Source organism: Urocitellus parryii, chromosome X (genome assembly GCF_045843805.1).
Source record: "Urocitellus parryii isolate mUroPar1 chromosome X, mUroPar1.hap1, whole genome shotgun sequence".
Taxonomy (NCBI): Eukaryota; Metazoa; Chordata; class Mammalia; order Rodentia; family Sciuridae; genus Urocitellus; species Urocitellus parryii.
The window spans coordinates 90,394,188-90,510,437 of NC_135547.1; the positions used below are offsets into that span (position 1 = coordinate 90,394,188).

Consider the following 116,250-nt stretch of genomic DNA (forward strand, 5'->3'; position numbering starts at 1 on the left):
AAAGGGAGGCATGTGATCTGAGAGCCATATAAGCAGTGTCACAAAAGTGGACATAGACTTGGTCACAGACACATGGCATCAGACACACAGCCTTGTCACTGAAACAAATTGTCCAGAAATAGCTACCTAGAATCTGTCACAGGAATATAAACGGACATCCACCCCAGACAGAAAGCACAGATGCACTGTCACAGACCCACGCAGACATGCACTCGTCTCTGATACAGACACAAACTGTCAAGAGTCCTACACAGTCACCATCTGACACACCTGGAAACAAGCCCTCATCACAACACACGACTGGAAATACTGAGATACAAGTGAAGACTTGGGACTCACCACAGTCACACAGACAACACTCAAAAAGCAAACACATCAGGGCTGGGATGTAGTTCAGTGGTAAATCACTTGCTTCACATTTGCAAAACCTTAAGCTTGATCCCCAGTTCAAAAAAAAAAAAAAAAAAAAGCAAATGCATGTGGGCTCCCTTGTTGATCCAACAATACTAGGTTCTAGGGGTCCACTATAAGCCTACCAGGCTTTGATGGGGATGTGTATCTTAATAAACACAGACCAGTCAAGCATCACAGTGCCTGCCCAGGAAGTTTTATTTCTAGTACAGCTATTGGGAATATTTGTAGAGAGAAGTGAGAATGTGAATGGGAGTCATTCAGGGCACCTCAGAAGGTGACCCTTTGTCTTTAAAGACAAGATGGTACCTGCAGGCAGAAGTCAAGGAAACTGGACAGAGTGGCAAGAAATAGGCAGAGGTCAAATGGTGCTGGAACTTCCACAATGGGATAATTAATATGCACTAACATTTGTGCTCTCAGGATGTGCCAGGAACTGTGCGCAGTAGTGAATCACGTTGACCATACACATTCTCTGTTGATGCTCACAATCAGCATGAGGTAGTAGATGCTAGTAGCCCTTGTAGAGCAGATGGGACAGGTGAAATTCTAGAGAGCCCAAAGAGATACAGCTAGAAAACTGAGGTAGGTTTCCAACCAACCCTCTTAACATACTCATGCTTGACCATTGTATTCCAGACACCCCACACAGCCACTCAGCCAGCTATGCCCTCACCTGCAGGGCCAGACACAAACAGGGACCCCATTATTGAGGCACAGCAGAAAAGATACTGTTTCGAGAAAACCTGGGGGACTGGGGTCCAGTCAGCCTTTTCCACCTTGGCTTTACCTCTAGTAGGGGCAGGGACAGAGGTGTCAAGAAGATTGGAGAATAAGAACAAAAATGTATTTAGCTCATTTATCTCCCAACTTCTAAAACCCAGAGGGAAAGGCTCCTCTGGTCACTTCTACCCAAACTCATGTTGTTAATGAAGTGTCAGTTGTGCATTTCCAAAGAATTTCCTCATCAGATTATTACAAGAAAGAGCAAACATTGATGGTGAGAGATGGGGGCAGGGTAGTTGGAATTCGGACAGGAAATTCAATCCCTGGTCTTTAGCTCACAGTCCCCTGCTCCCATCCCCCCAACCCCCCAGGAAATAAGGCAAGCAGGGACTCCATCAGCAGACAAAGAAGGAGTTTTTTTTTCTTATGGTAACAAGCCCAGGAGGAGGCTTGTTTTTAAGATAGGGTCTCCCTAAATTGGCCAGACTAGCCTCAAGGAAACGTCCTGATTTAGCTTCCCCCATGGTTGGGACTAAGGGCCCATGCCTGGCCAGAAGGAAATTTAATAAGAAAATCAAATGTGAACCCTGGGCTCTCACACTGACCTTACTGGAGAGCATGGGGACCTCAGAGGTCAACTCAAGCCTTGTGCCATCGCCACTTTCCCCCAGAGGCCCCCCCACCCCCTGCCCCACACAGAACAGAGCCGCTCAGGGAAACTGACATTTGGTTTTATTGTGCCAAGGACATTACAGATGGCAAATCTTGTCAACACCTGCAGGGCACGGGTGCCCCATCTGCTGAGGCTGCTCCCACTCCCTACACTCAAATCCTGGGTGGTGGCCACAGATGCCCCCCACCCCAAGATTCCAAAGAGACTAGTGGTGGTGGTGGTGGAAGCAAAAGGAATGCAGCAAGGTCAGGGTCTCATTGTCCAAAGCCAGTCTGCCACCTGCCACCCCCCACCCCCAACCCCAGCCCTGGCTCACTCTAGATTCTCTGTTGACCTCCATGGAGCTGGAGACCAGAAGACAGTGATAACCCAAATCTTTGTACCCCCTCCATGCCCCATGGCCAGCCTGCCTGCCCCGAAACCAGAGAGATGCGTCCTCACAGAGCCAATGCTGTTGTCTATATATCATTTTTGATTGGTTGATTTTATAAGATAAAAGTACATTTTAACAAAGAAAAAATTCGACATGGAAGGCTCAGACATTCTTGGGGTACTGGGAATTTTCCCACTTCTTCCTCCCACCTCCCTGGCATCATTGTTGGGGGAAGGGTAACAAGTTTATCTGATCTCAGAAGGAAAGAAGGGTGGGCAGGCAGGAGAATTCTCTTGAGTGTGTCTCTCTTCTGGGGTTGCCTGGCTGCCAGGTCTGTTTTCTGTGTGCCTCTCGCCTACCTTCGGCACCCTTGCCCAAGTCCCCTGTGGAATGCAGGGATGATGCTGTGCAGGGGGCAACAGGGCACTTCAGCTGGCGGAGACAGGTGGTGGTGGCAGCAATGAGAAGGAGCGCAGGGATGGGCCAGCCAGAGGGAAGTAAGGAGTAGGGAAGAGGGGAGAGAGGAAAGAACAGAAGGAGGCAAGAGGAAAGAAAGCCAAAGAAGGTGGGGTGGCACCAGAGGGCAGGAGTGAGGGATTGGGAGATGGTATCCAGTCCCTGGTTCTCCATCAACTCTTGTCTGGGGGTGGGTCTCTGTGCACTTTGTTTTTCTTCATACTGTCTAGGTATTCCTGTTGGGACACTGCCAGCACCGATGCTAGGATCTCATCGTCATCCCAGTCATTCAGACCTGCTGGGCAAGAGGAAAAGGAAAAGGATGATGGGGCACCCCAGCCTGCCTTCCCTCACCCTTTATTGATTCTTGGCTCTAAGAAAGCCCATTCAGGCCCCTGTCACTCCCAGGCCTTGGCTATGATACAGAAGGCTTCCCTAAGCCTGTGAAACTCTGCTAGATCCCTTCTAAGGAAACCCTCCTGGGCCTGAAAATCTCCCCTACTGTCTGACTTTTTTTTTTTTTTTTTGTACCAGGGATTGAACTCAGGGGCACTCAACCACTGAGTTACATTCCAGCCCTTTTTATTTTGAGAAAGGGTTGCTTAGGGCCTCACCTGGTTGCTAAGGCTAGCTTTGAACTGGCAATCCTCCTGCCTCAACCTCCCAAGCCCCTGGGATTATAGGTCTGAGCCACCTTGCCCAGCTTCTGACTTCTTTTCTTGGATGAGCCAGAGGTTCCAGAAACCCTTTCTTAGGACTTGCTGCTGCTTCCATTCTCTCCCCAACTTCCAGCTGGCCCCTGTTCCCAGAGGAGGCTTACCAAAGGCAGAAGGGGACATCTGCTGAATGAGGGCCCGGCACTCCAAAGCAGGGTAGAGGGACACAAGGGGGGAGGTGGCCCGGTCAGCCCCTGCCGAGAACTGACTGCTTGTACCTGGGGCAGATGGACAGTCTGAGGTAGGGCCCAAGACCCAGACAAGGCTTCCTGAGCCTAGCATGCATCCTGTAAGCAAGTCACTGACCTGGTGCACAGGGTGAAGGAGGTTTGGCAAGAGCTAAGACAGTGCCTGGGGAAGGGGGCTTGATGCCCAGCTCAGCATGCAGCTCAGGGTGCTCTGGCGATGAGGCTGAACTCCGCTGCCGTGGGGACCGACTGGTCCATTCCTCTAGGCCACTGGAGGCCGCCGCTGTGGCCGAACTGCATGTGGCACTGGCCTTCCGGGGCTGCAGTGGAGAGGGAAAAAGCAGTGAAGACCAATACTTTCTAAGTCCATTCTGTGCCCAAGCATCAAGTACTCACTCTCTTCCCCAGATCTTGACTATGATACAGCTTCAGTGTGTGGCACCATCATTACCCCCATAGTGGACTACAGGACACAGACTAAAATCCTTAACCCCACTCTCTCACACCCTTCCAGACAACTAATAGGAAATTCTATTCACTCTCTAAACAGAACCTGAATCTAATCCCTTCTGACCACTTCCACTGCCAGCATTTTCACCAATCACCTGGACAGTAGCTTCCTCCTTGCTGGTACCCTGTTTCCCGCTCTCCAGATTCGGATTCCAGTTCTGTACTCAGCAGTCAGGGGGATCCTGTTATGTCCTAACTTAGATCTGTTCACAACCCTCCCATTGTTCTTGCCTCCCAGAATGCATAAGCCCCTATCCAACTTGGCTCCACCACCTCCAACTTTATCCTTCATTACATTCCATTCAGCTACTCTGGCCCGCCTCTGGGCTGTCTGAATCACAACAGGTGTGCTAGCCCCCTCCCTTCTCCTGATTGTGTGCTCAGCTGAGTAGCTCACCTTCTGCAAGCTCTTGCTCAAATTTCACTAGCTCTCAGCCCTTCCTGACCATAGTGTTTTAATACTGTGAACTCCCACCTATCCCCACTCAAACCTACTCATCCCCCTTATCCTAGCTCTGCATTTTTCATCAACTAATTTATGTTTATTTATTTAACTCTCAGCTAATTTATTCATTAAAATTATTTTGTTTCACTACAAAAATGTGAGCATCAGGAATTAGGCATTGTGGCTCAGTGGTAGAGTGCTTGCCTAGTGTGTGTGAGGCACTGGGTTCAATCCTCAGCACTACATAAAATAAAAAAAATAAAGGTATTATGGGGCCAGGGTTGTGGCTCAGTGGTAGAGCACTTGCTGAGCATGTGTGAGGGCACTGGGTTCAATCCCAGCACCACATACATACATACACACATAAAATAAAATAAAGGTATTTGTCCATCTACAACTAAAAAAATATTTTAAAAAATGAAGGCATGGGCTGAGATTGTGGCTCTGTGGTAACACGCGTGAGGCACTGGGTTCAATTCTCAGCACCACATACAAATAAATAAAATAAAGGTCCACCAACAACTAAAAAATAAATAAGAATACAAAATTAAAAAATAAATAATTCATAAGTAAAGGTATTATGTCCATCTACAACTAAAATTTTTTTTTTTTAAATGTAAGCCTCACACCAACAGAGATCTTGGCCTGCTGGGTTCACCAACATATCCTCACTCACTGACAATAACACCTCCGGTCACAGACCTGCAATGAATGTTTGTTGAACAAGTTATTCAGCTCTTGTCAACATCTACCATCACTCTGAACTCCTTGTGATTCCTCAGATGCCTGTCTGCCCTGCCTTTCCCCTGCCCTAACAATTCAACCTTCCTCTGAAGAGGTGACCAGATCCCCTACCTCCACTGGTGTCACAGCAAGGATCATAGGCCTCACTAATGGGGTCTTCCTTAACACACAGAATCACTGAAAGCATAGCAGGCAAGATCTAATTTTGCATTCCTCAGCACAGAGTCTGGCACACAAAGGCATTCAATAAAACTTGTCTCTCTGCAGTTATTCATTGCTCCTTCATGTTATCAGGAGCAATGGCTGCTTTCCCTCACTCCTTAAGAGCGTGTTCTGCACAAGTGTTGAGAGTTAAGGCACAATGCCAAAACTAGGGTCCAAGACAAGTTACAGACGAGCCTGGGAGTTGCTCTTCCTCCCAGATGTCAAAACTGCTTAATTTTTTTCCTGCTTATTTGGGGGCAAAGCATGTGAAGTAATGTTTTCGTAGCCAGGCCAATGACATGACCTACCTGACTGGGGCCGCGAACCTGGCGGGCCTGTTTCTCCTGATCCCTCAGCCACTGCAGGTAAGATTCCCGAGCCACCTGTTCCTCTATGGCCTCATTTGTTGCCTCCCAGTCTGTGGCCCGTTTCTTGTCTTCCAACATTTGCTGTTCAATCCATGATTCCTCTGATGTTTTTATGGCATTCTTCATCAGGGACTGCTCTGCAAACTGCAAGGGGAAAGAAGTAAGGATATGGGGTGATACGCTGAACCTGGCCAAGAACCAGAACAGGTTTAGGGAGGTAGGCCCACAGGCCCAGAAAAGAGGAAGGGAGGTACTCCCACAAAGCACTCCTCAGCAGACTACAGAGACTGGGAGAAAGCAGACTTGTTTTGAGACCTGTTATTCCAAACTCCTATGCTCAGAAGTTTTGGCCCCACAGTGAGATATCTCAATTGAGGCACTAATAAGTCTGGGGATGTAGGTGCCCTCAAGCGTAAGCCTTAACTTAAAGAAGTCCCATCCAATAAGGGCCCTTTTTCACAAAGCAAGTCCTTCCTCATATAGGTCTAGATGGGTCAAAGAGATAAAATGACCTGAAAAATGAGCTGTGTGGACACAGGGTGGAGGGAGTAGTCAAGCATGTAAGGGGCTGGGGAAGCCTTGTGGCTGTGTTAGAGAGGTGGGGACAGAACTGGCATGGGGTGGACACTATGAGTGATAGGGCAATGTATGAAGCGTGTTACATGTCAAGCTAAGAGATATGATAGCATCATAAAAATTGAAATAATAGGGGCTGGGATTGTGGCTCAGTGGTAGAGTGCTCATCTTGCATGTGTGAGGCACTGGGTTCGAGCCTCAGCACCACATACAAATAAATAAAATAAAGGTCCATCAACAACAATGCTGCTACACACCTACCAGAATGGCTAAATTCCAAAACAATATAAGATAAATTTCTAGGAAGAACGTGAAACAACAGGAATTTTCATTCATTATTGTGGAGATGCAAAACTGTGCAGCCATTTTGGAAGATAGTTTTGGCAGTTTCTTGCAAATCAAAAACATGCTCTTATAGTCTAGCAATCTCGCTCCAAGATATTTATTTACACAACTGATCTAAAAACTTATGTCCACACAAAAACCTTTGTACAGCATTTTACAGCAGCTTATTCATAATCATCAAAAGCTGGAAATAACCAAGACTGTCTTTCAATAGATGATTAAAACAAACTGTCATGCATCCATAAATGGAATAGTAAGTGATAAGAAACGACCTCACAAGTTATGAAAAAACATAGAGGAATCTTAATGCTTGCTGATAACTGAAAGAAGTTTTTAAAAATATTTTTTGTTGTAGATGGACACAATATCTTTATTTATTTGTTTTTATGTGATGCTGAGGATCAAATCCAGTGCCTCACAAATGCTAGGAAAGCGCTCCACCACTGTGCTACAACCCTAGCCCCAAAGAAGCAGTTTGAAAAGGCTACATATGGGGGCTGGGGTTGTGGCTCAGTGATATAGCACTTGCCTAGCATATATGAGGCAGTGGGTTCAATTCTCAGCACCACGTATAAATTAATCAATCAATTAATTAATTAAAGGTTCACTGACAACCAAAAAAAAAATATTAAAAAAAAAAAAGAAGCTGGTCTGGGGTTGTGGCTTAGCGGTAGAGCCTAGCACTTGCAAGGCCCTAAATCTACAACCCTAATTCTAAAAGAAAAAAAAAGGCTACAAATTTATGATTCCAGTTACATGACATTCTGAAATGGGCAATACCCGCCAATAAACAGATCAATGGTTGCAGAAAGGGGAGGAAGGGAGAAGCAAACATAAGGAGCATAGGAAATTTTAAGAGTGATGAAACTACTCTAAATGATCTTGTAATGCATGGATACATGAAGTTGTTAAGCATTTGTCAAAACCCCTCGAAATTTACAAAACAAAGGCTAAAGCTTAATGTATGCCGATTTAAAAAAAAAAAACAATCAATTAGGAGGTGGGGAAATTCCACCAAGGAATGCAGAATGTGACAAAAGAATTCACAAATGAATTACAAATGTATGCAAGGACCTGGGGAAGAGGTTGGAGGCCCAAATCACTTTGGAAATGAATGGAATCTGTAAAACCAAAGACAAAAGGAACTGTGCATATCATTGTGCTCTATTCAAGTAGCAGATTAGCGAATGGTTGACGAGTGAAACCAGGCTTTCTCACCAGTGGAGTAAGAATTTACTGATGAACAATGGTAGAAGGCTAAAATAATGCACAAGGCAAACATATAAGTGGGAGATATCAATAAAAACTCAAAGTTTAGGGCTGGAGTTGTAGCTCATTGGTAGAGTGCTTGCCTGGCACATGTGAGGCACTGGGTTCGATCCTCAGCACCACATAAAAATAAATTTTTAAAAAGTATTGTGTCCATATATGACAAAAAATTTTTAAAAACCCTCATGTTTAAGATTACTGTCCATTCATGGGGCTGGGGATGTGGCTCAAGGGTAGCGCGCTCGCCTGGCATGCGTGCGGCCTGGGTTCGATCCTCAGCACCACATACAAACGAAGATGTTGTGTCTGCCAATAACTAAAATAAATATTAAGATTACTGTCCATTCAGATGGTTACATACAGAAACACTTATAGATTATATGTGTATATACATATACAGATTAGTATACACACATATATATTTCCAGGGCTCCTTGGAAAAATGGCTGTTTCTAGGACTAGGACAGGAAATATAAAAGATGAACCTGGAACACCTCATAGCACCAAAAAGTAAGGAAGTGTTTTTTAAAAAAAACTTTGCAATAGGGGTGGGGGTGGGGTTTGTGTGTGGCTCTGTGGTAGAGCTCTTGCTTAGCTTGGAAGACCTTGGTTCCACCCCCAGCACCACACACACAAAAAAATGTGGAACAATTTGAGCAACAAGATAATTAAAATCAAGTTGTATTATAACCCTTAAGTGCATACTGATATAAACGGGTTATTGAATAAATTTATAAATGGGAATAAGAGATCTCTCAATCAAAAGAATTCCAAATAGCCCCAAGGAAGATAGAAGGTAGTCCTCATTCCTTAAATGTGACTTCCTTCCACACAATTCAGTATGAAAGTGGTGGAAAATAGCAACTTTATAGAGTAGGAACCTGACAAACACTACTTCTGCCAGGTGATCAAGGACAACATCCATAGCCATAGTCAGTATATGTCCTTGATATAATGTAACAAGAATGACACTTTACCTCTGTGAGCTTCCTCCCCAAAGACACAACCCCAGTCTAATCATAATATCATCAGAGGGGCTGGGATTGTGGCTCAATGGTAGAGCACTTGCCTAGCACGTGTGAGGCACTGGGTTAGATCCTCATCACCACATAAAAATAAATAAATAAATAAAAGGTATTATGTCCAACTACAACTAAAAAAATCCCACACCATCAGAGAAATTCCATAAGTGAAGCTTCCTACAATACACTGGACCTGTACTCCTTAAAACTGTCAAGGTCATCAAAACAAGGAAAGTGTGAGAAACTGTCACAGACAAAGGAACTGAAGGAGACATAGTGACTTCAGTTAATAATACTGTATTGGTCCACACATTGTAACAAATGTGCCACAGTCACCAGAGATGTTCATAATAGTAAAACTGTAGGGGGTGGGGTTAAATGTTAACTCTGTCCTCTTCAATTGTTCTGTAAATTTAAACTGTTCCAAACAATTAAAATACTTTTAAAAACACTTTGCAGTATTTGGGACTAAACTCAGGACCTACTCTTGCTTGCTAGGCAAGTGTTCTACCTCTGCACTACATCCTCAGGCCAAAACATTCAAATTTTGTTTTGGTGGTGCTGGGGATTGAATCCGGAGTCTTGTGCATGTAGGCAAGCATGCTACCAACTGAGCTATATATCCCCAGCCCAAAAACATTTAAATTTTTAAAGAAAGAAAAAGGAAATGAGCAGTGAAACCAGGGGAAATCATAGATGAATTTTAAATGCATAGTGTGAAGTGCAAAAGACAACCTGAAAAAGCTACATACTGGGCTGGGGTTGTAGCTCAGTGGTAGAGTGCTCGCCTAGCATGCATGAGGCACTGGGTTCGATCCTCAGCACCACATAAAAATAAAAAATAAAGATACTGTGTCCACCTAAAACTACGTATTTTTTTAAAATAGCTACATACCTACTGCATGATTCCAATTTTATGACATTAAATAAAAGGAAAAACTTACAGGGTTGATAAACCGATCAAAAACAAGGAAATTATGAGAAACTGTCATAGCCACAAGGAACTAAAGGGATATGACAACTAAATAAGTAAGGTGGTATGATGGATAGGATCCTAGAAGAGAAAAAAGGTCATCATGGGAAAACTGAAGTAATCTGAATTGTCTGGTCTTTAACAACACATCAATATGGGTCATTAATTATGACAAATGTACTATAACATGATAATGACAGTGGGGCATATGGAAACTCTCTGTAATATCCTTACAATGATTATGTAAACCTAAGACTTTTCTAAAATTGTTTATTTAAAATTAAACAAAAACAAAAAAAAATCCCCTGTTCTGGAGGGTTTGTTGGTGTTAAGGTATTTCCTAAAATGAGGCAGAAGCACTTTGTTTGTAGGAAGTGAAACCTGAATAAAAGACCTCAAAATCCTCAGTTGATGACTATTGATGAGAGAGAGGGAGAGAATATGAATGAACACCAGCATCAGCATGTGCTAAAAAAAATATAAAGCTACCTTCTGACATCTACTAGGTCCCAGGCCCAGTGGGAAGTGCTTTCTGTGTATCAGTCAGGCTTCTGCCCAGAGTGCTTATACAATCTGCCCTAGCAGCCACAGTCAGTAAGTGGTGGGCCAGGACAACATTCCAAGTTTCTGTGACCCCTGCTATCTGTAACTTCTGAGTCAAGGAGAAAAATCCATGTGGACATCAAACATGTCCTGGCTTACTGTTCCCAAACAGGATTCTACATCCTAAAATGCCAGCCATCAACAGGCATACAAGATGGGTAAGACAACTAATGGACAGGCAAATAAAGACCACAAATGAACCCTGAGAGATATCTACTGTAATTCTCTAATTTCATACAGAGGTGAGACCTCACAGGAGAATGACAGTGAAGACAGGACATTTTTTGGGCTAGGGGCAGAACCAAGACTCCATATCCACAGCCATACTGGGCACAGGGAACAACTTACCCCTGGTTTGAATGATGGCAGACCCAGCCCCACACCAATGGTGGCCTTGTTAGGATTCACTACTGAATTATAGTGGATGTTCCGATGGTAGCTGACACGAATGGGTTCATCCTCATTTTGGTGTATCCCATGGAATGTGTTGATAGGTTCTGCAGAGAAAGACAAAGAGGGAGCATCCACAGGGGGCCAGGTATGGCAGGTTCAGATGAGGCACCATTAGTCCCTCACCTACCCACTACAGAAGTACCTGTGCTGTACTGGTACACCTCCACGGGACGGTTGTACATCTCTGCCATGGCCTGCATCTCAATATGGTTGCCATGGCAGTTATTTTTCCGTTTCCGGTTGATGTAGGTGGTAAAGTCTTCTGTGACGTAGTTGGAGAAGTAGTCGGCATTCTTCATCTGCACAACAGATTGCAAGATGAAGGTCTGCATGCAGAGGAGATCCTATTGCCCTGCCTCTACCCCAAGGCCTGCCCACGGTCTCACCAGATAGTCCATGCAGTGCTTTCGTACAACTTCGTGCATGTCCTGGTCTCCATATACCTGGTCGGCTAGGGGGGACAAAAGAAAGGCTGGGATCAGATCTGCCACTGGTTAAGAATTCCAAGTCAAAGAACATCTTTGGGGGAGGGCAGGCTGGAGGATGAGGAAAACTCCCTTTCCTACCCCAAGGCCTGTAGAGTTCTTGCCCTTGGCTGGAATGGGATCATGAGGGATACAACCACAGGTCTCTCAGGCAGATGATTGTTTTAAGGCATGCCTGACTGCTGAAACAAATCAACAACAATCTAAGTCTAACCATTGGCCTGAGGCACCATCCATTCCACACTCCCACCTATAAGACCACTGAGGCTCAGGGTCAGTCTGTAACTTGCTCTAGGTCACAAAGGGTCAGTCCACAACAGTCAACTCAGGAATTCAGTTTTCCCACTCCTAGGAGTGAGCATGGCCACTATAGGTTAAAAACAAAGTATAGCTGGGCGGTTCAGCTAAGAGATAGAGTATGCTAATCATAATGCTCCAGGTTCACCACCCAGCACCTCAAAAAAAAAGGTAGTATCTGGCCTATCTATTTCAGATACTAGTGAGCTAACTGGCAAGACAAAGTCAAGTGACCTAGGTGTTCTGAGATTCTGTATGTCTCACCTGTAAAATGTAAACAAGATGGATGATGACCTGGCAGGCCTCTCATGGGGATTAAATGAGACAATAGGTATAAAGTGACTAGCAATGGGTTTGGGACAGAGAAGTGGCTCAGTGAATCAGGGACTCCTCATGGTGAGGCGTAAATGTGGGATACTGCAAAGGTGACTGGACTTAGTAAAATCCTTGCAGGAACACACAGTCTATTAAGAAGTTTAAGACACATACATGCACCTAAATTCAGACTAATTCAGGAAAAGCAGCCTGTGGCCCAAATGATCCAGGTGCCACAGGACTTGGTCCAACTAAAGGGAGAAGAAACCAGGTTCCTTCTCCCCTATTAATGATCTTCATACATGCTATTCCCTCTCTTTAGAACATTCTTCCCATCCTCTTCAGTGCCCACTTCTCAAACATCAATATGTTCTTATATTTTTTCTTCTTTTCTTGTGGGGCAGGGCCTTATGCACCTGCTAGGTAAGCCCTTTAACATGGAGCTACATACCTGCCCCCCCAAACTATGTTCTTCAGCATAGTCCCCACATACACACTCAGGGCACCTCTATCACCACATTCATAAAAAGTGTGAACAAGACTTCAGCCTAAGCACAGTCCTACTGAAGGCAGGAGGCAGCTCCCACTTAAGCCCACCCCCAGCCCTGTGCCAATAAAGAAAAGGAAATCAGGGACAGTTTGCTGAACAGATAGTTTGGGGCGGCAGGCAGGGAGTGCTTCTCCCTAGGAAATTAAAGTGGGCTTGAAGATTAGGTAAGCCTCATATTCACTGGCTGCCACAAAGAGGGAATTTCCCTTTGTTTCCCCAGAGGGGCCACTGCTGTGATGGGATCTCCCTGGGGCACAGGGTCAGGGCACAAAGGGAACACTGCGGAGCTCTTCCATGCCCAGCAGTCTACCTCTCTGAAGATCTGCCAGAAGAAATCCTTTGTTGCCCTCACAGGAGGGTTCTGAGTGATAAAGAGACAAAGGCTACTCTGAGATAGAACCCAGGCCCATGTCTCTCAAGTCCTCCTAAAAGTAAAGAGAACTGAGGAGTTGGGGGTGGGGACTATAAAGGCGGGAAGGGGTAGCCCCTTCACTGATGTAAACAAGGATGTGGCTTCTGTGGCCACACTCCCCCCCCCCCCAGCAGCACTTCCAGCAAGTCACATGTCCTGCACACAGGCTGGGGGCCCCCTGCTGCTGCCTTTCTTAGAAGCCAGGACCACAGAGACCGCTGTGGCTACCCTAGGCTGCTGGAGGAGCTATTTCTGTAGGCTGAGCTTGGGGTGTCTGGAGGCAGTGCTATCTGCAGCTGCAGTAAACAGGAACTGAGATGGGAGTGAAAGAGTTAAACAGGGGTCTAACACCAGGCTCAGGGAGACAGGCGGAGGTATTGGAGAACACATATCTCCTACAGAAGGGTCAATGTTCACTGGCAGGCCTGGGAGATCTATCTGCAATAGTTGGATGCCAGATGTGGGAAAATGGGGGAAAAGAGGGGAGATGGTGGGACAGGAAAGGGAGCTAGGGGAGAACCCCATGAGGGTCTCCCTGCTTTCCTTGCCATTGATCCCTTTGCCTGGCAGAAAGGCCCTGATACCTCCTAGGTGTGTGGTACTGGACAAGGCCTTTTAGTCTCTCTGGGCTAAAATGCCATCACTCATAAAGTAGAGACTGTAACTCTTTTTCTACCCACCAGGTGTTGTAAGATGACATGGAAAGATTTGCCAAGTACCTGAAGCACAGGAGATGGTCAACAAACAGGAGCACCATTTGTCATGATGACAATGACTTCATAATATTGCTAGCCACCCACGAGTCAGCCAGAATGCTGCCGGAAATGCTTATTAAGCCCTTCCTCATTTCTGTTGCACTTCCTCCACCAGAGGAAAGCCCCAAATGCAGAGCCCAGGCTGACCCCCCTCTTGCAAGCAAGACTGATTCTCTTCCTTTACTGAATCCAAAGTTCTACAGGCCTACCTTCTGAACACTTCATTCAAAAGTTTAGAAACCAAGCCAGGCATGGTGGCACACACTTTTAATCCCAGTGGTTCAGGAGGCTGAGGCAGGAGGATCACAAGTTCAAAGCCAGCCTCAGCAATTTAGGGAGGCCCTAAGCAACTCAGTGAGATCCTGGCTCTAAATAAAATATAAACAAAGGCTGGGGATGTAGCTCAGTGGTTAAGCACCCCTGGCTTCAATCCCCGGTACTAAAAAGAAAAAGAAAAAAAAAAACCTTTAGAAACATGCTCTAGAAAAATTAGCTCAGTGGTAGAACACTATGTGAAGCCCTGAACTCAATCTCCAGCAACCCCACCCACCCCCCCAAAAAAAAGGAAGAAAAAATTTAGTAACCAAATTCATATCAAACTAATAAGACAGGCTTCCCAAATACAGTCCTAAAGTATGGGCAAGTTACAATACTTCCACACTTATCACAGCTTTTGGGACAAACCCCTCCACACTGATTACAAGCTAATATCCTAATTTTGGAATCATTAATGTGGAAAAATGTACATCTCTGAACCAAGGAAAAGGCAACAGTGCCTGCCCAACAAAGGATAGCAGGATTTCTTCAGTGATAAAAGCAGGAAAAGCATCCATCTGTCACAGGCGAGAACATTGCAAGCACTTGACATGGATTAGCTTTTCTGACTTTCCTAGCCCCGCCTCCTTCCTATGGAAAGCCCTCCTCCTCCCAGCAGGTTGGCACAAGGGGCTGGGGGCCAGGCTGGACTTCCCTGCAGGGGATCCAAGGTGGGGGGAAGAGTGGCCCAATGGACCTGCAGGGGTAGGGGAATTCAGAGAGCTTGTTTTGATAGAAACTGAAACTCCTCCTCTTGCTGACGCTGCACTTGGCCATCTGCACCTGCTCTCCCCTCCCAGGGTCCAGCTGGAAGGGGTCCCCCACCACCCCACCTCTGTTTCCATCCAAAAAACAGGGCTCAGAAATCCTCAGCACAATACAATTGGTTCCGCCAAAGACTTTTCACAATCCCAACTCATTTGATCCTCGCCAAAAAAATCCTCCTTTACCCAGGAGGGACAATGACACAGAAACATGGCACAGCTGGGCCAAGATTACACATTTGAAAAGGGGGGGATGGATGAAGATGAGGCCAGGCTGTTAAGGGATAACTGCTGGCTTCAAGTGATACTACCATCCCCTACCAAAGCCAGCCAGCTGTCTCCTTAGCCACCTTACTTTCAAGGACCAGGCCTGATACTACCTCAATCCCCCCATGGCACAAGCAAAACTCAGCTGGAACCCAGGAAAGGCCTGGGAATGGGCAGATTACAAGTATCAGGGGCTGTATCCTTCCCTAGGGCCAGAGGTCTGCATGAATCTTATCCTACACACACACACACACACACACACACACACACACACACACACACTCTCTCTCTCTCTCTCTCTCTCTCTCTCTCTCTCTCTCTCTCTCTCTCTCTCTCTCTCTCTCTCTTCTTTCCCTTCTCTGAGCATACAGCAGTATCCAAATGCATGTGAGTAGCCAAATACAGCCAGCAGGGCCTACCAAAGGTAATCTCTGAGACTAAATACAAACACAACAACAGAAAACTATCACATGTAGCAAGTAGATGACCTTGCCACCAACCAGGGAAGACTGAAAGGTGGACACAATATGAGGCTGTGCAAACACTCAGGAACCACCACCCCCACTTCCTTCTCAGTCTTTGCCAGGGGTAAGTGGGAGAGGGAATGACTAATACCTCTAACAGATTTGCTTCAACCTCTCACTCTTGCTGCCTGGGGGAAGCCCTTCTTCCTCAGGTTCCTTAAAATGTAACCAATATTTGCCTAGACTTATGTGGAGATGCAAGACAAGAGAACCCCGATTATCTTTCTAAAGGGCTTTAAGTACATGGCCCTCCCATTTGCTTTAGAGGTGCCTGGGAACCGCCTACTCCCCAGGTTGCAGCCTGCCTGCCAGAAGAGCTCAGCAAGTTCCACTAAGGACAGAAAAGGAAGCTTGGTGTCTGCAAGGATCCTAAAAACAAACCACACAAACGTGGGTACACACAGCAGCAGTGGGAGACAGCTACCCTGTCTGTTCTCCACTGCTGTCCTGCTCCAGTGGGAACCCTGGCTGCACAGCGGCAAAAAGAAGCCAGGAAAAAGTTCCCAACAGCCTGTCAAGCAGCTGTGATATTATCTAGGCTGTACCTCTACCCCAATCAACACACTCTGGCAGGGAAAAACAGAGGAACTCAGCCACCTCAATAGCCTGGTCTCTGAGATATCTGCTCCTTTGCTCAAAGATTCCAGTGGTAAAGATGAAAATATGAAAGGATACAGGGTAGAAAAAGGTCAAAGGAAGCTGGTTACAGGAAGTGGCCCATGGGAATCTTCTGTGGCTTGATTCAAACTGAAACACTGATGTTCTAACACTGGCTATATGAACTAGATAGAACAGGGTTCTGGCTTTCTCTTGAGGACTCAACCTCCCCATTTATAATACAATCAAAAGTGATCTAAGATCCACCCCTTCTAGATCTGATGGTCCATGTTCCAAGACCAAAACAACCCAGAGGAGTGTTTTGGGGACTCACTGCCATAACACAGCCCACACAGACACATCTATGTGGTCTCTACTTTAATCGATTGGAGGCCAGCACCAGAGCCATGGCCAGAGACAGAGGTTTCTGCTGAGTCAAAGCCACATGGAGAAAGGGAGGGAGGGTGAGAGATTCAGACTCACGTTTCTAGGAGGAGGTTATCTGAGCATAGCAGGGGCAAGGTGGGCCACAGGATACATCTGAGACTCAGACTACCATTTCTACTCCACCCAAGCCTTTGATGATGCTCACGAATATGGTGGAAGGTGGAAGAGAACTGGGTGCAGTGATGATATTGGTTCACACAGGGTATACCCAGACCTCAGAGGCAAAACAGAAGGCAGAAGGCCACCTGCCTTGGGATTCCCAACAGTAGAGAGTTACATGCTCCTAGCTGGAAGAGATAAAGTCCAAAAGTCAAGGAACACAGCCAAGTCAGGCATTGTGGTATATGCCTGTAGTCCCAGCTACTCAGGGGGCTGAGGAAGGAGGATTGCTTGAGCCAAGGAGTTCCAGATCACCTGGAAAGCATAGTGAGACACCATCTCCCAAAGAACACAAGTCATGGGCTGGGGTTGTGGCTCAGTGGAAGAGCACTTGCCTAGCACGCATGAGGCCCTGAGTTTGATTCTCAGCTCCACATATAAATAAATAAAATAAAGACCTATTGACAACTAAAAAATATTTTAAAAAAAGAGAACACAAAGTCACTCAGTCAGATGACATCCAAGCTAAGAAGCTATGGTTCATTCCTAAGATCATAGAAAGAATGTGTCCTTTGGACACCTCTGGATTCCCATACCAGCTCTTCCACTAATAACTAAGCTTGCCATTTCCATTTTTTGGCCATGGTAGGGATCAAACCTAGGACACCATACATGCTAGGCAAGTGTTCTACCACTAAGCTGCACCCCCAACCCTCCCGACTCTCCATCTTCTCACCTGTCTCATGGGGTAATAATCCAGATTGTTTTTTAATCTCTACAATTTTATTTTGTATACACATTTGCTCAACATTGGTGAATTTCTAGACCAGATTCAGGGAACTGAAGGGCCTTTATAAGTATTTTATATTGTCTAGACCCAAGGTATGCTGCAAACATAGTCTGAAGTAAAATGGGAAATAACATCTTTCTGAAGATAGGCTTAGAAACTTTACCCAGTAAGTTGATGTGTTTCCTTTCTCTGGTAACAGGGCTGACTGATAGCTGGCTGCTAGGCCACCATTTACAGGTACAGCCAGGAAAACAGGGTACAGACCTCCTAAAACAAAACCAACAAGTCCACCCCGTGCCACGGTACAGGTTTCACAATTCAAATCACCTGTACTCAAAGGTAAACTTACCAAACCTTTGAAAGATGCAGTCACTGCCAAAAATGGGAGCACTGCCATTGGTAAGCCAGCAGCTATTCTGGCCTGTGTTACATGCAAGACACACCGAGAAAGACTGCTTGCTATTCTATTAGGCCACAGAGAGCAGCATTAAATCCAATATACATGGATCCATGTTCAAGTAGATTCCTTTCTGCTCCTGGTAGTTGTTCAGTAAGCATAAAGAATGAAGCTGAGGGGCTGGGGATGTGGCTCAAGCGGTAGCACGCTCGCCTTGCATGCCTGCGACCCGGGTTCGATCCTCAGCACCACATACCAACAAAGATGTTGTGTCCGCCGAGAACTAAAAAATAAATATTAAAAATTCTCTCTCTCTCTCTCTCTCTCTTTCTCTCTCTCCTCTCTCACTCTCTCTTTAAAAAAAAAAAAAAGAATGAAGCTGAATGCCTGATACACAAAAGTGGTCAAGGAAAAAACATAGTGACCTCTAAGTTTGCAACATACCCAACTCCAACCCTCAGTTATATATTCCTTCCAACTATTCAATGCATGGCAGGAAGTCAGAGCCTGCAGACCTTCACACCAGAGCCTAAGATGACTACCATCTGTCCTTGCAGAGGCTAGACTAGAAACCTGGGGGGAAAGAAGGCCTGGGGACAAAGTCCCCTTCCCAGGCACATGTATTGTGTACTCTGCACCAGGGAAACCTCTAAATGAGGCCTAGAGACCACGGCCTACCTACTTCTGGAGAGGCCCTGGGACTTCTGAGGTTTTACAGAGAAAAGCTGAGGGCAGCCGAGTCAGGGGAAATGTGTAGCCATAGTGCTGATAAGGAAAGGCCTTCAACCTGCTGTGGTCAGCTCTTCCTGTAAGCTCGGGCCCCTTACTGGAAGGCACCAGTGTGTGTGTGTGGGGGGGGGGTTGTGTTTGGGGAAAATAGCCAGATAGATACATATGCATGTACACTGTTTTGCATGTGCATGGTGGGGGTTATTGGGGAGTGAATCCAAGAGTTCTCTATACCTCCAGCCCTTTTTTACTTTTTGAGACAGGGTTTAACTTAGTTGCTAAGGCTGGCCTTGAACTTGCTATCCTCCTGCCTCAGCCTCCCAAATAGCTGAGATCATACGCATACACCACCACACCTGGGCAAACACTGATCTTGATATGGGTTACTGCACACACTAGATTCTCACTAGCTCCAAGGACTACTTCACTGATTACCCAAGACTCAGATGCTTAACCCTACCAGCCACCACCCTGCTTCTCCTACATCTATCCTGAGTTCTTTTTTTTTTTCTTTTTTGGTACTGGGGATTGAACCCAGAGGTATTTAACCACTCTGAACCATATCCCCAGACTTTGTTTTTTTACTTTGAGACAGGGTCTCACTAAGTTGCTTAGGACCTAAGTTGCTGAGGCTTTGAACTTGTGATTCTTCTTTCTTGGCCTTCTGTGTTGCTGGGATTACAGGTGTGCAACACTGCCCTTAGCCAGCCCAAGTTCTTAACACAGGGCCTGGCCTCTAACAATCCACCACCTATTCTTTATCTTTTTTTCCCCCCAAGATGCTCCCAAACCCATGGATCTTTCTCTAGGAAACATCCTAGGGAGAACTTTAGCCAGAGGGATAAAAAGACTGGGTTTTTTCCCCCAGCCCAATACAACATATTATTGCCTGGACTGCTTCTGCTTGGTTATTAGGGAGAGGTAACCAGTCCTCCCCCTACCCTTTCAAAATTTTTGACTCTGAGGCACCACTGAAAACAGTATCTGGGCTTTATCAATGCTATTGTGTTCCATGAAGGTCTACTATGTGTCAGGTACTACAGGGATTTACCAAAAGTAACATCATTAAACCATTACAACTGTGGGGTCTTTTAGCCCCATTTTCCAGCTAAGAATGAGGCTTAGGAAAGAGTTGCCTGCCAAAAGTCACACCAAGAATCAGTGGCACAGCCAAGAGTGTTGCCTGAACCAGTCCAACCCACCAGTAGATATGGATGGTCCCCAGAAACAGAGAAAATAGCTTATACAGAAGGAACTTGAGGAGCCTTTGAAAACACCACCACTTCAAAGATTGGGAAACAGAGGCTGAGGGCCAGAGAGCTCTTATGAGGGCTAGAACTAGAACCCAGGTCTTCTGATTCCTATCAGAGGGCACTCCTTGGGAGAGGAAAACGTTACAATATTCCCAGTTTCCCTTAATGGCATGGGACCTCATGACTTCTTGTTGGGTTCACATTCAGAGCTAGAAAGACCACAAAGATCCAGCGCAGGCTGGCTGGCAGATGATATTAAATCATTAATTGTGTTAGGTACAATAATGGCATTTTGATTATGTTAAGAAAGCAAGCCTGGGGGCTGGGGATGTGGCTCAAGCGGTAACGCGCTTGCCTGGCATGCATGGGGCGCTGGGTTCGATCCTTAGCACCACATAAAAAATAAAATAAAGATGTTGTATCCACCGAAAACTGAAAAATAAATATTAAAAAATTCTCTCTCTTAAAAAAAAAAAAAGAAAAAGAAAGCAAGCCTGTATTTGTCAGAGAAGCATACAGTAATATTTACAGATGAAATGATCCAATGTCAGGGTTTGTTTAAAAATACTCTTGTTTCAAGGGAGTGAGAAAGAGTGGGTGAGGATGAAACAAGGCTAGACATGTGTTGATGACTACTTTGAAGCAGGATGATGTGTACATAAGGGTTCACTATTTTACTTTTGCTTAAGTTAAAAAATAAAACTAAATATCTAGCTTGATACACACATACACATACACATACACACACACACATACACACAAGGAATGGAAACCCCAAATACACCAGAAATAGGGGGTCTGGGTGCAAACCCAGGTATTCTATATCTCAGAGTGACAGCAATGTGCTGTGGTTAAGAGCATGGGCCTCAGACCTATCTATTCCAGGATCCAAATGCTTAATCTACCACATAATATATGTGTGACCCTGAGCAAGTTACTTGGATCCCTGAGCTACTTTCCCCATCTGAAATATGGAAGCAATGATAGTTCCTATGCTCACCTAGCTTGGTAGAGTATTAAAACAATTTCTTATAGTGTCAGCAGAGCAATCTGTCCCTAACTGATGTTATTGTTCTTTATTACTATCACTCCTGTTATTATTACTCTTGCACCACCAGACTCTCTCATGACCCAGGAATAGAGGCAGGACACTAATTTGAGGCTGGGGCCTAGAGACCATAATAAAATTAGCCTACTCCACCTCAAACCTCTCTCGGTGTCTACTCCTGACAACTGGGACACAACTCAGGGGCAGCCCTAGGCCCTTTAAGGGCTGAGGCACAGACTCACCTACAGCCCGAAATAGACAGGCGCCGTCCTCCTTCATCTGCTTGATGATGAAGCCTTTCTTGTCCCGTAGGGCCTTTTCAAACCAGTGCTCCTGCTGGAGGGAAGAGGTGGGGGTCAGCAACAGGGAATTCCTGCACCACCTCCCCAGGGCCCTTCCTCAAGCTCCAGAGGGGCCCAGATGACTGGCAGAGGGACACTGGGCAAGGTAAAGTTCTTGGCCCTTCTTGGATACTCCATACACTTGGAGCAAGAAACCCTTTCTTTCAGGGAATCAGTTGCTGGACTCGCTCCCAGAGAGGTCCCAGGTGCCCTGACAGCAGAAACCCCATCTGCCTTCTGACCCTTGCTGACCTTGTAGGCAGCCAGAAGCCCAGACCCAGTAAGTGCCTGGGTGGAGAATCTGGCTCAACTTCAAGGACTTTCACCCAGGGGAGATGTTGAAGAGGGAGTGACTGTAAAGAGTCTAGATCCTGAGCCCCACATATAGCTGGGTAATTCTAAGGTGTGTAAGGCAAAATGTGTGTAATGTATGACCTCATTTGTGATTGAACACATTTAGAAAATATACATACACACATATGTTTACACACATCTATACGTATGTACGTATACAGACATATGCACACAAAACTGGGAAGGCCAGACAACAAAATATTATCTCTAAGTGGTGGTATCACAGGTGATTTTCCTTCACCTTCCTTCTTTACAAAGGTATAAAATCCCTTGTCCAAAATCCCAAAACCCAAGAAGGCTTAACCATCAAAAGTCTTAGGGGGGAAAAAAACCCAAAGTCTTTATCAAACTCATTTTGCATCATAACCTGACCAAAACTGACATACACCCAGGTATCCCACTTGGGAGTGAATATTCCAATATTTCAATGCAAAAACATTCAGGTATTTTATCATAAGATGTTATACCAAACCTTGCTGGAGTGTTACATAATACAAAGTATTATGAGGCAACTTTCCTAAATTCTGAAATTTTTTCCAAGTTTCAAAGCACATCTGGCCCCAAAGGTTCAGATTAAGTGAGCCTGTACAAATGTGTATTTCTGGATTTAAAAAAAAAAAAATGACCGTATATCACTTAAAACACATTTCCACTTCAAAACAAAACAAAGCAGAAACAGCAGACTTTTCCCAGGCCCACTGCGCCCTCTGCTGGCCTTCGGACTCACAAACAGGGTGGCAAAGGATAGGATCCCAAGCCTGCCCCTTGGGGACACTGCCCTAACCAGATCCAGGTTAATGGTGATCAGGCAGAGGATTCCACCTCTCTGCAAGGCCATTCATCCCCAGCTTATGCATGGGGTGGAACGCATTCTCCAGGAAAAACCAGGGGAGAAGAATCTCTGGCAAAGTAGTAAGCACAAGATTTGGAGGTCAAAAGCTCTAGGTTCCAACCCCAGCTGTTCCTCTTATCACCCAATTTACAAGTAGGCTGCCCAAAATCACCAAGCCTCAGTTTCATATCAATTGGGGAATATGTAGTCTTCCTCAGTTTCATATCAATTGGGGAATATGTAGTCTTCCTGACAGCTACCAAGAAGCTCAGGGGAGCTTTAGTACCTGAAGAGGCTTTGTCAATTATATACCATATACTGGTGAGATGGTCACCAATGAGAGAAGGGGAGAGAGACTGGCATAGACAGATGATGTACAACTGAGAAGCCCACAGAAAGCCCTATGTGAGTAGCTGGACAGGAGGGATGAAGACAGACAAGGGAATACCTAGCCAGCCCCACAATCAAGGCCACACCCCAAGAAGGTATGACTAGATTTCCAGATGACAAAGGCACCTGGAAGTCCTTAATGAGCTTCCATGGACAGAAAAAAGACTCCTTTTTATATACAACATTCCAGCATCCAGGTACCCCTCCTGCCCTGGAGGCTGTAGACTAGCACACTACAGCCATGTATCCCCAATCCATTCCTACCCCACAGGACAGCCATCTCTGAGATCCACAGGAGGCTACCACAGTCAGGAGTGTTCAACAGGAAAGCTACAACAATAACTAAAGCCCCAGACCTGACAGAAGCTCACAAAGTGCTAGGGGAAGAGCAGGGAAACAGTCAATGACCATACAGTGTGCACAGGGCTGCAGAAGAGATAAACAAGGGGTGTTGTGAAACAGACGAAGGGACCTGACCCTGCCATTAAGGCTGGCACTTAAGCAAAGTATTAAGACACCAAGACCTCCAGAAACACTGGTTAACCGGATGAGAAATGAAGTCACTTCTATCACAAAACACCAGGGATGCCAGAGCCCAGCAATGAGTTCAGTAAAGGCCTGAGTAGGACTAGGCAGATAAACAGGGAAGGGCCAGAAAGAAAGAATTCATATTAGTAGAGTGCCTGCCCCATGCTAGGTGCCAGATGCAAAGGATGACCTCATTTAGCTGTCTGGACCATAGCCCAAATGGTAGGAAGCATTATCCTCATTTTACAAAGGCAAAAAGGAGCTGGGGATGGGGCATCAGTTAAGTCTAGTGTAGAACCAACATAGGAAGCCAAATGAGCCACAGCAAAGACATACCTGGCAGCCCATCCTGGTAAACTCCTGGTTTGTCCCTAATAGCAAAGGAGGCCTGAGGAGAAGATGCCCTGTGCAAATAGGATATGGGTCCAAGGCAGCCAGACTGACATCTAGGCTTGGAGCTAGAGACTGGACTACCAGCCACCCACTGTCTCTTCTCTCTCTCCCTTTAAAATGAAAATGTTGTTTAGGGGGCTGGAAGATAGTCCAGCCATAGGTAAGTTTAAGCTACATAATGCCCTGGCCTTAAGTCAAGTCCAAGCCCTGAACTTTTCAAGTTCACCATTGAGCCTGTGGGGGAGTCCTTCAATAAAGGGCTGAACAAAGATCTTCTCTGACAACAGAGTATCCTAAGAGGCAAGGTAACACTCTTCAATCTACTGGTCTGAAGATCCAAGTGAAGCTGGAGCAGGATATGGAACCCAAATGACAGGTTCCAATCTAGCTCCACCAATTATTAGCCATGTGATGAACTACTCTGAACCACAGTCTTCCTATCTGTGAAATGGAGATAACAAGCTTCCAAACAACGGGGATACTGGGCAGATCAAAATATTAGAGAACTTCTGTCAGAAAGAGACCACCACAAATTCCCTTTCTCTCCCTGGTCTATTCTAGGCTGAATAGTGGCCACTCAAAGATAGCAGATACTAATCCCTGGAACCTGTAAATGTTTACCTTATAATGAAACACTATTTGCAGACATGATTAAAGACCTTGAGAAAGGGAGGTCACCTTGGATTACCAGGTTGAACCTAAATGCAATCACAGTGTCCTTTTAAGAGAAACAGGGAAATCTGATAGAAAAGGAAACCACACATACACAGAAGAGAAGGCAATAATAAGGATAGACAGAAATTGGAGTGATAAAGCCACAGTCCAAGGAATGGTGGCAGATAACAGAAACTGGAAAAAGGACCAGATTCTCCCCCTAAAGCCTCTGGAGGAAACATGGCCATACCAACACATTACTTTTGGCCTGATAAAACAGATTTTTTTACTTCTGGCCATCAGAACTGTGGGAGAATACATATCTGTTGTTTTAATACCCATTCATGATAGTTTGCCACAGAAGCCACAGAAAATTGATACAACCCCCTTGTAGCACTCCTTAGTGTTTTTCGTTCTAGAACCTTATGGCTGCAAGAAAACATAGCACAGCTCCCATTTTGCATGATCCACCTCCCAAGCACCTGCCCAGGAAAGGGGTTATAATTAAGGTGACAAGGGCCTGGAATCCCCACTCCCAGTCTGGGAAACTGCTGACCCAGCCTATGGATAAATGAATGGCCACTGAAGGGGAAAGAGGGCAGGAGAAGATGACAGCAGCAGTGGACAGATGTCTTCCCACAGCCTATGGCCAAGAGGCATTTAGTATTCTGGGCTTCACAGCTCTGTCCCAGCAACCCTTGTGCCAAGACCACCCCTCCCCCAAAACACCCAGGAACACTGGCTCAGCTCCACAAGCAAAACAGGCAACCCATCCAATGAGAAATACAGACATCCTTCTCTAAGGACTAACACAAGCCCCCAAGGGCAGAAGAAAGAGAAATGAAGCAGGCCCAATCCTATTGCTGGACTGCTGGGGAGGGATTAAAAACCCAAAGATCCTACCATGGAGAACAAGAAAGAAATGAAGTACTGATACATGCTATACCATGCATGAGATTGAATCACATTATGTTAAGTGAAAGAAGCCAGATCATAGAGGGCTACATACTGTATGATTCCAATTGTATTCAAAATAGACAAATCAAGACAAGAAGTAGATTAGTGATTTTCACAGGGTGCAAGGGGATGAGAAGACTGGGGGATAGTGGCTAAGGGGTTTCTTTCTGGAGTGATGAAAATGCTCTAAAATTGACTGTGGTAATGGTTGCACAATTCTATGGCTATACTAAAAGCCACTGAATTGTATAATTTAAATCAGTTAATTGTATTGTATGTGAATTACATCTCAATAAAGCTGTTAACCAAGCCAGGTACAGTGGCACATGCCTGTAATTTCAGCAGCTTGGGAGGCCAAGGCAGGAGGATCGTAAGTTCAAAGCTAGCCTCAGCAATGGGGAGGCACTAAGCAAAACTCAGTGAGACCCTGACTCTAAAAAAATACAAAATAGGGCTGGGGATGTGGCTCAGTGGTTGAATGCCCATGAGTGCAATCCCTGATACCAAAAAGAAAAAGGCTGTTAACCACAAAAAATACCCAAGGGCCTGTAGCACTGACCAGGGAGAAGCAAGCTGAAATGCCATAACACCCCCAAAGGTAACACATTCCCCAAAACCAAGGAGTACCACTTAAAACTTTTATGCAAGGCAGGAGAAGTGGGGAGCATGGGATTAAAAAATAGAATGCAACTTGCTTCAGAGAAAGTTCAGAGTATGATTTCCTTGCTCACCGTTGCCCATTTCATGAACAGAGAAACCAAGCCCTGACAAGAGAAATGCCCCCAAACCACACAAATTTAGTTTAGAAACAGGACTCAAATCCATGTTGCCTAGGAAGGGACCATTTTCTATTTCCCTACCTGCTAACTACCCAATTCTAAGAAAGGCCAAGGAATCAGCAGGTTCCTAGATGGATACTAGCGATGGACAAGAAAAACCCAGATATTCCTGGAGCAAACCTCCCATCCTAAGCCAAAGGAAAAACCAGCCAAGGTCCAAGGTGAGCAAAGTCAGATACTTACACATTCAAAAACCCTGGGCAGGGCTGGGATTATAGCTCAGTGGTAGAGCACTTGCTTAGCACATATAAGGCACTAGGTTTGAGCCTCAGCACCATATAAAAATAAATAAAATAAAGGTATTATGTCCATCTACAACTAAAAAATGTATTTAAAAAAAACCCTGTGCAGGGATGACCTTTGCAAAAATGGAAGCTGAGAGGGGTAGCAGTTTGACTACAGCCATAAAGCAGGTCAAGGTGGGCATGGTGGTGCATGCTTATTATCCCAGCAACTCCAGAGGCTGAGGAAGGAGGATCTCAAGTTTGAGGCCAGCCTCAGCAACTCAGCAAGGCCCTGAGAAACTTAATGAGACTCTATCTCAAAAAAAGTGGTGGGGCTGTGGATACAGCTCAGTAGTAAAATCCCCTGGGTTCAATAACCAGTATCCAAAATAAATAAACAAACAAATAAAAACAGGTCAGCAGGAGATACTGGGGTTTGAACTAAAGTCTTCCCAGCTTTAAACCCATATTCTTTCCACACACAACTCTACCTTTCCACACTATTCAACAGGCCCCAATAGGCAAACCCACTGACCTTATTCACTACAGCACAGCTGGCCACAAAATTTGCCATCCATCAAATGGGACTCTCACATGGGACAGGCCATTTGTTTTGCCCACCAAGCTTGATTGTCTGGGAGGACAGGGATGTAGCCCAGTTCCTCCTCAAAAGACAACCACTTTTCACTGGCACCTCCAGGGCAAGTGCTCTGGAACGAGTTCCCTAAAATCTCAAGGCTAAGCAACACCTCACCAGCACCTTATCTTACCAATGAGGAAACTCAGGCAGAACCTATTCTGGTTCATCCAACACAACCCAAGAGACCCAGAGGTAGAACCCAAACACCCTGACTACAGTGCCAGGCTTAACTTCTTCCACCATCTCAACAAGCATGCCCCCTTACAGAAGAGATCTGTGGTGTCCCCAAGCTCAGGATGCTTACAAACCATCCTTTTCAAGGGGTAGACCCCCAGCAAGGCAGCCATGGCTTAGAAAGGACCACCTCCCAGGAAATGGACCCCAGCGTGCCAAAATGAGTCCTAAAGGGAGTACCGTACATTCACAGAACTAGGACCAGATTTACTCTCCAGACTCCCTCTCAACATTCCCCTCTGCCCAAAGGATCCAACTAGCCCCCAGGCTACAAACACCCATGATGACAGTTTCAGACCAAAACTGAGGTAGCAGGAAGAATTTACCCTCTTCTGATCCCCAAAAGGTCTCAAGATGCGCTAGGTGAGGCAAGGAAAAGTAGAGCATCCTTTTCCTTCCTTTGTCCCAGTGGGAGGACAGAAAGCCTCTCCCCATCATCGGAAAGGAAGTATGAAGAGCTCACAGAGCTTCTCTTCCACATTGTTATGGGGACAAGTGTAAGGGGGTGTAAGAAGGTGGCTTTTTGCATTACCATGGCAGTATAGTACCCTCTTCTCTGTCCCTGGAACCAGGGAAGTATAGCTCCCTATTTCTGTGAGAAGGAAAGAGACTTTACCCCAACCAGGGAGAGAAGAAACAAAACTCCTGGTCCTGACCCCATGAGTCCAGATGATTTACCCTGCCAGAAATAATGATGGGTGGGAAGGGAGCAACAAGAGGGGGCTCAAGGCTAGGCCATGGCCCCTGTGAAGTACAGAGAAGATTTACATAAGCAAAGGGGAAAGGGATATGGGAATAGAATTTCCCAGGAGTGGGGATGCCCCATGCCCCTTCCCTGTCTCTGGGAAGAAACATACTTATAGAAAGCAGTTCAGAAGCTAGAATGTTGCCCTGACCATAGAAGTAGAAACTGAGTTCACTTGAACATGGTCAAAATCTCTCCCAATGTCAGAGGAGAGGTCTTAGACTTTATTGTTCCTGACAACCTTCCTGAAAATAAGGGGACCACCTTGGCCCTGACCTGAAGGGGCTCAGCTTAAGGGGATCTAATGACTTGAAGAGCACACAGGTTCTTCTGTCCAATAGGGGAAGTCTCCAACCACACTGAAGATGACCTCATGTCCTCTCCCCCGTGAGAAAGAATCACCTGGTGTGGTAGGAGAGCCTCATGACCAAAGGGGGAGGGTCAAGCCTCAGTACCTAAGGCAAAAAATACCTTGTCCCTGAGGGGAACAGTTCAGGCCTCTGGGAAGCTCAAGACTCCTCCTTATAATTCCAATCTAACCAACTCCCTGAGGGTAGTGGGAACCAGGCCCAAAATCCCAAAGCAGGAAAACTTGTTTCTAAAAGCCCCTATGACTGGAGGATACACATGTTTTCTGAGGTCAGTGAGTCAGTACCCTGAGGGAAGATTCAGGTCTTAGATCCTAAGATGGCAACAGTCCTTGGGGAGACACACAGGACCCTGTTTGTCTGGGACTCTATATCCTGCCTCAAAGGAAGAATGTTAGGGCACAGTTCTGGTGGGGAGTTGTGCTGTCCATAAGAAGTGCCTCAAGTTCTCTCAGGAAGTTCAGACCTTATCTATGGAGACAAAACAGTTACTGAGTTATGTATGGGTCTCCTGTCTCTAAAGGTGTCCTTGGCAGAGTGGGTAGCAGGCCCTTGAAGATAAGTTTATATCTGCAGGGTGGCCTCAGACATCACCTCTGGGAACTTACGCTGCCTATGTGGAGTGGTCTCAGGCTGCAGAAGTGGTCTCAGGCTGCAGTTCTCAAGACAGAGGACCCTGACAACCTTGTTGTCAGAAAAAAAAATGGGATGTTAAAGCCCCAAGGTGTATTTCAGTCCTTATAATTGAGGCAGAAGGGTCTCTCATCTTTGGGCAGGCCCTCAGACCCCTGAGAACACTGATACAACATTTCCTTAGGAGGAAGGTCTCATAAAGAACTCGCCAGATGTGGTACTGCACACCTGTAATCCCAGGTACTCAAGAGGCTGTGGCAGAAGGATCACAAGTTTGAAACCAGCATCAGAAACTTAGCGAGACCCTGTCTCAAAATAGAAAGTCAAATGGGCTGGGTATGTAGCTCAGTAGTAGAGGGCCCCTGGATTCAACTAAAAGCAAAAACAAAAACAACTCCTCTTGCCTGGAATCTTGGCTAAAGGATGTCAAGCCTCTGAAGAAGCCTCAGATTCTTTAAAAACCCTCATCAAGAAGCGGGAGGACCTTAAATTCCAGTATCCAAAGCTTTGAGTGTCACTCTCTTAAGGTTCAGGCCCTTGATGGAAGGAAGGAAACCAAGATCCCATCCTTTAGAAGAAGCTTAAGATCCTAGAGAGAGGTCTCAGGCCACTTACAGGAAACACAGACCCTTGTCACTCTAAAAAGAGATAAACTTTATGTACCCAATTAATCTTTGGCTACTGGTTTTGGCCTTCATCCCCAAGGAGAGAAACAATCTTGGATCCCAAGAGGAAGAAAAATCTTATCTCCTTGAGATAAGTAAGATGTGTGTAGATGTGCAAGAAGCCTGTAATTCTAGAAAAGGGAGTGTAAAGCCCCTGAAAGTAGGCTGAAAAACCCTCAGGTCCCATTGTTTAGCTTACAAAGGAGAAGGAAGAATTGTCCTTTATGTAGAACGTCACAGAATCTTGGAAGGCTCACCATTCCTTGGGGATGCCCAGACCTGTCTGAGGTTGGGACCTTGTTTGAGTTCCCTGGGAAGGAAATCTTAAACTCTATCCCAGAGGAAAAGAGTTCTCAAGCCACTGTACATAGACCTAGATCCCTTAGAGAGACCTGAGCCCTCCCTCAGAAAGTACCCCCATTCTGTCTGTGATGCTTGGGGAATCCCCACCTATCGGTCTTACAGATGAAGTCCCAGAATCTAAAATGACAACTACCGCCCCACACATTTATCTAGGGCCTCTAACTCAAATGCTTGGGGAAAAGGGAAGAGGGCCTTTCGTGCCTCTTCCACCAGAGAAGAACGTCAGACCCCGGAAGAGAGCCTAGGTCCCTTGGTCACCTCACAGTTTAGGGGTCTGATATGACATATGTGCCCACCCTCACCATCCAGTCCTTACCTGCTCGACGGTGGCAGGGTCCATGGCTTCGATGCGTGCAGCAGCTGCTTCATATTCGTCCTCACTGTTGTAGCCTGCGCCGACCTCTTCACGCTCTGGACTGCCCCCGCCAACCGCGCCAACCCCAGGAGCTTGACGCCGCCGCTTGCTGTGCCCAGGCCCGGAGCAGCAGCTGCCCACGCCCACGGCACCGCCCACCCCCACCACCACTCCCGTCGCGCCCACCCCCGTAGCTGATGCACCCAGGGCGTCACCAGGGCCACTGCCGGGACCACCTGGACCCCCGCAAGGTGGTGGTGAGGCCTGTTGTGGCCGAGGGCCCGCCACTGCGCCGGGTGGCACGGCCAGCGCCCAGCGGTGAAGAGCGCCCGGAGGCCCCGGTAGCGGGCCCTGAGGTGGTGGTGAAGCCCGGGGACGGGCCCCTACGACGCCCGAGTCACGGTCACGATCGCCGCCACCCACGCCGGTGCCGCCGCCGCCCACGCCCACACCCCCGCCGCGCCGCGGCGCCGGGGGCAGCGGCCCGGGCGGCGGCGGCTCGTTGGCGGGGTCGGCGTCGGGAGGCGGCGGCTTCTTTTTGGGGAGAATAGTCATGGCGGCACCGCCGAGTACCCCCCAGCAAACCCGGCGCGCGGCACGCCGGGAGAGAACCCGGATGAGGGGGCTCTTGTAGTGCGCGAAGCACGACGGGAACAGCGAGACCCGGATAAAGAGATCGCGGCGCCGGTTCGAGAACCGTCGGCGGTGCGCAAGTCACGCCCGGAGAACCCGGATGTGAAGTCCAAGATGAAGGCACGGCGGCAAGTTTGTCGCAGCCTTCTCTCCGAGTCCAGCGACTTTACTGCTGCTCCTTCTGGCCTTCTGCTTCAAAGGAAACAGGACCAAAACAAGCACCTCTTCGCCCCGCCCCCTCGCAGGTTCTTGAACTACCGGGTGGGGCCCCGGGGCGCTGCGCACGCGCGCCAGAGCGCAGCCCCGCCCCTTGCTCGGAACTACGTGGGCAAAATCGCCGCCGCCGCCACAACAATTGCAGACACCAACCAATCGAAGGAGCTGCGTGGGTCCTCGATGACGCCCGCGGGCCAATCAGAAGCTTGTGCTCGCCCTCCCGTGCCCTCCGTCTCAAATTTCAAAGTCGGCACCCTTTCTCCCAGCCTTTCTTCTTGTTGATCTTGTTCTGCTCTTCACTTCTCTCCGCGAGGCTCTGACGCGCAGGCGTGGGTACTGCGAAAGAACAACGTAGCCTGTCCCGCGCACAAAAGCGCCTCCCCTCCAGGCTTCCAACTTGAACGCAGTCGGCCGGACTGACTGGAAAATATCAACACTCCCAGAGCTTAGCATTCCCTTGTAACATCACTTCCTGTCCCACCCACCTGCAAGTCTCCTTCCGCAGAAGAGGCGGGCGTCACTTCACCCTGGCAACAGGATGGGCCATGCTGTGATTGGCTAAGAGACGCAGTCACTCTCGTCAGACAGACCAATCCTGGGACAGGCGTGCACCGTGGGGACAGTGGGTGTTTGTGAAACAGACGCCTTCTCTGGCACCTCCGCCCTCTCGCCCTGGTGTTGACCTCTCCGCACCTACGGCTGGTGCGCAGGCGCGGTAAAGCCCTCTTTCCCCCTTCCCGGTCCCCCCCCCCCAATTGAATTTGCTTAGGAAAATATTTATGAACCAGCTCTGTCACCGGCCAACCTCTCGCAGTGGGACTTGCAAAATCCCTTCTGTTGAGCGGCTAGAACACTTCTGGCTCATCGTAACTCTGCTCTTCCAGTCTGAGTGATATTTGGCAACTCATTTAACACCCACTACATTCTGAATTTCTACTTCTTCATAGAAATAGAAAAATGACAGTAATTCCAATTTAAGATCAGAAACTCACGCTTGTTGATGGTTTGGTGTTGTACCTGACATATAGAAAGTGCTCAGTAAGTCTGCATGGTGGTACAGTGCGAGGATCCCTGGCTTTGGGGTCAGGAAGACCTTAGTTCCAGGCACAGATTGTCCATTATGAACAGTATGACATCGTGCAAATTCATTGTCTCTTAAAATTACCCATCTGAAAAGTTGGAAATGTCTTCCCCGACTACCTTAGGAAATAGTTATGGAGTTCAAATGAGTTTATAAACTAAGAAAGGCATTGTGAGAGGTGAGGGCTCCCTGCCATTCTTAAGAGCAAAGCCACACACCTGATTTAAACTAAAACCTTCCTAAACCTTTTCTGAGTACCACCTAACCTTCTTCCTTCAGGTGTTGACTTTAACAGAAGTTCTCCCCACAAAGGTGGCAGTAATAACTAGGTCCTAGTGGTGTTTTCTGCTCGTGAGACAATGGGAAGAGGGGACTTACATTTACTGGGACTGTTGTGTTTAGGGCCTTGTCCCAAATGCCTATGCACATTACATTGAATCTTCTCATGGTCATTTCACTCCAGACCCCAATATCCCACTCTCTACTACCATCTAAAACTGAATTCATGCCAGGTGTGGTGGCACATGCCTGAAATCCCAGAGACTCAGGAGGATGAGGTGAAGGATCACAAGTTTCAAGATTTACCAAGACCCTTAGCAATGGAGACTCTTTCTCAAAGAATTTTTTAAAATGGGCTGGAGATGAAGTTCTGTGGTAAAGTGGCCCTGGTTCTGGTTGAATCCCCAGTACCACAAATAATAATACTAATAAAATTAAAAATAAAACTGAACTCATAGCCAGGCATGGTGACACATGCTTATAATCCTGACTACTCAAGAGGCTGAGGCAGGAGGAATCCCAAGTTTGAGGCCAGGCTGAGCAACTTAGCAAGATCCATCAAAAAAAAAAAAAAAAAAAAAAAAAGAAAGAAAGAAAGAAAGAAAAGAAACTGAAATCAGGCATGGTAGTGCATGCCTGTAATCACAGCAGCTTTGGAGGCTGAGTCAGGAGGATCACATGTTCAAAGTCAACCTAAGCAACTTAGTGAGGCTGTAAACAAACTAATGAGACCCTGTCTCAAAAAAAAGGGCTTAGGATGTGGCTCAGTGGTTAAGTGCCCTTGGGTTCAATCCCTGGTACCAAAAAGGGGGGGGGGGCAGAAAAAAGAAACTGAACTCATATTTATTTGCAGCCAATTGCCAGTTACTATGTGCCTGGCACTGTACATTAACAGCTTTGATGGTCCATTTGACAGAAAACATCACCCTTAGCCAGCCACTGCCTAAGCCCAAGAGGTAGGAGTCAACCGTGACCACTCCCTCTTCTCCAACACTCACAAGCCTATTAATCCCAAATCCTGCCCATTTTACCTTCCAATTTCTTATGCTCCAATTCTGCTCCCATCACTCTTATCCAAGCCACCCTTCCCTATCACCACAAAAGCCTCCTCACTGTTCTTTCTCAATCAGAGAATTCTCTGTAATTCACCATCCACAGACACAATGATCTTTCTAAAACACAAACCTCATCAGGACTTTCCTATTTCTACACTTTCAGGAGTCCCCATCATCCTCTCAAATCTGTCTCCTGGCTTTGAAGGCCCATAGTGATCTATCTGGCTTTTCTTCTCCCTCCTTCTTCCCCTCTCCAGCCAGACAACTATTTTCAGTTCCCTGAAGGCTCCAAGCTTGTGCTCTAACCTCCAGGTCATTGCACATGCTGTTCCTCAGCCTACATGTCCAGCCTTTCGTCTTTTGCCTGGCTAACTCCAACTTCTTCCTTGTTTGCTGGCCAGATTATTTTCCCCTGCTGTCTACATGCTTCTATAATACATTCATCTTAGTTCTATCACACTGTTTTAATTGCTTAATTGTCTCTCTTAGATGTTCAACTCTATACATCAGAGACAATGTCTGTTTTGTCTATCTTTGTACCCTAGGGCTGGCACATGATGAGAAGTTAATCAATATTTGGTGAATAAATAAATTGTTATCTCTATTTCACAGATTAGCAACCTAGCACAAGAGAAAGTGATTCTCTCATCCAGGGATTGGAACACATTGACCTGAATATAAGGTCTGTCTTCTTGGTGCTCTGTGGAGCTCAGTCACACTACTCTAGTGGAGCCAGTAACCCAGAAGAGTGAGTGCAGGAGGGCTGGAGTTGTGGCTTAGTGATAGAGCACTTTCCTAGCATGTGTGAGGCACTGGGTTCGACTCTCAGCACCACATATATATAAATAAAATAAAGGTCCATCAGTATATTAAAAAAAAAGAGTGCAGGAAATGCCCACAAGGAAGGGAAATTTGCCAAGCTGAGAGATGCTTTTATTAGGGTTAAATTTGATGTTGTTTGCTGCCAGGATGTTAAGTCCACTTTGTGCTGACATGAATTGTGTTTTCCCCATCTGTGAATGAGGGAGCTAGAGCAGACGATGGCCAAGGACAATGTCTTAGGACTCCCTGGCCTGTTCCCACTGGCTGTAGATTTACTCTTCAAACCACCCTCTCTCATTTCTTCTAGATCCTCATCTTCCAGACTTTATCACCAGCCATTCACCTCCCACACCTTTACCCACACCAGCCCTTCCACTTTTGCAAGGAAGTAAGATCAGAGTGGTTTCATCCCCCCATTCCAACCCAGCCCCCAAACCCACAGAGTTGGGAAGTGTTCAGTCTTCGTTTCTCCTCTCAGGTTTTATTGACTGATGGAAACTACATCTTTGTCAGCCACCAGCTCCACAGGGACAGTACTGGGGACAGGGAACCTGAGATGATGCCAGATTTCAGCCTGAGAGTAGAGTTCTGGAAGGTGACCCAAGAGGGAAAAGAGAGAAGAATATATGAAAAGGAGTTACGAGGGAGGAGGAGGTGGTTAGGAATTTCCTCCTGCCTCCTACACCTCCCAGAGTTCAGAACAACCCAGGTCTCAGCCCCTGATGCTTCTGGACTCCTCCCCAAGAACATGGAATTGGTCCATGATCACCAAATGCAGCCCAGCTCTTGCTAGCTGCCGGGTTCTTATCTCAGCCAGTCCAGACTTTAGCCCAACCCAGGAAGGAAGCAAACCAGAGAAGAGAGGAGTACTAGTTAGAGGTGGCCCATCTGATCAGGGCAGATGTAAATGCTGCAGCAAACTGGTAAGAGGCTTTGCATATCATCATGGCAGCAGCTGCTATTGCTAGAATTTGCTGAGGATCCAACAGAGGACAGGATGGCAGGGACCCATTTCCAGCAGCCAGGGAAGTTGCAGTGGTGTTTGTGCTATCTGTATGTTGGGAGAGGCAGCCTGACCCCTCAACCGGGGGCCAGGGGGTGACAGGTCACTGCTGAGGCCACAGCTCACAAAGCCCATGGTTACATTCCAAGCTTCAGAATTGGGGAACTGTTGGGTCTGGTAGAGAGAAAGGACCTCTCCTAGAGGTCAGATCAGGAGTGAGGGTTTCCTTCTCTGAACCCCCAAACCTCTACAGACCAGTCAGAGAGAAGATGAAATCTCAAAATCTTTGTCAAGCCAGAGCTCAGATATTAGACAGGAACTTTACCTACCTCCAAAGACCCATGGGGAGGAGCATGCAGGAGACCAGCTAGAGGAGGGGGGCCGGTCCCAGTGTGTGTTGGAGCAAGGAGGCTGGAGGCCTGTGGAAGGCCTGTGGAAGCCCAGTGCTCCCACCAAGAAGACTGGGAGAGGGCAAGTCTCCCATTCCCAAGTGGGCCATTCCATAAAACCTAATTGCATAGTTCTCAGAAGGGGGCAGAAGGGGTCCCCAGGCCTGTCCCTCTCTGCCTCCCCAAAATATGGCTTTGGAAAGGACTCCCCCAAGAAAAAATAGGGCCCTCTGAATGAGCAGGCCCATACTTCACAGGGAAGAAATCTTGACAGTCTCAGGGAGGAGGCAGGGGGTATCCACGCTGGAGTTCCTGAGGTTACTGCTGGCCCTGCCGCCACCACCACCACCAGGGGAGGAAGGTTGGCTCTCATCTGGTGTATTGGCAGGAGGGGTGGGGATACTGATAATGGCGGCCACAAAGTCCCGGCTGTCACAGTTCAGGTCAAGGCTGTCATGGGGCTTGGCATTGAGGCTTGAGCGGCTGTGGACAGGGATGAGGAAGATGGAAGGCTCTTAAAAAGTCATCTTGATTAATTGCCATATCTATTGTGGCATTTATTGAACACTGACTGTCTCTGAGCTAAGTGTTCCCCTGCATCCTTAATTATGGTGGTAGAGAGGAAGGGCTCTGGAGTCAGTCCTGGATTCAAGTCTTGAGCCCCTTTACCATACTGAAACTCCCATCTATAGCATGGAAATAACAATATTCCCTACTTTGAGGGGTTGTGGAGATTCAATGAGAATTGAGAATAAATGATACAAAGTATTCAGAGTAGTGCATGGATCATGATGAGTGCACACACACAAGCCCGAGCACGCGTGTGTGTGTGCGCGCGCGCACACACACACACACACACACACACACTTTTTTTGATGTGTGGTGCTGGGAATTAAACCTAGGGCCTTGTGCATGCTAAGCACACTCTACCATTGAGTTACACCCCCAGCCCACATAAGTATTTTTTCTTATTCTTATGCCTAACAGTGCCAAAGTCCTTGCAGGAGTCTACGCTAGAATCTATATAACCATGTCTTCATTCCTTTCTGACTTGCCAACCTCCTATTCTACAGTAGCTTCCTTGCAGCATTCACATGGGCTGTTCATTTACCTAGAAAGCTCTTCCTGTAGATATCTGCATGGCTCATTCCCTCATTTCCTTCAGGCCTTGGCACAGATGTCATCTTAGAAAAGCCTTCCTTGACCACATTATTGAAACTGCATCAGCCAGGTGTAGTGAAGCAAGCCTCTAATCCCAGTGGCTCTGGGACAAGAGGATTGCTGGTTCAAAGCTAGCCTCAGCAATTGAGTGAGGCAATAAGGAACCTAGTGAGACCCTGTCTCAAAATAAAAAGTGAAAAACAAAAGGCTTGGGATGTGGCTCAGTGGTTAAGTGCCCTGAGTTCAATCCCTGATATCACCTAAAGAAACCAAGGGAAAAAAATATGCATCAGACAGTGGGTGGGGGGGGGAGGCTGTGGTAGAGCACTTGTCTGACAAGTGTGAGACCCTGGGTTCAATCCCGATTACTGTAGTAATAATACTAACAACAACAACAACAATAATAATACATTTAAAAAAAACAAACTTCATTACTGCTGCTCTGCACTCTCTAGATGGCATCCATGATTTATTTTTTCCTTGCTGTTTACATATTTGACACACTATGTGATCTGTATATTTATAAATATCTCACAATAGAATGTAAGTTCCCAAAGGGCAAAATTTTTTCACAGTGCTTGGGATGTAACACAAGGACTTTTGCACTTTAAGTATATATTCTACCTCTGAGCCACACCCTGAGCTCAAGACAAAGATTTATTTTTACTTTTTTTTTTCAGTGCTGGAGATTGAACCCAGAGATTTGAGCATGTTAAGCAAGTACTCTACCACTGAGCTATATACCCAGTCCCTTTTTTCTTTTTCTTTGGTGCTGGGGACTGATTCCACTGAGCTACATCCTTAGTCCTTTTTTTTTTAATAGTACCAGGGATTGACCCCAGGGGCACTTAACTACTGAGCAACATCTCTAGCCCCCTTTTTAAAAAAAATATTTAAAGACAGAGTCTCACTAACTTCCTTAGGGCCTCCCTAAATTGCTGAGGCTGGCTTTGAACTCCCCATCCTCTTTCCTCAGCCTCTCAAGTGGCTGGGAGGACAGGCATGTGCCACTGCCATGTCTGGCTGCTCAATAAATATTTGAAAGATGTAATGAAGAATGAGGAGTTCCAGAAAAATTAAGCCCAAGATCCCCATATGGAAGAGTTTGAGTTTGAGCCTGATTTGGTAGGCCTTGAGTAATGAAATCTCAAACCCACTGGCCCAAACTCTACACTCACCAGCTGTGGCCAGGGGATGGATGCTTACCTCTGAGGGGCAGGGCTCCTCCGCAGCCCTGCCAGCGTATCCAGCTCCTGCATGCTGCCACGACTAACTGAGGCGGTGGAGTTGGCAAGGCGGATGGCACGGCGCTTGGCCCTGCGTGGGCAACAAGATGATAGCAGACTGCCAGGCCCCACTGGTTGGGAGGACACAGAGGTGCTACAGCTGGTGCGGCCACCCAATGAGACTGCTCCCAGGGCCTCACTAAATGTCAGTTCATCTGTGAACTCATGGCACTGTAGGCAGAAAGGAGGGAGAGTCACAGGACACCCCATGGGAGCTATTCCCAATCCCAGGCTATTGCTCCGGCTGTTCTCTCCTTTATGGAAATCATTCTCTTCCCTTCCCTTGCTCAGCCTTTCCCAGGAAGTTCCATGTGATTTCTACAATTAGTAGAAACCTCCCATCCCAGGAAGGGGACTGACTTGGTGGCAGAGGGACCCCCTCCTTCCTACATACCACCTCTCATTAGGCCTCACCGTTGTCTTCTCTAGACAGTGTAGCAAATGGTGATGTTGCTGCTCAAAAGCAGAACGGTTCCTGATACACAGCGCCTGTCCCTCCCCACTGCCGCTGTCCTGGGGTGGGCAGAGCAGAGAGAGAAGGTCAGCACCTCCCTCTGCACATCACTTCTTACCCATAAATCCAATCTGGGCCCCTACCCACCTCAAGTCCCCCATTCTGCTTGTACTGCAGGAAGGCGTTGGTGGTTCCACTCTTTGCCAACCGGATCCTTGCCAAGCGCACCTTCTACAAAAAGAAAAGGAAACAAAGGGCCAGGTGGGTGAGTCCAAGTGTAGCCCAGATTGAGGTGTGAAGAATAAGAGATGATCAGATGCAAGATGCAGTTACCTGCTGCGCTCGGCGCTTGTCAGCACGTTGGTTCTGGTGGTAGATGCGGCTAAAGTTGGACACAATTACTGGCACAGGCAGGGCAATGACCAAGACACCACTGAGTGAGCAGATGGACCCAAAAATCTTGCCAGCAATGGTGCTGGGCACCATATCTCCATAGCTGGGGGAAGGGGGAGGTAGGCCAAAGTCAAGAAATGTGCTCACCCACCTCTCTGTCCCAACTCCATCCCATTCAACCCTGACTCACTGTGACCCTGTTCAGGCGCTCAGACTCATTAAGTGTCAGTTTCTTGCTCTGCAAAATGTGGATAATAACCTCTCTGGCCAATAGGGGGTGTCAAATAAGACATGGGGCTGGCCCTTAGCCTCTACCATCTGCTGCCCCCATCAGAGCTGTGCACTGGACAGCCAAGTTAGCTGGAAATCTAATAATACCAAGCAGAGGGGAGACCAGGGGAGTCACAGGCAATAAATGTAGCTCCCTGGGGACAGAGTTCCACTACCACAGGCCACCTAAGGAGCTCTGCACCATTGAGGGAATATTCTGTTGGTTTTGCCTGCCTCTCTGTTCTCTAGGTAGGACCCCTTCTGATTCCCTCCAGGGGAAGCCTTGAAACTGAACTCCTACAAAAAAGTAGAAAGGAACCTTCAAACTGCCCCTGCCTTCCTCCATGCCACACTCCCTCCCCAGGAGGTGCAGCAGACTCCACCTTACTGACTTGTTTTACAGAGGGGGGAAAATGAAGCTCAGGGAATTTCCATAGTTGCCCAGGATCACACACAGCACACTTTTGTTCTAACCACAGGACCAACTAGATCTCTTCTATAGAAACGCAGCCTCTGCATCTCAAGTTTCTAGGCCTTTGCTTAGGCTGTGCCCTAGGAAGGCTTTTCCTTATTTCTGTGTTTTGACTCATTTTAAGTATTCAGGATTGTGCTCCAAAGTCTCTCCAACTTGGCCATTTCTGTCTCTTGTGATGTGTCATCTCAGACTGTGTCTCACTATGAGACATGGGCAGCCATCCACCTTCACAGGGTTGTTGTGAGGACTGAATAGGATAAAAGGCACCAAAATACCCAGTGCCAAATCACTGTCAGGGCTCAATATTTTTTGTTGATCCAATCCCAAACCTCCAACCTGAATTAATTTCTACTCCTTAGAAACCCCAAATCAATTTTTCTGTACCTCTATTAAGACACTGAGCAAGGCCAATTCATTCAGTCATTCATTCAACCAATGCAGGACACCAACAATATATCTAATCACACTGATGGAAACTTAAAGAAGGATCACAGGGGTTGGAGTTGTGGCTCAATGTTAGAGTGCTTTCCTAGCATGGGGGAGGCACTGGTTTCAATTCTCAGCGCTACATATAAATAAATAAAAATAAAGACTCACCCACAATGTGTGTGTACACACACACACACACACACACAATTATATATATAATTTTTTTAAAGAAGGATCACAGCATCTGCCCCAAACAATGCCTTTAAAAACCTCATGAGGGTCGGACGCGGTGACCCAGTGGCTCAGGAGGCTGAGACAGGAGGATCACGAGTTCAAAGCCACCCTCAGCAAAAGTGAGGCACTAGGCAACTTGGTGAGACCGTGTTTCTAAATAAAATATAAAATAGGGCTGGGGATGTGGCTCAGTGGTTGAGTGCCCCTGAGTTCAATCCCTGGTATCCCTCCACCCCCCCAAAAAAAGAACCTCATGAGGAAAAAAAAAAGTCTCATGAGGGCCAGGTGTGGTGGTGCATCCTGTAATTCCAGCCCTCCGGAAGATGAGGCAGGAGGATGGCTAGTTCTAGGCCAGCCTCAGCAGGCCCTAAGCAACTAAGCAACTTAGCAAGACCCTGTCTCAAAATAAAAAATATAAATGGCTGGGGATATAGCTCAGTGGTTAAGCACCACCTGTGTTCAATCCCTATACTGAGAAAAAAACAAAAGCAAAATCTAAAATAACCTAATGAGGTCTGGGAGTGGTGGTGCATTTCTGTAATTCTAGCAACTCTGGAGGCTGAGGGAGGAGGATTGCAAGTTTGAGGACAGCCTTTGCAATTTAGCAAGGCCCTAAGCAACTTAGGAAGACCCAGGCTCAAAAAAAATTTTTTAAAAGAAGGACTGGGGATGTAGTAGTTCAGCAGTTTACCCTTGGGTTTAATTCCTAGTACCAACAACTTAGAGATTCTGTCTCAAAAGAAAATATTTTTAAAAGGGTTGGAGTGGCTAGGCATGGTGGCACACGCTGGTAATCCCAGTGGCTCAGGAAGATGAGGCAGGAGGATCAATCGCAAGTTCAAAGCCAGCCTCAGCAAATTAGTGAGGACGTAAGCAACTTAGCAAGACCATGTCTCAAAATAAAATATAAAAAGGGCTGGGGATGTGGATCAGTGGTTAAGTGCCCCTGTTTCTAAATAAAATATAAAATAGGGCTGGGGATGTAGTTGGGTGTAGTTGAGTGGTAGAGTGCTTGCCTAGCATATGTGAGGCCCTGGGTTCCATCCCCAACACCCCTACAAAAAAAGAAAAAATGGTTGATAGGAAGCCAATACCTATTTATCCTGCACCAGAAACATTCAAATAACTTTTGCAACCATGATGCCATTGAATTCTCTCTAGGTGATAAAGGGAATCATTGTTTCCCACTTTATAGAGGGAGAAACTGAGGCTCTGAGAAAAGGTCAACAGAAAGACAGCTAAGACAATCATTTTCCCCAAGTCTCCTGACCTGGAAAATCAAGGATGGTCAAAGCTTGGATTTGAAGACTAAATCCAACTCCCCCAGTTTTACAGATGGGCAAACTAAAGCTCAAAAAGAGAGAGTGGTAGAGCATGTGCTTAGCATGTGTAAGGGCCCTGGGTTGGATCTCTAATACCACAAAGAAAATAAAAAGAGATCATTCATCTAACCTTTCTGATTTTATAGAAAATGTGAGTGTAATTGTGCAGCTCCCAACACAGGATCTGCACTCACCCAAGTGTGGTCATGGTGACAATGGTATACCAGAAGGCCGCAGGGATGCTGGTAAAGTTGGTCTTGCTGGTGCCCTTCTCAGCATAGAACATGACAGTGGCAAAGATGATGATGGCCATGGTGAGGGAAAAGAGGAGAAAGCCCAGCTCAGAGGCACAGCTCTTGAGTGTGTAGCCCAGAATCCGCAAACCCTGGGAGTGCCTGGAGAACTTGAAAATGCGGAAAACACGGAACACACGCAGGGTGACAAATGCACCCGAGACATCATCGTTCTTGGGCACAAAAAGCCCAATGTAATAGGGCAGAATGGCCACCACATCGATGAGGCTCATGACACTCCGCAGGAAGCGGCAACGGCTAGGGGCAGCAAAAAGCCTCAGGAGGTATTCTCCCGTGAATATGAGTACACAGGCCGTGTCCATGCAGAAAAAGGCTGTCGGAAAGCGGTCACCACAGGGCTGCTCCCTTGGTGGCCGCCGTGCAGGGCCGCGGCACGGGATGGTCTCCACCACATTGGCGATGACCGACACTGCGATGAAAAAGCCAGTCACATAGTAGAAAACCAGCGCTGCAGTGCTAGTGTGTGGGTTCTCGAAGGCCCTCCAGAGCCGTTGCCGCAGGGAGCTGCCTGCTGGCAGGGCAGGCCCATCCCCAGCCTGCTCAGCCTCCTCGTCTTCAGCCAGGCGCTCAGCATTCTCCTTTTTGCGGTCCCGGTACTCTTCAAGGCAGCAGTCGCCCACAAGCTCGGGGACCAGGCCATAGAAGGCCAGCTCTTCGTCGAAGGCCTGGATGCATTCCTGGCGTGGGCAGTGTAGCCGGCCAGTTCGGTAGAAGTTCAGCACGTGCCGGAACATATCCGGGTCGCGATCAAAGAAATACTCGCCAGAGTCCGCGTCATAGAAGAACTCCTTCTCAGAACTGCCCAGCAACGTGTCTGGGTAGCGATCCAGTGTGTTCTTCCAGGTCTCGAAGCGCCGGCCGCTGACGTTCACCACCAGAACCTCATCCCCTCGAGATGCCTTCACCCCTGGCGCTGGGGGCAGGGGCTGCTGGGCAAGGGGCAGCCAGCCCACAGCGGCCGCCCGTGCAAAGGGCAACCACGTGGCCACGCCTGCCGCCATCCTGCGGCTCCCCAGGCCCACGGAGACTTGGGGGGTGGCGTTTAGGAGAATGTGGCTGTCTCCAGGATGGTGGGGGCTTGGAGAGGCCCTGGGCCACCAGGGCAAGGAAACTGGGGGTGTCTAGAGAGGCCAAGAGGAACGAGGAGGAGGAACTAGAGAGATGGGCAGGAGCTTAGGGGGCATTTAGAGGGTCTAGGAGGGGCCCTTGTGGTGTCCTGAGGGACTAATAAGGGCTTAAGGAGATCAGAGAGGACAAGAAGGATCCCCAGGATCTTTAGAGAGACTGAGATGATTCTAGTGGGGTCAGCATGTGCCTGAGAGATGTTTGGGGGTGTCTAGAGGGACCGAGAAACAAGTGGGAAGCTCTCAACACTCTCAAGAGTTCTCAGGGAAGGAAAAATAGGTCTGGAACCCATTAGCCAGTTTGGAGAGGAAATTGGGGCATCCAGAGGGGTACAAATGGGATCAGAGGTGCTTGAAAGAGGCTGAGTGTACCTGGGGGCTGGTTCTAGAGGGGATGAGAAAGGTGAGGAGGGTCGTCCATACCCTCAAGACTTCTAGGGTAAAGATAAGGGGGTTGAAGCACCCTCATGGGATCTGAAAAGGGGCTGGTGCTTCTCAAGGGTGGCTGTAGAGCCAGGAGGTTGTAAAGAGGCTGAAAAGTGTCTTGGGAGTGCCTAGAGCTGCCAAGAATAGCCTGGGGGTGTTGTCTACATATTACAGGAGTTCTAGGGAAAGCAGAAGAAGTGAGGGCCCCCTAGTGGGGCTGGAAATGGAATGGGGTAGCTAAAGAGGTAGTTATGGGACTGGATTATTTTGTAAGAGGACGGTAGATATCTGGGTGAGGGGGATATCTAAAGGGGCAGAGGAAGCCTGGTCCACACTCTGAAGAGTTCTGGGAGAAGAGAAGAGGGGCCTGGGGAACCCTAAGGTGCTGGGACTCAACCGGACTGAAGTTGGGCACAAGGATTTCCCCAAAAATGGGTTGGAGAGAACAGAGGGGTGTTGAAAGGGAGTTGGGTGTGTCTCCGGGGAGGTGGGGGCTGCTGAACCTTGCAGGAGACAGGCAGGAGAGGCTGGAGAAGGCTGGGTCCCAACGATGGGGGCAGGTCTGGGGAAACCACACCCCGAGGGGCAGGCGGTGTGTGCTAGACAGCAGCAGCAGCAGCAGCAGCAGCAGCAGCAGCAGCAGCAGCAGCGGCGGCAGGAGAAGGAGGAGGAGGAGGAGGAGGAAGAAAGGCAGCCACAGCCAGGCCTAGAAGGGAAGGCAGCACAGGCAGGGGAGGGGGTTGGGTCCCTGGAAGGAGGCTGTGGAAGGACAAGGTCCAGTGGGATCCCTGGGGACTGTCCCAAGATGGGTTAGGGTGTGGGGGCTGGACCAGGGAAGGACAAGGACAGTGCTTGGCGGCCCCCTCCCACTCCCCATAGAGCGTCCTCACCTGTGTCCCGGCTGCAGCAGCAGCAACAGCGGTGGGGCTGGGGGTACCAAACACCGGAGCTGCTGGCCCCCTCTGCAGAGCTGCCCCGAGTTCTCCTCCTCCTCCTCCTCCTTCGGCTCTCTCCCCGCCCCTCTGAGCTTGCCGGGAGATGGAAAGGCAGGGAGGGGCCTCGTGGCTCTCAGAGCCCCCTCCCCTAGGGCAGCCTGCGAGGGACCCTGGGGAGACTCCGCCTCCTACAAAGCTGGTTGGGCCTCAGTCGCGTCATCTGGAAAATGGGGGTGGCAGGGAGCTTTGCCAGTTCTCCCCACCTCCTTCCTGGACTCCCCCCTCTTCCTGCCCAGTTCCTACCCCCTCTACCCCCAGGGGCCCCCACCCCCACCCGCCTGAATCAGCAGCACTTAGCAGAACCGATCGATCGATGGGGAGGCGTCTGTTAATGGCCCCAGAGCGGAGTGCCATGGGGAATGATGCAGCGCTGTGTCCCCTCCCTGCCCCCCAGGCTGTGGAAGGGCAGGAGAAACTGGGGTGCGAGGGTTATTGATGGGGGCTGTCTCTCTCCAGATGGACAGGTCTTTAAAGCCACCCCCTAGGAGTGTGCCACAGCCCCAGTTTTAAACTTCTATCATGGGACTGGAGCATGCATCTTCCACTGTCTTGCGATATGAAATGTGGGGTACAGGGAGTGCAGACAGGGACAATTCAGGCCCCACCCCCCAGTCCAGGCAGGTTTCACGCCAAGGGGGCAGGAGCCCTTATCTGTGCACACCCAGTGACTGCAAATCACATCACATCCTCTAGAGGGCTCTGCTCCTGGTTGGCAGGAGCACAGAGTATGAAGAGTCTATGGCAGGCATAGGTGGGTTCAAACTCAAAACTTTGCCACATTTGCTATGTCCTTGAGAAATGCCTTGCATTGTTTCTTTGGCTGTCAGAATGGAGTTATCCCTACTTGACAATGTCATTTGGAGCATTAATTGAAATGATGTGAAAGGGGATGACCCAGGGCCTGGCACAGATGATTTCTAATCTTAGATAACTAAAGTTGTGTGATGAGGGCACAGTAACACAGGAAGTATAGCCTTTCAATCCATTTACCAACCCATTGGATTCCTCCATTTGCTCACTTATTACACTCTTGATTTGTCCACCCTCCCATCTACATAAGCAATCACTCTACCCACCCCTCCACCTATTTAGCCATTAATCCATCAACCCACTTGCTCATCCATCTGTATGTTCACCCTATCCAACTATTCACCAACCTATCCATATGTATCAGTATCCATTCATCTGTCCAATCACTCATCACTTATGCACCCACTCTTTACCCTCCCTATTCATTAGCTTATCCATCGATACAGTCCTTTATTCATCCAAGAGTTTATTCCCAACCTGTTCATAAATCCAACCATCCAGCTACATACTCAATTCATCCACTCAACCATTTGTCCATCTATACATCATCTGTCCATTTATATATCCACTTATCCATTCTCTAGTTATCCATTTACTGATCCATCTATTCATCCGCCAATCCACCCATCCATTTCCCAACTTAGCCAAAATTGATCCATGCAAACTTCCACTTATTTATCATCAGTCCATCCAACCACTTATCCATCCTCCCATCTGTCCACTGATCTATACCACAACCCCACGCACATCTACCCACATACATATATCTGCAGATATTTATGCTCCACTTAGTTTTAGAGGTTGGTCAGGTGACAAGTGAGTTGAGGTTGGAGGAAATAATAAAGTTGAAGTCATAGAACTCCCTCCCCAATGCAACAGAGTGACCTTCTGACCCCCAGAACATCCCCCTTGATTGAAAAAAAAAAAAATGAGACCAGACAGTCAGTGGGTGGGCCCGTCTGGCCAGATGGTATTTTGGCTGCACAGCCTTTATACACACACACACACGCGCACACACACATACACGTTGCTAGAACGCTGAACACAGACCGCACCCCCACCCAACACCCCCAATCCCAAGTGCAGAGTAGTCAGGCTTTCAGACATAAATTAAAAAATAAAATAAAATAAAAAAGTGTTGGTCTCTGGGAGGGAGAGCTCATGCAGAGATGGAGGCAGATCTCCCTGGGAGCCTGGGCCAAGGAGAAATCCCTACCCCTTCCCTGGGGATTCCCACTCCCGGGGGGGGGGGGGGGGCCCTCTGCCCTGACCAGGTCATTTACACCAGCCATCAGGCCTCTAGCCCCTTTAATGTCCAGTCTCCCAAAATACTAGATTTTGGTGTCAGCCCCCATTTCCCTCCATAGCCCAAGGGAGTAGCATCCTGGGAGGTGACAAGGGGAGGGAGTGGATGCAGCCTGCAGGTCTTTAGCTGGATTCTCCAGGCTCTAGGTCTGGGTCAGGTGACCCCACGCACTCCTTGCTGAGTCGTACAATTTCCTGGGACAGAACTTCCATGTCCTAAGAAACAAAAAAGCCATAATGGGCCAGAGAAGTAGGTAGGGGAGGCTCCTTCATTTCCAATGGTGTCTGGCTTGGTTTGGGAAGGTTCTTGGAGTTCACAGAGCCTTCAACAGAAGGCTGGGCATGGAGAAGATGGGAGCTAAGGAGATGTAGTGGGTCACCTGCTGTGGCCCAGTGCTGCCAGAGGATATAATTGTCACCCTCACCACCTTGTCTTCTACTAAATGTGAACTTGCTTCTCCAAGGTAGGAGCTGGGTCTGACTCCTTTATGAATCCCCCAGAGATGGGGGAAATATTTGGGTGAAAGAGATGGGCCAATGGACATGTAGGTAAACACATCAGGGATCTATGGCAGGCAAACAGGTGCACAAATGCATTGTGAAGAGGCCATAGGGAGGACAACAGGTAGGGAGGCAAGTCATCTGGTAGGTTGGCAAGGTAAGACAATGGGTGAGTGAGGAAAGAGAAGGATAGGTCAGGAAATGGTTGGAAGACCTGGGAAAGATGATTAGATAGGTAAAAGAGTAGGTATATGGACAGATGAATAAATGGTTGGGTGGGTGTATAAATAGATGGATGGATGGGTAGGTGGAAGAAAAGAGAGACGAGTCAATAATAAGTTGACCCAAAGATGAAAGATGGGAGCATGAAAGGGTGGTGTATATAAGAGTAGGAGAATGGCTGGGAGGACAAAGTCTGGGTAAGTGACTACAGGGACTGGCAGAAGACCTGGGGCTCTGTGGCTAGGGAGACATGTGGTTAGATAGATGGGGAGGCTAGTAGGCTACACTCGCCTTGTGCAAGTGCATATTCTTGGTGAGCTGCTCCTCCAGCATGTTCTGCAGCTTCTTGTTCATCTCCCGAAGGTTCTCGTCTCCTGGCTTCACTAGGTCTCTCAGGACGCTGCCCAGCCCGCTGCGGTCTGTGTGGCCTGCTGCCACAGACACATCTGCAAGGGCCCAAGCTGAGCACTACCCCCTCGGCAGAGCCGGAGGAGAGATGGGCAGAGCCAGAGGAGAAAAGAGGGGAACAGAGCAGAGGAGAGGGGAGGGAGAGAAGCCATGTTATGTAGGGGGGTGGAGATTTTGACATGTGAAACCAAGCTTTGTCACTTAATAGCGATGTGACCCTGAAAATGGGGGTAAATATCTAAATCATGGAGTTGGAAAGATGCATGACTGCATGAAAATTATAGAGCACACAGTAAACCCTCAGCACATGCCAATAGGTATTGTTCTGCTAAGGAAAAATCAGGGGGAGAAGAAGGTTTGAAAGAAGGAGCAAAAGAAATAAAGACAGAAAGGAAGAGCAAAGGGAGAGAAGGTAGGAGACAGGTGGGAGAGGAAGAGAGGGTGAGGAAGGAGGGAGAAGAGATCAGAACCTCAAAAAGAATAAAAATACAGAGAATTAAAACTTGTGGAAGCAGAACAATATAGCCAGTAAGAGAAGGTGAAGGAGAGGGGTCAGAAGAAAAAAGATACAAGGAGAAAACAGAAGGGAGAGAGAGGAGGAAGCCAAGACATGGTGAAAAGAAAGGAGACAGAAGACCAGAGAAGCACATTAGAGGAATGGGGAGTAAAGGAATGACAGGCACACAGAAAAGGGGAGGAAGAAAGATAAAAAGACAGTTTCCTTGCTATCCTCTCCATGGGTTGTAATTTTGTTAATAGATGCACTGAGTTCCAAGAAGAGAAAAGCCATAGCATACATGGAAAATGAGTAAAGTAGTACTTGGAGAGCCAAGTAAAGGCTGGATGGCAAGGGGTGAGGACAGGGGAGGGGGCACTGACCGATTCGGCTGTCCATGACGTAGGTCTCAATGATGGCACTTTTCCGGCAGAGGTCCTCTGCCATGGAAGCACTGCTCACCTCCAGGTGCTTCACCTGCAAAATAGCCCATCCCACATCAGACCCCTCAACTGCACATGATCACCCATGAGGAGAGGAGGAGGGCCTGACCAGACCCCCTCCTCACTGCCTGGCCAAGAGCACTTCAAATGGGGATAAGCAGAGAGACAGATAGTACCTTCTCCTCTAGCATCCATTTCTCCTGCTGTGTTTCTGCCAGCCGTTGAAAGAGCTCAGCCACTTCCTCATCTGACAGCTCAGCTGGCCGAGGGGGCTGGGCCTGAGGGCTACTGGATAAGGACTGCAAGGAAGAGGAGATAGTGACCAGCCCCAGATTCATCATTGCCCACCCCAGACACAAGTCAGGAGCTGGAGTTGGATGGGAAAGTGTGGGCCCTGTGGCTGGAGCTGTTGGTCAGTCTTGGCACCCTCAGAAACTCTGTGTTCCCCTTGGTCTAAAGGCAGATAGAGAATAACTACCACATCAGAGCATTACTGAGAAAATTAAGGGAGATACATTAGCAAATGAGATCTTTTAGCCAACAGGAAATGGAGGTGAGAGCTGATAAAGCACCACTAGTAAACAAGTAAAAAAATTCAAAAGGTAGGACACTTCTTATAAGTCAACTGGCCTGGTTTGTTCCCAAGATAATGTCACAAAAAAGGGACCAAAAGAAAGCTGGGCATGATGGTGATGCCTGTAATCTCAGAGACTTGGGAGACTGAGGAGAATCACAAGTTCAAGGCCAACCTGAGCAATTAACAAGGCCCTAAGCAATGTAGCAAGACCCCTTCTCAAAAATAAGAAGGGCTAGGGATGTGGCTCAGTGCTCACGTCAGTGGCTTTGGTTGAATCCCCAGTACCAGACTAGATTAAAGGGGGAGAAAATAACGAGATGATGTAACATGTGCTCTGAAATGGAATTCTGATTTTCAGTTTTCAGAAAAACAGCAACAAAGAACATTTTGGGGCCAACTAGAAAAATATGATTAAGGTAAACTAGAGTATTAGATAAGATGAAAATTTTTAAAATTGGGAAGGTAGAAACCAGGTGAACCAAAACATGTTCTTAGTGCCATTTAGGATTTTAAAATGAGGGATCTGGAAGGGTATGAACTAAGATTTTATTTAGATCAAGGTTTCACTATGTTGTTCAGGCTTGCCTTGAATTACGGGATTCAAATGATCTTTCCTTGCCCTTCTGAATAGCTGGAACTGCAGATGGGCAACACTGTGCCCAACTTGAACTGAGAATTTATAATAATGACCTTTGTGTGGTAAAATCTTTACTCACTTGTTTTTGTTTTGTTTTGTTTCTTTGTTTTTTGGTACTAGGGATTGAATTCAGGGACACTTTACCATTGAATTACATCCCCAGTCCTTTTTTATTTTTAGACAGCGCCACACTAAGTTGCTGAGGCTAGCTTTGAACTTTTGATCCTCCTGCCTCAGCCTCCTGAGTACGTGGGATTACTGGAATGCACCACCATACCGACTTTTTTTTTTATTCTATAATGTACACATACTATTTATGGAATGATAAAAAAATTTCCAAATAAAACTGGCTAGCAAGGAAACTGACATAACAGATAGCAATAATAATGAATAATAAGTGTGATTTGGAAGAAGGGACCTCCTACATGGGTAGATACACTTACTACACACCACATACTTTATGGCTCCCAGAAAGGTGGAATTAGCTGACAAATGCTGAAACATGATGGTCAAAGAGAGAAAACGATTGGCCTGTCCCCCATGTAACAATCCAAGTTGATAAGATTGGGAAGAACTTGTCAAAAAAAATGCATGTGCCAGGAGATTGGGTTGTAGTTCCAGTGGTAGAGCATGTGCTGACATGCCCAACGCCCTGGGTTCAAATCCTAGCACCAAGAAGGAAAACAAAAATGCTTGTGCTAGACTCAGAGTAGATGGCTGCAGCTGAGGGAAAAAATAGGGGGATGCCCCAATTCCAGATTTGGGGCAGGAAAAACTGGGATTGCACACTCTTCCTTGTCCCTTACCCTGGCTGGAACAGCTGAGCTCTCCTTTTCCCGCAAGATCTCCCGGTAGCTGAAGGAGGAGATGCTACTGCTGTCTCCTGTCTGGGTCCGGCTTGGTGAGTTCATCTCAGAAAGAACCAGCTCCTCAAGGCCTGGAAAGTGGAGGGAAGAGAAACTGAGCCCATCCCCCTGGGTCCCAGGGCACCAACTGGCAGGAAGAGGCAGAAAATAGATTTGACAGAGATGGAAGGAGGCAAAGAGACACACTAGGGCATGGGAAAGTCAGAAGCAGACAGGACAGGGAAAGACAGTGAAAAAAAAAAAAAAACAGCTGTCTTAGTTGGCAAATACACACAATAAAAGAGAGCCAAGGTGAAAGAGGCCAGGAGAAATAGGGGATACCTGGGCCTCTAGTAGCATTAGCACTCAGAGTTGGGCATGAAGAAAGGAAAACAGAACCCTGGAGAGGGCATAGGGCACACTCACACACAGAGAAAACCCCAGAGGGACAGGAAGCTAGAGCAGATGATGGAGACGATCAGAGACCCTGGCAAAAGACATGAAGCAGAGAAAAATGATGGAGAAGCCAGGCTTGGTGGCATGCATCTATAATCCCAGTGACTCAGAAGGGTAAGGCAGAAGGATCACAAGTTTGAAACCAGCATCACCAATTCAGCAAGACCCTCAACAATTTAGTGAGAAACTGTATCAATATAAAAAATAAAAAGGGCTGGCAATGTAGCTCAGTGGTAAAAGCACCTCTGTGTCCAACCCCCAGACTGTTAAGAAAAAGAAAATGATGGAGACAGACTCATGGCCATGCACTAGATCTCAGTTCCATTTAATGGACAAGATGGAGGTATGGTATACCATTCTAATCTGTTCTGTGTGGCTTAATTTGTAACAAAACAGAAACAGAAACAAAATTCCTGTTATAAAGAGGTGACTTCAGGAAACTGAGTACCTCACAGAGAAATTGATTTGAAATGAGATAACATTCATTTTGCTATGTACTTAAAACATGGGCATTGAATTTGTGCCACTGCTCTTGTGGCTGTTTCTCAGTGTCAGGAAGGGTATGTTAATAGCACACCCCAAGGGCTCTCTAGCATGGGTGGGGTGCTGAGTGAGGTTCCACATGTACCCTGAGTGGGAGAACGAGAGAGCGAGTTTTCTCTGAGGCTATGGTCTGAGAGATGCAACAGAATCATCACTGCATCTTACTTATTTCAATGTATTTATAGGCCACCCCCATCCAAAAAAGGCGAATACAAACCTAATTTTTATGTCTGTCTTTGCCTTAAGTGGCAGAAATAACATGAATTGGATTTGGTTGTATAATAAAACAGTACAATGTTGCCGCTTGCATGGATGTCTGTCTCCCTAGCTCCACTGGGAGTTCCTAGAGGGGAGCAAATCAGGGGGCTTTGTTTCAGGAACCCTGGACTTGACTGTGGGAATTTATAGAAGGAGAGAATGGATACAACAGATTTAGAAACACCGAGTGAGGTATAGGAGTGTGTACGTGGGGGTAGTGGGAATGCAGACAGAGAGAGGAGATAGAGAAAGAATGAGATAAATGGACAGAAAGAATAAAAAGTGGGGAACAGAAAAGGAGAGATGTAGAGAAAGAAGGCAGGGAGATAAAGGCAAACTAAGAGGAAAGGGAACAAATGGAACACAGAAACATGGAGAGACAACAGAGAAAACAAAAAGGGAGAGAGAGAGAAAGAAAGAAACAGAAGAAAACACGTAAGAGTTCAAGAGGGACAGAAGAAGCCAGAGAGAGGATCAATGGAGGTGCAAGAAAGCCCCGGGACCCATATGCCCAGGCCCTGGCTACCCTGCACCGTAGCCTTCTCTTCCTGTCCTGGTGCCTCACCAGAGCGGCTCTTGCTATTGGTGAGGATGTCCTGCAGCCGCTCCTGCAGCTTGTCGGCCCGTTTTCGCTCCAGGTGCAACTGCCGCTTGAGGTCTTTCAGCTGTGCAGGGACAGGGGGAAGATGAGGGTTGAGGGCCAGGGGGCCCATAGGGAAAGGAAGGGCATACATGCCAGGAAAGGGCTGTACAAGGGCACCTCCCCATTTTACCGCAGCACTGCCCTTCTTCTCCAAGATCCGCTGCCCATCCACTGTATCCTTCACCTCCTGTCAGGTAAAGGCAGCATGGCTGACAGATGCCAGAACAGCTGCCTGCAGCACACCCCCTCTTTACCCAAGGGTGTGTCTGGGGCCATAGAGGGACCATTGACCTGCTTCAGGTTGCTAATAGTCTTCAAGTGGCCATCTCGCTCCTCCTGGGCCTGCTGAAGCTGATCGCGTAGACCCTGTAGCTCCTCCTCCTTGCCCTGTAAAGCAGAGAGTAGCTCAGGCTGCAGATTGGGAAGCCTCTGTACTCCCTTGAGGGCCCTTCAGTACCCGGAAAGAGGAACATCATCAAAGGAGAAGCACCTTCAACTCAGCAGTATGCTGCTCCTGGCACTGCTTTAGGGCTTCCTCTTGCTCCTGCTGCTGCTGCTGTAAAGATTCCTACAAGACAAGTCCTGGGTCTGGCCACAGCCCCCCAGAAGACATTATGCCCAGTTTAAGGGTATACTGCAGTGGGGCCCTTCAGGCATGCAGAAAAGAACTTCTTGCAGGAAAACACCACATGCTCTTAGGCAGAAGTGTTACATTTAAGCCTGTGCCATTCATATAACTCTAGATTTGCATTTACATTTTCTTTTATTTAACAACACATAACATAACACTTACTACATGCCAGGAATATTCAAAGGGTTTTACATATATTAACTCATCTTCCCTAATCCTCCCATAATCCCTAGACAGTAGGCATTATATTTATTTATTTATTTATTTATGCTGGGAGTTGAACGAAGTCCTCATGCACCCTAAGCAAATACTCTACCACTGAACTACACCCCCAGACCCTATTATTATCCCTTTTCTACCAAATATGAGAACAGGTCACAGAGAGGTCAGATGACTTGCCCAAGGACACACAGCTAGCAAATGGCCCAGCCAGAATTCAAACCCAGGCAAACTGGCTCTGGTCTGTGCTCTTCACTGCTCCTTGACATTTCCTCTTATGTATTGTCCTGAGTTTTCCAGAAAATGGCAATAAAAGCTCCTGTTCAAATCAAATCAGTATATCACAACAATTTCCTGATAGAAGTAAAATTCCAGGAACAGCAGGTGCCTTTTCAAATCTGCACAAAGATGGGGTGGCACTGCACACCTAACATTTTGCCCTGTCTGTTGGCCATTCCTTGGTCTACTCTAGAAGGCTGCTATTGAGCCAGCAGGACTGTGGCTATAGACACAAGTCCAGGACGTCTCAGAAAGTTCTAGGTCCTGACCACTTCTGCACCCTGGTTTGGCCTGGGTGCCCGATAAGCAGCCTCTATGTCTCACTGGGCACCACCAACTCACCTCAGCTTCCTTCAAGCGCCGTTCAAACCAGCCCTTGGCTCCATCCATGGAGTGTACCTGAGCCTGAAGTTCTTCCACTGTCTGCTGGAGATTCTCCAACTCCCGTGTTCGGGCCTGGAAGGGGCATCCAGGGCAAGGTAGGCTGAGGACCAGGCACCTCACACATGCCATTCATTGGCTTATCAACAACACTGTGGCCCCCAAGGTTTGGAGGAGGAAGGGCATTGAATTTACCCACCCACCTTCTCCTCCCGGATCTGCCCACGGAGCTCCTCCTCCTGCCGCTTTTTGTCTTCATGCAACTCTCGGAGCTCACGCTCGTAGCGGGCACGCACCCCCAGCACCTCCTTTTCATGCCTTAGTCGGACTGCTCCCAGCTCTTCCTTGTGCTGAGACTTCTCCTGCAGCGTCTCCATGGCTAGTTCATCCAGCATTGCCTTGCGCTTCTCAGCACTCTGGGGGGGTCAGAAGGATGGCAATCAACCTCCTTCCCTAATACTGGAAAAGGGCCACCACCCTGTCCCCATGGCCAAGGAATTAGCCAGACACCCCTATCTCAGTCCAATCAATTTGGCTGAGTCACTCTCCCATCCTCAGAAAATGGGTCATTTTCTTCCCCCCCTCATTCCCATGGATTTGAACATATTACATCCCCCAATTTCCTTGGACTGAGCCAGTCCCTCCACCTCTCTCCATGGTGCCCTACCTTCCTAGCCTCCTGGAGTTCCTGGATCAACTGCTCCTTCTCCTGCCCTATTTCTTGAAGTTGTTCCAGAAGGCGACTATTGGCCCGTAATGACTCCTAATGCAGGAACAAAGGGGATGAGTTTGATGAAGAGCTAGTAGGTGCTGGTTACCTGGGATGCTTCTAGTAGACCATCTCCCTTTCCATTGGTCAAGTGAGTGTTATAATCTCAACCTCTACACAGCTAGTTGCTTCCCAATATTCATTCTCCCATACATTCCTAGCAACAGAGTTTGTGGTTGGGTACATGATGGTCTAGCAAGCATTACCCCTCTTCCTTCAAAGTTAGGTGTATCCATGTGATTTTTTTCTTATTTTATTTTATGAGACAGGGTATTGCCATGTTGCCCAAGCTGACCTCAAACTCCTGGGCTCAAGGGATCCTCCTGCCTCAGCCTCCCAAGTAGCTGGACTACAGGCTGGTGCCACTACTCTCAACTCACGTGATTACTTTTTATGTATGAAATTGGTTGATGTAACTTAGGTTATGCTTTTTTTTTTTTTGGTACTGGGGATTGAGATCAGGGCCTGGCACATACTAGACAAACACTAAGTTACATTCCCCAGCCCTTTTTATCTTATTTTAAGACAGGATCTCACTAAGTTTCCCTGCTGACTTCAAGCTTGGGATCCTCCTGCCTCAGCCTCTCAAGTAGCTGCTATTAGAGGTATGCGCCACCATGCCTGGCAGGTAGTGCTCTTAAAGGAAAGGGGAATACTATTCCCTGCCCTATTTCCTTCTTCCTTCAAGATGGAATGCCAAAATGATGGTGGAGGAGCTTGAGCAACCACCCTGAATGCCAAGATAGAAGTCTTGTGTTGAAGGTGGGAGAAGAGCAATAGAAAAAGAATGAGGGTCACTGATGATTGCAGAGCCATCACTCATCCTTAAACAACCTACTTGGAGTTTTACATGAAAGAGATTTAAACTTCTCTCTTATTTAATTTACTATTATTCCAGTTTCTATCCAAAAATGTAAAATCTAAACCTTTTTGAGTACCAACATGAGACCAGAGTAGAAAATTCCACATCTGACCTCTTGTGATAGGTCACAGTCAAACACAGGTGTGGGGCTGAGGTTGTGACTCAGTGATAGAGCACTCGCCTAGCACTGGGTTCGATCCTCAGCACCACATAAAAATAAATAAATAAATAAATAAATAAACAAACAAATAAATAAAGGTATTGTGTCCATCTACAATTTAAAAAAATTTTTAAAAGTTTATTAAAAAATAGAAAAACACAGGTACAAGCCAGGCACAGTAGTACACACCTATAATCCAAGTTACTCAGAAGGCTGAGGCAGGAGGATTACAATTTCACGGACAGACTAGATAACATAGCAAGATCTGTTTCCCCCAAGGGAAAAATACAGGTGTACTAAAAATATGATATAAAACTACTTCCAGGCTATATGTATAAGGTATATACAAAACAAATGAATTTTGTGGTTAGACTTGGGTCCTATTCCCAATACATCTTGGTAAGTATATGCAAATATTCTAAAATCCCCAAAATCAGAAATCTGAAACATTTCTAATCCCAAACAGGTTGGATAAAGGACACATAACCTATACTATGGAATCAGAATGTATATCCTAATGAACTGAAGAGGCCCAGCTTCGGAGAAGCAAAATGATTTGTGCCAGGACATATGGATACTAATAAAGTCAGGGAAACAGCCTGGAATCTAGGTCCTCCTGACTATATAGTCTCCCTACTGCACCTCTTGGGGATTCCACTGAACCAGTACTAGGGAACTGTAAGACAGACCAGAGCCAGAAGTATCACCTGGAGCTGGGAGTTGAGGTCATCCTTCTGTCCCATGAGATCCTCATACTCAGTTTGCCGCTGCTGTAACTCAGCTGCTAGCCCAGTGGTCTCTTCCCGGAGCATATTCAGTTCTTGTGTCTTTGCTGTTTGGATCTGCAGAAAGTGTGGTGATGGGATATGGAGTGAAGGGGCCCCAGGGACCCAGGCATGAGGCATGGGCCTCTCAGTTCCAGAAAGGCATGAAGAAAATTAGAATGAGAGAAAATTTCAAAAGAAAAACAGTGAGGATAATGTATAAATATGGTATATTCATGCAATGGAGTACTTCACAGTGATAAAAGAACAAACCCAAGCTATATTTGGATAAACCTCATGTATACAAAGGTGCCAGAAAGTAGCCAAAGACAAAGTAACATTGATTCCATTTATATAAAGTAAAAGCAAATGAAGTGAATCTATGTTGCTAAAGTCAGAATGATGGTTATTTCTGAGGGAGTATTGACTGGAAAGGGTAAAGGGGACCTTCTAGGGTACTGAAAATACACTATTTTTTGATCTGGGAGGTGGCTATGTGGAGACAGAAAAATAGGAAGATTGAGAGATAGAAAGATAGAATTCACTGAGTTATACACTTAAGATTATTATATTTCATTCACTTTACTGGAGAGAAACTAGAATGTCAGAGAAGCAAGGATGGATGACTAGAGAGAAGAGGGCTGGAGCCAACAGAAAACAAAAACAGAAACAGGTACCAGAAAACAGCATGGTATCCAAACACCCTGCCTGGGTATGGACCAGAAAGAAGAGAAATGGGAGAATGAGGAGGGATCAGCAAGGGCTCTCATGTGTCCTGTACCTGCTCCAGGGCAGCCAGGCTAGTCCTCAAGGCATTGTTCTCAGCCAATAGCCCTTCCACTTGTTCCTGCGCATCTGCACTCTGGATGGACACCTGGCCCCACCCCCACGACAGGTGAGAGCGGGTCCAGAACAGGAAGGCAGGACCTACCCGCAGCCAAGAAAGAAAGGAAACAGACAGACACACGGACCACAGACCAGGACTAGGAGAAGAAAGACCCCCAGGGACCTGCCTACCTGTGTAGCACCCACTCACTCAGGCTGCCAACTCCCTCAACCTCAGATCCCCAAACCCACCCAGTACAACGTACCTGATCTTGTAGGGCCCTCAAAGCTGCTGCATGCTCCAGGCGTTCTCCCTGCCGCTGATCTCTTAACTCTGCCAAGCTCTGTGGGTACCAGGAGGTCAGGGGAGCCCATTCCAGACCTCAGCCACCCCTGAGGTACATATAACCATACAGACTCCCTTTTGAGTAACCAACAGTGTGTCCCCAGCACTTGTGAGTTTGGGACTACCCATCAAGGATGTCAGGTTCACCAGACTCCAGGTCACAACCTGAAGTGGCCTTAGACACTCTTGTACCCTCTATCCCATCCTTCAAGCATGTCAGATACACCTAAGCTCCTGGTCTTAGCTCTTGGAGGACTCAAACTCCCCTAGCTCCCATCCATAAGATGTCTTACACTAACTCAGATTCCAGCTTGGGAGCCCCAGATTCTCAAGATGCATACAAACCCCAGGAATCACAGATGTGGTCAATATCTAGGGACAATAGCTTTACTCAGACTCCAGGCCCTGACTACCAGGGGTTTCAGAAACACTAAAACCCCCATGTCTCAAGTTTCCAAGGGTTTTGGATCCACACAAACTCCTAGTTCCAGACTCTAGAGGTCTCAAGTTCATACAATCTCCTAGTTTCCAGCTCCTAGAGAAGTCTCAGACTTACTCCCACCACCTATTACTCTGGTCCCCACTCTCTGAGGATCTTCAGAGACAGATCACTACCAGGTCCTGGGGCATCTCAGCCTTACTTAGACTCCTGTTACAGCTTCCATATTCCCAGTTTCTAGGGGGCCTTAGTACCATGAACCACCATATTCCCTTCTCCAATGGACTTATGACTTACCCCTTCTAGAGGAAAACCTAGAGGCTTTAAAGTCAGCCAGCCCCCAACCATCAAGAGCCACAGAACCACCTAGACTTTTATACCAGCCCCTGAAGGTCTCAGACTGACCAGCTTTTTGTTCACTTTCCCCAGGGGTCTCAGGACCACCTAGCCCATGCAATTCCACTTCCTAAACATCTTAGACCCAAACTAACCTCCAGACCCTGAGAGTCTCAAATGCACTACACCTCTAGTACCAACTGTCCCATGCCCTAGGCCTCTGGAGATCCCAAATTTACTGACACCCCTACTCTTAAAGGTCTCAACATCACCCAGTCTCCAGGAAGTTCAGACTCATACCTATTACTGGTCCTAAACCCCAGTGGTAGTTTCAGACTGATATGAACTTGTAATACACAATCCCCCAAGTCCTCAGTCCCAGGGCCTCTGATCCATACAGACCCTTATCCCAAATCTTAGAACTCTTGGGGCTCCTGAGGTCCTATTTTTCTACCTCCTGGGGAAGGCCTAGGCCCATCCAATCTCTGAATTTCCAACATAGGAAATACTACAGACTGCCCAGCCAGTCTCCATGAGCCACAGACCTCCCCAAACAAGAGTCCCCACCCCAGGGATCTCAGGACTGAGCTTCTCACTTGATTGGCAGCCTCAAGTTCCTGCTGCAGTTTCTGGGTACGAGCCAACTGAGCCTTTAGATCAGCTTCCTTCCGCTGTTGTAACTCCTCAATCTTGTTCCTGGGGGTGACAGGGATAGGGCACACTGGATGTGGCTCAAGATTCAAACTCCTAGTTTTGCCCCTGTGATCTTCAGGTAATTCTGCATGGAACAGTCTCTGTCTACCAGTGCTCCCAATCCTGACAGTTACCTGCTGTCATTAAATAGTGTTTCCTTCTCTGTCTGTAGACGGCAAAAGCTGGACACAGAAAGACAGACATAGATGGGTCAGTTTTATAAGTCAGTGTCCCTTTAGGCTCTTAAAAACCATTTAAAAAGGAAGTGTACCTTTCTTGTTTCTTTTTTAGTTTCTCAGAGAGCTGGATGGGAGGGACAAAGGGGAGTAGACAAGTGATGAAAATGATAATTATATTAACAAAGACAAAAATTAACTTAATATTTTCACATAATTTCACTGCACCCTTTCTGAAAGACATGATTTACTTATGTTATCCTATGGAATCCTCAAAATAGCCCTGAGAAGTGACTACGACCAGTCTTACAAACTGGGAAACTAAGTCTCAGAAAGCATAAGTAATTTAGTTGCCTGGCTGGTCAGCAGCAAAAGCATTATTTTCATTTAGATCCCTTGGGCTCCAAAGGCCAGCACTTATGTCCTCTAAATAGTGGCCAATAGCCACATCCTAGAATGGCTAGTCTGGGAGGCCTAGAAATCAGGATCCTAACTGGTTATCTTAATGCTGGACCGCTAGGTTCTAAAATAAGAATAAGGAATCTGTAAGTGCTTGGATAAATGAATGAATGGGCAAAGTTGGGAGGAGACAAAAGGGATGGGGCCTGACATGCACAAAATAGAGTGGGGCCACATTAGCCCATTCCATATTGAAAGTAACTCTGAAAGATAAGTGTGAGTCTCTCCACTTCCCCCATGATGAAACTGAGGCTCTGAGGGAGGCACAATGCTCTTTTATGCTATGCCAGGAATAAGCTGGGCAGCCCCACCTTAGCGAGTTCTTCCTGCAGCCTGGATGTTTCAGCCTGCTTTGAGCTCTGCAAGGAAAGATGAGGGATGGGCTTGTTGTTAGTAAGGACAGGGGAAGGCCTCTGCTTCACCTTATCCTCCTGCCTCCCTCACCCCTTCCCTTCTGCCCACGAGATGGTGATGTCACAGACATCTCCGTGGGACCACAGACAGAGCCAGGGCATCTGCCTGCCTCCAGACATCCCAGCCACAACAGACCCAGGTTTACCTCCAAGCCTTGCAGCTGCTCCCAGAGCAATCTCTTTTCCTCTTTCTCCATTTCCCATTTCAGCTCCACCTCTGCCAATGGCATGGGGGCCATGATAGTGGGAGTGAGGCCCCCTGGGGGGTCTCCTTGGCCTTCACTGACAGTTGAGGACTTCACAGTCTCTTTCCCATAGCGCTCCTGCAGGGCTAGTGGGTTGAATAAGAATATATGATGGAGTGCTATGTATGTTTATGATGGATGAGGTAGTCTCTGAAGTTCCTTGCCATGCTTCAAATAGAGGGAAAACTGGCCTTCAATCCTTCAGGTCACAGAAACCCTGCTCCAAATGCCCACAAGCACCATTCATGCCTTTACAAATCCTACCAACCTCTGAGATCCTGTCTGCCACGCTCCATTCCCCTACTTATAGCTAAATCCTTACTATAAACTCAGAATACCCATCCACATTCTAGCAATCTCCCTCCTGATCATGGAACTAGCATCCACCACCAAACAAGCCCCAGCTGTTCACCAAGAGTCCATGCATTAGGACCTTCCCACAATATACCAAACTGTCTTTCAGCTTTTATCCCAAACTCCACCTATGATCTGAGCTCCTTCATTCACTTTCTTCACTTAGTAAATAGATCCCTTTCAACATTCATGCTGCTGCTCTCTAACATTTGCTAGGGACCAGGCCCTGAACCAAATGCAGATTGATACCAACTCTTTCTACTTCCATCTTTCAGGTAGCAGCCATCACTGTGTATACTGTGCAGATAAGGACCCTTTGGCTCAGAGAGGTAAACTGGCCTGTCCAAAGCCACTCAGCAGTTCTTAGCAAGGCCAAGCCTGGCCCTAAAGCCCTTTTCCTTCCCCTGAGAGGCAGACATTCTTCTATGTTTCACTCAAGTTTTGAGATCCCTACATACCCAGGAGAGCCTCTACATACCTGCCACATTCTTCTGCAAGGCTGTGTTCTCTGCCTGCAATCTTAGCAGCTCCCCATCCACATGGGGTCCAGCTTGGATAGTGCCTGTTCCAGTAGCCCCTTCCTTTAGTTGCTGGTTCTCCCGTTCCAACTGCTCCATCTGGCTGCAGAGCTGAGCAGGGGAAGAGTAAGGAAGCACAGAAGCAGCAAATCAGAATACTATTCACCGAAACATATATAGCACTTGACCACGCAGTTAATAATTCATTTAATTCCCATAAAGAACCTATGACATAGGTGCTCTCACACTTTACAGATAAGGACACTGAAGCACAGAGATGTTAAACAACTTCATATTCACACATCTGTTTAGCAGAATCAAAAAGGTTGAGAATGATGAGAACAATTTCCCCTTTGCCTATTCCCAACATCTCAGATAAACTCTAAGACCTCACACTCCTCTGGAAATTGTCAGCACCATGGATAGTCCCAATGCCATGACTTCTATAAACAGCTCTGTGTCCTGGGTCTTACACCCAGGGATAGTTCCTTCTCAGCTCAAGCACCACAGAAAACTTTAAGAGTATTTCCAGGGCCAGCACTGCTTATAGTTCCTGCCTTGCTAGCTCCTGGCCTTGGAGAGTAAACAATAAAAATAAAACTAAGCCAGCCCCCTGTTCACTTCCTGACTGAAATACACTTCTCATAGAAGTTCCAAGATGATACCTTGTCCCCATTTTCAGGGGATAACATTGAGGCCCAGGAAAATTTTTATTTTTATTGACGGGGATATTTTCTATCCCAAACACTATTTCTTTCACCTAGTTCTTCAGATGATTGGCTTCTGTGCATCCTTTAGTGTTCTGCTCAGATGTCACCTTTAACATAGTATCCCATGGGCTAGAGATGTAGCTCAGTGAGACCACTTGCATAGCCTTAGGGCCCTGAGCTCCATCCATAGAACCAAAAAGAAAAAAAATTGGTATCCCCCAACATCGAAATTCTACTCTATCAAAGCACTGCATTCACTTCTTTCTTATCTGGTTTTAATCACAATTAAATTTTATTTTTTAACAGTCACAAGCACAGATTCTGAAACAAGACTGCTTGGATATGAATTTATACTCTGCCATTTACTAACCAGGTGATCTTGGGACAAATTACTTTATCTCCCTGGGGCTCAGTTTTCCACATCTGTTAAATAAGGATCCTAAAAATATCTCATAGGCTACTGCTAGGATTAAAATGAATAAATAATGTAGAGCACTTCAAATAGGAACTGGTACATAGGAAATGCCATATAAATGTCAGTTATTACTACCTACTAATTTTATTTGCTTATTATGTTATGTCTTTCTCCTAATCCCATCCCCAGAATGTAAGTTACGCAAGAGTGGAGAACATTCTGTGCTGCTCACAATTGTATTTCCAGAACACACAGAACATAGCAAGCATTCAATAACTATTTGTTGAAGAAACAATTGAGCTGAAATATCTTGGCAAACAAGGGGTGGATACAGGCTTCGATCCCAATGCCTCCCTGTGAGCACTTCCAGTGCCTGGGAGGAGTAGGAAGGTGACTATGAAGGAAGTCTCCACACCTGGTCCAGTACCCAGCCCTGGGTAGTACAGGGAAACATGAGCTAGATTTATGGAAAAATGCCTGACCTACCTCACCCCATCAGAACCAAGATACCATGGAGGCAAAAAGCATAGACAAGTAAGGCTGTGAGACCAGTGGTTATGTGAGCACCAGGGGCATGGAACTAGGGGGTGGGGAGCACCAGAAGTTAATGTTTAAAGTAGTGATGAGGCAGACCTGCAGGTCAAAACAACCTATGTGGAATGGACCAATTAAAAAAGAACTCGAGGGCTGGGGTTGTGGCTCAGTGGTAGAGTGCTTACCTAGCACAAATGAGTCACTGGGTTTGATCCTCACCACCACATAAAAATAAATAAATAAAAAAACTTGAAGCCAGGTGCAGTGGTGCAGGTCTATAATCCCAGCAGCTTGGGAGGCTGAGGCAAGAGTATTGTGAGTTCAAAGCCAACCTCAGCAAAAGTGAGGCACTAAGCAATTCAGTGAGATCCCGTCTCTAAATAAAATACAAAAGAGGGCTGGGGATGTGGCTCAGTGGTCAAGTGCCCCCGAGTTCAATCCCTGGTACCCCCCCTCCAAAAAAAAAAACTTGTAGTGAGAAAACCAGAGAGAAGGCTGTGAAAATGTAGCAAATAAAGCTGGGCATGGTGGCACATGCCTGTAATCCCAGCAGTTAGGGAGGATGACATAGGAAGACCATAAGTTCAAAGCCAGCCTCAGCAACAGTGAGGCGCTAAGCAAATCGGTAAGACCCTATCTCTAAATAAAATACAAAATAGGGCCGGGGATGTGGCTCAGGGGTTGAGTGCCCTTGAGTTCAATTCCCAGTACCCGCCCCCAAATATATATATCTCAAATGAGAGGTAGTAAGGGCTGAGGCAGGTGAGGGCCATAGGATGGATATAAAACATTTTTTTCAGTAATGGTGATTGAACCCAGGGCCTCATGCATGCTAAGCAGGTGCTTTATTACTGAGCCATATCCCCAGTCATCTACTTGATGGCTTTTGTGTGTGACACTAAGGATCAAACCCAGGATAGATAAGTGTTCTGTCACTAAGCTATATCCCCAACCCCAGAATTTCAAAACTTAAAAAGTCAAGAAAGAGCTGGTGATGTAGCTCAGTTGTATAGAGTATGTGTCTAGTACGCATGAGTCCCTAGGTTCAATCTCTAGGATTTCCCAAAAAATCAAGAAATATTTTAGAGGACTAGGGATGTGACTCAGTGGCAGAGCACCTGCTTCGCATATGCAAAGCCCTGAGTTCAATCCCCAACACTGCCAAAATAAAATATATTTTAGAGTAAGACTGAATCAATAGAAGGATAATATCATTAGCTAACATTTCCATGGCTGACATTATATCCAAGGCTCTGTTGTAAGTGACTTACATACATTTATCCATTTAATCCTCACAAAGCCCTGCAAGACAAATACTGTTATCAGTATCATTTCCATTTTTTTTCGTTCCAGGGATTGAACTCAGGGGCACTTGATCACTGAGCCACATCCCCAGCTGTATTTTGTATTTTATTTAGAGACAGGGTCTCACTGAGTTGCTTAGTGCCTCACTTTTACTGAGACTGGTTTTGAACTTGCGATCCTCCTGCCTCAGCTTCTCTAGCTGCTGGGATTACAGGCATGGGCCACCATGACCACCATCATTTCCATCATTTAAACATTTGGGAATGAGAATTGACTTTACCATGGTCACAGTTAGCCAAGATTTTAATCTAGGCCTAGCTGGGAGTGGTGGCTCACACTTACAATATCACTAACTAGGGAAGCTGAGGCAGGAAGTTCACAAGTTTGAGGTTAGCCTCAGCAACTCATCAAGACCGTGACTCAAAATTTTTAAAAAATAATAAAATTTAAAAAGTGCTAGGGATGTAGCCTAGTGGTAAAGTATCCCTAGGTTCAATCTTCAGTGATGAGGGGAAAAAAAGTTTTTAATCTGGGTCTTCCGGTACCAGACTACATGTTTGGAACAACTGCTCACTGAACTGCCTCTCCTGGCACTATACTTGCTTAAAGGTTGATTTTTGCTTTGTTTTTTAAGGTATTAAGAAGTATTTTATCAGATGGAGCCTTATAAATACCATTTTTGCTACCAAGGGACTTTTTTCCTGAAAATATGCTAAAAATTTACAAAGAATTAGCCATGGAAACAGAAGATACATAAGAGAACAAAAAGACAAAGTCTCCAACTGCCCAGTAGTTTCAAAAGCAGCCAGGACACTAAAATCAGTGAGGATATAGAATTAACTGATCCAGGATGAATTATCTGGAAGAAGTGGAACCCCCGGCTTATGTCAGACAAAGGGAAGGAAGACAAAAGGGAAGCACTTCAAATACCTTTCCAACCCATATTAAGCATAATAATTTTAGCTAAAAATTCCCCAACACCCTGATGCTCCATACGTCAGCCCCAATTTTATGGAGACTTGAAGTTCAAAGAAAAGGAGTGCCTGGGCCAGGAACCAGCTGACCTCAGGGCTTGAAGCCATCTGATTGCACCACAGTGAAAGGCACCATCTGTCAAATCATTGCCCCCCCAACAGTATTTCAGGACTTGTTTCAGCACCATGGACAGTGATCCAAGGTCAGACCCTGTCCAACCACCAGTTGTTGTCAGGTCTCAGCCTGGGTAGCCCCTGCACATACTTATGCACACAAGCACGCACACAGCATTCCTGTTCCCTCATTTATCCCAGGCACCAGCACCTTGCTGAACTCGGCCATAAGTGTGCTGTTCTGCAAACGGAAGTCCTCCTCCTGGCTGTGCAGCTTTGCCTGCAGCATCTCATTTTCACTCAGCAGTCCCTCGACTTCCTGCAGTGGCAGACATAGGCCAGGACTCCAATAGAGGCAGAAAAGATGAGGAGGTATGGCAAAGAAAGAGACAGAAGAAGATGATGTGGGGGAAGAGCATAAGGTACAGAGAAAGGGGTGATACAGGAGAGAAACATACAGGGAGGGATAAAATGAGAGAGAGAAAAAGATGGATAGAGAGTCATGGGGAAGTAGAAAGAAAGGAAAACAGGGAGGGAGAGACAGACAAAGAAGGGGGAGTATAGGAAAAGAAAAGGAAAGGTAATAACAGGAAAGGAAAGAAGGATCAGAGAGAAAGAAAAAGAAAAGACAGGAACAGGGAGAAATCACCAGGGAAAGAACAGATCAGAGAGAGAAATGAGAAAGTCAGGGTAAGAAATGAGTCAGGATGAGATAAAGGAACAAAGGGGAAAAAAAGAAAAAAAAATGGAATGGGCAAGAGAAACAAGGAGTCAGAGAGAAATAAACAAAAAAAAAACATAAAAGACACACAATGACAGAGATAAGAACAGGATGGAGAAAGACAAAGAGAGGGTTGAGGAGAGAAACAAGAGTCAGAGAGAAGGAAACAGGAAGATAGAGCCAGGAATAGACAGAATTAGAATAAAGAGAGAAATGGAGAAAGAAAGAAAAACACAGAGAGGCAGAATATAAGACAAATACAGGAAAACAAAGACAGACACAGAAATACATGACAGTGAGGAAATGGTAGATGCAAGGGCACACACAGAGAAAGGCAGGCCAGTATGAGGAGATCCCAGCACACAGAGATATATTCCCACTTAGACAGAGTCTCTCAGACACATTCACCCACCATGAGCCCCCTTACCTGAGCTTTCTTGCTCTTGCTCAGTGCCTAAAGTGAAGGGTGGAAAGACAGCTAAAGTGAACAGCGATGAATATATCCTACCCTCAGTAAGGTATGGAGACTACTGTGACTAGTGTTAATGGAGGACAATGATGACATGGGTCATAGGGTGAGATTGTCTTCAACCTCAGAACTTTCTTGACAATTTGGAGCCCATAGGAATAACAGAATGAATGAGTGAGTAAATAAGAGACTGAACAAACGAGAATACTGCTTTGGTGCTACAGCACATAAGAATCTTCCTTTTCTCTATGTTCTTGAGGTTGAGGTGTGACTTAGTATTTAACCCTTTACAGGCTGGATCTCCAAGCTCAGAAATTGTGGCTTTATTGCTACATCATCCAAACATGTCTATATGGATCCCTCTTATAGAACATGGAAAGTGCTTCTCAGCAGCCGAGGGCATGGTCAGGTTTGAAGAATTAGTACCCTAACAAAGAGAAGCCCAGCCTCCTGACAGTGAGATTTTCTGCAATCTGTATTAGTGTTCATCCAACAAATATTTATCCAGCATGTACTACAAATAACATTGTAATAAGGGGGACAGAGCAGTGAAGGAAACAAAGGAGAATCTTGAATGTCTTGAGGAGCTTTAATAGGTTATATTCTATCTCATCTTTATGGGATCTAAGAGGTGGGTTGGGTCTTATATTACCAACAGGATCAGTATAGGGATGGAAAATAGGGGGACAAAGTGGGAATGTGGGTAGAAGTTGGGATGCAGATTGAAGGCAGATTGACTTAGACTATTCAATCAAAAGTTAGTGACTAAGAATGAATAAGTAACTGAACAAAGAATGAAATAAGAATAAATTAAGTTAATCAATAAATTAAGCAGGATTAGATAAAACTAGCCAAATAAAGAGATTTCCATGAGAATTATTTAAATGACTACATGAAAACAGCATTTAATATTAGGTCTAGTTCACTGTAGGTGCTCATTGGCTACATGAATGAGTCAGACAAATAAAGGGTAGCAGAGAGTGGGTGGCTGGAGAAAGGTACCTTTTGAGCTTTACTGAACTCCTTATCCAGATAGGCAACCTTCTGTCGAAGACTGGCAAGTTCTGGTGTGAGGAAAGCAGGGAATTGCAACCTCAGGCAGTGGCAAGGAGCTGAAGGCTCCTCCTGCCAGGCCTCTGAGGTAAAAATCTCAGCCTCTGGCTCCCAAATTCACCCCCACCTAATGAGACCCTCTTGGCTCACCAACGCCATTCTTGCGTAGTTCATCTGAAAGCTGGTAGTTGTTTGTCCGGAGTTCTAGGAGCTGAGCCTTTGGGGAAAAAAGAAGGGAAAAAACTTAGGAAAAGTGCTCTCACCCCCACCACAAGGGAACCGAGCTCCTAGACCCTATGGATTAGACTGGTACCCTCCAAGTGCTTCCTCAGCCACTCCTTATTACTTAAACATACTGCATCCTAAAATGAGCTGCCAGGCTCTGAGCCCTTGTCCCACCTCCTCCAGGTCCACTTATAACCCCAACCAATCTCACCCCTCCAATCCACTCTGCGCTCCAGCCATCAGTGAGCGCTGGCCCACACACATGCGATAAAATTTCTCTTTCTCATCTTGGCTGACTCCTTCACACACTCAACACTATCTTACCAAACCTGGAGGCCCCTGAGGGCAAGGAACAAGGGCTTGCCTTCCCACCTCTTTCCCAAGGGAAGAGGGTCTGGTATTTTCCTCCCCAACCTTCATTGAGTCAAGAGCATTCCCAGGATCCTGTAACTACAAAGGTTCTCAAAACATCTCCAGGCCCCCTTCAAAAATTAAGGAAAGGGCTGGGCATGCCAATGATCCATGCCTGTACTCCCAGTGACTCAGGAGGCTGAGGCAGGAGGATCACAAGTTCAGAGCCAGTCTCAGCAAGTTAGGGAGGCACTAAGCAACTTAGCAAGACCCTGTCTAAAAAATAAAAACAAAAAGGGATGGGGATGTAGCTCAGTGTTTAGGCTATCTGGATTCAATCCTCAGGACCAAAAAAAAAATAAAATAAAATAAAATAAGGGAAAGGGCCAGGTGCAGTGGCACAAGCCTGTAATCCCAGTGACTCAGGAGATCACAAGTTTGAGGCCATTCTCAGCAACTTAGTGAAACCAGCAGCAATTTAGTGAGAACGCTGTTTCAAAATAAAAATTAATAAGGAATGGGAATGCAGCTCACTGGGTTTAATCCTTATTACTGAAAAGGAGAGAAAAAGAAATAAGAGAAATAAAAGAATTAAGAAAAAGTGAAATTTGGGCCATTCTAAACAGCACAGTAGGGCTGTAGGGCTCTGAAGCTGGTTGGTCCCAGACTCATTCACTATCCTCTACCCCACCAGGACCTTTTTCTTCCCTCAAAACACACTAACATCTACCTCTCTTCCCCTGCTCAAAGTCAGAGGGTTTGGTCTCTATAAAAATTTTCCTGCCCCTGTCTTCACCAGGACTCAGTGATCCCTCTCCACATCCTGGTCCAACTGGAACACTTCTTTTCAGTCCCTTAGATTTCCTCCTCAACAGAGTGAAATGGTTTTCTCTCACTCACTGCACAGTGGGATCAACCTTCCTCACCCAAGGATTCCCACCTCCCAACAAGATCTCCCCAGTGGGGGTAGAATGGGATGACTCTACACACTTCAAGGTCTCTCAAATACAAAGCCTTGGGTGGGACAGTTGGATTACTCAGATCCCTTGCAATGGTTAGGGAAGTCTTTCCAATTAATGGTTCAAAGATCTCACCCTTTCATCCCCAAGAGTCCCAGTGAGGAACAACTGTTTTCCCTCATTCAAGGACCAAAAGAATTATTTGTCCTCTCTCAGAGTTCCTGTCCTTCACCCACAGGACACTTCTCAGGATTTTCTCCTTTCAGAGACTCTCAGCAAGGAACTCTCTATAGAGAAGAGCCCACTCCTGAAGCAATGCTATGGCCTTTCATCCATTCTCAAGAGTTCCCACCCTAAAAGAATCAAGTAATCATAGTACCAATTCAGGATACCTCCAAAAAGTGCAGTGATCCTTTCTCCATGTAGTCCAAGATACCACTTTTTTACCTTCTCTGGTCCCCACACACACACCGGTAGGGACTGATGGTATTACCCATTCAGGGCCTTCTTTACCCCGGCCTAAGGGATCACCCCTAGTAATCCAATGGTACCGCCCCTTTGAGGATCCCCTACCACCAAAGGCACAGTATCTCCACTTCCCAGGAACACACCTGGGGGTCTTTCCCCAATCCCCTGGCATAGTAGTATCTCCCACAAACTTCCCACCTCCCACAGGGTAATGGTATTGCCCTCTCAAGGGCTCCCCCCACCGTGACGCAAACGGCCCAACGCCAGCTTCCTTCCTCTCCAGACAAAATGGTTTCGCCCTCAGGATCTCCTTCTTTCAAAGCCCAAAATTATCATCACCCACCAATGATATCCCCCCCCCCACAGACACAAAGATCTCATCCCCCCAGTTCTGAGTAAGGTATTGCCTAGTAAAGGGCACTCTCCCCTGCCCACAAGCCTAACAGAATCTAATCTTCAGAGCCCAAATATCTCAGAATCAAAGAGTATCGCCGATCACAGCCTCAGTTTCCCTTCTCCAGATCAATCCCTTAGACTCAATGTCGATTCCAGCCAACTCATTCTCAGAGCCGGTGGCACGACCGCTCTATACCCCTCCCCCTCGTCGCCTAGCCCGGTGGTCTTTCCCACAGCGAGCGGCACCTGCATCCGCTGAAACTCCTCCTCAGACAGAGCTTGCGCCATGTTCCTCCCCCCCACCCCCCCTTCAGCTTTATGCGCAGACGCAGCTCGTGCCTCCTGTCAGTATTAAGTTCGGACCGAACCAATGGCCAGGAATAGAGGGGGATGAACCTAATTCAGAAGTTCAGATTTTGGGAAACGTTAGAAAAGAAAACAAAACTGACAAGTCAGATGGATTTTAGTATAATGTTTTACTAGATTTCAAATCATCCTATCTGCCTTTTAAACTTCTGTGGGTTACCAGTTGTTGTGAGACATTATGGCATCCCTGTCTCATGAGTGAACTCTTCGCTAGGGAAGTGTTTGCCGACAGAAAATGACCCTTCTGTGCTACTCCTTTAATAAGAATGGTTGACTTAATAACCGTAGAAATGAAAGCGGAAGCTTTCCTCTGTTCTGGTTCCCGCCCTCTTTCCAATGACCCCTGAGGGGAATCCCGCCTCTGGTGAACCCCGTTTTCCCTAAGATTTGACAATGATTTTATTAACATGATGCTGTACATCATTTTAGGTAAAGGACCCTAGCTACCAAAAAATTAAAAATACCTGAGAGGAAAGAATGGCAGTGAACTAGGTGGGGGGGGAGGGGCGCTCTATTAAAACAACAAAAACAAAAGCAAGGGCTGAGAGTGTATTCCAAAGGTAGAATCCTGCGTTCTGGCACCTGGAGGGTGGAGGAGGGGACCTGAATGATGAAACATTCGAATTAATACTAAAATGCCAGAGCTCTTTTTTTTCTTTGATTCAATGAACTTTATTGAGATACATTGTTTATCTCACCCATTTGCCAGGCATGGTGGTGCACTCCAGTAAACCCAGTGGCCCTGAAAGCTGAGTCTGGAGGAGCGCAAGTTCAAAGTCAGCCTCAGCAATTTAGGGAGGGTCCTAAGCAATTCAACAAGATCCTGTCTCCCTATTCTGTCTCAAAATAAAAAATAAAAAGGGCTTGGGATGTGACTCAGTGGGGGAAAAAAAGGGAATCTTTATTAATGAGCTACGACCCCAACCCTTTTTATTTTGAGGTAGGATGGCACTAAATTGCTGAAGCTCGACCTTGCCTCAGTACCCCAGTCGCTGGAATTACAAAAGGAACCTTATTTTTAATGTGGTGCTGAGAGTCAAACCCAGTGCTTCACAGGTGCTATGCAAGCGCTCTAAAATGAGCCACAACCACAGACCCACCTTAGTGTAGTTTTGATTTGTGTTCCTCTTAGAATAAGTGAGACTGGGCATCTTTTAGTATGTTTAAGGACTAATTTAATATATGTGTATATGGGTGTTTTGGGGGGGATTTAACCCAAAGCCTTCTTCATGCTAAACAAGTGCCCTACCACTAAGCTACATCCCTAGCTCTTAACATGTTTGTGTGTGTGTGTGTGTGTGTGTGTGTGTGTGTGTGTGTGTGATTGAACCCAGAGGCACTTAACCACTGAGACTATCCTCAGACCTTTTTATTTTTATTTATTTGTTTGTTTGAGACAGAATCAAGCTGAGTTGCTTAGGACCTCGCTAAATTGTTGAGGCTCACTTTGAACTAGCAATCCTCCTGCTTCAGCCTCCCTAGTCACTGGGATTACAGGCATGAGCCAGCATGCCTGCTGTCAAGTGCATTTTAATTTTTTAAAAAAATTGTTTTGAATGGTACCCCCATTTTATTATTTTGCAAATATGCAGGCAATAACAACTGTTTCTGAGTGTAGGCACCATCAAGTGCATTTTTAAATTAAAAAAAGAATAGTTCCGTTGCCCATTTATTGATCAGGATGGCAATTATCAAGAATACAAGTAACAATAAATGTTGACAAGGGTGTGGGGAAAAGGGTACACTTATACATTGTTGATGGGACTGCAAATTGGTGCAACCACTCTGGAAAGCAGTATGGAGATTCCTCAGAAAACTTGCAATAGAACCACCATTTGACCCAGTTATCCCGCTCCTCGGCATATACCCAAAGGACTTAAAAATAGCATAGTATAGTGACATGGCCACCTCAATGTTTATAGCAGCTCAATTCACAATAGGTAAGTTATGGAACCAACCTAGATTCCCATCAACAGATGAATGGATAAAAAAATTGTGGTATATATACACAATGGAATATTACTCAACCATAAAGAACAATGACTATGACATTCGCCAATAAATGGATGAATCTGGATACTATCATGTTAAGTGAAATAAGCCAATGACAAAAAATCAAAGTTTGAATGTTTTCTCTGATATGTGGATGCTAACCCACAATAAGGTTATGGTGGGGGAATAGAAGTTCATTGGGTTGGACAAAATGGAAGGAAGGGAAGGCAAAAAAGATAGGAATAGGAAAGACAGTGGAATGAACCTTATATAACCTTCCTACATATATATGTGAATGCACAACAGTGAATATCACCATCATGTACGTCCACAAGACTGGGATCCTAATTAGAATAAGATGTATTCTATGCTTTGTGTGTGTGTGTGTGTATCCGAGGCTGCAGTTGTAGCTCAGTGGTAGGGCACTTGCCTAGCATGTGAGCCAATGGATTCAATCCTCAGCGCCACATAAAAATAAATAAATAAAATAAAGGTATAAAAATACAATAAAAGATAGAACTTACTATCAGGAATAACTAAAAAGAACCAATAAAAAATATAGTATTGGGGGCTGGGGTTGTGGCTCATAGGTAGAGTGCTCACCTAGAGCCTGTGAGGCCCTGGGTTCGATCCTCAGCAGCACATAAAAATAAATAAATAAAATAAAGGTATTGTTTCCAACTACAACTAAAAATAAATATTTTAAAAATATATAATATTGAGGGCTGGGGATGTGGCTCAAGTGGTGGCACGCTTGCCTGGCATGTGTGCGACCCGGGTTCGATCCTCAGCACTACATACAAAGATGTTGTGTCCGCCGAAAACTAAAAATAAATAAATAAATAAATAAAATCCTCTCTCTCTCTCTATCTCTTAAAAAAAAAAATATATATATATATATATATATATATATATATATATATATATATATATATAAATTAGTTTTCCTCACATAAGTTTTTTTTTCACATTTCTTTTTGGGTTCCTTCCTAAGTATACTATTTTGTTTGTTGCTATTACATTTTTTTCTTTGTGGATATGGGGATCCAATCAGGAATCTCACACATGCTAGGCAAGCACTCTACAACTGAGCTTCATCCCATCCACTCCTTGCCTTCGTAAATGAGGTTTTTTCACTATCATCATATCCTCAAACTGATTAGTGTTTGTATGTATAAAGGCCATTTGTTTCTCTAGGTTATTTTCATATCCTTCCACTTTATGGAGTACTTTCATTGTTAGAGTTATTTTATCATTGATTCTCTTGAGTTTGTCAAATACAAAACCCTATAATCTGAAAAGAGAGCTATGTTTATTTCTTTTTTCCAATCAATCAGACTGCTTCTAACTGACTTCTTTTATCTAATTACTATTTTCTGTTACCAGAAACGAGGGACCCATGGAGAGAAGGCTGATTCCAGGACTAGTGCAGGAAAAGTACAAGATTAGTCTGGAGCCTCTCATTTTACCATCCAATGATCTAATTTGAATTAAAAGAAAAGAATCCACTAATCCAAACTGATCTAAATAAGTAAATGGAGTGGAAGTGAAAACTTCCTTACAAAACAATTTTAACTAATTAATGCAGAAGAAATGATGGAATCAGAAAATCTCCATTTGGCAACCACTGATGTAGTAATTGCCTCAGGCAAGTGTCATTAAGGGTAAAAATTAATGGGTATGAGTATGATGAGGAACACTATATTTACATAGATTTAAAGAATTGCCCTGCCTAGCTTGGTGGCCCACTCTTTTTTTTTTTTTTTTTTTAAAGAGAGAGTGAGAGAGGAGGGAGGGAGAGAGAGAGAGAGAGAGAGAGAGAGAGAGAGAGAGAGAGAGAGAGAGAATTTTTTTTAACATTTATTTTTTAGTTCTCGGCGGACACAACATCTTTGTTGGTATGTGGTGCTGAGGATCGAACCTGGGCCGCACGCATGCCAGGCGAGCGCGCTACCGCTTGAGCCACATCCCCAGCCCTCTTTTTTTTTTTTTTAAGATAGACTTTATTCAAAGAGAGAGAGAGAGAGAGAGAGAGAGAGAGAGAGAGAGAGAGAGAGAGAGAGAATTTTTCAATATTTATTTTTTAGTTCTCAGTGGACACAACATCTTTATTTTATTTTTATGTAGTGCTGAGGATCGAACCCAGCACCCCGTGCATGCCAGACAGCTACAGCTTAAGCCACATCCCCAGCCCTGGTGGCCCACTCTTGTAATCTCAACAACTCAAAAGGCTGAGATAGGAGGATTGCAAGTTTGAGGCTAGCCTCAGCAATTTAGGGAGACCCTGTCTCAAAATTTAAAAGAAGGTCTGGGGTTGTGGCTCACTGGTTAAGTGTCCTTGTATTCAATCGCCAGTACCAATCAATCAATAACAAAAAGAGCTTGGGAGGTTGCTTAATGGTTAAGCACCCCTGGGTTCAATCCTTCATACAAAAAAAAAAGTAATATCCTGAAAATTACTTCTTTTTCTCCTCTGATACTGAGGATTAAACCCAGGGGTGCTTTACAACTGGGCTATATCCCCAGACCTTTTTTATTTTCTATTTTGAGATAGGTTCTCTCTAAATTGCTTAGGGCCTCACTAAATTGCTGAGGCTGGCCTCAAACCTGCAATCTTCCTGCCTCAGCCTTCCAAATAAATTACTTCTTAATTATACTGGGGCCTATTATGCTTTTAATCTGTGTTTCTGATTATTTCAGATTGTTGAATCTTGTTGCACAATTATATGCTGTGAATTGCTCATAGCATATACACATATGTCAAAAGAACTGACTTTGGTAGAAATTCTTCATATATGTTGGATATTAATCCCATCCTTGATTAAATAAAACAACTTTTCAAAGTAAAAAAAAAAAATTATACTGGGGAAAAAAACCTATGTGGGGTCAGACTGGTATTATGGGCCTCCTGATGTAATGTATTGAGAAAGACACAACATAATTTCTGGGGTATTTCTGCCACAAATGTATAACTTGAATAGACTCATGAGAAAATATCAGGCAAATCCCAATTAAAGGATTTTTCAAAACATCAAAGACATGAAAAATTGAATAAGTGATCCAGATTAAAGGAGACCAAAGGAGCATGACAACTAAAATGCAACAATTTGGGGCTGGGGATGTGGCTCAAGCGGTAGCGTGCTCGCCTGGCATGCGTGCGGCCCAGGTTCGATCCTCAGCACCACATACCAACAAAGATGTTGTGTCCACCAAGAACTAAAAAATAAATATTAAAAATTCTCTCTCTCTCTCTCTCTCCTCTCTCACTCTCTCTTTTAAAAAAATTTAAAAAAATAAATAAAATAAAATAAAATGCAACAATTTTGGATTGAAGCCTGTACCATAAGTTTGTTTAGATTTTACTATAAAGGGTCACACACAGTGGCACATGCCTGTAATCCCAGTGGTTCAGGAGGATTTCAAATTCAAAGTCAGACACAGTGAGTTAGTGAGGCCCTAAGCAACTTAGTGGGAACCTGTCTCTAGGATAAAATATGAAAAAAAGGTCTGGGAAGGGGCTGCAGTTGTAGCTCAGCGGTAGAGCGTTTGCCTAGCATGTGTGAGTCACTGGGTTCGGTTTTTAGCACCACATTTAAAAATAAATAAAATAAAGGTATAAAAATATAATAACATCATTAAAAAAAGGTCTTGGGATGTGACTCAGTTGTTAAGTGCCCTGGATTCAATTTCTGGTACCAAAAAAAAAAAAAAATACTACAAAGGAAACCTGTAATTCCAGCAACTTGGGAGACAGAGGCAGGAAGATGGCAAGTTCGAGGCCAGTCTCAGAAATTTAGTGAGATCCTGTCACAATATTTTTTAAAGTAGGGCTGAAGATGTAGCTCAGCTGGAGTGTGCCCTTGGGTTGAATTCCCTACCCCACCCCACAATTTTCTATAAAGGACATCAGTAGGGTCTTGTGCATATGAGACAAGCATTCTACCAACTGAGCTATATCCCCAGTCCCATATCATTTTTAAATTTCCTGATGTTGACACTGATATTGTGGTTTTATAAGACAATGTTTCTCTCTTATATGTCCTCATAAAGAAAAAAAAAATTAGACTAATGCCTTTAAATGACCTAACTGTAGGGTTGGCTCTTGACAGTTATCTGGTAACTTGGTAGTAAACAGTTCACTACACTGATAAAACATTTTTTCCTAATGAGGGTGGCTGGGTCTGGGGTAAAGAGCAATGCTGGAATGCTTGCCTAGAAAGCACCAGGCCCTTACTTAGTTTCACCTATAGCACCACACACACACCAAAAAAAAAAAGTGGTTCATGATGATGAAACTGTTTGGAGAAACAATGTGGTTTATGCTAAACACCTGCATTCCTTCAGAGTCTGGAATTTTGGTATGTGCTGGATAGAGGCACCCACTGACTAGCCTCCACTAAAAACCTTGGCACTTGGTTTCTATGAGTTTAGCTGGTAGACAATACCTCACACTGGATGTCATACGCATTGTTGGAGGAATTGAGTTTTATGTGGCTTCACTGAGAGAGGACTCTGAAGCTTTGCCTGGTTTCCTCTAGACTTTGGGCTGTGTCCCTTTCTTCTTTGCTCGTGGAGTTATAGAACATAAAAAAGCCTGTACCTGGATTTCTCAGATACTGCCTGTTTTTTGTTTGTTTGTTTGTTTGTTTGTTGTGTGTGTGTGTGTGTGTGTGTGTGTGTGTGATCTGAGCCACCAAACTGGAGGATTGTCCTGGTGACTTGCAACATAATTACACAGAGATAAGGAGACAAAGCAAGAGGAAGGAAAGGTGGTAAAATGTTAACACTGGAGCAACTGGATGAAGAATATAATAATATTATTGTTTTGCAATATTTTTACAAGTCTGAAATCATTTCAAAATAAAGTTGTTCATAATGTTCCCCATTATCCTTTTTTAAAAAAAAATTTTGTGGTACATATAGATAATGAAAGTTACCATTTTAATCATTTTAAGCGTACAACCAGGAACATTAAGTACATTCACAACATTGTGTAACCATCACCACTATCTATTTCCAGAACTTTTTCATCATCCCAAACAGAAACTCTGTACCCATTAAGCAATAGCTCCTCATTCTCCCCCACCACCCAGCCACTGGTAACCTCTATTCTACTTTCTTTCTCTAGGTATTTGCTAATTCTAGATACTGGTATATGTGAAATTAAATTATATTTGTCTTCTGTCTAACTTATTTAGCTTAACATAATATTTTCAAGATTCATCATGACACTGGAGTTGTGGCTCAGCTTGCCTAGCATGTGCAAGGTGCTGGGTTCAATCCTCAGCATCACATAAAAAATAAATTAAATAAAGGTATTGTGTCCCACTACAACTAAAAAAAAAAAAAAAAAAAAAAAAAAGATTCATCATGAGTTGGCCCTCTATCTCCAAGAGACAAGCTGGGTAATCATAAGGCTCACCCTGTTTCTTTTTATCATCTCTCAGGGATCACTTTCCTTCATTGTCTGAGGTCTAGTATCTTGAGATTTGTTGTTTCATATACTTGCCTGAATTTCTATTTGTTTCAGGCAGGAAGGCAAATCTGGTCCCCATTATTCCATCTTGGTTGGAAATAGAAAGCTCTTTACTGCTTCATATTATCAACTATTGATCACAGGATATTAAAACCTGTGATCATGATTGTGGATTTGACTATTTCCCTACTTTTTTTTTTTTTTTTTGGTGGTGCTGGGGATTGAACCCAGGAATTTGTGCATTCGAGACGAACACTCTACCAACTGAGCTATATCCATCCCCAGCCTTATTTCTCTATTTTTGTTGGGATTTGTGTCATGACTTTTTGTTTGTTCATTGTTTTGCTTTAAGTACTGGGGATTGAACAGGGGTACTTTGCCATTGAGTTATGTCTCCTTGTCCTTTTTATTTTTTATTTTGAAGCAGGGTCTTACCCAGGCTGACTTCTAACTTGTATCCTCTTGCCTCAGTCTCTGGAGTCACTAGGATCACAGGCATGTGCCACCACACTGGGCTGTCATGTAATTTGAAATCCTATTATTAGATTCTTAAATTTATATGTAATATTATGTCTTCCTGATGAATTCACTCTTTTATCATTATGAAATGTCCCTCTCTTTCTACCCCTCTCCAGGGAAAGACTTCTAGTCTTTTTTCTTTTCTTTCTTTTTTTTTTCTTTTTCTGATACCAGAGATTGAACCCAGAGGTGCTTAACCACTGAACTACATCCCCAGCCCATTTTATATTTTATTTAGAGACAGGGTCTTGCTGAGTTGCTTAGGGCCTTACTAAGTCGCTGAGGCTGGATTTGAACTTGCTATCTTCCTGCCCCAGCCTCAGAGCTAATGGGATTATAGCTGTGTTACACCATGCCCAGCTATTTTAGTTTTCTTAAACTTAGTGTTTGCATCATATATTTTTTCTTTTTCTAAAAACAAAATTATTTTTTACTTTTAGGTGACACACTAAAATACCTTTTTTTTAATTTTTATGCAGTGCTGAAGATCAAACCCAGTGCCTCACTCAACCTCTGAGCCATAACTCCAGCCCAGCATCATACATATTTTCTGTGCTCTAATTGGGCAGGGTGTCTGGGGATAGAATCCAAGGATTTGTACTTGCTAAGCATGTGCTCTACTGCTGAACCACACCCCCAGCCATTATGTTTTAACTTTTTTTTAGTTTTTTATGAGATCTTTATTTAATTAATTAACTAATTTATATGCAGTGCTGAGAATAGAACTCAGTGCCTCACATGAACTAGGAAAGCACTCCATCACTGAGCTACAACCCAGCCCCAATTATGTTTCAGCTTTTAACTGTTATTGCTTTGGTGTGTTTCTTTTGTAGACAGCATAGAATAGGACTCAGTGCCATCTCAAGCCATACTGGACAGGAGGTAGAAAGAAAACACACACACACACACACACACACACACACACACACACACTCATATATAATGAATTTTTTTTTTTTTTTTGCCAGTGTTGGGGATTGAAATTAGGGCCTTGTGCAAGCTCTCTCTCTTTTTTTTTTTTTTTTAGTTGTATATGGACTCAGTGCCTTTATTTGTTATTATGTGGTGCTAGGATCAAACCCAGTACCTCACAATTGCAAGGCAAGTGCTCTACCACTGAGCTACAACTCCAGCCCATTGTGCATGCTCTTTTATGTAATATTTAATAGTTAAATTTTTTCAACGTGGACATAATGGTGCACACCTGTAATCCCAGTGACTCAGGATTCTGAGGCGGGAGATTCACAAGTTGGAGACCAGCCTTAGCAATTTAGTGAGAGCCTGTCTCAAAATAAAAAATAAAAATGACTAGGAATGTAACTCAGGGGCAAAGTGCCCCTGGGTTCAATCCTCTGAACCAAAAGAAAAAAATTCTAGAACCTTAAAGTCATTGAAAAATGTTGACAAATTCAGAATTATGTATATTGCTGTTCTTACTTTAATGGAGCAGATTCACCCATAATATTTTCAAAATATATTTCTTTGCTTATTTCATTTTCAGTTGAGACAATTGCCATCTTTGACAGCTCTCTTGACCAAGTAACAATCTGAAGTAATTTTTTTTAAAGAGAGAGTGAGAGAGGAGAGAGAGAGAGAGAGAGAGAGAGAGAGAGAGAGAGAGAGAGAGAGAGAGAGAATTTTTAATATTTATTTTTAGTTCTCGGCGGACACAACATCTTTGTTGGTATGTGGTGCTGAGGATTGAACCTGGGCCGCACGCATGCCAGGCGAGCTCACTACCGCTTGAGCCGCATCCCCAGCCCAATCTGAAGTAATTTTAAACTTCAGTTTACAGAAACTTATTTTGTAGGACAATATTATGATTAGTAGTATTAAAACATTCTGGGGGGGGTGGCTGGAGTTATGACTCAGAAGTAGAGTGCTTATCTAGCCCATGTAGGGCACTGGATTTGATCCTCAGCACCACATAAAAATAAATAAATAAAATAAAGGTATTATGTCCATCCAGAACTAAAAAAAAAAGATTAAAAAATAATTCTTGGGGCTAGGAGCATAGCTCAGTCATAGTGCACTTAACATTGCAGGAGGCCCTGGTCTTGAGCAGGCCCTTAGCTGGGAAGCACTAATAAATAAATAAAATGTTCTCAAAACCACTTTCAGCAGGGTGCAGTGGCGCACACCTGTAATCCCAGTGGCTGGGGAGGCTGAGACAGGAGGATCGCAAGTTCAAAGCCAGCCTCAGCAATGGCGAGGCACTAAGCAACTCAGTGAGACACTGTCTCTAAATAAAATACAAAATAGGGCTGGGGATGTGGCTCAGTGGTTGAGTGCCACTGAGTTCAATCCCTGGTACCCAACAAATAAATACATAAATAAAAATAAAAGTAAAAAGCTGGGAATGTGTCTCAGTGGTTAAGTGCTCCTGGGTTCAATTCCCAGTACCCTCCCCCCTACCCCTGCAAATTATGATCCTCCTGCCTCATCTTACTGAATTGCTGGGATTGCAGGTGTATGCCATGGTGGTACTAGAGATTGAACAGGCCCTTACACATACTAGGTAAGTGCTCTACTACTAAGCTACATCTCCAGCCCTTTTTATTTATTTATTTTAATTTTGAGACAGGATCTCACTAAATTGCCCAGGTTGGTCTTAAATTTGCAGTCCTCCTGCCTCTGCTCCTGAGTAGCTGGTGTATATGTTTTTAATGCAGTAGAGCTGCCATAAGAATATTCTATATAATTCACCAAAATACATATATCCTTTGAATGGTACTAAAAAAGATTATCATATTTAAATTCACAGGTGTAGTATTTTGCATCTTATATTAAGATGATGAGCCTTGTGTGCAGTAACGCTAACCTTATAATAACAGAGACTTGAGGGCTAAGGCAGGAGGATTTGAAGTTCAAGACCAGCCTCAGCAAATAAGTGAGACCCTGTCTCATAATTAAAAAAAATAAAAATAAATAAGGCTGGGTTTGTAGTTCAGGTAAAGTACTCCTGGATTCAAGCACTAAAACAACACACATAAAAAATGATGATGAGCTGAGTAAGGCAAAAATTTAGTATAATCATTTTGTTGGGAAATAATGGCTTGTATATTCCTACCATATATGCTCTATTATTATATCCCCAGCCATACTAGTTTTTAAGTCAATGTCATATTTTTTCCTTTTATTAACAGATTTATAAACAAACTATATCCAGGGTTTTCTTTAGTTCAATGAAGACAATAAATCTGGGACTGGGGTTGTGGCTCAGTGGTAGAGCACTTGCCTAGCACATGTGAAGCACTGGGTTTGATCCTCAGCACTGCATTAAAAATAAATAAAGGTATTGTGTTCATCTACAACTTAATTACCAGTTTTAAAAAAAGACAATAAATCTTCTGTTGAATCCTTATTTGTTGTTGTTGTTGGCATTGGGGATTGAACATGGGGCACTTTACCACTGAGCTACATTCCCAGCCCTTTTTAATCTTTTATTTGGAGATGGGGTGCAAGTTACTTTGGGCCTCCCTAAATTGCAAGGCTGACTTCTAACTTGCAATCCTACTGCCTCAGCCTTCCAGGACACTGGGGTTATATGTGTGCTAGCATTATTCCTAATGTGGATATATCTTATGATCTGATACATAATAAATGATGGGATACATATACTGTATAATCAAAAAGTATAGAAACAGCTGGTAAAGTCACACATTTTGTAATCCCAGCAACTGGGGAGGCTAAGGCAGGAGGATTGCAAATTAGGATCAGCCTGGGCAAATTAATGAGACCCTGTCTCAAAATAGAATGAAAAAAAGCTGGGAATGTAGCTCACTGGTAGAGTGTCCCTGGGTTCAATCCCCAGGAATTGCATGAAATGAAAAAATAAATAAATAAAAAGAAGGGAAATAGATTTTGTGTCTTTTACCACAAAAGGTATTTTAGCTTTTGCATGATTTCCCAGTAGAATTTTAAATTTATTAAAAATAAGATAAAGATTAAGATAAAGATCACTTTGAATGATTAAATATATTATTATATTGATTTACAACTACATTTATAGGCTGGGAATGTGGTTCAGTGGTAGAGCACTTTCCTAGCATGTGAAAGGCCCTGGGTTCAATTCCCAGAACCTTAAAGAAAAGTTCAACTATGTTTAGAAACATTCCCAAAATGGGACTTCCAATAGTTTCTTGTGATCCTTTAAAAGATAAATTGATTTTTGCAAAAAACATAACATGTAAAATCACCCAGAGACTATTTCACCATATTTGTCTAATTTTATTGCCTTCTAGAGAACATCATCTATTATACAATTAGTCTGAATATTTTATAAAACATTTTCATTTATAAAGCATCATGATGAAAATGGAACATTCAAGTCTTGGTTAAGGTGATGCCTGCCAGGTTTCTCTACTGCAAAGTTACTTTTATTTTTTCACTTTGCATAGTCTTTTCAGGAGAAGCAATTCCCTAAGACCAGCTCACATTCAAAAGGAAGAGAGGATTTAAGCCCCATATCTTAAAGGGATAAGAATCAAATATTTTAAAAATATATTTTTAGTTGTTGATAGACCTTTATTTTATGTATTTATTTATACGCAGTGCTGAGAATTGAACCCAGTGCCTCACACATGCTAAGAAGTGCTCTACCACTGAGCTACAACTCCAGTCTAAGAATCAAATATTTAATATATATTTTGGAGGTGAGACTTTAAGGCTGTGTAACTATCATGTTTCACCTTAAAGTTTTGCCCACTAGTTTTAGCATTTAGTGAATTCCCCCCAGCTACTTGGAATTGAACCAAGGGCCTCAGGCATATTAGAGAAGTGCTCAACTACTGAGCTACATACCCAGACCCTTTTATTTATTTATTTACTTATTTTGTGGTAGGATCTAAGTTGCTGAGGCTGATCCTCCTGGCTCAGCCTCCCAAGTACCTGGGATTACAGGTATGTGCTAATGTGCTTGCTCTGCAGCAATTGTTATGGTGGGATTCTTTTTTTTTTTTTTTTTGATATCTTGGGATTGAACCCAGGGGTGCTTAATAACTGAACCGCAGTCCTTTCTATTTTTTATTTTGAGACATGGTCTTGCTAAGTTGCTTAGTGCCTCACTATGTTGCTGAGCGTGGCTTGAATTTGAGATTTTCCTGCCTCAGATTTCCAAATTGCTGGGATTATAGGCATGCACCACTGAACTGGCTTAATATAATGGTATTCTAAAAGGAAGTTTTCTACTTTTCTAATTCCTTCTACATGTAGTTTCTGGAATTCTTTTTTTGGGAGGGGGTAGTGCTGTGGCTAGAGCTCAGGGCTGTGTGAACTCATAGTTAGGTGTATGTACAAATATGTAACAACATATCCCACCATTAAGTACACCTATAATGTACTAAGAAAAAAATTTCAAATGGGCTGGGGTGTAGCTCAGTGGTAGAGTGCCCTTGGGTTCAATCTCCAGTACTGGAAAAAAAAAAGAAAGAAAACAAAAGGAAATAAACCAAGATCTGGGCATGAGATACTTGTTATTTCTGGAATAGCTTTTTCTTTTTTTTTTTTCCTTCTTAGTGGACAAACTGAGAACCTTTCAGGAGATATCAAGAACATATGACAACTAAAATGCAACACAGTATCTGTAGTAGGGAGCTTCTAAGATGTCCCTCAGTGGTCCCTCCTACTGATATTCATGGTCTAGTGTAATCCCCTCCCCTTGAGTAACTTGATTCAAACCAGCAGATTGCTTTAACATGGAGGGGATGTCGCTTCCATGATTAGATTATATGAGATTGGAACTTCTGTTTTAATTTCTGACTCTCTTGTTGGCTTTTTAAAAAAAATATTCTTAAGTTTTAGGTGGACACTATCTTTATTTAACCCAGTGCCTGGTGCATGCTAGGCAAGCACTCTACCACTGAGCCACAACCCCAGCCCCTCTCTTGTTGGCTTTGATGAAGTAAACTACCATGCTGTGAGATGCCTTACACAAAGGCAAACATGGCAAGGACTGACGGCATCTCTGGCTGACAGCCATCGAGGAACTGGGGCCCACCATTCGACAGGCTGCACAGAACTGAATCCTGCCAACAACCAGAGGCATGTGGGCCTGATCCCTTCCCAGTCACACTTGTAGATGATTCCTCAATTCAATCCAATACCTTCTTTGTGCCCTAAAGAGAGACTCTGAAGCTTAGGACCCAGGTGAGTCCAGCATGAATTCCTAGCCCACGAAGCATGAGAGATAATGAACATGTTTTTTTTTTTAGCCACTAAGATTATGATCATTTGTTACACAGGAATAGATAACTAATGTATTATCCTTACTTGGATCCTATTACAGAAAAGATATTAGTGGGAAAATCCACGAAACTCAAATAGTCTGAAACTGAGCTAAATGTACTCTATAAATGCTATTTTCTTAGCATTGATGACTATGCCATATGCAGGTGGGGGAGATCTGGGATGTAGTTCAGTGGTAGAGCACTTGCTTAGCATGGTCAAGACCCTAAATGCTCCCCAGCACCCCACAAAATGTTACCATAGTTAAGTAAAATTAACATTAGGGGGAGGTAGGTGATTGGTATGGATCTCTGAGGGCTTTGCAACTCTTTGGTAAATCTAAAATTATTTCAGACTAAAAACTAAAGAGGTTTGTGGAAGGAGATCATTGGTAGAGTGTTTGCCTAGCATGCTCAAGGCCAGAAGGGGGAGTGAGGAGGAAGGGAGGAAAAGAAAGGGAAAGGAAAGGAAATAAAAGAAAAGAAGCCACTTCTGGGTGTTATATGTTATGTTTGTAAGAAAGAGATCACACCAAGGTTGAGGAGAAAAACAATAAAGGTATCAGGTATCAGCAGTCTGGTGATAGGGACTCAATGACTAGCTCTGAGGGGTTGCAGAAACAGATTAGAAAGAGGTATCAAGTGTGGTGGACACAGTGTGGTGGGGGGAAGTCACAGTGACTAAGTCCTGTTCAAACCCTCAGGGGTCAGTCTGATGGGGAGTCTTAGTTCTGTTGAGGAAATTTCCTCACATTCTGTTGAGGAAATTGCTGGGATAAAGCCTGATGTTTCTCCTGGGTGTCAGAGTCAAGTCTGGCTGAGGAATTCCAAGAAAAATGTTTTTTGTTTTGTTTTTTTTTTGGTACTGGGTACTGAACATAGGGGCACTCAACCACTGCACTCAACCACTGAGACACACCCCAGTCCTTTTTTATATTTTTAAATTCACATTCAGGGTCTTGCTGAGTTGCTGTAAGCCTCACTAAATTGCTGAGGCTGGCTTTGAACCTGTGATCCTCCTGCCTCAGCCTCTGAGCCACCGGGATTACAGATGTGCACCATGGCACTCGGTTCAAAAAAATACTTGTATCTATTCATCTCAATTTAACATCTCCCAAGATGTCAATGTCTGCTCCAAAATGGAATTGCTTCTCTGTTACTCTACTTTTATAGTTTTTATCTTTCCCTTCCCACCATCACGAATACCTATCTTATCTGCCAGGAGATAACCTCTTGTATTTATCAGTTTCAAAAGTGAGTTTGTGTGGTATGCGTGTGTAATCCCAACTATTTAGGAGGCTGAGCCATGAGGATTGCAAGTTTGAGGCCAGCTTTAGCAATTTAGTAAAACCCTGTTTCAAAAAAAAAGAGCTGGAGGGTGTAGCTCTGTGACAGTGTCCTAGGAATAAACTGCCAGTATCAAAAAAAACTTTAAAAAAGGGCTGGGAGCCAAGTGCGGTGGTACACACCTGTAATCCCAAGGGCTTGGGAGGCTGAGGAAGGAGGATCTTAAATTCAAAGCCAAACTCAGTAATGGTGAGGTCCTAAGCAACTCAGTGAGACCCTGTCTCTAAATAAAATACAAAATAGGGCTGGGGATGTGGCTCAGTGGTCGAGGGCCCCTAAATTCAACCCCAAGGAAGGAAGGAAGGAAGGAAGGAAGGAAGGAAGGAAGGAAGGAAAGAAGGAAAGAAAGAAGGAAGGAAGGAAGGAGAAAGAAAGAGAAAGAGAGAAAAAGAGAAAGAGAAAAAGAAAAAAGAAAAGAAAAAAAAAAGGGTTGGGGCTGTAGCTTGGTCGTAGAGCAATTGCCTAGCATATTGCAAGACCATGGATTCAATCCCTCAGTACTACACACACACACTCACAAAGAGCTTGCAGGGATCTATGTGGCTCACCAATAGAATGCTTGCCTAGAAAGTTCAACCCTCTGGGTTCCATCCCCAGAACTGGGAGGTGGGAATGAACTTGCAAGCATATCTTATTTTCCTCTTCTACCCTTATCTCACTTAAGCATCTATTGCTTCACACATTTACAGGCTGCCTATCTTCAGAAGTTATTTATTATTTTAGGTATTGGGGATTGACCCCAGGTGCTTTACCACTGAGCAAGTCCATTTTTTATTTTGAGACAGGGTCTTGCCAAGTTGCTAAGGGAGGCCTCAAATTTATGATTCACCTGCCTTAGCCTCCTGAGTAAATGGGATTACAGGCGTGCACCACATAAATTGTGACTACAAGTGTGTGTCACTGCCAGCCCCACAACACTTATTTTAATTCTATTCCTCAGTCTCTCCAAACAGGAAATGGAAATGAGCAGCAGCACTTTCTGACCACCAGCCCTCTGGGAAATATATCAGGTGAAATAAATGCAAAAGTTAGATGGGTACGTGGCAGGTCATTAAAAGGACTGATTGCTTTTGCATACAGGTGATTTTCCTCCAGACATTCTTCCTATCTAAATTCCCTTGTCTACCACTCTGAAATGCTTCTTCCAGTAACTTGTATCCCTCTTGGTCTGCACAGACCACATTCACTACACAGTAAAAAACAAGCACATGAGACACTTTGCCAAAGTTAAAAGCGCATCAAACACGCCTAGCATTTATTATTTTAATCACAAACCTACAGACCCCTCAGTACACCCTCCTTGGGGCCAGGTCCCCAGCAATCCAAAGCTGATGACCTTGGGTATAGGCAGCAGGAGAGGTGGGGATGGGTAAGGAGTGTCTCTTGATAACTCTGAAATGGGGGGAATCCTCCAAATGAAGAACTGAGTGGGGGCCAGAGGTTGGGGATAACCTAGCTTCTGAGTAGGGGGAACAATAAAAAATCAGTTAAACAAATGAGAGAGGGTACAATACACTTTTGCAACCCTTCCTCCAAGCCTCTGCCTTGTAAGGGAGACTGTCTTTTTCCTGGGCAGGGATCTCCCTGGAGGGGCCCCGTCCTTCACCCTGTTCTACATTTTGAACAACAGTACTGGGGTACTAGACACCTGGTCTGGATCCCCAGTAATCCCCATCATCTCCCCAAACTTTCCCTAAAGGAAGAAGACAGGACTCTACCCAATGGTAGAGGCTTAACTCTTACTCCAGATCTAGGTTGGAAGAATAAAACTGTAGAATTTCAAGATCTGTCCTCTTCCCCAAGAGCAGAGTTAGCTCAGAGCCCTCCTAGATCAGGTCAGGTTGGTCCCAGGTTAAGGTGGGGAGCTTAAGTACTGCTCCTCCCTGCTGAGTGGAATGCTTGCATGAGATGTTGCTAAGGGCCAAGGGTAGGGCTATGGTCTTCAAGTGGGATGGCCTGCTCCTACTGACTCCTTCACACCTGAAACACCTGTGCTGGACTCTTCCTATAGGGAAGGGATAGAATGGGGCCTGGCCTCCATTCCCAGAAGGTCAGGACTCACGTTCCCATGGGAAGGGGCTGGGTCATGTCCTCATTTCTATTCCTTGTTTGGACAGGGAAGGGTTCATGGGGAAGGAGACGGGCTTAACCCCCCCAGGGGTGGGACCTCCTCTTCCAGTGCCAAGATGGGCTAGACTGGCAGATCCCAGGGAAGGGATGGAGCAGCATCCTGACATCTCCTATTCCCAGGAGACCTGGTTAGGACAGTCTTTAGCGGGCAGAGGTGGGACCTCATCCTGTCACCTTTGGTCTCCTGGTCAAGGGTAGGGCCCATAGAGCAGGGACAAGGCTGTGATCCCCAGCAGATAGACCCTGATCTCACAGCCTTCTCCCTCTGAAATACCTGCACTGGGCTATGCCTTTGGGGGAAGGGGCAGACCCTCATCGGACTCCTCCTCCTTGACTATTACAGGGGTGGAGCCTGATCACATCTCTACTTCCCCCAAAATTCCTGGGCAGGGCAGTTTCATGGGAGGGTGGGGAAAAGGCAGGGCCTCATCCTGACTCCTCCTCTTTTCCTGGGTGGGGAAGGTCCCAGGGGAGGGGTGAGGCCTGATCAGGACTCTTCCTCCATGCTGAAGCTGCTGCGGCGGCTGCTGGCCTTTGAGACAGCCGGGGATACTGAAGAAAGCAGGGGGTCAGAGGCAGCCCGCAGTGGGGACAGGGCACCCCCCGACAGTCCTCCCACCACCCCCTCCTCCTCCTCCATCAGAATGTCCTCCAGCCCCAGGTGGAAGGGGTCTCCCAGGTCCCCCAGGTGGTCACTGGGAAAGTGCAGGTCCAGAAGAGCATCTGAAGGTGGTGCTGGGGGCTGCTGATGGGGAGCATTCTGGGCAGGTCCCCCTGCTACATGAAATGCTGCTGTGCCTGGCCTGCCCTCCTCCTCAATGTCCAGCTGCTCTGGCTTGAGGCTGTCAGAGGCTGAAGTTGTGGTTAGGGAGAGCAGCCCTGGGGTGGGAGGCACTGGCAAACCATGGATCTGGGCCTGCAGTTCTAGCTCCTGTAAAAAGTAGGGGATGGGTACAGAAAAAGATGGGGTTCTGAGTCTCCCAGAGGCAGACTGCCTGAGTTCCAATTCAACTTCTGCTACTGGATAGTTTCAAAACTTTAGGCAAGTGGCTTAAAGTCTGAGCCTCAGAGTCCCAGTCTATAAAAGGGTTATAATAATGGTCCCCATCATCTCATATGACTGTTGTAAGGATTAATGAGTTAATGGATATAAAACTTGTTACAGTGTGTAGCACAAGATAAACATCATGTATTTTAGCTAATAGTCATAAATGTTATTAGTGTTAGCTAACATTAATTAGTATTCTTATTAATGTTTTGATTATTATATATCATCATCATCATCATCATCTTATGAATCAGGAAACCTGGAGAATCCCCCAAATATGCCAAGATGGGAAACCAGGTCTGTTCTTGCTCTGCCTCTGCCTGCAGGATCCTCCACTCCCACCCGGTCACCCCTGCCACCATCTCTTCCTTCTAGACCTGAATTCGAAGCTGCAGGCTGCGGTTGGCTTGCTCCAGGGACCGCTGTCGACTTTCCAGATCTTTGGAGCGCTGTTGCTCCTTCTGCAACTTGCGGATATAATCCACAGAGGCCTTCAGGATGGTGCCCTTGTTCCAGCGCATCTCTCTATGGGGCCCAAGGCAGAAGAAAAATGGAAAGGCTGAATATGGAGTCTCTCAAGAGGTGAGGGGGGATCATACCAGGTAAATGGAACACCCTACCAGATGCCCAGAACTTGAGGCAAGGCTATTCAAGGGTATGAAAACTCCCTGTCTAGAAAGGGTTTACACACCAAACCCTGGAAGACCTGTGTGACCTGACCCCATCTGGATCCTTTGCCATATATGGCCCTCTTCATTTGTTGCACTACAGCCACAATGGCTTCTCATTGCTTGTAGAACATGGAAAACCATCAACATCTCAGGGCTTCTGCCCACCTGTGCCCTCTGCCTAGAATATTCTTCATCCAAACACCTACATGGCTACCTACCTAGCCTGCTTATGCTTTTTATTTCTTGTGTGCTGGGGATGGAATACAGGGCCTTGACCATGTGAGGTAAGCACTCTACCACTGAGCTATACCCTAGGCCCCCATCTTTAGGCTCTTAATTCAAATGTTTCCTTATTAGCTGAAGTCTGTCCTGAGTTGAGGCCCACCTGTTCCACCCTTCTCACCCCAAAATCTCACCTTCTCCACCCCAAACTCTCACCTTCCTCAATGCACCAACACTCTCCCACCTTCGTTCTGTTTTTTTGCAAGTGTGTGTATGTGTGTGTGGGGGGGTGCTAGGGATTGAACCTGGGGCCTTGCACATGCTAGGGTGTAGCTCTACCACTGGGCTACACTCCTGCTCTTTTCATATTTTATTTTGAATCAGGGTCTCACTAAGTTGCTTAGGGCCTTGCTAAGTTGCTAAGGCTGGCCTCAAACTTGCAATCCAACTGCCTCAGCCTTCTGAGTAGCTAGAATTATAGGAGTGTGCCACTGTGCCTAGCTTCTTTCTGTTCTTTGTTTTTCCCCTGACACTGATCAAAATGTGAATCTCACAGATTTTACTAATTCATCTTGTTTACTGTCTGTCTGCCCCAACTAAAACATGAGTTCTATGAGGTCAAGGATCTCTGTCTCTTTTTTTCCCTCTGGTATCCTCAGGGCCTACCACGGTACCTGATACAAAATAGAGGCTCAATAAATAAATCTTGAATAGAATAAATAAAGGAAGTACTAAGTGAATAGAACACTAGGTGCAATATGTTCTGTAGGGAGCAGACATGACATATAAACCATACCACCACACACTTAATATTTTAGATGGGCACACAGTGAGAGTCTGCAACCCTGCTCAGGCTGAGAAAAGACCAGAAGAGAACTGGCGCTTGGGCAAGACTTCATGGAAGGCCAATCAAAGAACAAATTCTTTAGCATGGGGCACCCCCCACCTCCCACTGGCCTGGGATCCCCAGCCCAGACTCACGGGTCATTGGACTTGGGAATGAGGGTGCCCAACTCCTTGATCCTATCGTTAATGTTGAATCGCCTGCGACGCTCAACTTTGGAGGCAGGGAGAGAGAAAGAAAAGGTGAAAGAGTCATCAATGGGTAAAAGAGGGAAGAGAAAATGGGATGCTGGAAAGCTGGTATAGGGAGGGGGCTCCCCATGGAGAGAGGGCCAGAACTCAGAGCAAAGCAGGAATGTGTAGCGCATGGGCAAGCGTGCACACTCAGGCTTACTCAGGTTGTGATTGTCTTTCTTCTGGCGTTCCTTCAACAGGGCCTTTGCCTCGGTTTCTGGAAGAGAGCAGGGGTGGTAAAGGCCTCTGGACACAGAAAGAAGGAGCACGTGCAGATACAGAGGTAGGGGTTGGTGGGCTGGGGACCAGGGAAGTGACTCTTTAAAGAGATGGGGTCAGACTGTGTTGCCCATGATATGAACTCCTGGGCTCAAGCAACCCTCCTGCCTCAGTTTCTTGAGTAGCTGGGACTATAGGTACAGGCCACCAAACTCAGCTTGAAGTGAATTTTTTTAAAAAGTGACTCTTCTTTATTATTTTTATGAGGACATGATGACAAGCCAGTTGTTATACCCAAGATGAGAAGAAGTGAGGTGAAAGCAGGACCATGGATCATATAAAGAAAATGCAAAAACAGCCCATTTCATTCTTGCTAGCTTGTTTTTTATTCCCCCTTTTTGGTACTGGGAACTGAACCCAGGGCTTCATGAATGCCAAACAGACACCCTACTACTGAGCTACACCCCAAGACCTGGCAGGCATGGAGCTCAGCCCAAGGTACAAGGTGGGGGTATGAAGCCAAGATTCTGGTACTTACCAGAGATCTCCCGTTTGATGTTAGGCAGCTCAGCTGGACAGGAGTTGCTGACAGTGATGGCTGGCGTGGCCACACCCTGATTACTGTACACGTCAAGCAGATTCCCTGACACAGGCAGCTGAGGGCAGCGAGAACATAGACACAATGGTTGGGAATAGGCCCCAGGCTCAGCCTCTCCTCAGAACCAAGCTCCTGACTGCCCCCACACATCCCAAAGACAGGGCCCTCTAATGCAAGGACTGGTTGTCCCAGGAACCCTTCCTTCTTCAAGGAAATTTCACATGGCAACCCAATGTGGGGGGACAGAGCAAAGTGGACCTCTTGTGCTTTGCTGAGTGACTAGGGCCTGCCTAGTATGCCTATCACCCATACCAGGTCCCTCAAATCTTTTAGGGGATCTCCCAAAGCCCTCTCCCAAACCACAGTGCTGGCCCTGAGAAGAAATGCTGGAAAACCACCATTCTCAGGTCTTTCTCAGCTCTGATGTGACATTCCAGTCTGATAGCTCCTCCCAGCACAACATTCCAATCCAACATTCTTGGAACACTCCAACCCAATCTCCTCAGACCTTGGTAAATTGTCATGGTAACATTCCACCCAAAATCTGGCCTTCTGGAGCATTCCAACCTAATCTTCAGTCTTTCACTTTGATCAAGTCATTCCACCTTAAATACCACGCCATGTACCAAGGTCCTAACTCTAGGAAAATGACTCTAGGGACATTTTCCCACACATTCTGCTCTCAACTACTCAACAACTACCACTGCTTTTGTATCAGCCTAATGTTTTTCTTTACACTCTCCTGGATCTACTCCAGTGCAACAAACCAGTATAAAAGTACACCCAAGTCCCACCTCTTGATGAATTGTCATGTTTTGACACTTCCTTATCTGTCTGATATAAGATCCCAATCCCTGTGTCCAAATCAATGAAAACTTCTGGACTGGGGATGTGGCTCAGTGGTAGAGTGCTTGCCTAGTGTGAGAGAGGCCCTAAGTTCAATCCCCAGGACCACACAAATTAAAAAAGACAAAGTTCTAATAAACTGGTACCAATTTTTTGTAGTACTGGGAATAGAACCCAGGTCTTCACACATGCTAGGCAAACACTCTACTGCTGGGCTATACCCCCAGATCCAAACTGGTACTATTTTTATACATTCTTTTTGGGGGAGAGTACTAGGAATTAAACTCAGAGGCACTTTACCCCTGAGCTACATCTATAGCCTGTTTTATTCTTTTATTTTGAGATAGGGTATTGTGAAGTTGCTGAGGCTGGCCTCAAACTTGCAATCCACCTGCCTTAGCCTCTCGAGTTGCTAGGATTATAGGTGTGTGGTACCATGTCTGGACTACAAATGCTTCTATCCTCTTGATAAGTGGGAACAAAGTCAAACCATAGCTACTTATGTATATTGCAAAGCAAGCTATGAGATCCTTACAATGTGCTAGTGTCAGAATGTTATAATAGTACATCCCTTATTCCAGAAAGTTTTACTCATTCTCTACTAGGGCCTTGCCTCTTGGCCCAGTACACTACAAGATACCACTTGTTACAACCCACACCAAATTTTGAGCCTTTGGGCATGTTCCAGTCAATACATGGTCTGGGGATGCCCCAAACATCTGACTCCCTTGGGATATTCAAATTGCTATATGATTCTTATCTCTTGGTACTTCTACAGGAAAGTCCAAGTGCTTTGGTATGCCTTAATATCTCCATAAACTCCCTTCAAAGTCTATAAGGGCCTCCGCTTCACATAGTCCAATACAAGGCCCAAGGGCAATACTATGCCATATTCTCATCATAGGGCCTCCCTCTCTACCTTAGTACAATCAATGGCAAGGGTCTCATATATACACAGCCAACAAATTAGGGTGTATTCTTAGTGATAAAAGGATGCCCTAATTTTCAGACCAATCAATCACCCGTATCAAGGCCTCACCGTGCTGGGGAGCTGCAGCCCTGCGGTGCCTCCAGGCAGGTAGCTGAGCATCTCATCATTGTAACTGGACTCCAGGCTGATGATCTCATCAATGACATCATCAATCTGGGGGTAAAAGTAAATATTGTACAGGGTTAGAAGGATTGGAAGGGAAGGCTGGGGGTACAGTTTAGTGGTACAGCACTTGCCTAGCATGTATAAGGAAGGCCCTAGGTTCCATCCCCAGCACCACAAGAAAAATTGGAAGAAGGGCATGAGAGAGTTGTCTACAGCCTTTTACCTCCTTCTCTGAGCTGGACCCGATGGTGAGCAGTGCCATGGGGCTGTTGGGAGCGCTGCCTGTGGGACCAGTGGTGTGAGCAGCCTCAGGGGCAGGCAGCGGCTGGGCACTGGTGGGCCCTGGTGGTGGGGTGAGGGCCTGGGAAGCCAGCTTGGGCCCAAGTGTAGTGGACAGGTACTGTTTCACCTGCTGCCGGCGTGCCTGCTGCAGGTGGTAGCGCGTTGGGTTCTCCAGGTGGGTCTGTACCTATGAGATAAGAAGGACGGGGCAGGGAGGGGACAAGGTGGAACAGTATCAGAGGGGTGATTCTGAGCCCCAGCCTGATCTTCCTGACTCCTCTGTTCCTAGGTTTAGGTATGCAAACTGGGTCCAGAATCTGAAAACCCGTAAAAAATATTGATGAATCTTGCCAGGCGCAGTGGCGCACACCTGTATTCCCAGCTACTTGGGAGACAGATGAGAGAGGATCATAAATTAGAGGCCAGCCTGGGCAACCTGGCGAGACCCTACCTCAAAATAAAGAATAAATAGGGGTGGGAGTATAGCTCAGTGATAGAGCATATCTGGGTTCAATCCCCAGTACTGGAAAAAAATATTGGTGAATCTGACCAAAGACCTAATCCCTTGCTCAAAAATCCTTCATAGTCCCTAAGATCCACCCACAGCTGACCAGAACTCTCAGTTTCTAGATCACCTTGTCACTGTTCCCAAGACTCCCCTAGAATCTCTGACACCATCTAACAACTCCCCTGGAGTCTCTGACACCACCTAACATCTGGAAACTACACATGGTTTTCCAAAACACCCTAATCACCAAAGAATTACACACACACACACACACACACACACATACACACACACATACTCACTCATGAGAAGCTCATCCTACAAAGCCAGTGCCCATCTGGGGCTTGGAAGATCATCCGTGGTCTACCAAGACATCCTTGTAGCCCCCAAGAACTACTCACAAGTCCACAAAAACACCTCAGAAACACTAAACACATAGGACATTAGCACAAACCATTTAAATACTACCAGGGACCTTCTTTACAGACCCTAGAACCTCATCCAAAAAGACACTAGGACCCCAGGCCACCCCTAGCTCTTAGGACCACTTCTTTGACACCTGGAGTAACTCTCAGGGTCTCTAGACCTCACCTTACCTTGAGCACCTCCCTGGGCACCTGAGCAGGGGGTGGACGGCCCAACGTGTGGCCCCCAGCAGAGACTCCAACCACAGAGATGGCAGGAGAGGCAGGTGCAGGACTGGGGAAGGAAGCAGCTGCAGCCTGTTCGCGACGCTCACGCCTCTCCTGCTCCTGTGCCTGGGCCCGCATGAGTTGTTGCCGCAGCAAGACCCGGGATGAAGAAGATGACGACATGGCAGGGGTCCTGGAGCCCCCTGCAGAAGACGATGTAGAGAGTGTAGCTGGGGTGGTTGGTGTGGCCTGCAGTGATATTGGGAGGCTGTGGAATGGGAAATATGGGGCCATACGTAAGCTAAAAGTCTCTTCCCATGTCTAAGGGTCATAGTGTGCTGGAATAGACAGACACAGGAGCCAGGCAGATTCTCTGCCTTTGGAGGCTACAATGTGGAGGGCAAAACAAAGGAACCAGGCCTGTTTGCAGCCCTCAGGGGTCATAGTGGAACCAGACTCCGTGTCAGCATTCAGAATTCAGACTAGTGGGGGAATTTTAGCCCTCACTCCTAATAGTGAAGCCTAGGTTTGAGCCAGTTCATATTCTACATGGAGATGCCATTGCTGGGCTCTGCAGGAGGGGCGTATTTAAAGGTCGAGTGGAAGCAGAATTCAGATTGCAGCAATGGACAAGGTATGCAAAGGACTCCTAAATCCAATTTGGGGCTGCAGATGCTCTTGGAGCTCCTGGACATGGGCATCAGGATAAAAGGGCAGTCTCGGGCACCCCCTTCCTTCCCTGTTAGGGCCTCTGGTCCCAGGAGCTAGTCAGTCTTGAAAATCTCAGAGATTTCACAATCCTCTCTTCCTGCCCCTCTTCCAGGTCCCCTCCCCTCTCTTAGAGCTCAGGCCGATGACTCAGCACATTTAGACTACCAGGCTAGGGGAAAGAAGAGAGTAGTAGGGGTTCCTCCAGAGATTAGGGTGGGTGGGCTTGTAAAGTGTGGGCGGGGCTATGGTCATGACTCCGCCCACCTAGGGCGGGAATTTACGCAGGACATTCCCTTCCACTGGGTGCTCCAGGCCTGCAAGAATATTTGTGTATCAACGGGTGTGTAGGTATAGTTAAGGGAGGCAGGGGAGTTCTGATCAGAGATAACATAGTTTGCCCACCTGTTTCCCTGTGTGACATGCTCTTTTAGCGCCCTGATTTTACTATCTAGAAAATACAGGCTGCTGAGAGAATGGGTTGGGCTAGCACTGAGGGACTCTGCCCTGTAGGGAGGGGAGGCTGAGGAACTGGGGTGGGGGGTATCAGGTAGGCCAGTCATACCTGGAGCGTAGGGGTAGGGGTTGGCTTTTGAGCTCGTAGAAGCTGTCAGGATCAAGGATGTTTTCTAATTCAATGTCAGCAACAATCCCAGATTCCGGAAGCAAAGAGTTCAGGCTGAGGGTGGGAAGGAGGGAGGGGGGTGGTCAGTGATTGTAGGGAAAACTCATTCCTTTCCTTTTTTCTGAGACAAAGAAGGAGGGAGCCCTCAAGCATACTTGGCCACCTTGCTGGGTTACCTCCACCGAGAATCCCTTCATCTGTTCCCCATCCCCTTTCCTCTCCTAACTCTTTATTTCTGAGGTATCCATGGTCCCTTAAGAGCCAGAATAATGAATGCCTGAATCCCAACCCCTTCACTCTAACAATCACATGTAGCAGCAACCAGAGTTTGAGAAAAACAGAATTTAGGAATTACAATTCACTTCGAAGCATTCCTGACTTTAAATTCAGAATTCTCCCAGACACACCCCCATCCCCTACTGTTCTGACAGTTGAATGTTAGCCTATGTTTGAATCTACACAAACACACACACACCTAGGGGCATCCCTCAGCATAACTGTCCAATGTAACACTAACTGCATGCATCACAAAGACAATTGGAGACCATTTACTTTATCTAAGAGCTACCCTTTTGCAAGTGAGTTTTCCCCAGCCCCAGCCAGAGTTTACGAGACATTAATACACACCCAAATATAAAAGTGGAAACACGAAAGGCTCCCTCACTCCAACAGTTTGGATTTACAAGAGAGAGAATTTGGGTGGATGATCTGCTTTATATGAGCATTCATTTCTTAGCTGGAGGAACCTACCCAGTTCTCTCCTGTTTTGGGGGGGATAGATCAACACACACACACACACACACACACACACACACACACACACATCTCCAGTATCAAGATCCACTGGCACACAAAACAAGAAGCTATGCACACCCCTCCCTTCAAACTGTGCCCACTACTGTGATGATCCAGGTTACTATAAGGAATTAGAAAATGGTAAACCCAGAAAGGTTCCTGCTCAGCCCTCCATGCTGGGTACAAGAACGCTAGTGCCCAGGAAACACTTACACACATGTGGATGAATATGCATCCTTGAATTTAGTCAAAGATTTAAAATCCTGAGACTGAGGGTGACTTCACTTGATAAGAATCCTCTCCCCTCCCCAAGGATCTGTCTTCCTTCCACTCCTCACTTTCAGATGGGGCCCTAAAACCACCCAGGAAGTAGGGAAGAGGAAGCTAGGGGAGCCGCTGAGGTCAGCACAATCCCAGGCAGAAAGGAGGCAAAGCCCCCTCCCATGCTCACACACCCATTGCACAGAAGTTGAAAGAGATGGGGTGCTGGGGTGGGCAGGGAGAGACGGAGCTCCAAAAAGGGTTGATGAGAGTGGGAATGAGAAAAAGCCAGAGAAGAGAACCTACCCATGCCGGGATGGTGCAATCAGTACTCACTCCAGCTCTAGGGACAGATTCAAGATTACCCCCCCCACACAGCCCGAGACAGACTGGGAGGGCCAGATGAAAAGAAGAGGGAGTGTGTGGGTAGTGAGTGGGCAGGGCTGGTTGAAAGGCGTGAGTGGCAGCAGGAACAAGACCCTCCTCTGGGTTCCCAAATAAGGTCTGAGGCCTGCCGGGAGCTTCCTACTCTACCGGGTGATCTCCCATTCAAGCCTCTGCAGGGTGTGGGATCTGACTGGGTGGGCAAGGGTAACAGGATTATTCTGGACAAGTCTTGGTGAATGTTACTTCTCTTGCTCACTCACATACACACACAAGATTGGTATCACACCGTATAACTGAAATACCCCCCAGTCTCTCCAGATTCAAGTTATTCCCAAACACATCAACCAATCACTGGGAGTCACTAAGGTCCCAAAACAGCACCTCTGCACCCCATGATCTTTCTTCCACAGAGAGAAAGGCTCCAGGATTTCCTTAAAATCAGTATATCCTCAATCAGTGTACCTGACAATTCCTTTCATGCCCAACTCAAGGACCCCACATTCAGACTCTAATTAGTCCCCCAAGTTCTGATACCTCAGACTAGTTTCTGGATACTACAGAATCTGCCATTCTAGACCCAGTCAAGGGCCCCCCAAATCTGACCCTGCCCCCCTTAATGCACTCTCACGACTCCTTTAAGCCTCAGTCCAAGCAGGCCACCACAGGATTCCTTAGGTGCCCCCCCAAGATCGGCGCCCCAACGTCCTCCAAGCCTAGGCCAAGGGCCTACAATCCCAGTCAGGGGTCCCAATGCTCTCAGATGAGCCCCCCCCCCCGGACACCCCAGTTAGCACTCCCGGCCCCAGGCAGCCCCGCACCTGAGCAGCTGGGCGGAATCGGCCGGCCTGCGCTCCTCCAACAGCACGAACACGGCTCGAGGGCCCTCCTTGTTGGCCTCTACGCCGTCCCGAGCTGGCTCGGCCGCATGAGACATGACGCCCGGCCCCGGGCAAGCCCTGCCAGGCCGGTCGGGCCTCGGCCCGGTCCCCCTAACAAAATAAGAGTCCCCCTCCCCCCGCTCGCCACTGCCTCCTCCTCCGCTAAGCCATGGAGCTAGCTCTGCGCGGGCGGGCGGCGACGGAGAGATGGGATGGGCCGTGAGTCATCCCCCGCCCTGAACGGACCGACACCCCCCCCACACCTAACCCCGGACGACCGCCCTCCTCCCCCTCGTCCTCTTCCCCCTCCTCCCTGAACTGGGGAAACTCCACAGGAAGTGACCACACTGGGGATGGACAGCTCATATAGCCACACCCCTTAGTGAAGCATCCAATCGTTGAGGTGAGACTCCAGGGACCCGCCCTAAGACACGCCTTTGAGGCGGACTGAACATTGAATTCGACCCGCCCTCATTCAGGGAGGGGGCACCTAGACCACGCCCTCAGTGACGGAGGCAAATAGGCGAGGGGTGATTTGGTTGAGTCACGCCTCCATGTTTGCATCGGTGTCTGAGCCACGCCTCCCCTTCTCAAATTATCCCTCCGCAAGATAATATTAAGCCGCTCCTCGGCTTTTCTGCGTCTGCGCACCAATGGCCAGCCGGCTAGCCGAGGGTCTCCAGGCCAAGCATTTAGCTTCAGGAACCGCGCCCTCTCCCGGTTCACGTTTGCAATATCTGCGTCCTATACCGCGCTACAACCTCAATTTCACCGTGCCTTCTCAGCCAAAGCCATAATAACTACGAGGCAGAAGCAGCTACACTTCCTGGAGGTGTTGGCCAGAAACCCTGCCCTTTCAGTACCCACAGTCCAGTCCCTCATCTGTCATGTTCTCTGTTATCTAAAGTAGTTATTGTACTATGGTCGTTGTTCTACAGAATAGATGCTTAATGAATCCTTGATGGATGGACCAATGACTTGTAGAATCATAGGGAGCCAGGTTTGAATATGGTAGGGGACTTCCCTTCTCGGAGCCTTCGCTTTCCAGACCTGTCAAATGGAATCAAAATACCTGTCTGAGCCAGGCGCGGTGGTGCACGCCTGTGGCTCTGGAAGCTGAGGCAGGAGCATCACAAGTCCAAAGCCAGCCTGGGCAGTCTAACAAGACCCTCAGCACGTAGAAAGACCCAGCCTGAAAATAAGAAATAAAAAGATCTGGGGATGTACTTCAGTGGTAAAATTGCCTCTGGGTTCAATCGTCAGTTAAAAAATAAAAGAAAAATGAAAAAGAAAAAAAACTATATTTTGAAACAGGATCTTGCTAAGTGTCCCAGGCTGGCCTCAAACTTCATTTTTCCTGCCTCAGACTCTCAGTTGGAGAGTTCTTGCTTAGCATGTAAAATGCCCTGGGTTCAATCTTTAGGACCTCAGAAAAAAATCAAAATTGGGCTGGGAGTGTGGCTCACCCCAACTCTAAGCCCAGCTCTGAAAACATAGACCTCACAAAAAAAACCCAAAAGATTTTTATGGTGCCCTAAATATGCAAGAATGGATAATTTTATGATAGAAGAAAAAAGAGGAGGGCATCATCTAAACAGATTAAAATATTACAGCTGGGGGCTGGGGTTGTAGCTCAGTGGTAGAGCACTTGCCTCGCATTCATGAGGCACTGGGTTTGATCCTCAGCACCACATAAAAATAAATAAATAAAATAAAGATAATCTGTACACCTACAAACTAAAAAAAATTAAAAAATATTACAGCTGGCAGAATAGCACATGCCCTAATCATAGTGGCTCAAGAGGCTGAGGCAGGATGATCACAGTTCAGCAATTTAGGGAGACCCTAAGCAACTCAGTGAAACCCTGTCTCTAAATAGGGTACATAAAAAGGGCTGGGGGATGTGGTTCAGTGGGTAAGTGCCACTGGGTTCAATCCCCGTACCACCCATATATATATGTGTGTGTGTGTGTGTGTGCGCGCGCGCGCGCTCGCACACACGCAAGTAAATTACAAAGCCCTAGTCATTAAAACGTGGCTGGGATCCCGACACTATGATGCATGCCTGTAATCCTAGTGACTTGGGAGGCTGAGGCAGGAGGATCACAAGTTAGAGGCCTGCCTCTGCAATTCAGCAAGGCCCTAAGCAATTTAGTGAGATCCCTGTCTCAAAATTTAAAAAAAATAAATAGGGCTGTGTATGTCACTAGTGGTGAAGCACCCTTGGTTCAATTATGAGTACCATAAATAAACAAACAAACAAACAAACAAACAGCTAGCACTGGGGATGTTGCTCAGGTGTAGAGAACCCCTGAGTTCAATCCTCAGTACCAGAAAATGACAACGAAAATGGTGACTTGGGTCCTGATAGGAATTAGTAAATGGTATTTCTTCCCCATCCACTCCCCTCCCCCTTCTCCTTTTCCTCCTCTTCCTTCTTCTCCTCCTCCCCTCCTCCTCCTCCTCCTCCTCCTCCTCCTCCTCCTCCTCCTCCTCCTCCTCCTCTTCTTCTTCTTTTTGCAGTATCAGGGTTAGAACCGAAGGTCTTGCACATGATAGGCGAACACTGAGTTACATCCCTAACCTATAGTTTTCAGTTGTCAGTGGACCTTTATATTTATTTATTTATTTATTTATTTATTTATATGTGGCACTGAGAATCGAACCCAGTGCCTCACACCTGCTAGGCAAGCACTGTACTACTGAGCTACAACCCCAACTAACCCTTTTTATTATTTGGGGGGGGGTGGCTACTAGTGATTGAACCCAGAGGTGCTTTATCCCTGAGCTACATCCCCAGCCCATTTTATTAAACCCAGAGGTGCTTTATCACTGAGCTACATCCCCAGCCCTTTTTATTGTTTTTTAAATTCAATGTCTCACTAAGTTGCAATTGAAGGACTTTGGAGGAATGGGGCGGTTAGGAGACAATTTGAGTATGTTAGTAGGAGTTAGTGGAGGGTGGATCATTAATACAATTATGAGGTTAGAAGATGATTTGAGGGGCTGGGGATGTGGCTCAAGCGGTAGCACGCTCGCCTGGCATGCGTGCGGCCCGGGGTTGGATCCTCAGCACCACATACAACAAAGATGTTGTGTCCGCCGAGAACTAAAAAATAAATATTAAAAAATTCTTTCTCTCTCTCTCTCTCTCTCTCTCTCTCTCTCTCTCTCTCTCTCTCTTAAAAAAAAAAAGAAGATGATTTGAGATGCTATCTTGTTTTCTTTGGGGGAAAAGGATGGTTTAGGGGTCTATCAGAAGATAGTGGGTGTTTAGGGACAGAGTTGCAAGGTAGTTAAAGAGCAGAGCTGTTAATTGCCATAGAATGGTGTGGTAGACTAAATAATGTCCCTTCCAAAGATATCCACATCCTAATCCCTGGAACCTCTGAATGTTACTTAAATGGAAAAGGACTTTGTAGATATGATTAAGATAAGGATTTTTTTTTTTTTTTTTTAGTGCTGGGAATGGAACTTAGGGCCTCACACATGCCTGCCAAGCACTCTAAGCACTCTATCATTGAGCTATATCCCCAGCCTTTTTTTTTTTTTTTTTTTTTTGGTACCGCACATTGAACCTGGGGCCCTGTATATGTTTTATTTTGAGACAGGGTCTTGTTAAATTGCTTAGGGCCTTGCTAAGTTGCTGAGGCTGGCTTTGAACTTGTAATTCTCCTGCTTCAGCCTCCTGAGTCACTGGGATTATAGGTAAGTGCCACCACATCAGCACAGATGTTTTATTTTATTTTGTTTTGAGACAAGGTTTTGCTATATTTCCTAGGCTGGTCTTGAACTTGTGAGCCTCCTGCCTCAACCTCCTGAGTGGCTGGGATTATAGGTGTGCACCATAGTGCACAAGTGCATTTTTTTGCTTGTTTTTTTTTTTCTTTTTTTTTGACAGGTTCTCACTATTTTCCCCAGGCTGGCCTCTGACTCAAGCAATCCTCCTGCGTGAGCCTCCTGAGTAGCTGGAACTGCAAGCATGTACCACCATGCTCAGCTTCTAAATTAAGGATATCAAAATGGGTATAAATTCTAATTGCAATCACAAGTGTTCTTTTTTAAAATTATTTTTTAGTTTTTGGTGGACACAACATCTTTATTTTATTTTTATGTGGTGCTGAGGATAGAACCTAGTGCCCCACACATGCCAGGCGAGCGCATTACCGCTTGAGCCATATCCCCAGCCCCACAAGTGTTCTATAGAAGGTAGGAAGAAGCAGATTTTACTGACAGAAAATAAAGCAATGTGACCATCAAGGCAGATTATGGTTATGTGGCCACAAGCCAAGGAATGCTAGCAGCTACCAGAAACTGCAAGAGGCAAAAAACAGATTGTCCCCTAGGACCTCTAGAGAGAGTACATCTCTGGTGACACCTTTTTTTTTTTTTTTTTTTTTTTTTTTTTTAAAGAGAGAGTGAGAGAGAGAGAATTTTAACATTTTATTTCTTAGTTTTCGGCAGACACAACATCTTTGTTGGTATGTGGTGCTGGGGATCGAACCCGGGCCGCACGCATGCCAGGCGAGCGCGCTACCGCTGAGCCACATCTCCAGCCCCCATGTTTTTTTTTTTTTTTTTTTTTTGGTGCCAGGGATTAAACCTAGAGTGCTTAACCACTCTGCCACATCCCTAGTTATTTTCATTTACTTCCTTATTTATTTATTTAGTTAGTTAGTTTTGGTACCAAGGATTGAAACCAGGGGCGCTTTACTACTGAGCTACATCCCCAGCCCTTTTTAGTTTCATTTGGGGACAGGGTCTTGCTGAGTTGCTTAGGGCCTCTCTAAGTTGCTGAGGTTGGCCCCAAACTTGTGATCCTCCTGACTCAGCCTCCTGATCCTCTGGGATTTCAGATGTTCACCACTGCACCTGGGCCCAAACTACTGTTTAATGACTTTCATACCCAACCTTATCTTAAATCATGTGGAACTGCTGGGTGTGATAGTGCAGGCCTGTAATCCCAATGATTTAAGGGGCTGAGGCAGGAGGATCGCAAGATTGAAGCCAGCCTCAGCAATTTAGTGAGATCCTGTTTCAAAATAAAAAAAAATAAAAAGAGCTGAAGAATGTGGCTCAGTGGCAAAGCATCCCTGGATTCAATCCCTGGTACAAAACAAGTGGTTTTGGGGTACAGTTCTGGGACCAAGGAAATGTAGTTAGGAGAAACAGAGTTGGGGGCTGTTGGAAGGCAAATTTTGGCAGTGAGGCTTATAATTATTGGACAGTAGTTTGGGGTTAGGGTTGGGTATCATTGAAAAGATACTTTTGGGATACACTTGGCAGTTTGTGTGTGTGTGGGGGGGGGTTACTAGGGATTCGATCCATGGATGCTATCACTGAACTACATCCCTATCCATTATTTTTGGCGGTGTAGGTATTGAATTCAGGGCCTTGTGCATGCAAGGCAAACACTACCAACTGAGCTATATCCCAACCCCTCCATTTTTCATTTTTCATTTTGAGATAGTCTCATTAAGGTTGCCAAGGCTGGCCTTGAACTTGTGATCCTGCTGCCTCAGTTTCACAAGTAGCTAGAATTACAGGCATGTGCCACCACACCCAGTGAGGTTTTTTTCCCCTAAGAGCAAGGGTCTCACTATGTTGTCCAAACTAGCCCCTGAGTCCCTGTGTTCAAGCTATCCTCCTATCTCAGCCTTCTGAATAGCTGGGAATACAGGTGTGTGGTACTACTCTGCTTTCTCAGGAGTTGATATAGGGCAGTTTGAGGGTATAGTAGAAGCTGTTAAAAGGGTTTTGGGGTCTAAAAATAAGGCCGTGGGAGGGTAGTTTAGTGATGATTGAGGATCAGTGGAGTGGTTTAGGGATGATGTGGGGTATTGTCTGGGAGCGTGTGTGTGTGTGTGTGTGTGTGTGTGTGTGTGTGTGTGTGTTGCTGGGGATTGAACCCAGGGCCTTAGTGCATGTGAGGCAAGTACTCTACCAACTGAGCTCTATCCCCAGCCCTTGGGAGGAGCCTATTTTGAAGTCTGGATTTCAGGAGCTATTGTAAATTGTAGTTAGGGAACAGTTGAAAGATGATTGGATAAGCCAGGTGTGGTGGTGCATGCTTGTAATCCCAGTGATTTAGAAGGTTGAGGAAGGAGGATCACAAGTTTGAGGCCAGCCTGGGCAAATTAGTGAGACCCTGTTTCAAGGAAACAAAACAAAACAAAAAAGTGTTGGGGATGTAGCTCAGAGGTAAAGCACCCCTGGGTTCAATCCTAAGTACCTCAAATAAAAATACAAAGAAGATAAAATGTCATTGGATATTCAACTATTCAGAAATAAAATGAGCAAACTCCTGATACATGATGCATGTTATGACATAGATAAACCTCAAAAAACTTATGCTGGCCATGCACAGTGGCACATACCTGTAATCCTACCTACTTTGTAGGCTGAGGTAGAAGGATTACAAGTTTAAGGTCAGTCGCAGCAAATTAGTGGAAACCCTGGCTAAAATTAAAATACAAATGGTTCTGGATGTAGCTTAGGGGTAGAACACTTGCCTAGCATGCACAAGGCCTTGGGATCAATGTCCACTAGTGCCAAAACAAAGTTATGCTAAGTGAAAGATGCCAAGTCAAAAAAAAAAACTCCTCATGTTGCGTTCATATGAAATGTCCAGCACAGGCAAATCTATAGAGACAGAAAGTAGATTAGTAGTTGCCTAGATCATGGGAATGTTAATGGGGATGCATTGTATTCACACAAAGAATCTTATTGAGATAATATAGATGCTATAAAACTGGGTTATGGTGATTGGTGCATATCTTGGTAAACTTTCTAAAATCGTTGAGAACTTTTAAAAGTGAATGACATTTATGGATTGTTAATTATATCTCAATTGAATGTTTTTAAGAATGATCATTGGGCTAGGCGTGGTAGTGCACACCTGTAATCCCAGAGGGTCAGGAGGCTGAGATAGGAGGATCAGGAGTTCAAAGCCAGCCACAGCAATTTGATGAAGCTCTAAGCAACTCAGTGAAACATTGTCTCTAAATAAAATATGAAAGAGGGCTGGGGATGTGGCTCAGTGGTTGAGTGCCCCTGAGTTTAATCCCTGGTACCCCCACCCCCCAAAAAAGAATGATCATTGAAAAATGCTTTGTAATTTGGTTCCCTAATGTAGTATTTGGTGTGCAAATGGAGTCATTGGAGGGTTTGAGGGACACGTTTTGGGTCACTGGAGTATGATTTGGGGGATCCCTATAGCAAGATGGTTGTTGGTTATTGGGAGGAATAGTTGAGGACTGTTGAAGAGTGGTTTGGTGATGCAGTCTGAGACACTGGACTGTGGTTTAAAAGTGCAGAGTATGTTAATGGTGATCTGAAGTGCAGCTAGAAAACCACACAAAGTGTATTTAGGAGTATTTGGGATATTGGTAGGGGCTATTGGAAGGTAATTTTGTGGAAAAAGGAAGGGAGGTCAATTGAATGTATTTTGTTGGGGAGTGTGTATGGAGCTTGGTTTGGAGGTAGAACATGGGATGTTTGGAATTGATTTGAAGTGCAGGTGAGGCCCATGTCAAGTGTAATTGGCAATGTTTGGGGTGGTGATGGGGGCTCTTGGAAAGCACTTTGGGGATTGATAGAGTATGGTGGAGAGCACATGGACAGCAATCTGGGGTCAAATTAGGGTGGTTTGGATACATATTAGAGGGTGATTCAGAAGTAATGTTTGGGGCTGGGAATGTAGCTCAGTGGTAGTTTGCATTACAGAGGCCCTGGGTTCCATTCACAGCACTGCAAAAAAAAAAAAAAAATGCTGTTTGGAAGCTAGTAGTTTCGGGGCTGATTGCAGTTCGTTTGGGGGGAACAACTTGCAGGTCTGGAGGGTAGTTTATTGGTACAGTTTGAGTATCCACGGAAAGGTGGATTGGAGGTACTGCTTGAGATCAACAGAAGTAGCTTGAAGATACAATTTAGAGAACTGTGGAAGGTGGTTTGAAAGTTGAAATTAAGAGGTAAATAGAGTGATTGGGGAATTGGGTCCCTTGGGAGGGATCTATGAGTAATTTTTTGTATGCAATTTTGATATCCATGGAGGGTAGTTTAGAGTTATACCTTGGAGTCAACATAGTGTGCTTTGGATACAGCTCAAAGGTCCTTAGAGTGGTTTATTGGTGCAGTTTGGGTGTTCATGAAGGGTGGAATGGAGAGACTGCTTGGGATTAATATTACTTTGGGGATATAATTTGGTGGATGATGAAGGGTGGTTTTGGGGTGAATTTGGGGAAAGGCACAGAAGGTCGATGGGGAGTTTAGAGGTGTATTGATGGCTTACAGAAAGCAGTTTGGGGTACTGCTTGGGGATCTGTGAAAGGAGACCAGTGGTGAGGGGCGCCAGTCTGCTTACTGAAGGGGCGTGGCCTGGGCAGGGGCGGGCACGGCTGCCCTCGAGAAAGCGTGTGCGCACGCGCTCCCAGTTTGTTCGCTCCTGGCGCTCCCAGGGCAGGAAAATCGAAGACCCGAGCTGGCGCCTGCGCACTTCGTCTCCGCCGCTGCTGTGGTCTCGCGCCCCACTCCCCAGTTTTCCCCAGGCTCGCGCTCAGCGGCGGAGGTGGCGGTGCTGCCGGGAGCGGATGCACCGAGTTAAAGGTGGGGGTTGGGGGTCCACAGCCTGCAGAGGGGCCAGCACACCTTTCCCATCCTCAGGGCGCCCCCCCATCTTGCCCCCACGGCTAACGGTCGCGGGGCCGAATGCGGCCCACCAGAAGGGCGCGGAAGGGGTGTAGGCGCGTGTCCAGGGACTAGCAGGGCTCAGCGAGGGAGGGGCGCGCCCACTATCCCTGCTGGCCTACACCGACCCCGCCTACACCGTGGTGCAAGGACCCTAGGTGAGTAACAACCCCCTCTAGGGGAAGAAGGGAGGGGACAGGGTGGGGTGATGGCCTGGAAACGCAGACAAGAATGTACCTGCGTGTACACTCACAACCTCTGACCTTATGATATCACCCCTGACCCCTGTCTGACCTCTTTTTTCAACCCCGGACCCCTGCCAACCTTGGTCTTAAAACCTTCAGTCAGATCCTTGACCTAATCATATTCTGGCCTGCTGTGATCCTTAACCCTTGCTTTGTCCCCCCTTAATCCAGTATCACCCCCAAACCCATGCAGATCAGATCCTGACCATGTCCTATATCTCATCTTGCCCTGTCTTGATGCCCAGCTGACCCTAGTTCATGTCTGGTTGCTTGGATCTGTGTGTTCCCAAAACGCTTATCAGGTGTCTGAAACTCTTCCATTTGTGATCTGTCTTCCTAATCCCGATCTGATCCAGTTCTATCCTGATTCCTGGCCCCTTATTTCTGTACTTTCTCCCCACCCTGTACTATCCCTCTGGTCTGTTTCCCACCTCCTGATCTCCCTCTTGGCTCACCACTTTTAAACATCCCCCTATGTCTCCTACCTGTCCCTGTCCCCAACCCTTTCCTGTTTTTCCCTCTTTTTTTTTTTTGGTCCCATCTCTACCTCTTTCCTATCCTCATTCTGCCCTGGTCTTTTCCTGTTCCTGATCTCCCTCATGAACCTGCCCTTTTTCCCCCTCCCTTGACAGGCTTAACCCATCCCAGTCATGTCTTCTTGGATGCTGTTCTACACTGACTTTTACCCTGCCTTGCTGTTTTGTCTTCTTGTACTTTTTCTCTTGTCCTGAACCTCACTCCATCCTCTGGCCAATGTCCTGGCTCATTCCTTGTCCTGCCTCTTTTTTTAAGCAGTACTGGGGATTGAACCCAGTGGTGCTCTACCACTGAACTACATCCTCCAGCCCTTAATTTTTTTTATATCTTTATTTTGTTTATTTAGTTTTTGTGGTGCTGGGGATCGAACTCAATGCCTCACACATGCTAGGCAAGTGCTCTACCACTGAGCCACAACCCTAGCCCTCCAGCCCTTAATTTTGAATCAAGATCTTACTAAGTTGCCCAGGCTATCCTTGAACTTGTGATCCTCCTGTCTCTGTCTACTGAGTTGCTGGGCCATTGTGCCTGGCCCGGTTCTGCTTAGTGATCTCTATCCTGTATCCCCTGTACTCCTTCCTTTCCTGTTCTTTTATCCTATTCCCAATCTAAGACTACTATTCTACCCCTTACCATGCCCTTCCATCCTATTCAGGTCTTCCTCCTTTCTAACATCCACTTCCCCTCCCTTCTGAGTCCAGTACATTATACCCTGCCCCTGAACTTGAAGGTTCCATTGTTCCCAGGGTTTTTAAAGTATACTCCAAATGCTGAAGAGCAAGCAGTACTGTGAGCTCTGTGTGGTTGATGGGATTTTTGTATGTGATCTCTCCCTCCCTCATTTCTCTCCAGTGATCTCGAATAGAGCTTGCATTTCTCTTCCTGCAGGAGGGCATGGAAATCTTCCTATGTCCCCTGCCCTCCCTAAGTGTGAAAAACACCCTAAATTATTCAGTGACTCTCTGGGAGTCAAGAGGTGCAGGTCAGGTTTCCAGCCTTGCTATGTCCAGGGCTATCACTAGTTGGGGGGAGGCAGGGAGATTGAGAACATATGTGGGGTAGGGGCCTAGAGTATGTATGCATCTTCTAGGTCACATTACCCTCCTTTCCTGTTTTTTTTTGGAGGGGGTACCAGAGATTGAACTCAGGGGCACCCAACCTCTGAGCCACATTCTCAGCCCTCTTTTGTATTTTATTTAGAGACAGGGTCTTACTGAGTTGTTTAGTGCCTCGCTTTTGCTGAGGCTGGCTTTGAACTCGTGATCATCTTGTCTCAGCCTCCTGAGCTATTGGGATTACAGGCATGTGCTACTACACCTCGCCCCTTCCCTGTTCATGATCCTGAGTGTGTAATCCCTGCTTTTCTGGCTGGAGAAAAGTCTATTGTAGGTCAGAGGCTTGGTGGGGGTAGGTTGGAGGTTGGGGTTTATACACTTCTCTCCTGCTGGTAAACAATAAAAATTTGGGTGCTAAGTCCATCCCACCTCTGTGGGACCAGTGTGTGTGTGTGTGCATGCTTTGGGGGTAGGGGGAATGCAGGCTGTCACTGGATGTTAGAATCAGGCCCATCTAAGTGGGTGTGGTTGTACACACCTGTAGTCCCAACTATTCAGGAGGCTGAGGCAGGAGAATCACTTGAGCCAAGGAGTTTGTAGCCAGCCTGGGCAACACAGCATGATAGTCTCAAAAAAAGTATTTTTAGTTGTTCCAAAGGAAATGAAATATTTAGGTCTATACTTAAAATAATTTACAGAATCTGTTTGCTTGAAAATTATGAAGTGGTAAGACAATAAGCTAAGAAAGGCTTTAAAAGAGTCAATAGATTGGATCCCTCAACATAGAAAAGCTATCAATTTACAGGTTTAATAATTTTTTTTGATACCAGGGATTGAACTCAGGGGCACTCGAACACTGAGCCACATCCCCAGCCCTATTTTTGTAATTATAATTTAGAGACAGGGTCTCACTGAGTTGCTTAGCACCTTGTGGTTGCTGAAGCTGGTTTTGAACTCGCAATCCTCCTGTCTCAGCCTCCTGAGATGCTGGGATTATAGGCGTGCACCACTGCACCCGGTTTACAGGTTTAATAAATTTTTGTTAAAGTCCTAAAAAAAAAAAACAGAAAAAGAATCAGGCCATCCAGTAGTAACAATTACAACAATAATGTGAGATTCCTTTGCTATATGAATATTCTTGATTTTAAGGATGGATAGGGTGAATAGTGAGATGGTAATGTGTTATTCACTTATTCCTGCATTTCTTATAGAGTAGTGAATTTTAAGAAAGGGTGTGTGTGTGTGTGTGTGTGTGTGAGAGAGAGAGAGAGAGAGAGAGAGAGAATTTTTAATATTTATTTTTTAGTTCTCGGCGGACACAACATCTTTGTTGGTATGTGGTGCTGAGGATCGAACCCGGGCCGCACGCATGCCGGGCGAGTGTGCTACCGCTTGAGCCACACCCCCAGCCCTAGAGTAGTGAATTTGAATGTTGAATATCAGACCAATCTTATTTATTCAAAACATTTCTCCAAATCTGTCAATAACAACTAGTTGTTCTTCACTGTCCCAATCTATTTAGTGTCTGAGTTCTGAGTCAGGAAGATTTCTTGGAGTTCAGACAGTGAAACCTATCTGAAGGTACTTTGTGTTCCCATCTTACATAGTGAGAAGTGAAAGTTCAGATAATCAGGGATAATGACTCCAACTCAAAAGGTATTCAGGAAGGGCATGGTGGCACACACCTGTAGTCCCAATAGCTTGGGAGGCTGAGGCAAGAGGATCACAAGTTCAAAGCCAACCTCAACAATTTAGTGAGGTCCTCTGCAACTTAGCAAGAGCCTACCTCAAAATAAAATATAAAAAAGGGCTAGGGATATGGCTCAGTGGTTAAGTGCCCCTTAAGTGGGTTCAATCCCTAGTATCAAAAAAAAAAAAAATCCAGGGGCTGAGGATATGGGTTTATGGTAGATTGTTTGCCTAGCATGCACAAGACACTGGGTTCTGTCCCCAGCACAGTTTTAAAAAAATTCAATTCCTATATTTGATAGTGAGAGTTACAACAATTTATCTGAATGTATTTGGTTTCTGCATTTTTTCTTTGGTACCTGGGTGTTCTACCATTGAATTATACCCCCGGCTCTTTTTTTTATTTTGAAACAGGGTCTTGCCAAGTTGCCCAGAGTGGCCTTGAATTCCTCAGCCTAGAATTATAGGTGTGCCCCATGGCGTCCTTGTTTCCTGCATTTTTAATTTTTAATGTTGAGTTGAGGGAGAGGTTGGAGATTAGGGAAAACAGCTCTGTTTCAAAAATGTCTGGTTTGGCAAGTAGGGAGGGTTTGGAGGCTGAGGGATACTAGCTCTCTTTGAAATGCATCTGAATATATTTATATCCTGATTTTGGATAGTGAGAGTTCAGACAGCTTATCAGAGGGAAAATAGGTCTGTTTCAAATTTATCCAGTGAGGTTGAGAGACACTGGCTGCATCTCAAAAAACAAAACAAAACAAAACAACAACAACAAAAAACCCCCACAACCCAGTCCAGATATATATCTGTTTGATTCCTGAGTTCTTTGGGGAGGAATACTTGTGATTATGACAGCCATCATAACTGAGCACTTACGGTAGTCTATTAACTGATTTAATGCTCACAACAGCTCTGTGTACACTACATACTGTTCTCATCATCCCCATTTAACAAATGAGAACATTGAGGCATAGAGACATTAAGTGAATTGTCTAAGCCGGCATACAACAGTAAATGACAGAGCAGGGTCAAATCCCACACCTACAACTTATTAGCTGCGTAGTATCCATGGGAGACTCAGGACCCACTGGAGTAGGGCTGAGAGTTTGGGCCATCTTCCAGGCTGTTAAAAATCATCAGAGCGGGGCTGGGGTTGTGGCTCATGGTAGAGTGCTTGCCTAGCACGTGTGAGGCACTGGGTTCGATTCTCAGCACCACACATAAGTAAATGAATAAAACAAAGGTCCATTGATATCTAAAAAAATTTTTTTTAAAATCATCAGAGCAATGATATGTGTGGGTGACTCTGCCCTACTTGTCTGCATGGCCAAGGAGGTCCAGCTACCTGCTCTTCTCCACTTCCCTGCACCCCAATCCATCAATGGATGAGTTTATTATTGTTATTACCAGTCATTAATGATGTGATGAGTTTCCTTGCACTTTGAAATACCTTCCAGAGTTCCTTTGGCCTTTATTATCTTTATAATCACCTTTTACCCATTTTATAGATGAGGGAACCTGAGCCTTGAGATTCAATCTGCATTGCCAGCCTTAGTCTCTTGTCCCTGTTGGCTCTGATTTTATATACATCTCACTTCCTACCATCCTAATGTTCTTGGTGGCCCGCAAGAGGTGGCAGAGGCCATGGCCAAGAAAACACTCCCCACTAACACCCATCTAGTTAGTTGCCCACCTTTCTGTTGTCCGCCTCCACCAGCTCTGGGCAGAGAAGGAGGGAAGAAGGGGGAGGTAATGAAAGGGGCCTTTGTGTGCCACACCAGAAATCTCACACCCAGGAAGAAAGGTGGGCAGGGATGGCAGGAGGCCTTAATAGCATGTGACAAAGGGAACTCTCTTGCTTGGCACACCTGCCAAAATAGGGAGAGAGCATTCCTCACACTCTGCTCTTTCATGTTGTAGCAGGGCTGCTTCAGGGGCCTGGGTTAGGTTTGGGCCTTGAGGTCACAGAGCAGACGGTCCCATATGGAGCACAGGATGTGTGGTGTGTGCTGGGACAGGCCCAGAGCCCATGTGGTGTTGTCCTTACATTGTAGGGACTTGGAACCCTCAATTTCCTTGTCTGGCATGAAGCCTGACTCCTGTCCAGAAATGGCAAAGGGAAGAAATGAAGGAGACCCAGCAAGGATGTGAAGAAGCCTTTACCTCCTTCCTACTCCTCCTCCTTCAGGAGCAACCTCTGCCTGCCTTCAGCCCCCAACCCAGACCCAAGATTCTGATTCTACTTGCTTTTTTTGGCGGGGGAGGTGAATACTAGGGATTTAATCCAGGGGTGATTTACCACTGAGCTATATCCCTGGCCATTTTTTGTTAAATATTTTTAAAAAATATATTTTTAGTAGTAGATGAACACAATACCTTTATTTTATTTATTTATTCTTATGTGGTGCTGAGGATCGAACCCTGTGCCTCACATGTGCTAGGTAAGCACTCTACCACTGAGCCACAACCCCAGCCCTGCCCCAGCCCTCTTTTCTTTTTTTATTTTGAGACAAGCTCTTACTAAGTTTCTGAGGCTGGCCTTGAATTTATGATTCTCCTGTCTGAGCCTCCTGCACTGCTGGGATTACAGGCAAAGGTCCCCTCCCCCACTCCACCTGCTCTTGTGGGTAGTGATCTATATCAGGTCTCTTCACCTCTCTGAGCTTCAGCTTCCACATAAGTACAATGGCTCCGAGAAGGTAGGCCTATAACATTCTTCCATGTTTGTAGGACATAAATTATTGTGGTTGGTTTACTAGGATTACTTCTTCTGGACCTGTGGAAGGCTGTAGGGTCTTGAGATCTGGCCTCTTAGAAAGGTTCACTTCCTCTGTCCCCAACTTGGAAATTTATCCCAATGAATTATTCCAAGGACTTCTCCCACCCCACCTTGCCCTAGGAGGAAGGGCAGGGGCCTTGGGAATGTGATATATACTCCTAAGAGACACAAATTCTTACTTCCTCTCTTCCTTTCCTCCCTGCCAGAGTAACACCTGAGCCTCCAATCTGCTTTACAGTTCCCCAGTCCTCTGGTCCCCCAACCCCAAGGTGCTACCGTCAGCAGGCAGGCTCTGGTCCTCTGGAAATCTGGGCAGCATGAGAGGCAGTGTGCATTCCAAGACTCTTAGCTCTTCTTTCCCAGGTCTCTACTTAAGTATCTGAGGTGAGGGGGGGTATTCTAAATTCTCTTCTTGGCCATGCAGGGCACTGTGAAGGGACTAGGCCCTGAGGCTGCCCTCCAGGGATAGCCCTAGCCCTCATGGTAGACAGGCAAGGGTTAAAAGGTGTGGGCCGGCCCAGTTCCTGGCCAGGTAGGCTGGGCCATTACCTAGTGGGAGGCAGCCAAGGCATCCGCCACTGTTGCTCACTGCCACTGCCAGCCGAACCAGGACCCGATTGAGACAACTATTTTTTTTTTCTGAGGTACCCGAAGCTACCCCACAGCACTCTCTGACATTGGTGAGCACCTGGGAGTAGTGGGCCCAGGGGTGGAGGGGATGAGAGCATTAGGAACCAGGGTATGGTGTACTAAAGTTCCCTTCAGAAGAGAGCCAGGTCTGTGGGAGAGGTACACCAACAATGTGGGGTGGGGCTGGGGGGGGGTTCAGCACAGAAAGAGGGCTTGAGAATCACAAAATGTCCTACTTCCTTTCCTGGGACAAAGTAATTTGGGGCCGGAAATGGACGAAATGGACAGGGGAAGGATGGGGGAGAAGACACATGAGTTCCCCTTCTCCACTCCTCTTACTTCCTCTCTTCCTTTCCTCCCTGCCAGAGTAGCTTCTGTCCTTCTGCAACCCAAGGCCAATGCTTCTGAGAAGCCAGACTGAGCTGTTTGAAAAACCATTGTCTAGACACCTGCCTGCCCACTCCCTGTTTGTTCACCTAGAGTGGAGAAAGCTGGCACAGGGGGACTCAGGGGGCAATTCAGACTTTTGAGAATGTTCCAGGGGTGTCAGTGTGTGGAAATGGGGGGTCTTGGTGACAGTGTTGGGGTGCCACCCCGGTGAGGTGTCTTGGTTGTAAACAGTCATTACAGCCAGGAATTTCTCGGCTGTGGTGTCAGAAGGGCAGACCTGAAAAACCTGCTGGGCCCGCCTCTGGGTGTGGGGGGTGCCTTCTTGCAGCTCTCTTGCTGCAGCCCATCCCTGTGACAGGATGTCAGAACAGGGTCATGGGGTCATCAGTGGAGGTCCCAGGGGCCCGTGTGGGGACACGCTGGGGAAGAGATTGCTCAAATCCCTTTTCTACCATCTCTGGATAGGGACTTGGCAGCCCTAGGTTTCCAGGCAAGAGTGCAAAGGACATGTGAGTGGAGGCAAAGATTTTGGAGCCAGGTGTGGGGCGTTGACCCTGTGTCTAGCCTGCCCAGTGACCCCATGACTCATACCCTAGCTATGTCCCTGAGGTCAGGTCGACAGGGTAGAGTCAGGGTTCCTGTGTGGACCCT

General features: G+C 46.0%; 4 protein-coding genes and 1 pseudogene across 13 annotated transcripts; all 5 read right to left on the bottom strand.

Moving 5' to 3' along the window:
• Positions 1–1,863: 1,863 nt before the first annotated feature.
• On the bottom strand, positions 1,864–31,169 carry Otud5 (OTU deubiquitinase 5). Of its 4 annotated transcripts, none has more exons than XM_026406721.2 (9): positions 30,576–31,169; positions 21,342–21,432; positions 11,442–11,506; positions 11,198–11,354; positions 10,951–11,099; positions 5,755–5,958; positions 3,662–3,863; positions 3,460–3,573; positions 1,864–2,937 (listed from the first exon to the last, which is right to left on the bottom strand). In XM_026406721.2, exons 1-9 carry the CDS (start codon positions 31,167–31,169, stop codon positions 2,813–2,815), a joined length of 1,701 nt encoding a protein of 566 aa, XP_026262506.1. In that variant the 3' UTR covers positions 1,864–2,812. The 4 variants fall into 4 exon arrangements, with proteins under 4 accessions (XP_026262506.1, XP_026262505.1, XP_026262504.1 ...); XM_026406720.2 differs by having other exon boundaries at positions 1,864–2,934; positions 21,342–21,435; XM_026406719.2 differs by having other exon boundaries at positions 21,342–21,435.
• LOC144250820 (transmembrane protein 126A pseudogene) lies at positions 17,687–18,069 on the bottom strand (annotated as a pseudogene).
• A 5,174-nt stretch (positions 31,170–36,343) lies between the features above and the next one.
• On the bottom strand, positions 36,344–43,431 carry Kcnd1 (potassium voltage-gated channel subfamily D member 1). The gene is made up of 6 exons (XM_026406753.2): positions 42,311–43,431; positions 39,327–39,489; positions 39,141–39,224; positions 38,954–39,052; positions 38,460–38,710; positions 36,344–36,575 (listed from the first exon to the last, which is right to left on the bottom strand). Exons 1-6 carry the CDS (start codon positions 43,429–43,431, stop codon positions 36,344–36,346), a joined length of 1,950 nt encoding a protein of 649 aa, XP_026262538.1.
• A 3,308-nt stretch (positions 43,432–46,739) lies between these two features.
• Gripap1 (GRIP1 associated protein 1) lies at positions 46,740–70,975 on the bottom strand. 6 transcript variants are annotated; one of them, XM_026406735.2, is made up of 26 exons: positions 70,929–70,975; positions 68,434–68,500; positions 68,233–68,294; positions 67,189–67,215; positions 66,252–66,359; positions 61,949–62,099; positions 61,018–61,202; positions 60,770–60,817; positions 60,095–60,126; positions 59,958–60,005; positions 59,727–59,826; positions 58,276–58,353; positions 57,966–58,058; positions 57,128–57,262; positions 55,297–55,392; positions 54,833–55,045; positions 54,591–54,704; positions 53,610–53,687; positions 53,411–53,506; positions 53,250–53,306; positions 53,042–53,141; positions 51,181–51,311; positions 49,337–49,459; positions 49,101–49,194; positions 48,105–48,259; positions 46,740–47,306 (listed from the first exon to the last, which is right to left on the bottom strand). In XM_026406735.2, exons 1-26 carry the CDS (start codon positions 70,968–70,970, stop codon positions 47,214–47,216), a joined length of 2,526 nt encoding a protein of 841 aa, XP_026262520.1. In that variant the 5' UTR covers positions 70,971–70,975; the 3' UTR covers positions 46,740–47,213. The 6 variants fall into 6 exon arrangements, with proteins under 6 accessions (XP_026262520.1, XP_026262519.1, XP_026262523.1 ...); XM_026406734.2 differs by having other exon boundaries at positions 53,003–53,141; XM_026406738.2 differs by lacking the exon at positions 57,966–58,058.
• Positions 70,976–87,851: 16,876 nt separating this feature from the next.
• Positions 87,852–99,812, bottom strand: Tfe3 (transcription factor binding to IGHM enhancer 3). 2 transcript variants are annotated; one of them, XM_077793563.1, is made up of 10 exons: positions 99,530–99,812; positions 97,209–97,322; positions 95,900–96,203; positions 94,737–94,982; positions 94,457–94,561; positions 92,512–92,629; positions 91,915–91,971; positions 91,659–91,734; positions 90,162–90,309; positions 87,852–89,667 (listed from the first exon to the last, which is right to left on the bottom strand). In XM_077793563.1, exons 1-10 carry the CDS (start codon positions 99,643–99,645, stop codon positions 89,224–89,226), a joined length of 1,728 nt encoding a protein of 575 aa, XP_077649689.1. In that variant the 5' UTR covers positions 99,646–99,812; the 3' UTR covers positions 87,852–89,223. The 2 variants fall into 2 exon arrangements, with proteins under 2 accessions (XP_077649689.1, XP_077649690.1); XM_077793564.1 differs by lacking the exon at positions 99,530–99,812 and having other exon boundaries at positions 95,900–96,138; positions 97,209–97,296.
• Positions 99,813–116,250: the final 16,438 nt, after the last annotated feature.

Bases quoted from the DNA above. Each gene is read 5' to 3' on its own strand.
- Otud5 (XM_026406719.2), bottom strand. From the start codon at position 31,169: ATGACTATTCTCCCCAAAAAGAAGCCGCCGCCTCCCGACGCCGACCCC. The intron at 21,436-30,575 runs GTAAGGACTGGA...TCTTCCCTCCAG, and splicing joins ACCCTGCCACCGTCGAGCAG to CAGGAGCACTGGTTTGAAAA. The intron at 5,959-10,950 runs GTAAGTTGTTCC...TTCCCCTTGCAG, and splicing joins TGCCATCATTCAAACCAGGG to TTTGCAGAGCAGTCCCTGAT.
- Kcnd1 (XM_026406753.2), bottom strand. From the start codon at position 43,431: ATGGCGGCAGGCGTGGCCACGTGGTTGCCCTTTGCACGGGCGGCCGCT. The intron at 39,225-39,326 runs GTAACTGCATCT...TTCTTTTTGTAG, and splicing joins ACAAGCGCCGAGCGCAGCAG to AAGGTGCGCTTGGCAAGGAT. The intron at 39,053-39,140 runs GTGGGTAGGGGC...TGCCCACCCCAG, and splicing joins AGCAGAATGGGGGACTTGAG to GACAGCGGCAGTGGGGAGGG.
- Gripap1 (XM_026406734.2), bottom strand. From the start codon at position 70,970: ATGGCGCAAGCTCTGTCTGAGGAGGAGTTTCAGCGGATGCAG. The intron at 67,216-68,232 runs GTACCTTTCTCC...CCTTCACTTTAG, and splicing joins AGTTCAGTAAAGCTCAAAAG to GCACTGAGCAAGAGCAAGAA. The intron at 60,818-61,017 runs GTAAACCTGGGT...CTTTCCTTGCAG, and splicing joins AGCAGCTGCAAGGCTTGGAG to AGCTCAAAGCAGGCTGAAAC.
- Tfe3 (XM_077793563.1), bottom strand. From the start codon at position 99,645: ATGTCTCATGCGGCCGAGCCAGCTCGGGACGGCGTAGAGGCCAACAAG. The intron at 91,735-91,914 runs GTAAGCCTGAGT...CTGCCTCCAAAG, and splicing joins GAAAGACAATCACAACCTGA to TTGAGCGTCGCAGGCGATTC. The intron at 90,310-91,658 runs GTGAGTCTGGGC...TGGGCCCCATAG, and splicing joins ATTCCCAAGTCCAATGACCC to AGAGATGCGCTGGAACAAGG.